Here is a 130811-nt window from a genome sequence, read left to right on the forward strand (position 1 = left end):
GAAGGGGGGAGAGGAGTAGAGCATTAGTCATTGGGGACTCCATAGTTAGGGGGACTGATAGGAGATTCTGTGGGAACGAGAAGTTGGTGTGTTGCCTCCCAGGTGCCGGGGTCCGTGATGTCTCGGATCGTGTTTTCGGGATCCTTAAGGGGGAGGGGGACCAACCCCAAGTCGTGGTCCACATATGCACCCAAGACATAGGTAGGAAAAGGGATGGGGATGTAAGACAGAAATTCAGGGAGTTAGGGTGGAAGCTTAGAGCTAGAACAAACAGAGTTGTTATCTCTGGTTTGTTACCTGTGCCACGTGCTAGCGAGGAGAGGAATAGGGAGAGAGAGCAGTTGAACATGTGGCTACAGGGATGGTGCAGGAGGGAGGGATTCAGATACCTGGATAATTGGGGGTCATTCTGGGGTAGGTGGGACCTCTACAAACGGGATGGTCTACACCTGAATCAGAGGGGTACCAATATCCTGGGGGGAAAATTTGCTAATACTCTTCGGGAGGGTTTAAACTAAGTCAGCAGGGGGATGGGAACCTGAATTGTAGCTCCAGCGTACAGGAGGTTGAGAGTAGTGAGGTCATGAATAAGGTTTCAAGGTCGCAGGAGTGTACCGGCAGGCAGGAAGGTGGTTTGAAGTGTGTCTACTTCAACGCCAGGAGCATCAGGAATAAGGTGGATGAACTTGCAGCATGGGTTGGTACCTGGGACTTCAATGTTGTGGCCATTTCGGAGACATGGATAGAGCAGGGACAGAAATGGTTGTTGCAGGTTCCGGGGTTTAGATGTTTCAGTAAGATCAGGGAAGGTGGTAAAAGAGGGGGAGGTGTGGCATTGTTAGTCAAGGACAGTATTACGGTGGCTGAAAGGATGTTTGATGAGACTATTCTACTGAGGTAGTATGGGCTGAGGTTAGAAACAGGAAAGGAGAGGTCACCGTGTTGGGAGTTTTCTATAGGCCTCTGAAAAGTTCCAGAGATGTAGAGGAAAGGATTGCAAGATGATTCTGGATAGGAGTGAAAGTACCAGGGTAGTTGTTATGGGGGACTTTAACTTTACAAATATTGACTGGAAAAGCTACAGTTCGAGTACTTTAGATGGGTCAGTTTTTGTCCAATGTGTGCAGGAGGGTTTCCTGACACAGTATGTAGATAGGCCAACAAGAGGCGAGGCCACATTGGATTTGGTACTGGGTAATGAACCAGGCCAGGTGTTAGATTTGGAGGTAGGTGAACACTTTGGTGATAGTGACCACAATTCGGTTACGTTTACTTTAGCATTGGAAAGGGATAGGTATATACCGCAGGGCAAGAGTTATAGCTGGGGGAAAGGAAATTATGATGCGATTAGGTGAGATTTAGGATGCATAGGATGTGGAAGGAAACTGCAGGGGATGGGCACAATTGAAATGTGGAGCTTGTTCAAGGAACAGCTACTGCATGTCCTTGATAAGTATGTACCTGTCAGGCAGGGAGGAAGTGGTCGAACGAGGGAACCGTGGTTTACTAAAGAAGTTGAATCTCTTGTGAAGAGGAAGAAGGAGACTTATGTAAAGATGAGACTTGAAGGCTCAGTTAGGGCGCTTGAGAGTTACAAGTTAGCCAGGAAGGACCTAAAGAGAGAGCTAAGAAGAGCCAGGAGGGGACATGAGAAGTCTTTGGCAGGTCGGATCAAGGAAAACCCTAAAGTTTTCTATAGGTATGTCAGGAATAAAAGAATGACTAGGGTAAGATTAGGGCCAGTCAAGCACAGTAGTGGGAAGTTGTGCGTGGAGTCCGAAGAGATAGGAGAGGCGCTAAATGAATATTTTTCGTCAGTATTCACACAGGAAAAAGACAATGTTGTCGAGGAGAATACTGAGATACAGGCTATTAGACTAGACGGGATTGAGGTTAATAAGGAGGAGGTGTTAGCAATTCTGGAAAGTGTGAAAATAGATAAGTCCCCTGGGCCGGATGGGATTTATCCTAGGATTCTCTGGGAGGCTAGGGAGAAGATTGCAGAGCCTTTGGTTTTGATCTTTATGTTGTCATTGTCTACAGGAATAGTGCCAGAAGACTGGAGGATAGCAAATGTTGTCCCCTTGTTCAAGAAGGGGAGTAGAGACAACCCTGGTAATTATAGACCAGTGAGCCTTACTTCTGTTGTGGGCAAAGTTTTGGAAAGGATTATAAGAGATGGGATTTATAATCATCTAGAAAGGAATAATTTGATTAGGGATAGTCAGCACGGTTTTGTGAAGGGTAGGTCGTGCCTGACAAACCTTATTGAGTTCTCTGAGAAGGTGACCAAAGAGGTGGATCTGGGTAAAGCAATTGATGTGGTGTATATGGATTTCGGTAAAGCGTTTGATAAGGTTCCCCACGGTAAGCTATTGCAGAAGATACGGAGGCATAGGATTGAAGGTGATTTAGCGGTTTGGATCAGAAATTGGCTAGCTGTAAGAAGACAGAGGGTGGTGGTTGATGGGAAATGTTCATCCTGGAGTTCAGTTACTAGTGGTGTACCGCAAGGATCTGTTTTGGGGCCACTGCAGTTTGTCATTTTTATAAATGACCTGGATGAGGGTGTAGAAGGATGGGTTAGTAAATTTGCGGATGACACTAAAGTCGGTGGAGTTGTGGACTGTGCGGAAGGATGTTGCAAGTTACAGAGGAACATAGATAAGCTGCAGAGCTGGGCTGAGAGGTGGCAAATGGAGTTCAATGCGGAAAAGTGTGAGGTGATTCACTTTGGAAGGAGTAACAGGAATACAGAGTACTGGGCTAATGGTAAGATACTTGGTAGTGTGGATGAGCAGAGAGATCTCGGTGTCCATGTGCATAGATCCCTGAAAGTTGACACGCAGGTTGATAGGGTTGTTAAGAAGGCACACGGTGTGTCAGCTTTTATTGGTAGAGGGATTGAGTTTCGGAGCCATGAGGTTATGTTGCAGCTGTACAAAACTCTGGTGCGGCCGCATTTGGAGTATTGCGTACAGTTCTGGTTGCCACATTATAGGAAGGATGTGGAAGCATTGGAAAGGATGCAGAGGAGATTTACCAGGATGTTTCCTGGTATGGTGGGAAGGTCTTATGAGGAAAGGCTGAGGGACTTGAGGCTGTTTTCGTTAGAGAGAAGAAGGTTAAGGGGTGACTTAATAGAGGCATATAAGATGATCAGAGGATTAGATAGGGTGGACAGTGAGAGCCTTTTTCCTCGGATGGTGATGGCTAGCACGAGGGGACATAGCTTTAAATTGAAGGGTGATAGATATAGGACAGATGTCAGAGGTACGTTCTTTACTCAGAGAGTAGTAAGGGCGTGGAATGCCCTGCCTGCGACAGTAGTGGACTCGCCGACATTAAGGGCATTTGAATGGTCATTGGATAAACATATGGATGATATTGGAATAGTGTAGGTTAGATGGGCTTTAGATTGGTTTCACAGGTCGGTGCAACATCGAGGGCCGAAGGGCCTGGACTGTGCTGTATTGTTCTATGTTCTATGCTCTACAATGGGTGGGTTAGCTCAGTTGGTTGGATGGCTGGTTAATGATGCAGAATAATGCCAACAAGTGTAGGTTCAATTCCTGTGCTGGCCGAGGTTATTTATGAAGGCCTTTCTTCTCAATCTTGCCCCTCACCTGAGGTGTGATGATCCTCAGGTTAAACACCAGTCAGCTCCCCCCACCCTCAAAGGGGAGAACAGCCTAAGCTCATCCGGGACTATGGTGACGTTACTTTCTGTTCTACGTTGGTCTGAGATGTACAACTTCCTTTGTTTTTTCCTTTGATAATTTGTGCTGATATATTCCTTCAAAAGATGACTGCAAAACAACACCTGCCTGAAACATGCTGCACTGTAAACTCACTTAAGCGGAAGTGGTTTTTAACTCTTAATTAATGACACGACCAAAATGTAGTAAGTCTCTCTGACCATGAACTTTCTGAAAGCAAGGGGTTTGTTCTTGCACGTAGCCTCAGTTTTGGTATGCCATCAAGCTGGATGAGGTTTTGCTGTGTTTGAACTACTCTACACCCAGATAGCCCACCACGCGTCCACTAAAGATGCTGAGAAAGTGCATCCAGCTAACACAAGTATATTGCAGGATTCTGAACAACTTGGCTGATTTTCGCATGCACACAAATGTCTGGTAGCGTTGCGAGGCCTCAAGTCCAACTCTGACATACACATCTATAAACCCTACAGAGGGACTAGAATAGCCATCCACAACAAGTGTGACTAAACCAACAAAATATGTACCATTCTTAATGATGCATCAAAATTCGTATTCATTGGACCCGCCATTCAGCATTGTTGGACTGCTCTGCTTAAAAGCAAGTTATGAAAATGTTGAACTTGTGTAAGAGTAATGAGCTGCCAAGTCCTATATATATGTTCACTGCTTCCACATGTTATGGGCTGCCCAAGGCACATAAAAATGATGTCCCTTTATGCCTATCTTATCTGTGACTGATTCTACACAACATGAATTAGACAAATGGTAGGTGAGTAGCTACAATCAGTTTTGAAAAAGTTTTCCACATTTACAGTCAATAATTCCTCTTACCTTTGCAAAGGCCATACAGAACTTGCATACTGATAGCAATGCCGTGTCCATGTACTCGTTTAACATTGCTAGCCTTTTCGCCAATGAACCACTCAAGGAAGCCGTAAACATTTGCCCCACACCACTATATCGTAGCGATCTAGACAAACTGCCAATGTTTGAATAGATTCAGCAATCCATACAGTAGAGTTCAGTTTTAACAACACCATGTTTGCCCAAATAGATGTTGTTGCCATGAGATCCCCTCTAGGCCCAGCTCTCGCAAGCATCTTTGTTGCTTTCTGTGAGAAATGTCTCTTCTGTGGAATGATATCTATCCTCCTACTCCTTGCATATTTCCAATACATAGATGGCATATTTGCTATATTTGAATCTGCAGCTTAATGGGTTACATCCTGTGCTCAACTTTGAAGTTGAGCAGTCAAATGAACTCCCTTTTGTTAACATGCTAGTTCATAAAAAAGAAAATTATTGCGGATGCTGGAATCTGAAACAAAAACAGAAAATGCTGGAAAATCTCAGCAGGTCTGACAGCATCTGTGAAGAGAGAATAGAGTGACGAAGGGTCATCCAGACTCGAAACGTTGGCTCTATTCTCTCTCAGTAAGAAGTCTAACAACACCAGGTTAAAGTCCAACAGGTTTATTTGGTAGCAAAAGCCACTAGCTTTCAGAACAGGCTGTTCCTTCATCAGGTGGGTGGGAGTTCTCCTGAAGAAGGAACAGCCTGTTCTGAAAGCTAGTGGCTTTTGCTACCAAATAAACTTGTTGGACTTTAACCTGGTGTTGTAAGACTTCTTACTGTGTTTACCCCAGTCCAACGCCGGCATCTCCACATCTATTCTTTCTCCACAGATGCTGTCAGACCTGCTGCAATTTTCCAGCATTTTCTGTTGATGTGCTAGTTCAGAAATCCAGCAATGGGTTTTCTGCTACTGTCTATTGGTCAATGTACACCATGGGATTCCTACAGTTCCATATGCTAAAAGATTGGCCTTATCGGCAACCTTGTAAATAGGGTCTGAGCTATTTACTTACTGTGTAAGCTTGATGCAGAAGTAAGGCACATTAGCCTGCAGGATAATGGCTACCCTGATCAGATCACTGCTGGTTTATATTGTACAAACTCATGAATAGCCGAAGGCCATCACTTTCGGCCCTACATAGTGCCCAGTTTACCCTGTTAGGATAAGGTGTCTCAAATATTTGAGTTGCAGGTGGAGTTAACCATTGACAACCAGAGTCCATTTGCAAAGCAACCAAGACACTCTTTTCATGCAGTATAAATTGTTGTTCCCTTTGCTTTTGGTTTATTTTGGATTACTGTTCTGATGAGTGTAAGAGAGAAAGATTCGATAGCATGTTTCTCTTTTCAACAATACTCAAGTTCTGTATTGCCAAATCATAGAATTTACAGTGCAGAAAGAGGCCATTTGGCCCATCGAGCCTGCACCGACAACAATCTTATCCAGGTCCTATCCCCGTAACCCCATATATTTACCCTTCTAATCCCCCTGACACTAAGGGGCAATTTAGCGTGATTAAGGTCTCTCTTTGTAATTTTATGCTATCTACACTATAATGTCAGTTACCTTTGTAATGTCAGCAAATCTGATTATGAGGCTTCTTATTCCAACATTTAAGTATTTAATAAATATGGTGAATAGTTGAGGCCTCAACATAGATCCTTAATGGTGACCAAGGCCGGAATTTCAGGCCGTTCTTGCCAGTTAGATCTTCCGGTCCTGCCAACGATGAACCCTGGCCTTGGGCTTCCAGGCAGTGAGGGGTGCATTGAATGGGAAACTCTGTTGACAGTGGCAGGATCTTCTGATCCTGCCACTGCTCAATGGTGGGCTGCCTAAGCGCGTGGAAAATCCCGACTTGGATCACTGTCTGTGCGGAGTTTGCACGTTCTCCCCGTGTCTGTGTGGGTTTCCTCCGGGTGCTCCGGTTTCCTCCCACAGCCCAAAGATGTGCGGGTTAGGTGGATTGGCCATGCTTAATTGTCCCTTGGTGTCAGGGAGACTAGCTAGGGTAAGTGCATTGGGTTATGGGGATAGGGCCTGCGTGGGATTGTGGTCGGTGCAGACTCGATGGGCTGAATGGCCTCCTTCTGCACTGTAGTGATTCTATTCTATTCTATTCAAAGGTCGTTATCCTGTCAATTAGAGTAACTACCCATGATCCCTTTTCCCTGTCTCCCTCAGCCAAATTTCTAAACAGGTCAATAATTTATTTCAAATCCATGATTTTCTGTGTTAGCTACCAGTTTCTTATGAAGGAGTTTATGAAAGTCTATATGAATAAAATCTATAGATATAACCCTATCCACTATTTTAGTCACTTTCATAAAATTCAATCAGCTTCTTCAGACATTAACTACCTTTCATAACTCCATGTTGGCTCTTTCTGACCAACTAAAAATTTTCAAGGTATTAACTCACCCTATCCTTAATTACAGACTCTAGCAATTTCCTGACTACAACTGTTATGCTAATTTGTCTATAATTGTCTGCTTACCCTCTTAAATAGCAGAGTGACATGCACAATTTTTCAGTCTAAAGGAACTGTTCCCAAATTCAGAGAGCTTTGGAAGATTAACACAAGGCCATCTATAGTTTTCTCATCTACATGTGTTTAAATCCCTATGATCGAAACCATCTGTTCCTGGGCATGTGACACTACTAGAGGGTACAGAAAAGATTTACCAGGATGTTGCCTGGTATGGAGGGCATTAGCTGCGAGCAGAGGTTGGAGAAACATTTGTTTGTTCTCACTGGAGCGACGGAGGTTGAAGGGAGACCTGATAGAAGTCTACAAGATTTTGAGGGGCATGGACAGAGTGGATAGTCAGAAGCTTTTTCCCAGGGTAGAAGAGCCAATTACTAGGGGGCATAGGTTTAAGGTGCGAGTGGCAAGATTTAAAAGAGATGTACGAGGCAGATTTTTTACACAGAGAGTGGTGGGTGCCTGGAACTCGTTGCTGGGAGAGGTAGTGGAAGCGGATACGCTAGTGACTTTTAAGGGGCGTCTTGACAAGTACATGAATGAGATGGGAATAGAGGGATATGGTCCCCGGAAGGGTAGGGGGTTTTAGTTAAGTCGGGCGGCATGGTCAGTGCAGGCTTGGAGGGCCGAAGGGACTGTTCCTGTGCTGTAATTTTCTTTGTTCTTTGTGCTTAGTGTTATAATTGCCATCCTTACCATTATTCTATGTATGTTAATTCCAGTGACCCTGCCTCTTATTCAGTGGCCAAAATTTTCCAGCCCCCACCCTCCATGGTGCGCTCCCCACTGGACCCTAAAGATTCCACTGCTGGAAAGTACGCTGAGGGAATGAGGGGGTGGTGGAGGGAATCCCACCCAATATAACTCTTCTTAGATGCCTGGCATGTTGACTTCTTTCTCCACTGTAAATATTGATGCCAAGTATTTATTCAGCTTGTATTTCTTATCAACTTCCTATATGGTTGAATCTATTCCTGGAGGTTTGGTCACATGGCGTGCAGTGCTGACTGCAATCAAACTATTAACTAATGGTTATATATCTGTGATTTGCTGAGGATGTCAATGACCACCATCAAAGTATGATTCTTGACTTATCTCAGAGATAAGTTCTTGACTTATCTCAGAGCGGAAGACTAGCTGTCCTCCTCATCAATAGACTTTTCCAACTGTTTGTGTTTGCCTTCTTCATGACAATAAAGCAACAAAGGCAGATTTCTGCAGATATGGTAGATTTCCTTGATACTGGTTTCACCTCACTGCCGTAACTTCATATGAAGTGCAGATTGGATAATGTCTTTCCAGGGAGTAACAACAGCAAGTCTGCGACCAGCAGACAGCCACAAAAAAAAAATGCCAAGCAGAGTTGCTTGCTTTGGAGTTAGACAGTCCTCTAACTCGTGGAGGTGGGTGGAATGATGTAGGATGGGAACTGGTCTCATGCTGGCACGAACAGGAATGCAGAAGTATTTTCTTCCAGTTGTCAGCAGCTGCACCTGGAAGGTTGATCATCCATCCAGGAGAATTCCATGCAGTTGGGAAGGGAGTCAACTTTAGATGTAGTATGAGGAATGATTGGACAAGGGTTGACAAAGACTGATGCATAAAGCTAGAAGTTATCAGGTGAAGTATGGGATGAGAGGGAAGGCAAAGAAGGGTCAAGTTGATCTGAGGATAGTAAGAGGCTGAGAGAAAAGGTAGAGAATATTGGAGTTCCGTTTGCTAAAGGTGGCCCCTAAAATTTAAAAATCAGCAACAATAAATTTACTTTAATGTTATTAATTTTATACATGATACATATTTTATTTTTTTAAGATTATCTGACGGAGAGTTTGTTACACCAGTAGTTGGGGTAGGAGAATGGCTCACGGTATCTGGGTTGTGGTGATAGTATATCGGCAGCAGGAGTTTCGATTGTGGTTCAAGCAAGGGGCAGCCTGAAGGGAAGAAGGAAGTGATGGGCAATTCAGGGACATAGCTGAGTCTGCAGTGAAGGGGAAGTTACATGGAACGGGGGTTGGGGGTGTTGAGAGTCCAGATCAAAACAGATCTGTTGGGTTTTTGACTCATTTTAAGTCCCCAGGAAATTCCAATTGGTGTGAGTGGTCATTTACCTGCCCACACATCACCCCCTACATAAAGCCTATTTTCTTCAGGATCAAATTTGGGAATTTCGCAAGAAGTGCAATGATAGGTTCTGCGTCTACTGAAAGCAAAATTAGATTCCTTTCTGAGCCCAGTGAATACTGTGAAAGTGCACGTTACAACAGCACGTTACAATCGATTCCAGAGAGTTCCAGTCGCAAATGGACCAAATGTTTCCTCAAAGCAGATGAAAAAAAATTAACGTTTTTTGGCCTGAAACAGATATCTGGCGATTCGCACAGTTTCTTAAGGCATTGTGAGTTAGGGACCTTGTTGTGCCATTATATGCATAAATACAAACCCAATTATTTCAGTGACCCTTTAGTATGTGGAACTCTCTTCCCCAGACAGCAGTGGAGACTCGGTCATTGAATTTATTCAAGGCTGAGTAACATAGATTTTTGATAGACAGGGTAGTCAAGGATTATGGGGGACCGGAAAGAAATGGAATTGAGATCACACACAGATCAGCCACAATTTTATCAAATGGCGGAGCACGCTCAAAGGGCCGAATGGCCCAATCCTGCTCCTAAGTCCTATGTTCCACTGGAAACATGTAATTACAATGCCAGATCAATAGATGAAATGGATGGGCAAAAGTGTGCTAAATGGATTTCAATATAAGTACTTTGGACGTAAAAAGGGATAGATCAAAGTATCGCTGAGAAAAGAGACATGTCTTTTTGTCTTGCTCTCATCAGGACATTTGCAAGAATACCAAATGTAAAGGGAACAACAATTTATACTTCATGAGAAGAGACTGTTGTTTGACTGGCAAGGGGACTCTAATTATAGAGGCGTTGTCATGGCGAATGCACTAGTTAACTGATGACTGACACTTAACTTTGTTTAAATTCAAGCCAGGCAGTTTGACACTGATTGATCAAGGTATTGCCAAAGGAAATTAACTAGATATGCATAGCTGTCACCTATTTTGTTCAGTTGAAACTAACGCAATGTGTGTACACGTTCTTTCTGTCTGCAAAATCTGAGCGATAGGTGAAGCTAGTCATTTCATGGAGGTCTTCAGCCTTATCTCGGTCTTAAATTGGTGCCCTTTTATTCTGAGACTATGCCCTCTGGTCCTAAACTATCCCATGAGGAGAAATATCTTCTCAGCATTTACCGTGTCAAACTTCTTCAGAATCCTATATGTTTCAATGTTCTGCTTATCATGCAAATGAGCCGGCCTAGTGGTCCCCATGTCGGGGGTTGCCGCTGGCTTGGAGCTTGTATTGCACACATTCACCCAACCACTGAACAATCCTGAGACATTGCACATGAATTTCAGTGGGAGTGTGATGCTAGGTATATAAGCCATCCTTCCCAGAGACTGGTGAATCACATCAAACGATATGTCCCTTCGACTATTCGCAACAGGCAAGGAATTGACTTTATCCAACTGGCCCGGGCTTGCAAACTTGAACATAGATACGAACGTACGAATTAGGAGCAGAACCTTTTGTCAGAAACGCCTGATGAAACGTTATCAAGTTAAAATGGTGATGCTCTTCATTAATGCTATTATAAATATTAGTGCTATTTCAAGCATTTATTTTTATTTTTATTTCTGATTTCCAGTGTTTATAGCATTTTGCTCCAGCTCAGTGTATTGTATGAGTATGTACTTTCATTATAGAAATATTATGTGTCATATTGACTGATTCAACAGTACCTGGGCACGACCAGGAAGTAGTTATGTGGAGATTGCTTCTACCCACGGTGTAATGGTAATGACATTGCACTTTGAGATCAGCATGTGTCACATCTTTGTTATATTGAATAAAATATAATCTCCGTTACTGATAAGGGTGGAATAAACAAGTGACGGGTTTAACGGGTTAATTGACTCTATTTCCATGAATTCCGCTGCCACCACTGTATACAGATTTCACCTCCATTTTTCCTGCCATTATTACAATAAGAAGTCTCACAACACCAGGTTAAAGTCCAACAGATTTATTTGGAATCACAAGCTTTCGGAGCGCTGCTCCTTCCTCTGGTGAGAGGGCACTCACCTGAGGAAGGAGCAGTACTCCGAAAGCTTGTGATTCCAAATAAACTTGTTGGACTTTAACCTGGTGTTGTGAGACTCCTTACTGTGCCCACCCCAGTCCAATGCCAGCATCTCCACATCATCCTTCCATTATGTCAAATTATGGTTTCTTCTAAAATTTGAGTGGAACAAAGTAGATCAGCTAAAGACAATAATGTTCACATAATTTTACTGGGACTTCTTAACTTCCAGAAATGCTAGAAAAACTATTTAGTTACAGACTACGTAAAATTGATCATTACAGTGATTTGGTGCTCCCTCTGCTGGCCTTTATTTACCTTCCATACAGATGGAATGATTTTACCACTTCGCCACATCTGCCGAACAGTGAGGGCAAGCTGGGAAAGTAGCATGTGATGTTAAAATTCCGATTCGCGTCTGGCACCAAACAGTTTGCTATCTTTCCGGCCCCCTTTTAACAGTGCGGACCACTTCACACTCCTGACTGGATTTCACTATCATTAGTGAGTTCGGCATGCCTTCTTCCCCCCTCCCCCCCCCCCCACCCCCGCCCCCCAACAACCAGATGCATCCCACCTCTCCAGTGAGACGTTTTGCCACCGCAAATCACTTCTCTATAAAAGTGTGGCTCAGGCACAGCAGTAGCGAAGGAGAGCTAGGAGGTTGAGTGCCACTGAACACTACCCTCGGGGGTGAGGGGGGCGTGGTGGGGGGTGTCTCAGCCGGTGCCATGGTGCAGGATAGGGTGGAGGTTTTGCATGAGTGCAAAGGTTTGGGGTGGCTTGTCCCGGTCTGGGGACCTCAGGTAGGGAGTTGCCACTGGCTTGGGGCTCATGTTGCGCATATTCTCCCGGCCGCTGAACAATCCCGAGGAATTGCATATGTGGTCGAGTCCCAACCCCACTAATGTTACTCTGGTTGCCCTGCCATCTGTTTGCTGGACAGGCTCTGTGGTGTATTGTGGACATTCCACCCCAGGCCCCACTAACAAGAACCAGGTCCGGCAGCTGTTGCCCCAATTATGGGAGCTCTGCAAGTGTTAAGATGGCTCCTCATACTGCTTGGACTGCTCCCTATATTGGCCACCCATCGCATGAACAAGAATGCTTCTCCACCAACTGTCTGAACTACAAGCCACTCCTAGGAGCCAGTGCTCCAGTCGTACAGGTGGGTGCACTCATGTCAATGCTTCAGGAGTTCCCAAAGGGGACCCTGTCACAGCCACCCATATTGGGCAGATTGCAACTTATTTGAGATAGGTCATATAGATGAAGGTTTTTGATTTCTCACTTCTGTGGCACATGCCTACCTGGCTGTCGGTCATGGCTTTCTCTTTGGCCTCCCTGACAGGGCCATGGCACGCTCCGCGAAGGGAATCAGGAGATGCAGCTCGGAGACCCGCAACTCTGATTTCCCCTTGCTCCCCTCTGTTATGGACCATCTTCTCCTGCTGGGACAGAAGGCGAGATCGAAAGCTTGATGGCTGGAAGGTTGTGGGGTGTTGGATGTGTTGGGGGTGGGGGCAATCAGGTGGTGTATGTCAGCACTGTGCCTCAGCAGGCAGTGGTTGCACAGGGGTGCCAGATGGGTTGGAGGTTGGTGCTAAGGGATCAGATGCTGGAAGGCCGCGGGGTGTCAGGGAGTGGATCTATGTGGACATTCCAGACACGATACACAGGACTGATGGCAGGCTGGGATGGACACTCACCCTTGCTGCCTGAACGAGGTTATTCACTTTCTGTACTAGCTGCCGGTCCTCCATGTCAGTGCGTGTCTCGGAGGAACCAGATGGCCCTCCTCTCCTTCATGGCACCCAGGAACCATTCGAGCTCTCCCTCTGTAAAGCGTGGGTCTGCTCTGTACAGTGCCATCTTCCTGGCATGACTGTGGGTGCTTCGTTAGTGTTTAAATGCAACTCCCCCTGCTTAACGGAGCACAGCTGCACTTCGGGTGAGTCTCACACCTGGAGCCTCCACAATGTCATGATTCACATGGAGGCTCTTTCATTACACTATGTGTTGAAAGATTGTGATGCCGAGCACGCTTAAGAGACCTCTGCGGTTCACCCCAATTTTCTTGCGTTTATGACATTTGGAATTTGTTTTGGAAAATTCCGCCCAATACCTTTTGCTTCATCATTTATCTAATTGTAGACTTTTAGAAGCTTGTCAGAGAGCCTTCCGCTCTTTAGCATCTGTTTGGATATGGTACTCGTTACAGGGGATCTGTAGTATCTGAGCAGGACATGCAGAAACCATTCAAACAACCTGATTGAATTAATCTCATTCAGACATGCATCAAAGCAGAACATAAAACAAAACAAGAAACATAAATTGCATCTCAGTCAAAGCCTGAAAATATTTTTGAAGAAAAATCTGCAAAATTATCTTTCTCCTGAAGGAATGAGTTTTCCACACTTGTAAAATTACATTTACAGGACAGCGTGGTTGTTCAGCAGTGTATAATCATCAAAAACTCAGTTACTCTTAATTCAATAAATTCTAACTTGATTTCTTCACAGATTTCATTGGCAAAGACTGCAACTGTCTGTGGTGGAGCAGGATATCACTGACAGCAACTTCCAGAGTTCTGCATTTAACTGTGCATGTGTGGATGCCAAAAGTTGTCAGTTTTAATCAGTAATAAAGGTTTATTGAATTAATGTATAAATTTGCAATTATAAATTTGCATAATTTTGGCCAAAAATGTACCCACACTCAATTATATTCTACATTCTCCAGAAATGTTTAATTATTTTTCATTAAACTATCACATTTTATACACAGCTACCAGATGCTGTGAACAGCAAATAAATGCACTGCTTTCTGAAACAAAATACTGAACTGAACTATGAACAACTATGCACGCATCCACAAACATCCTGTCCAGCACTACATCTGGTGGCTTATCAAATCTTGTTCTAGTTGACCTCTGTTAGTTTTATAAAACACTGGTCCAATTCTGAACACTGAATCTTAGGATGAATGGGAAGGCTGCAGAAAAGAAGAACAAGGGACCTAAGTTATGTGATAGATTAGAGAAGCTGGGATTATTCTCCATCAAGAAACGAAGGGTGAGAGGAGGTTTGATAGAGGTGTTCAAAATCATGAGGGGTCTAGACAGTAGACATAATGACTAAAAATCATAATGACTAAAAAAACGATTTAAGATTATTGGCAAATGAACCAAAGGTGACATGAGGAAAATAATTTTTTATGCAGCGTTTGGTTACAATCTGGAATGCACTGTATGAATGCAGATTCCATCATGGCTTTCAAAACTGAATTGGATAAGCACCTAACAGAAAAAAATGCAGCGCTACAGGGAAAGGGCCAGGGAGTAGCATAAGCTAAATTGCTCTTGCAGAGAACCAGCATAGGCTCAATAGGCCAAATGGCCTCCTCCTGTGCTGCGAAAATTCTATGATTATTTTATTAAACCTAATGCACTAAATTTAAAATCTTCATCATTGCCTTTGAGTACTTCCACATCATGGCCTCACCCATTCTATCTTTACAGTATCTTTCAACTCTATTTCACAACCCAGAAGCACTTCATTCACTTGATTCTGGCCTTTTGTGTCTGTTAAAGGGTGCCCTTGAGCATCATTGTAGATCCTTTAGTCCCTTGAAACCTACTATCTGAAATTCCCTATTTAAATCCTACTGCCATTTTACTTCACTCTATTCTCTTTAAAAATCCATCTTTTTGACCAAGCTTTTGGTTATCACTTGTAATTACTCTTTCCCTGGTTCAGCATTCTTATGCAATTTGGGCTATTTTTATACATTAAAGGCACAAGAAATACAAGTTATGGTTCAATTTGGAAATGAACAGTAGGTGGCAGCAAAGACAGATTTCTCTCATTTGAAGAAAGAACTTGCATTTATATAGTGCCTTATTTGAAACTTTCCACAAAATCCTTTGACTTTGTGTCGTCCGCAATAGAAGTCTACAAGATTATGAGAGGCATGGACAGAGTGGATAGTCAGAAGCTTTTTCCCAGGGTGGAAGAGTCAATTACTTGGGGGCATAGGTTTAAGGTGCGAGGAGCAAGGTTTAAAGGAGGCGTATGAGGCAGATTTTTTACACGGAGAGTAGTGGGTGCCTGGAACTTGTTGCCGGGGGAGGTAGTGGAAGCGATATGGTGGTGACTTTTAAGGGGCATCTTGACAACTACATGAATAGGATGGGAATAAAGGGATATGGTCTCCGGAAGGGTAGGGGGTTTTAGTTAAGTCGGGCAGCATGATCGGTGCAGGCTTGGAGGGCCGAAGGGCCTGTTCCTGTGTTGTAATTTTCTTTGTTCTTTGTTCTAGTTAAAGATAAGGTTGCACCCAAAGACCCAAAGGACTTGGAAAAACCTATGCCTGCCTCTGAAATAGTTGCAAAAGTAAAGAGGTATCCAAAGAGTAGAAGTTCAGGCTGCTGAAGTTAAAAGAACATTGAATCCTCAGACTGACAACAAAGAGTTAAAACCATTTAAGCTGTCTGAATTAAACGTGCTGGCAGAACCCAAGTGACAGATGCTGAAACAGAATGCAGCAGTGATACTGCATGCTGATGGAAAAACAAAGGAAGATGGTGCTTTAAAATAAAATGACTAATACTGATCCAGGTGGATTTATGAGGAAGAATTAGAGTTCTGGAATGGATTGAGCTGTTGCTCTGGTGAGAGAAGAGTTGAGCAAAGTTTATTTTGAGTAGAACGAATTTTAAATAATTCATGAACTGGCTAGGAAAGATCATCACGCATTTCAGTCACAAGCCAAGACCACTGAGCAAGCTGCCTTCACTTCATCTTCAGCCATAATGGAAGTACAGTGTAGAACTGCCTGGGAGCAGGGGCTACCACATCCGTCATTGCATTGACCGATTCACTTAAGTGCTTCCGATTTGTGCTTATGCAAATTGTTAGATTTTAATTACATTGGATGTGTTGAGGTATGGTCTCAGGTGTGTGAGTTTCTATTCTTTTATGGCAAAATTGCAAAGCAAGGGAGAAGTGGTGAAGGAAAGTAATGGTCTTTGACAGGGGACACAGATTGCTAGAATGATGAATTCCACACATTGTTGGTACGTATGTAAAAATCCAGTTATCTGTTGATGGATGTGTTCTCATAATCAGAGCAGAGCAAACCAGAGAATATAGTCTGCTAGATCAGTAGCTGTCAGACGAAATGTACCTGGATCAGATGTGCCATGGCTCTCACATCACCCTGACTCCTTTTACAACTTTGTGGGCCACCCTGCACAACATTGAGTACTGTTCTGCTCTGCATCCAATCCTCCTCCTCTGATGAAGTGCGTCGATCCAGCACTTCACTCTCCTCAATGTCGAAACCTTTTTGGAGGGCCATGTAATGGAGAACACAGCAGAACATTGTTACATCTCAGGCTGGAAGAACAATACTCAAAGTCACAGACTTAACTGCAAGAACAACATCATTTAATCTCCCATGCTGGCTAACTCCTGAAAATATGCTATCTAACCTTCAAACAACCCCCCATCCCCAAAACAGGTGACCGTATATGTAATACAGAGTGTACCATACAGTATCTTATCGAAGTACTGTATAATGTCCAATACTTAAATCCCCACACATATCAGCTATTCCCTCCCTTGACACATGAAGCATTTCTGTCATACAATACACCTGGCAACTGTGCAGTCACACTTTTCCTTCTTGACAATGATAACATGCGGCTTGGGGTTAAATGATGTATCGACCTTACTCAGACTCTCCTGTCTCAGAGGTATTTCCATTACCTGGCATCACACCAGATTAGCTAGCGCCCTCTTGTGGTCTGCATAAAACTTTGTAGCCCCCTTTTTGCAACATCATTATCATAGATCATAGAATCCTACAGTGCAGAAGGAGTTCATTCGGCCCATTGAGCCTGCACCGACCACAATCCCACCCAGGCCCTATTCCCATAACCCCATGCATTTACCCTAGTTAGTCCCTCTGATACTAAGAGGCAATTCAGCATGGCCAATCCACCTAACCCGCACATCTTTGGACTGTGGGAGGAAACCCATGCAGAATAGGAGAATGTGCAAACTCCACAGAGACAGTGACCCCAAGCCGGGAAATGAACCCGGGTCCCTGGCACTGTAAAGCAGCAGTGCTAACCATTGTGCCATTGTGCCGCCCCACGATCTCAAACCTTCTGATCAACAATGATATACCTCAGCTCTGGCACATTGATGGGTATTTTGCATCCAGATAGCTGCTCAACTGGGCTCTTTCGCATCCAAGTGTGCAGAGTTTCTCAATACATGGCCTGAAATGATAGTAATGTCTCCTTCCAATCCATGCCTTCAGCCTGAGCAATCCTCACCCATTTCCCTAAGGATTGGTTTTGTCATTGCACTCCCATGTTTTCTTGTGGTCATTTAGGGGTCACTCTGTGGTGGTGAATGCCTGTAACTTGTAACTAATCTGCGAAGGTCCGTGAAATGAATTCTGTTTGAATAGCGAGTGACTGGTAGACTGTACCTTGCAAGTATGCACACTGTTTTCTTTACTTCATTGCAACATACTGTAGTAGTCAATCACCACTGTATAAACTCTCCTGATGGAAATAGGCTTATGAAGTCACCAGCTATGTCCTCCTATGGTCCAGCCGGTCACAGTGTGCTGCATGCTGGTTCTGGTGAATTGGGTCTACAGCTAGGTTGACATCCATGACGTTTTGTAAAAACTGAACCACATCTTTCTCCATCCCCGGCCAGCATACTGTTTGTTTGCAAACCCTGCTTTAGTACCAACCACACCCAAGTGACCTTCATGAGCTAGCATCACCAGTCTAGGCCTAAGCTTCTGTGTCACTCTTAAGTCTACTGTCTCTGAGAACATTCTTTCCAGTTGAGCACAGTTCATCCTGTGTAGCGATGTATGCCTTGAGTGGGCAATTCTCCAAGTTTCCAGCTTGGATTCTCTGTCTGATATCATCCAATTCCAGATCTTTGTCTGATTCTCTTTCAATCTCTCTAGCTGGCATTGCTCCAGGTGTGACATGCACAGCCACAAACCAGACAAATTATACAGCTTCCTTCTCTGGTGAGGATTTGTGTGCTTGATCCTCTCTCAGTGGTCATGACAGCCAGTCAGCAATGTTCATCTTTCCAGCAATGTGAACCACCTTACTGCTGAAGTCAAGAACTTAAAAAATAGGAGCAGAGCAGACCACATAGCCTATCGAGCCTACTCTGCCATTCAGTAGAATCATGGCTGATCTTGGTCTTCAATTCACATGCCCACACCAATTTTATAGCCTCTTCTCCTTCTGAGAGCATCTCCTCTCTACATCTGACGGAGACTTGCTCATATGGGCAATGATTTCCTTTCAGCATGCATTTGCACCAGCACTGCTCCTAATTCTGCTGGACTAGCATCTGCTCTGACCTTCCCAGGGTTCAAGCACTTGTCAGACTGTCTTTTAAAGCTTTGAAAGCAGCTTTCTGTTCTTCGTCAAATCTTCATTTGTTTTTGTCAACTTCCTTCGTGGATCAGCCAGGGTAACCACGCTTGGGATATGCTTCGCACAGTAGTTCACATATCTCAGAAAACGTCTCACTTTGCTGGCATTTTATGGTTCTGCTATTTCTTCTGTCTTGTCTTTAGCTGGATTAATTGCACCACTTGTGAGTTTGTGCCCCATGAATATTAGCTCTTTCATGCCCAACAAGAACTTCTCTGCATTTAATGTAAGTCCTGCTGACTTCAATTGAACCAAGCAACTTTCAGTCACTTGTTATGTTCCTTTCCATTGACACCATGAATAATAATGTCATCTGGGATATTGACTGTTCCTGGGATTTTTTTGTTGGTAAATCTCTAATGGTGCATTGATGCCAAATAGCAATTTTTGTATTGGCAAAACTCACAATGGGTGACAAACATTGTCAGCTTCCTTGAATCAGGATGAAGCTCCAGTTAGTCGTAGAATCAAATCATAGAATCCGTGCAGTGCAGAAAGAGGCCATTCAGCCCATTGCTTGCACCGACAACAATCCCACCCAGGCACTATCCCCGCAACCCCACTCATTTACACCACCAATTTCCCTGACACTAAGGGGCAATTTAGCATGGCCAATCCACTTAACCTGCACATCTTTGAAGTGCAGGAGGAAACCGGAGTACCCGGAGGAAACCCATGCAGACACGGGGAGAATGTGCAAACCCCACATAGATAGTGGCCCGAGGCCGGAATTGAACCCGGGTCCTGGCGCTGAAAGGCAACAGTGTTAACCACTGTGCCACCGTACTGCCCTTAGCTTGCTTATTGACAACATCTTGACAGACTTTGTTCACAGTGGAAATTGAGCAACATTCTCTCACCATTGCTCCATTCGGCTGTTGCATATCAATGCAGAGTCTGATATCACCATTTGGTTTAGGCACTACCACAACAGGCCGCACACATGGTGTTGGCCCTTCAACTGGCTCCATTATGTTTTGGTCTATCAGCTCCTTGAGCTTTGCGTCATAGAATCCCTACAGTGCAGAAGGAGGCTGTTCGGCCCATCGAGTCTGCACCAACCACAATCCCACCCCGTCCCTATCCCCATAACCTATTTATTTACCCTACTAACCCCCTGACACTAAGGGGCAATTTAACATGGCCAATCAACCTAACCCACATATCTTGGGACTGTGGGAGGAAACCGGAGTACCCAGAGGAAACCCATGCAGACACAGGGAGAATGTGCACTCCACACAGTGACCCAAACCGGGAATCAAACCTGGGTCCCTGGCGCTGTGCGACAGCAGTGCTAACCACTGTGCCACCGTGCCACCCCAAATCTTTCCTTCTCAAACCAAAATATATTCTGTGTGCAGGCTTCACATTCTCATCATTGGTTAATCCCACTTGTTGATTGTGTAACTTTCAATTCCTTGAAACACTGGTCCAGACTCCTCGCATAGGATTTCACAGAATTCATTTTCAATCCAATGTGTTGCACTTACTCAGCAATAAGCTCAGTTTTGGTTGAGCCTGGGGCGCACAGCTCCTGATCGTATTATAGCAAAACAGCTAAACTCAAGAGTTGAGGTAAGAGCGACTACTCTTGACACCAATGCAACGTTTGACTGAGTGTGGCAGCAAGGAACCCGAGCAAAACTGGAGTCAATGGCGGTGGGGTGGGGGGGGGGGGGGCGGGGGGGATTCTCCACTGGTTGGAGTCATACCTAGCACAAAGGAAAATGGATGTGGCTGTTGGAGGTCAATCATTTCAGTCCCAGGACATCACTGCAGAATGTCCTCAGGGCAGTGTCCTAAGCCCATCCATCTTCAGCAGCTTCACCAATGACTTTCCCCCATCAAATGATCGGAAATGGGGATGTTCATGGATAATTGCACAATGTTCATGGATGATTGCATAATGTTCAACACCATTCATGACTCCTCAAATATTGAAGCAGTCTATGTCCACATGCAGAAAGACCTGGATAACATACAAACTTGGGCTGATAAATGGCAAATAACATATGAGCCACACAAGTGCCAACTGACCATCTCCAAAAGACAGAATCCAACTATCTCCCCTTGTCATTCAATGACATTACCATCACTGAATCCCCCACTATCAACATCTTGGATATTACCATTGACCAGAAACTGTACCAACCATTTAAATACTGTGGCTACAATATCAGGTCAGAGATTGGGAATCTTACAGAGAGTAACTCACTTTCCAACTCCCCAAAGATTGTCCACCATCTGCAAGGCACAAGTCAGGAGTGTGATGGAATTCTCTCCACTTTTCTGGATGAGTGCAGCTCCAACAATGTTTAAGAAGTCTGGCACCATCCAGAACAAAGCAGCCCATCCACCATCTTCAATACTCACTCCCTCCATCATTGACACACAGCGACTGCAATGTGTACCATCTACAAGATGCACTGCAGCAACTCATGAAGGCTCCACAGCCCTTACCAAACCCATGACCTCTACCTCCTAAAAGGACAAGATGCACCTGCAAGTTCCCCTCCAAGGCACACATCATCCTGATGTGAAACTATATAATTGTTTCTTCATTGTTGCTGGATCAGAATTTTGGAACTCCTGTCCTAACAGCACTGTAGGTGTAACTGCACCACATGGATTGCAACACCTGAAGAAGGCAGCTCACCACCACTTTCTGAAAGGCACTTGGGCTGGACGATAACTGCTGGCCTAGCCAGTGATATTGATGTCCCTTGAGAGAATAAAATAAATAAGGTTTTGGCAGTTTCTCTGCTTATAGGAAGCTCAGTATTGTCCTCAATCACTACAAATTCCACTCTACACTCCTATCTCCAGCACTCATACTTGCAATGAAGCATCCAACAGTTTGAAATGGGGTTTTAGCTGTGTAAGGATAGAGCTTTTTGACGCATTTTCAAGATATGTACTTGATTCTCTTTATCTTCAATTCCTCCCACAATGCTTTGTTGACTACATTACTGTCACTATCTGTAATTACAATAATGCCCACTTCAGCACCACCAACAATCATTGGGACTTTTTTGTGATTGCTCCCATGATTGACAGAAACCATGTTTCCTTGATTGCTATTCGTGTCCTCATTCTACATCTTCAATTCATCTCAAATGTGCTTTTTCCATCTCTTTTTCCTTCACATGGTTTGTCAGGCTTCCTTCTTGTGTTCAGCTTTGCTTCTGCACTTCTTGAAAAATGGTCTTTTCCTCTACATTTTCTTCGCAGGGCAGCAGGCACCTTATCTATAGTTCTTCAAATTGCCACATCTGAAACATTCTCTCTCAGACGTTTGCTGTTAATATTTAAACATACCTAGATTCCGGTGTGCCACCCCATTAACTTCAACTTTTGTGATGCCAGTGGTGGGACCAGGTTTCATTTGTGAAATAGTCCAACCACTGTTTGTGATGCAGCTGCTATTTTCAAAGTGTCATCTGACATTAATTCACCTCCTCTTTCCAGCAGCTTACACCTCCTGATGTTGGACCAACTGATCCATTGTCTAGTTATTCAAATCTGTTGAAACATTATTGCATCCATCTGATGCTGCCTCAAATGGGTCACAAATTGGGCTATTGTTTCCCTCTCCTTCCATCTTATCTGATGGAAAGCATGCCTTTGGAATATGGCATTTGGTGTCTCTGTGTAATGGTCCTTCGAAGCTTTCATTGCACATTAGTGCTGTACTAAAATATCAGCAAAACTGTAGAGGATGGATGAGATGTCATTGAAGAAGCACTGAACCTCATGTTATAAGTTCAATTGCTTTGTATTACTGATTTTTTTTTTAGTATTTTCTTTTCTTTTAGAGAATAAACTTATTCCATTCCCTGAAAAAAGGTAACAAAATCAATTTTATTCCTATTATGTCAGCAGTAAATTGCATTTACAGCATGCCCACACAAACTAAAATAGCACATAATAAATAAATGCTATGTTATCCCATGTAAACCTCAATGGCATATAAAGTCTGCAATGCAGCACCATGGAGGAAGTGTATCCTTATATGTAATCAGGTTGATATTTTAAAATAATTTCCAACAGCCTGTGTAGATTTTTTTTTAAAGTTTATGTTTCAAATCACTTCACATTATTGTGCTATATAAGGTTATTATTTTCCAGCACACAGATTTAATACAGCACTCTAGCATTTAATCATGTGGTGTACATTTCAACAATTTTGCAGCTCAGAATTATGCAATAAATTACAAAACATTTTAAAATCATTAAACATTACTAAATCAATAAACAATACTGCACATTTTGCTGTACAGAACTCATTCTATTCCATCATTATCACCAATATAGAATACATACATGAAAATTTAGGTAGGAGTTCTCAGAGGCCTGAAATCATTATATTTTGATTACATCTATGCTGTGAAGAAGCAGATTGGTGCTAAGCAGCATGCCAACGGGAATAAAGCCTCAACTGTACATGGGTTTTAATAATAGCAGTTCAACTTATAATTTTCTTTGTGTGCTATTGTTAACAAATTGCTTAAAGATGTGGATTAAAATTGCTCTGCTTATTATTTTAATTAAGTCATTAACTAATATCAACAAATTACTTTGTTAACTTGGCACACAAAAGAATTTCTACATCATTAGGGGCGAACTTTAGCAGTTCCCACTGTGCAAGAAATAGGTGAAGGTGGTTCAGCTGCCCGTTTTACACCATGCACAATTTTCCTTTCCATTCCAGTCAACTGTGCCCTGGTGGGAACAGATAAATTGACTCAGTTTCAGACTGCTGAACTCATATTCATTTTACTCACTAAAAGTCAAGGTGAGGTGACCCCTTTAAAGTTTTTTGTGAAGCTGTAGCAACCTCAAAGGAAATTGAAAAAGAAAAATGTGTTTTTACCTTGAAATGCAACTGAATCAACTAACATCAATCCTTTACAATTTCCCAAATGATGTAATTCTGCTGCAGATTCTATTAATTATGGGACTGATTTTCTTGGCCCCTTCTGCCCTGGTGGTGGGCAGGAGTGCTGGCACATTTAAAGTGTGCTACTCCAAACCAGGCACAAGAGCCTGCCTTTTTGTGGGACATGTGAAAAAATATTTGTTTCAATCCAATACTCTGTTTCCCTGTCTCAGCTCCTTTTCGGGCACATTGACAAGTGTGCTGTTTCCTATTCTCATCCTGAACTGGAAATTTACATTGACTTTGCTTCCAAAGTTTCCTAACCTTCATACAGTCCATCTATGATTCTTCACTACCTTCCTCAACTTCTCCATTTCTGGGGATGGGCTATCAAGCAATATTTACTATAAGCCCAGTAAGTCCCACAGCTCCCTTGACTTCTTTACACCCCACTTCCTGGATAGAATCTAATCCATTCTCCCAGTTTCTCTGTCTTCGTCACATTAATTCTGACAATGCAACCTTTCATAACAATACTTCCAATATGCCTTATTTCCTCAACCAGAACCCACTCTCTCTCATAATTAACCTTTACTGTGTTTGCCCCATTTCCTCACATCTGCTTTTAACTTTTCTTCCCCTTCTAGAACTATGTTAGGGGTCCCCTTGTCCTTATCTTCCATCTGGCCAGCTTCCACATTTAATGGATCATCCTTCGCTATTTCCACCAGCTGGAACATGATGGCCCCCACTAATGTATATTCCCTCCCCTTTGCACATTCTGAAGGGCTGTTTCTTTCATGATATCCTGCTTAACTCTTCAATCAATCCCTACACCCATCATCTTTATATGTACCTTCCAATGCAAGCATGGGAAATGCAATACCTGCGCTTTTACCACTACCCTTCTCAATCTCCAAGGCCCCAAACAATAGAACATAGAACATAGAACATTACAGCGCAGTACAGGCCCTTCAGCCCTTGATGTTGCGCCGACCTGTGAAACCAATCTAAAGCCCATCTAACCTACACTATTCCAATATCATCCATATGTTTGTCCAATGACCATTCAAATGCCCTTAATGTTGGCGAGTCCACTACTGCTGCAGGCAGGGCACTCCACGCCCTTACTACTCTCTGAGTAAAGAACCTACCTCTGACATCTATCCTATATCTATTACCCCTCAATTTAAAGCTATGTCTCCTCGTGCTAGCAATCACCATCCGAGGAAAAAGGCTCTCACTATCCACCCAATCTAATCCTCTGATCATCTTGTATGCCTCTATTAAGTCACCTCTTGACCTTCTTCTCTCTAACGAAAACAACCTCAAGTCCCTCAGCCTTTCCTCATAAGACCTTCCCACCATACCAGGCAACATCCTAGTAAATCTGCTCTGCACCCTTTCCAATGCTTCCACATCCTTCTTATAACATGAATGTCGTGAGACTTCATAGGGTTCAGAGCCAAAAACATCCAGAGAAACTCCCTCCCTGACTCTATACCATTGTGCTGTCACCTTTGGCGGGTCTGCCTTGGTATTTGGAACTGCACATACCCAGCGATAGTGATGGGTGTGTCTGGGACATTGACTGTAAAGCATTATTTGGTGAACATGACTATTTCTTGATTAATCTGTGGGAGTAGTCAGTGTATTCAGGAGTGAAGGGAGTGAAGTGACAAAAAACAGTTGTAAATTCACTAAAATTGTTCTAAGCTTTTAAAGTGCCAGTTATTCATTGATAATGGACAGGTCTACAATGGTACAATGGAAGCTTGCCTTCGACACAGACATATTGTGCAGTAAATCCTGTACGTTGAAGGCAATTCATAATGACTGAAGAATTTCTTTAAAATTGTATTGAAAGCTGATTTCATTATGTATTTAAAATAAAAAAATGCTGCAGGCACTATTTGTGCTAGGCTGAGATCCTTCTGTACCTTCCTGAAGTGACTACATTTACAAGCCTAGTGAATACTTCCAGATTAAATAGCAATTGATTTATGGAATTATGGAATGATTACAGCATAGAAGGAGGCCATTTGGCATGCCATGTCTGTGCTGGCTCTTTGCAAGAACAACTCAGCTGGTTCCATCTCTGCCCTTTCCCCATACACTGCATTTATTTTCTTTTTAGATGTTCAATTCCTTCTTGAAAGCCTGTTTGTGTGCCTCCAATATGCTCTCAGCTATGACATTCTAGATCCTAATCATCTGTTGCATAAAAACATTTTTTCTCAAGTTGTCATTGGTCCTTTTGCCAATCGCTAAATTCATGTCTTCTCATTCTCGACCTTTTTGTCAATACTGTGACAATACTGTGCCTTTGAGAAATGTATTCTAGTCATGTTTCTTGTGCAAAATCTGTTGTAGCAGTTTTTTAAATGTCGGTGTTGTTCTGCCTATAACTGGCTCCTGCATTACTGCAGCAGCATAATTGTTTCTAATTGCTAGAATATTTTGTTTTAAGCTGGACTAATGCTGTTGTTTTTAGTGGTTCCCCTGGAGTTTTGCGAAATGCCCTCCGTGCACTTTGCTACCACATGGAGGCGTTTCCTGTACGGGCTGCTGCTGCATGCCTTCTACTACCACGTCCTCACCCGTCGCCCGGACACACCTTGGCGGGCCTTGTTGCTGCTGGGCGGCGGAGGTCCCCAGTGGAAGTCCCTCTATGGAGGGGTCTCTCCCCCTATCTTGGGAGCCTTCGGTGGAGGGTGCTGCATGCAGCAGTACTGTACATTCATAGGTTCTACCGGTTCACGGGCTCCCAAGCTTGTCCCTTTTGCAACCTTGTGGAGTCCATGGACCATGTCTATGTTCTATGTCATAGGCTGCACAATCTTTTCAGTTTCCTCAAAAACCTTTTATTGATGTTTTGTTTGCACTTCAGCCCCACACTCCTGATCTACGGACACCTGGTGCGGAGGGGAGCGGGGAAGGAGGAGGACCTCCTTGTGAACCTGCTCCTGGGCCTGGCAAGGCATGCCATCTACAGGTCCAGGCAGCAGACGATCGAGGGGGTCATCCAACCTGACTGTCTGCCCCTCTACCGTGGCTACATTCGCAGCCAGATGTCCCTGGAAAGGGAGCATGCAGGATCCAAGGGCACAATTGATGCCTTTTGTGCCCGCTGGGCACCACAGGGACTGGGGTGTATTATTGACCCCTTTAATCACATTTTAATTTGATGTTTTAAGTTTCCTTCCTGCTTTGTCTTTTGTTTTGGGCAGTTCCCCTCCTTTTAGGGGGCTGCCCCTTTTGAGTTGTCCCTAAGTTAATTTGATTTTGTTTATTTGGTTGGACGCTAAAAGAAGTCCCCTGGGGTTTTGCAAATTAAATTGCAGGGCTTTATTAGATTGATTGACAGGTAAGGTCATATGACTGAGTGGAGCTAGGTTTTATGCAGAGATTTCAAGATTAAATGCTGCATTGAGCAATACCCCTCTTTTTCCCCCCTCTCTGAAGTTGGAGACTAGAATCTGCCAGAAGATAACTCTCTTTCGCTGAGATCCTGCTACATGAGAGTGGATCTTTCTCTGAGAGTTGCTGTCTGGAAGCTGCAGAGAGAGGTCTCCCTTTCTGTCTCTGAAGTCTGGAGACTGGGAGCTGCCAGACTGAGGTTACTTCTCTGACGTTCTGCTGTTTGAGGATATATCCTTCTCTGGACACTGCTGTCTGGATCTCTGTCCAGAAGTGTTAAAAGGCTGGAAATTGAGCACCGTGTGAGCATACTTGTTTTTTGTGCTAATTAATTCTGAAAAAGGGTGCATGTTTGTGGGGATATTGCTTTAAATTGGAACTATAATGATTGCTAGTTGTTAAGAATTATGCGTTGTCATGTCTAAGTATTTTAACTGGTATAAGTTATGCTAATTCTTTTTGCTATATTCTAACTGTTTTTAAATAAAGTTTGTTTTGATAAAAGCTTCCTAGTGGGGCAATTGCATCACACCTTGAACAAAACACCTTATGCTCACCTTATTGCCAAAATCAAAAGTAAAATTTGGGTCTAGGCTAGCTTCATAACACCTTGGAGTTTCTGATTTGGTCCCTAACAATTTCTCCCTATCTATTCTGTCTAGACCCCTTATGATTTTGAGCATTTTTATTACATTTTTCAAAGGGAAACCCTCAACTTCTCCCCATAACTGAATTCCTTCATCCCTGAAACCATTTTCATAAAACCTTTCTGCACTCTCTGTAATGTCTTTCAATCCTTCTTAAAGGCCAGTGTCCAGAATTGGACACAATTGCTGTAATTCTACCGCCCCACCCACCACAGGAATTGGAGCAGGTGAGGGGTGGACAATGGGAAGCTCCAAGGACCTCAGGCAGGATTTTCTGGTCTCAGGTCAAGCGAGGCCATAAAATCCCACATAATACTCTAGTTGAGACCAATTGAAGTTTTATAGATGCTCAACTTGCTTATGTACACTAAGGGCGGAATTTTATCGGCACATCCGCCCGAGTTTCGTACCATCCTGCCCGAGGCTAATGGAGAATGCTGTTCTCCGAGCCTCGCCCGCCCCCGGAATCGGGGCAGGCGTGCTGGTAAAATTCTGGCCTAAGTATTCCCACCATTGGGATTAAACTGACTGGCCTGTACTTGGTTTATCCTTGCACATTTTTTTGAATATGAATGTAATGCTTGCTATTCCTCAGTCGTCTGGCACCACCCCATATCATAATTAGTACCTCCACAATTTGCACCCTTATCTCCCTCAACATCCTCAAGTGAATCTCATCCAATCTAGGTGACTTATCAGCTTTAGTCACAGTCAGCCCAGACAGAATATATAGGGGGGGGGGGGGGGAACTTCCAGAGAGCAGATTTTGAATAATTGGTCAAATAAGCAAAATATGCTTTCTGAGAGTGGGGGCAGGCTCAATGAAGGCATTCAGGAGGAAGTTAATAATTATTTGAAAAGAAACAACGTGCAGGACAGGAGAATGGCACTGGGTGAAATGCTCATTCCGAGAGGCAGTGCAGATGCAATGGACTGAATGGCCTCCTTCTGCGTTGTAATAATTCTGTGATCATCCCTCACAACCATGATTGTTTATTTAACCAATATTTTAATCCACCTTTCCATTCTGTCTCAAAAGTCTTTCAACCACAAGTATTGAGCTGCCATTCCTGCCCTTCTTTAAGCCACACTTCAGTAATAGCTACGGGGTATCGCACTTGAAAGTCTTTATTTGTGCTTCATTTCATCGCCTTAACTAGACTGCTTGCATTGATGTGATTACTATTTATTCCTTCTGAGTAATGCATTGGAAACAAACACAGTGGCAAAAGCAAATAGCTGCTTGAATTTCATCACAAATAAGGGGATTTTTTTTTATTCGGGGCTATGGATTTATGGCCCCCAAAACACATCATAAAAGTTTAATACCCAGCAAGATTCTTTAACAGCAAGCTGAAGCCTGGTTAACAGAGGCCGCGTTTCCAGGCGGCTGGGGCGCGGCACGCGCTTCACTGGGTCTCCTTGGAAACGGCCTGATCACAATAGAGGAAGGCCCGAGGCCCGAGCGCCGGGAGGGAGGATCTGAATGTTGGACCCGGCAGCCGAGCTTCTCGCTCTGCCAGCCGGCCCCAACCACCGCTGTCTGTCTGTGGAGGGGTCCAGCTGAGCGAAAGGCCAAAGGGGGAGCCGGTGAAGATCCGCCGCAAACATACTCTGGTGAGTACTAGTTCATTTTCCATCTCCAAGCAGTTACTGTCTTAGTATACACACTGATTGGCTCAGAGCTTCTAGTCTCCTGGGGTCTGGTTCCAGAAGATACCCCAGAATAGTCACAGTGGGACACCACCCCGGGAGTCCCCACACAAGGACTGTAGGAGAATTGCCCAGGAACTTTCAACTTTCGGTCGGCAGTTACCCCGCGATGGGAACCACCCGATACTCCCATTTAAATCTGATTGTTCTGACTGTCAGCAGTTATGATGTGGAAATGCCTGCGTTGGACTGGGGTAAACCTGTTGGACTTTAACCCGGTGTTGTTAGACTCATTACTGTGTCAGCAGTTACCCTGGAAATGTTTTAAAGCACTTACAACTTTTCCTGGGTAGTTATCCTATTGATCTCCCAACTCCTTCAGGACTACCCACCCAGCTACCTCCCAACACCCCGATTACCTCCAGACATCCCAACACACTGGCTACCTCCCGACAGACCCACACCTCAGTACTTTCCCACACCTGACTACCTCCTGACGTCTGATATACCTTCCCAGCTCCCAAGTCGCCCTCTCCTCGCCCCCCCCAAAAAGATGTACTGCACATTTCACAGCAGACCTGGGACAGAAGCAGCTTCAGACTAAGAGAGGTAAAAAAGAACAGGGTGTCAATCTAGCTGTGATTGCCAATCCATAGACGTTCTGGTCCATTATTTTTGTGTGTGCCTGGAAGATCTTTGCATATAGCAATTAAAGATTCCTTCATCACCGCCACCTACCCGGTTAAGTCTATCAGCGAAGGACCTTGTAGCCGTGTTATTGCTTTCTCAAGCAGTTGAGTATGGGGTAGAAGCCAAGCAGGAACCCTTTAAACCACGGTTGTTGATAAGCATTGAAGTGGCAGTGAGTAGCACGACCATGTAAGACTGAAAAGACAAACTGATCATCTATTAATGTTTTTCCAGTCAAAGAAGGAAGGAGTTACATCTAATTCCAGACATGGTGCCAATAGGACAAGATACATCTAGAACCACTGGCTAAAACATAATTAGGTTTATTATCCAGTCAGCCACTGTGGTGGCTGGTCCAGTGGCTGAGAGGACACTTCCAATAAATATCAGAATGCACAGAATCTAGACAAATTAATATTGGCAAAAAGCACATTAAAAGAACCACAGACCGCAGTAGAAGCTATGCTTATTGTTTATTATAGAAATAGAATGCCATGTGATATCTCTGGACGAGGAGGATGCCTGCAATTCTACCTCTAAAACAAGCAGAATTTCAGCACAATAAGTTAAAATTATATTTGGGGGATAAAACTTTCAAGAGATTAGTCTTTTGGAGGGATTTAAATTAATTTGCATGGGTAAAAGCACAATTATAGACAAATCAAAGTGTAAGGGAAAGTCAAAAGAAGGGCGGCACGGTGGCACAGTGGTTAGCACTGCTGCCTCACAGCTCCAGGGACCTGGGTTCGATTCCCGGCTTGGGTCACTTGTCTGTGTGGGGTTTGCACATTCTCCTCGTGTCTGCGTGGGTTTCCTCCGGGTATTCCGGTTTCCTCCCACAGTCCAAAGATGTGCGGGTTAGGTTGATTGGCCATGCTAAAAATTGCCCTTAGTGTCCTGAGATGCGTAGGTTAGAGGGATTAGTGGGTAAATATGTAGGGATATGGGGGTAGGGCCTGAGTGGGATTGTGGTCGGTGCAGACTCGATGGGCCGAATGGCCTCTTTCTGTACCATAGGGCTTCTATGCTAAGAGCACCAAGGTTCAAAGGAAATAAGAGTGAAAGGATCTTGCAAAGTGAAGTTCTGAAGAAAGGTCCTTGGCCTGAGCTGTTAACTCTGCTTTTTTTCTCCACAGCTGCTATCAAACGTGTTGAGTATTTCCAGTATTTTCTGTTTTTATTTCAGCTTCCAGTATCTGCAGTATTTTGCTTTTGATTGCAGAAACAAGTAGCCAAGTGCATTTGTGAGAATATAAAATAAGTGGGCAAAGATTTAAAGAGATGCAAAAGACAGATATATAATTAAGATGAGATCTTTGGTGTTTTGCGATATGATATCCAAAGATGTGCAGGTTAGGTGGATTGGCCATGCTAAATTGCTCCTTAGTGTCGGGGGATTAGTGGGGTAAATACATGGGATTATGGAGATGGGGTCTAGCAGGCTTGATGGGCCGAATGGCCTCCTTCTGCACTGTAGGGATTCTATGATTTACAAAGGGGATTGCTAGTTTAACAATTGTAAAGGGAAACAATAATTATCTGTCATAATTAAAACTGAAAGTGCTGTAAAAGCTGAGCAGATCTGGCAGCATTTGTAGAGAGGGAAATATAGTTAATGGGAGCAACTTTCTGACCTCATTACACCTTGCGCAGATCACACCGATCCATGAAACCAGCGCGTAGGCCTAAAAATCACTTTTGCGCCCTGTTGTCCTGACCCCTTTCTATTGGTGCTAACCGGATCGTGCTCAGAAGGGGTGTGAGGCTGATTAGCTTGAGATTGACTTAATTTCAGTCTCATTAGCAAGTTCGGCATGCGTTTCTTCCCCCACAACCCCCCCCCCCCCTCTCCCCCACCCCGGAATGTTTCCGCCTTTCTGGCAGGACGTCACACAGGAGCAAATCAGTACTGGTCTCCACTAGCGGAGGCCAGGCGCGATGGCCAGGCTGGGGAGCTCGGGAGCCATTGAAGCTCCCATGTGGCCAGGGGTATAGCTGGACAGTGCCCACCGGACACCCTGGCACTGCCCCCCAGAGGAGAAATAACAAGCCTCAGATGTTTTCATTGTAATAAAGTTGGACACACACAGTCACAGTCTTGATGGCTTTAAAAAAGCATGGGGAAGACAGATGTAGTAAAACAAAAAATAAGCTTGTGGGGGTTATTAAAATGCTAAAGGTAAGCATGGTTGAAGCTAAAAAGGTGCTAGAGAATGTACAACCTGTTCAGTGGTTGGTCGATAAGTGAGTGCCAGATCTCTTTAAAGAATTTACTTGTGTGGGTAAGGCTTACTCATGTGTACCTAATGACTTAAATTGTGCATAGTAAATTATAATACAATTTCAGCCTCGCAAAGTGAATTTGCTTTTCAGCTCTTTCTATAGTATTCATTACTACTTGTATTTATTGACTATATTTTGTCTTGTATTTATTATGAATATAGGTATAGATCGAGAAACGATGCACGATCACTAGTTTGTAAAAATGCCAATATTCAAGATCCCCATAGTGCACAAATTTGGGATCATTTCCCACACTGATCACCTACTACTTGAAGAATCACTTGTGAAAAACACTGAAGAAGCATGGAAACGTAACAAATCAAAGGGTGCTGCAAAAAGGTTGGGTAGCACTTTAATGCCTAATTAGTTAACTGCTATAAGTATTTTATTTATTTAAAGTGGTTAACAAATATTTAGTTTAAATGAAAAAAAATCATACTTTTAGTTTACTTTTTAAAATGCAATTTTTATTGTACTTCTTTGTGTAAATACTGTGATTTTTACCTACCACTGAGCTGCCTATTATAATTGTGTTCATTGGAGCTTTGGCCAGGGTGACACATTTTTGAGAGTTTCCACAGATGGATGAGCCTAGTGTGTGTGTATCCTTTATCAATAAAGAATTTTGTCAATGAACCAGACAACTATTTTCAGCATGCCAAGGATGGGGGCCATATTTCTTATGCTTCAGCCTTTGTTTGGGCTGGATTCCATGAAGAGCTTGACTCTGAAATTCCACGTATCTATTTGCACTAGATTTGTACCAATCAATTGGAATTTGTGTCAACTCATGCTCTGTAGATGTGAAATCAATTGTGAATCCAGTGAGCCCCACGCACACCTTCATTTCAGAATGGTTTTCACATTTGGAAAAACTGCCTGCAAATCATCACGCCCAATTCTTTCATAGAATCCCTACAGTGCAGGAGGAGGCCATTTGGCCCATCAAGCCTGCACCGACAACAATCCCATCCTGGCCTATCCCTGTAACCCCATGTATTTACCCTAATAGTCGCCCTGACACTAAGGGGCAATTGAACATGGCCAATCCACCTATCCCGCATATCTTTGGACTGAGAGGAAACTGGAGCACCCGAAGGAAACCCACGCAGACACGGAGAATGTGCAAGCTCCACACAGACAGTGACCCAAGCCGGGAATCGAACCTGGGTCCCTGGCATTGTGAGGCAGCTGTGCTAACCACTGTGCCACCATGCCGCCCAAGTCTATACAAGTCAGTCGGTGATCTTGAAGCACAAAGCTAGCTCATTGTTACTGATGAAGTGAATGAATTGTTTCACTTCGTCTTCAAAATGATTTGTGTCTATAACCTCCTGGTAGAATTCACTTAATTTCTTACTGCAGTGGCTTTTTGCATTCTCATGTCAAAATACATGCAAAATAAATCAACAGTTTTCTTCAGAGATTCACTTCTACTCTGTAATTGCACCATCATTGTATCATAAATAACATTGACAGCCTCAACGATGATCTACTCTTTCCCTTTTAATGTAATTACAATGGGCCCTATTTTACCATTTTGATTCTAGGTGCTGGGTGGACTTGAAACTGGGAGTGTTTCAGATCCAACTTTTAGACCCGTTCTCAGGCGCCCCCATACGTACTCTGCCTGAAAAATATCAGCGATTCCGAATCGTGCTGCACAAGCCTGTGGGTGGGGCTTAATGCACCCAAAATCCTGCAGCTCCAATTGGTGCCTCCAAATGTGCATGCACAGAAAAAATTATGGAATAACGCTCCCCTACCACATCCCTCCCGGGCCGAATAATGCCTCCCCCTGACCCTCACAGACATTGCCTGACCCCCTTATCTCCCACCCCCCTGCTACCCAGACCAATCACGGGTCTCCCCCGCTCTTCCCCCCCCCCCCCCCCCCCCCCCCAGAATAGCAGCAGACCCCCCTTCCCCACCCACTGATCTTGGGCAGAGAGATCCACTCTCCCCCTTCACCCTACAGATATCAGGCATCCCCCTCACCCCCACCCTGGACCCCATCTCCTCCGGACTCTGATGGCTGTGTGACACCACCCTCTCTCTCCTCTGTCCCCAATCATTGAGGCACTGAACCACCACTCCCCCCTCCCCAGCAGCACACCTGCAAGTGCTCACTTGCCTTCCCCTCAATGCTAACAAGCAAACTGCATGGAACCTGCTGGAATGTTCTGCCAAACTGCCTGCAGCTGATCTGCCCTAACGAGGGGCAGCTCCATTAAAAACTCAAGAATGGACAGGCAGGTAGGCACTCGCGCACAAAATGTGTGCCCGATTTACTGAGGGCGACCTGGGGAGGCTGCTGGATGCAGCAGAGGTGAGGCGGGACACCCTCTTTCCCCCCAAGGAGGACACAGACCCAGGGGCTCTGATGGAAATGCAGCCTGGGAGGAAGTCGCTGCCTCAGTCAGTGCCAGGGCACTGGCCCCCCGAACCGGGAAGCGGTGCTGGAAAAAAGTCAATGACCTCATCCCTGCAGCAAGGGTGAGTACTGAACCCCATCTTGCATCTTCCCCCACATCTTCCCCAGATTCTCCCATCTCCAGCACCCTGCATGTTTCCAGCCCTTGTCCCCCAAGCACCTCCTTCCTATCCCCCCCCAAGAGCCCCACTGTGCTTGCCCTCTAAGGGCAACCACTTGATACTCTGCAGGAGGCACGCCACCATTTCTTTCATGGCTCCTTCTGTCTCCACAGGAGAAGACCAACCGTAACACCCCTGAGAGGGCGAAGACAGGGGGGTGGTGAGGAGCGGGCGCTGGAGCTCTCCAGAGAAGGGGAGATATGGGCTGTCAGAGCCAGCATGGTCGGGCTGCCGTCAGGACGTGAGCACCTATCATTCTCCAATCACTTTGAGGCAACTTCTCGGGGGCATGAGTTTCGGGTGTGAGGGGCAAGGTTTAAAGGAGATGTACGAGGCATGTTTATTTGCACAGAGAGGGTAGTGGGTGCCTGGAACTCACTGTCGGGGGAGGTCGCGGACACAGATATGATAGTAATCTTTAAGGGGCGTCTCTACAGCTAGGTGAATGGGATGGGAATAGAGGCATATGATCCCTGGAAGGGTAGGGGGTTACAAATCAGATGGGCAGCCTGGTTGCTACAGGCTTGGAGGGCCAAAGGGCCTGTTCCTGTGATGTAATTTTCTTGGTGCTTTCTTCTATGTTCAATGGAGAAATGTGAATCATGTGCTTGGCATCCCGGATTCCTCTCCCTCCCTTGCACTTAACCTTGTGTCCTGTGTTGCAGGGACACATCCGGATGCCACGGGGCCTTCTGGACTCCAGGCCCGAAATGCAGCTCCCGCCCATCCTGGTCCAGACAGCGCGGACGAGTCCTCAGAGGATATGGGTGAAGGGACCTCCGAGGGTGGCACCATTTTGGCTTCTGCTGCCGTCTCATAGCTGACACGTCGGTGGGTCCAGTTAGTGGTGAGGCTTCTGGGTCACTCTCTGGTGAGCATGACACATCTGCTGATGTACATCAGGTGGAGGAGGGAACGTCAGAGGTCTCAGGCATGCGGGGGTCTGCAGAGGTGAGACTCAGCTGGCCCCAGGCTACATGCTGGGCCTCTGAGATCACTTCACTTCTCCTCAGCTGCTGGAGATGCAGCAGCAGAGCCAGGGAATGCAGGAGGGGCTGACGGCCACACTGGACCAACTGCGAGGCTGTTGGGAGGAGTCCCAGAGCTTTCAGGCGGACCAGCTATTGCCTGTCTTGCATGCTTTCCAGGCCAACACTTCATGGGTGGTGTCTGCAGTGGAAAGCCTGGGGCAGGGGATCCTCACCATGAATGGCAGGCTCCAAGTGATGGTCGAGTCACTGCAGGCCACAGCAGCGTCCCAGTCGGCCGCGGTTGGGTCACAGCAGGCCACAGCTGAGGGACTGAACAGGATTTTCGAGGTTCAGTGGCCCATGGCTGACAGACTCGAGAGCTTGCAGGAGACCCAGCAGGACAGCGCTGAGACACAGCAGGCTACAGCAGCAGCCCTTGAGAACATGGCCCAGTCACGGAGGATCATGGCTGAGGGGTTGCAGAGCATGGCCCAGTCTCAGAGAGCACTTGCTGCAGCCATTGAGAGGTGGCCCCTGACTCAAGTGGCTATCGCAGAGGGTTCGACCACCAACGGTAGGCCGCAGGTGGTCCTCCGGGATTGGCAGTACCAGGTGAGGCTGGAGCTCACCGCAGAAGCACCGCCGTCCCATGGACTGACCCAAGGGAGGAGGAAGGGCTCAAACCCATTCCGGGGCCTTCCAGCCAGGAGACTGTGGCTGTGGCTACACCTTCTGACTCCCCTCTTCCTGACACCGGGGCATCTCAGGGGCAGCGGGATGGAGTGAGTGTCATGGAAACACCCCAGACACCTGGAAGCAGGCCAGGGCCCTCGAGGTCCAGGGCCTCCAGAGGACGCCTGCCATGTGCATCACAGCAACGGGGTGAGGTAGGCAGCTGACCCCCTCCACCTCCGATGTACATTCTGGAGAGTCACTGAGACACAGTGGTAGGCCACGTAAGGTTAGGAAGTTGTAGTTGCACCGATATGGCACGGGTGAGGGGCTGCACCAGTTAGAAAGATATTTAAGCACCTTCAAGTTTTCTGTTCACAAGTTTTAATGTTAGAATGTCTGATTTAAACACCTTTATTGCAATTAAATGTTTTTGCACCATCCACCTGTGACTAATTTGTCTTGAATAGGAATCTTCTTCTATTGATGATCGCTGGAACGATGTTTCATGTAGGTGTCAGTTGGGGAGGCCCCTCAGTGCTGTGTCACTGAGGAAAGGAAGGCATTGGTTCCCCAGACCCCACGGATGATCCTCACCCGCCCCAGGGCCCTGTATGGGCGTTTCAGATCCCTTACCCATTACACGTGGGACCAGGTGCCAGGGTGCATGCAGAGCTCAGGTAGGAGTCAGAATAGTTTGCACCAGGGCATCATCATAATGGTGCTTAGCGAGTCATCATCACCCTCCTGCCTGCCAAAAAACTCACCAACACAGAGTACCCAGGCCCACCGCTTTGGTGTGACAATGTTGCAGGAGATAGAAGGAATTTTGGGGGTGGGGATGGAACCCACAGACACAAACGCCTAGCAAGTGAACTGCCTGGTGATCAGGGCCTCCCTTGCTGCCCTCGCATGCCTCATTTGGGCTGCCTACCCTCCAGCGCTTGGTTGGTGTTCCTCGGCATGCTCTTCCCCATCTCCCTCCTTCTCCTCTTCCTCCTCCTCCTGCTGATCATCCTCCCCAGCGATGCCCGACAGGTCAGCCTCCATGTCCACTCCCTCCTCCTCCAATATGTCACCTCTCTGTCGAGCCAGATTGTGCAAGGCACAACACACGACCACGATGTGGGAAGAGATCACTGGGCTGTATTGGAGGGCTCCGCCAGATCGGTCCAGGCACCGCAATCGCATTTTGAGGAGTCCAATGCGCCTCTCCACTATCGCGCGGGTGGCTACATGGGCCTCATTATAGCGAGTCTCCGCCTCAGACACAGGCCTCCGCACAGGTGTCATCAGCCATGTCCGAAGCGGGTAACCCATATCACCCATGAGCCACCCCCGCAGCCTCTGGAATGTCCAAGCACCCGACAATGAAGTTGTTGTGCACGCTACCTGGATGTCTTGCACAGACATGCATAATGCTCATGTTATGGTCGCACACTCGTTGAACATTGAGGGAGTGGAATCCCTTTTTGTTGATGAATCTCCGTGGATTCTGTAGGGGGACCTTGAGGGCAACATGTGTGCAGTCGATGGCCCCCTGTACATTAGGCATCCCCGCAATGGCTGCGAACCCTGCAGCCCGGGCTTCCTGATGAGCCTGGTCCAGGTTAAATTTGATGTACTGCCCAACCTGGGCGTGAGGGCTTCTGTGGCCTGCTTGACACAGGTGTGCACAGGAGATGCCAGGTCCTGCAACAGGTTGCACAGGTGTTGCACTGTCTGCTTTCGGAGGCAGAGACGTCAGCGGCACTCGGTGCCCGACATCTATTCAAATGACACTCGTGCTGGGGTCTCTGCTCCCTCCTTTTCCTGCCTTCACCCCCTGGATGAATGGCGGTCACTTCCTGCCTCTGGTGGTCGTCTCCCTCTAGTCCTGCAAGTGGTAAGGCCCGGGCGTCCTATGCCTGAAATTTTTCCTCCAGCTCCAGCAGCAACCAAAATAACAGCAAGATCAATTGGTTGCATTGCAAAAACCACCTCGTCACTCTGAAGGGGGGGAGGGGGGGAGAGGAACTCACGTAGAGGTTAAGAAACACTGCTTGCCCCTAGCTCATCAACAGTCACTGTCCATACCCTCCAATTCCCCCAGCCACATGCTCCCCACAATCACAGCCCCTCCAATTCCCTAGCCACAGGCTCCCCATTATCCCAGCCCCCCAATTCCCCCTGCCACATGTTCCCCATTATCCCAGCCCCCCCCAATTGCTCCAGCCACGTGCTCCCCACAATCACAGCTCCCCCAATTCCCCAAGCCACATGCTCTCCATTATCCCAGCCCCCTGCTAATTCCCCCAGCCATATGCTCCCCACAATCACAGTGCCTTGCAAAGTTGAGAGGCTGCAGCAGTGCAATTTGCAAGGGCTTTGTGCACATCCTTCAGCTGGAAGTGAGCTGAGTGCACTAGGACCCAGCAGCACCGCAAGACCCGAGGTCACTGCTGAGACCTGGGTCCGTGCTGCAAGTTGGACATTGGAGACCCTGCAGAGCAACAGCCCCCTCCCCCTCACACACTTGCAGAGCCGCCACCGACCCGAGAAAGAAAATGGCCACAACAACAGGACACCCGTGAGCAGCAGAGAGCCGTTGGACGCTACGCACTTACCTCCTCACTAAATCTCACTGAAGGAGTGCCCAAATTGGACTTTTATGGAGCATGTCTGTTTCGCGCCAATTCGGGATTGGTGAATGCGGTAGTTAAGGAGGAAGAGCTGGTAAAGTTGGGTGTGCAGCCCATTAATTCAATTTAAAAGAATTCAAATGCACTTAAATGGCCGTTGCGTCCAATTCGGGCATGATTCCGATCGCGTCCATTTTCGGGCCTTGGTAAAGGGGGAACAGGCGCAGAGGCGGGCGCGGACCGGTGCTACTTGCCTCACGCCCGACTTTACCAATTTTTCACACCCGAAAACAGGCACAACGTGATGGTAAAATCAGGCCCATTGTCTCTATTTTTCTTCAAAAAAAAAGTTCCTGCCTCTTGTAAGCTTTTCATCATCAGAGGAACTTGTATTTTTTGCTAATGTTAGTGCCTCTGCTTCCACTGAGTTATAGTCAGTTCAGACTTCCATGACAAAGGTTTTAACTGATACTAATAATTGTGCAGTATTCAATAAAGTTGCATCAACATTTTGCAGTGATTTGCTGATGGCATTAATTCTTTGAAGTAAATGGTTCCACAAAACAATAAGAACAGCAATATTGTACTTTTCAAAGCTTCTCTGCTAAGGATTTTGCTTCAGCTTTCACACATGGCTTTTTTGAATTTGATGGGCTATGTCTGATAAGGTTTCCTTATATCAACAAGTTCATTTTCAAAGTCAAAACAGCATCTGCATGAGTGGATCATCTGGTGTCACAAATTCTTCTGACTGTCAATGCTTTCCATTTTGCCTGTTCCAAGCATGATTGCAACATATTCCACTAATTCGTGGATACTGAAAAATGGCATACATGTTTTGAGCAAAGTCAAAAAACTGTGCAGCTGTTTCACACAATTCAGCTGCTGCATTGCAGGTTGAATTCAAGGTGTGACTGGAACATAGGATGAATAATGCACAAGGCTTTCATTGTTCGGTCTTGCTTGTAGACCTGAATATTTTCCTGCCATAAATGAGGCATTATCGAAGCTCTGCCCATGACAATTTTTGATGTCCAAACTTAAATTTGAATTGATTTCCAAAACAGTTGTCTACAGACACTCCGAAGTGTGGGACTGCAGCTCGACGAAACAAAGAAATCGCTCAACTTCACTATTACTAGTCACATATCTTAAAATTAATGGTCCACATGACTTGCATCTGGTGCTGAATCAATTATTATGGAATAGTATTTGGCATCTTTTACTTCATTAGTGAATTGATTTCTGAGCCGCTCTGCCATTATCGTGATGAAGTCATCATAGATTTTGTGTGTCTAAAACGTTGGTCTTCCCTGAGCTACAATATTGATAACTTTTCAAATGCTCTTCGAGAAGCTCCTCAAATTAATTGAGATATTCAAGGCAGGCTAAAAAATTACCTCTTTGAGTTGACAATGATGAGTCATCATGTCCTCTTAGAGGTAGTTCCGGCAGTTTGACTGTGGCACAGCATATCTCAGCACTTTTCTCCAATAAGGACATTCCTTTTCAAACTGAGCCAATAACGCAGAATAACTTCTTTCAGATAATTTAATCTTCGAACGAATGCACACATAGCTTTAACATGAGCTTTGGAAGTTTCATGATCAGCAATATCTCTTCCACATTTCTCCAGTTGGAGTACCCGTTGATGAATACTTGTTTCTCTTTACTAGGCTCAGGGAATAATTTGCAAACGTAACAGTTGACTACCTTTAGAAGTTTCTGAAAAAATCAACCAATTTCTAATTTCCGTCATCAAATTTTTTTTCACCCTCAGAAAATGGGACTCATGAAGACTTCGAACCTGCTTTTAGCCTCCAATATCAATGTATAAAATTTTCTATCATACCAGTGGAACAGATTTGGCCATAAGGCAATGTCTTCAGGGTAGGTTTCTTCCCTCAACTTAACAGAAAGTTCCTTTGCCATTTCAGATTCGTCTTGTTCAACTTTTTCAATCGATGTGGCATCTCCAGAAATTGGAAAGTCTAAGTCCTCAGATAATTCACCCATACTTCTGGTGGATGAGAATGATTGTGTAGTTTGTACAATGTTCAAATCTTCGAGCTTTTTAAAATAAAGTAACAAATTGTGTTTGCCTAGCTTCATCCTCTTGCCTCGCCTTCAATTTTCTGTGTTTTTGACTGCTGGATTGAAAGTATCACATCATATTAACAGATCTTTGTATAGTTTAATGAATATAAATTTTCTGAAAGACCATGCTTTTTTTGGCCTCATCAGCCCTGGGGAGTCGAGTTGCCCCTGCTCCCCTCGCTGCTCGACAATGGCAATTCCAATTCTTGACCGGCTGGCTGGCTGAAAACATTGCCTTATGGCCAAAATCTGTTCCACTGGGTATGATAGAATATTTTGTACATTGATATTGGAGGCGAAAAGCAGGTCTGAAGTCTTCACAAGTCCCATTTTCTGAGGATGAAAAGAAATTTGATGACGGAAATTAGAAATTGGTTGAGTTTTTCGGAAACCTCAAAGGCAGTCTACTGTTACGTTTGCAAATTATTCCCTGACCCTAGTAAAGGAAAACATCACTTCCCTTTTTTTTGCCAATTCACTGGATCCAGGTGGTGCATTACACTTCACCTTGATGACCTTGCCTTGCTGCTGGCTACTTGCTATGGCCTCACCAACCCTCCTCAACCATGGCCTGGGGGTTGAGTTGCCCATACTCCCCTCGATGACAGCTTGCTTCCCAAGTCCCAGTTAACTGTTTGGCTCACCATCTCCATCCCTCGTGGCACATTTTGGCCAATTTACAAGAATTAGTTAAGCAAACACAAGAGATCTTTGCCTTGACTGCTGCCTCTCTCCCTCCTATTCACCCCAACGTTCATCAGTGTTTTCCTTGTCTAAGGGAACTCGACCAATCATAGTCTAATGTCACTCTGCATTGCCTGCTGATAGCCCTGCCTTTGTTGATAGGCTCTGTTGAGCCTCTGAGACTCTGAGTGGAGTGATCTCGTTAAGGGATGAGTAGACACACTATGCCTCATCTCTAAGAATCCGCTCAAGTACTTTAGTGGGTGGAATGAAGAGCAATGGACCCTGGACTACCAGACGATGAAGGAGCTATGGCAACTGCCAGAAAAACGAATGCAGGAAGCTCTTGTGGATGCAGACCAGCTGAATGTTGAGGGACTGAAAATCATTCCTGTTGTTAAATCTGACTGCATGCCTTGATGACTACAGGAGTACAATCAATGGTGTCCTGCAGCTGGGGGAATTCAGCAATGGAAGTGAAACCCACAGCTTTTTCTCCTGTGAGATACCATCTGTCAGGAATTCTACTTTGGTACTCAGCTTTTGCAAGGTGAGATACTGTGGTTAGCAGCTAATTGAAGAGAGCCCCAACAGTTAGAAGCAATGTGACCGTTGTGTGTGGGAAAGCTGATTGGGTGCTTCCTGTAAAATAAGACCAATCATATTTTGTTGACCAAGTTAAACTTGATGTCACCACTGGCAGGGCATGATAAGCAATGCTGTGAGATTTGAGATGTTCTGCAAGGTGGGCATAACGCTCTGTGCCCATCTGCCTGGAGAGTCGCAATCTACTCTGCGCCTGATTTTCCGCCAGCTCAAGGGTGTGGATCTCCAGCAGTGGATCCTAATCTGAGGGCATTTCCTCCTTTGCCTTCCTGACTCTTGTCCCTTTCCTCTGCATCTGCCATTCCTGCAGAGGATGTTGCTCTAGATCCAAAATCATAAGTTGTGCTCCAGCTGCTAGCTACTTCCTTCCTTGTGTTCAGGTGACATCTTAATTATATTTTAGGAAGTCTATTTCCCTCCTCTTATGCCCCCATAATGCCAGGTTTGTGATAAACTGCTGCACTGCTCAAGTGCTTATTGACTGTTCTCCCTGCAGTGATTGGACAGCACCTGCATATCAATGGCTTGAGTTCATTTCTGTGCCATTCTCCCTTTCATAGGACCACCCAATTTGCTGAGGAGGGCAGGTTCTGATGCATACATTTGTGATGAAGTTGTCTGGAAAGTTTAAACTTCCAATGGGCTGATTTGCGCTGCCTGGGATGCTTCCCAAATGTCTCTAACACTGAGCTTAGAATGTCATCTGCCAGGATATTCTGAACTTAATATTAATTTTTATACTTTAACCGAAGGACAAATGGTTGCAGAAGGATGGCTAGACTTCTCTTGTGGATTGAAACACTACCCCATCTCAAGAGGAAACAAAAGGAACCATCCAGATGTTGACAAAGACATAGGCCTTTTGCTAAAGCTAATTCAAAAGGGTAATTTCAGATACAAAGACACTGGCTGTCTCAAACATTCAAGGTGCAACACGGGATGTACACGCGACCTAACGACGCACCTTATTTGGAAAAGAACTTTGGACTTGTAAAGGTCAGATGATGAATCAACCATACTTTCTGTTTGTTTTTAAATAACAGCAAGAAGTTGTTCTACAGAATTCCATCAAAAAGCCATTGACCAGCGGTAATCATCAAAGCAACCAAGGTAGTTAACAACAATATCTTTAAAGTGGGCAAAGGACTCTGCCTCCTCCCCCAACCTATTCCAATTTATAGGTCAATTATCTCAATTTCAGGACATCACTGCAGGAGTTCCTCAGGGTAGTGTCCAAGGTCCAACCATCTTCTACTGCTTCGTTAATGACCTACCTTCTCTCATAAGCTGAGAAAGTGGAATGCAATGTTCAACATCGTTCACAACTATTCAAAGCACTGAAGCAATCCATGTTCAAACGCAACAAGGCCTGGACAATAACCGTCATGGGCTGAGAACTGGCAAGTGGCAGGAAATTACCATCTCCAATAAGGGAGAATCTAACCATCACCCTTTGACATTCAATGACATTGCCATCGCTGAATCCCCTACAGTCAACGTCCTGGGGTTACCATTGACCAGAAACTGAACTGGACTAGCCATATAAATACTGTGACTACAAGAGCATGTTAGAAGCTAGGAATCCCAGGGTGAGTATCTCATCCCCTGACTCCCCAAAGCATAAGCAACATCTATAAAGCACAGGTCAGGATTATTATGAAATGCTCTCCATTTGTCTTGTTGAGTGGACTCCAACAATACTTAAGAAGCTTAAAACCATCCAGGACAAAGCAGCTTGCTTTATTGGCATACCATTCACTCCCTCCACCACTGATGTACAGTGCAGTGCACTGCAATGTACAAGATGCACTGCAGGAACTCACCAAACTTCCTCAAACAATACCTTCCAAACGTACAACCATTGCCATCTAGAATGACAATGGCAACACCACCACCTCAAAGTTTCCCTCCAAGCCACACACTAATCTTGATTTAGAAATATATCACCATTCCTTCACTGCCACTGGAAATCCTGGAACTCCCAACTCAACAGTGGTTCAAGAAGGTAACTCACCACCATCATCTTGAGGTCAATTAGGGCTGGACAATAAATGTTGACCTAGCCAGCGAAGCCCACATCCCAAGAATTAATTTTAAAAAAGCAATAAAAAGGAATGCATGGTTGTTGCTTCACAACACCAGGGACCTGGGTTCAATTCCAGTCTTGGATGGTTGTGTGGAGTTTGCATGTTCTCCGTGTCAGCATAGGTTTCATCCGGGTGCTCCGGTTTCCTCCCACAGTCAAAAGATGGGCAGGTAGTGTCCCAAGATATGTAGGTTAGAGGATTAGTGGAGTAACTATGTGGGGTTACGGGGATAGGGCCTGAGTAAAATGCTCTATCGGAAAATTGATGCAGACTCGATTGGCCGAATGGCCTCCTTCTGCAGTGTAGGATTCTATGATAAATTCTATCTATGGCAAGTGTCAGATACTTGGCCCAGATGTGCTGATCTGAATTATTACCCAGGAAATGTTATGCTGGTTAATTCCCATTCTAACTCATAGATTAGCCACAGTCTGTGACTTTGTAATCTTGTTACTACCCTTTGTAAACCACTCCGAGTGCCCTCTTCCACACCCAGGAAATCTTCAGCCACTGAAAGAGTCATTTTTCACAAGGCGCTCCGTATTTAAACTAATTGAATGCAACACTTGAAAGAAAGCATCAGCCCAACACTCAGTGTTTGAGTTCAATAATCCCAAATCAAATAAGGAATTATACTTTTTAATCCCAGAAAGAGCCCCCAATTTTTGTTAGGATCCTAGACCAGAATGCCCAGGTACATTATGAAGCCAGACTAGACCCCAACTATTTTTTTATTTTGGCATAATTGTGAGGAAAGGATGCTCTGCTCCAGGAATAATTTCACTGATAAATTAGGGACCTTTTATCAAAACAAGTTTTATTTATAACACAGTTTAAGCATAATTCTGACAAAATGAAGCAGTTTAACTTGTAACACAACTCTCATTTCTAACTTTAACCTTGTCAGTTTTAATTAAACATCATTCTTTCCACAGCCTCAAATATCGCTTTAAATACAGTTACACCGAGGCATACTTGCTATAAACTAGTTTAGAAAGTCTTGAAGTTGTCAGAGAGACTGTGTGTGCGTGTGAGCGTGCACGTGCGTGTGAGAGAAAGTCAGAGAGTATACTTTTTGTTTTTAAACAGCTCCAGCCAGCAAACTGAAAACTCTAAACTGTAACAAAAAGCTGTTTCTATGCTACAAACTTAGCTTCTCCCATTAACCATATCATCATATGACTATATGCCAAAAATACCCAGCTGCCATTCCCTTAAGCGAAAAAAAGGGGAAATCTCCATTTATAAACAACAGTTTATTAGCCTTATCTTAATAAACACTACATGCTAAAATGAGTAATTATCTTGCTTTCCCAGCATCTGAGCTGTTTTCCTTCCAGACATACCGACTCCCGGTGGAAAAAACTGGATGTTAAATATTCTACAGAAACATAAAATATATCAATAGCATAGTTTCAGCACACTTTGCATAAAATATGTTTACAGGACTTACTTCAGCTGTTGTCCAGACCTTGATATCTATTAATACTTTTACCATTTTACAATTGACTTCTATTTCTTTTTGAGATGCGGACATTACTGAATTTATTGTCCATCTCTTGTTGCCTGTGTACAGCTGACCTGGTTGCTCGGTGTAAAGGGCATTAAGTGTCACTCATCTACTGTGCACTCAACATGCATGTTGAACTGGCAAATTCTCTTCTGTGAGAAAGATTGGTGTATCAGTTGGCATTTTGTGACAATACAGTAGCTTTACAGTCAATTTTCTGATGCTATTAGGAAATGATGAGTTATTTTGATTTCAGTTTTGCAACTTGCTATAGTGGGTTTTGAACTCAACTCCAGATTACTAATCCAGGACTCTATAGTAACATATCTAAAACTAACATGAAGTTCCAACATCTTGCCTAACATTGGGGTACAGTACTGGTGGGGAGAGGTCTGTCACTGTAATACACAGGAACACAGTACTAGTGGGGAGAGGTCTGACACTGGGATACACTACTCATGGGGAGAGGTCTGACACTGTATAACTCAGGAGCACAGTATTAGTGGGAAGGGGTCTGCCACTGTGTAACACCAGGATATTGTACTCTTGGGGAGAGGTCTGACACTGTATAACACCAGGATATAGTACTCCTGGGGAAACGTCTGACATTATATAACAGTAGGATATCATACTCCTGGGGAGAGGTCTGACACTGTATAAAATTGGGGTAAATACTGGTGGGGACAGGTCTGTTTCTGTATAATACTAGGGTACAGCATTGGTGAGGAGAGGTCTGTTACTGTATAACACTGGGATGCAGTACTGCTGGGGACAGATCTGTTACAGCATTATACTGGGGTAGAGTACTGGTGGGAGAGGTCTGTCACTATAACACAGGGAGACAGTACTGGAGGATACTGCTTTGACAATGTACATCACTGGGACAAAGTACTGGTGGGGAGAGATCTGTCACTATAACACTGAGGTACAATACTGGTGAGGACAGGTTTGTCGCTGTTTAACACTGGGGTACAGTACTGATGGGGACAGATTTGTTACCATAACACTCGGGTACAGTAAGAGTGGAGGAAGGCTTTTTGCTGTATGATACTGGGAACAGTACTGGTGGGGACAGGTTTGTCATTATAACACAGGTTGGTCACTATAGTACCGGTGGGGACGGCTCTGTTACTATATAGCATACAGAAAAGGGAAGCTCTTTGCAGAGGAAAGGAGAAACATCTGAGATGATTTTTTAAGCTAATTCTCCTCCTACCAACCTCTTTGACCTGAAGTTGTTGACCACTGCTGGGATCTGATTCAATCTGCAGAAAAATACAGACTGTCTGTGGCTCACGAACTGGTGGGTTTTGACTTTGATCTTGGAGATTAGAAAAGAAAGAGTTTCAAGGTTACGCCTAGTTATTTCAGAAACTCTTCAGCCTATATATCTATGATCAGTTAATAAAGTTATCCCCAAAATTCACTTCATTTGACTTGAGATAAAGCTGCTCTTCTGGGGTTATTGGAATGAGCTGGAAATAGTTGTAGCATTTCTTCATTCAGCAACATAAAGAAAAAACGTTTTTAATGTTATCTATTATACAATATTACTATTTGTTTATTTCAGAAACCCCTTTGAAGTCACAGAACAATTTGTCCAGGAGTTGAAATTAGCAAAAGAGCAAAAGGAAAAGGAACAAATGATTGAAATGGCTCAAAAAATGCTCACCAGAAACAAGGTGCAAAATAAACCATTATTGGATGAAAGGTTTGCTTTAATGACTTGAAGGATCTTTGTTTAACATGTTAACAGTAGAAGCGATAATAGGAGACTCAGATAGGAATAGTCTCATGGAGCATTTGCTCTCAGGATTTCTCACCATCTACATGATACGTCACTACATTTCAAAAGTATTTCTAGGCTGTAAAAAGTTTTGGGACATCCTGATGTCCTGAATGGCACTATTGGAAATATGTGTTTTTTATACACCCAGCCAGTTCATCATCTTGAGGATAAGAACTATGCTGTTTAAACCTGGAGCAATGCACACATTCTTGCTCACTGATTCATGCTACAACCTAGACCGTGGGACCACTAGAGCCGTCACCAAGTATCCCATCATCATTCAAACACTTTCACTGTCGGGACAAGTCTGGGGCTTACTCCGTCCACTGCATTCTGGTGCTGGAAGTGACTGAGGAAAAGTTTGTGAACTGCCAAAAGGGTGATTATGGTGCTACAGAGCAGAGAACCTGCTCCATAAAGTCATAAAAAATAGGACTAGGAGCAGGCCATTCAGCCCATCGATCCTGCTCCCCTGTTCTGTAAGTTCATGGCTGTTCTGATTGTGTCTTACCTCCACTTTCCTGCCTGGCCTAGAATGTGCAATGAACTAGTCTCCATTGCTCTTTGTGGAAGTGAAGTCCAAACACGAACGATGTCAGAGAGAAGAACTCCTCCTCAGCTTCATTTCAGATGGGAGACCCCTTGTATTTAAACTGTACCCCTTAGTTTTAGATTCTGCCAGGAGGGGGAACATCTTTTCAGTGTGTAGCCTGTCAAACCCCCTCAGAACCTTATGTTTCAATGAGGTCACCCCTTATTCTTCTAAACTACAATGAGTATAAACCCACCTGCTCAATTTTTCCACACAAGGCAACCATTATGATCTTGACAGAAACTAGCAACATTTTAAAGATTTTTTTTTTGAAATTACAGCAGGAAACCTAATTAAAAGACACGGAGGCAGACAGTCATTGTTATAGTTCAGATAATTTTCAACAAGCTCAAGAAAAACACTTAGTTCTGCTTGTCTCATTGTCTCAGAACTATTTCTTCAGTTTTCTGCCTGAAGGTAGGTCTGCCCACAGTGCCATGAGCTTCACCACGGGGAGGGCAAGGCAACAGACCCTGAATGAGGATTGATGTTTGTGCTATTGGTACCAATCTGATCTACACCTGCCAACTGAGCTACAAGTCCCCGTGTGCCTGCGTTTTATGCTTCCACCAGTGGGTTTTGAGGCAGGGTGTGCAGGGGAGTGGCATGAGATTGCATGGATGGAATTCCTTCTTGAATCCTGCCTGATCTGACCCAGATACCGTTTTACGGTGGGGTGGACAGGGCTTTGAAAGGGAAGCCTGGCCTTGTCCCTCTTTCCTGCTGGGAAATCTAAGTTTCCAGGCTGGCTGGGGTGCTTTCTAGGGCAAGAATGGGGGGGAGGGTGAGGGCACCTCCATCGCAAGCCCCCTTCTGACATGGGGGTCCACCCCTCATGGACCAGATACCTCCGGACCACCCCGTGGCCCTCAAGACATCTCCTACCCTCTTCTCCTGGGATCCCCACCACTCACCTTCACACTGGCTCCCTGCACTTAGTCCCAGGCACACCAGCTCAGTACCTCTTCCGGCCAATACAGCGCTGAGCCCGATTGGCCATCAGCTCTCCAAGGCACAATCTCTTTCTAAGTGCGTATGGACTGTCTGTTGCCAATCAATGCTCATTTGAGAGTAAAATTTCAGCAGCCTGTCGGATGCTTTTACATGCATTGTGTAGCCAAGAGCTATGGACAGTGATAGTAGAGGCTCCAATTTCTTTCCATCACGTGGTTGACCAGGAATCTCTCCCACTCTTATTGCCTGACATTGGTGTATGGGAGCTACAGCAGCAAAATAAAAATGCTTTGAATGTATTTAACAAATAGCAAATCCTGATAAGTAATGTCATAATGAAAAACATTGCCTTTGCTGGCTCACCACAATGTATCATTTCCAGTGACACAGTCATAGTATTAATAAGTACAGAATTCTGCAACTATAAATCATGCTGGTGGCGTACCACAGGGATCAGTACCAGGTCCCTTATTGTTCGTGATGTATATAAACGATATAGATGAGAATATGGGGGGATAATGAGTAAGTTTGCAAATGTCACGAAGATTGGCAGGTTGGTAACAGGGAGGAAAATGATTTTAGTTTTCAGGAAGTTATAGACGGGTTGGTTTGGTGGGTAGATCAGTGTCAGATGGAATTTAACCCTGAAAGGTGCGAGGTGATGCCCTTTGGGAGGTGTAACAAGACTAGAGAGTTCTCAATGTATGGTAGGACACTAGGAAATGAGGAGGAACAGAGGGATCTTGAGGTGCTTGTAGCAGGATCAGTTAATTGGATAGTTAAGAAGGCATACGAGACACTTGCCTTTATCAGTCGTGGCATAGATTATAAGAGCAGGAAGGATATGATGGAGCTGTACAAAATTTTGGTTAGGCTACAGCTGGAGTACCATGTGCAGTTTTGACCGCCTCTAGTGATCACACTAGAGAAGGTGAAGAGGAAGTTCACCAGGATGTTATCTGGGATGGAGCATTTGAACTATGAAGAGAGGCAGGATAGGCTTGGGTTGTTTTCTTTAGAGAAGAGAAAGCTGAGGGGGGGAATAATTGAGGTGTATTAGATTATGAGGGATATGGACAGAGTGAATAGGAAGCAGCTGTTCCCCTTAGTTAAAGGGTCAGTAACAAGAGGACATAATTTTAAGGTGAGGGGCAGGAAGTTTAGAGGGAGTTTGCGGAAATTCTTTTTCACCCAGAGGGTGGTGGGAGTCTGAAATGCATTGCTCAGTAGGGTAGTAGAGGCAGGAAAACGCACAACCTTTAAAAAGTATGTGGATGAATGTTTGAAATGCCATAACATTCAAGGCTATGGGCCAAGTGCTGGAATGTGGAATTGGCGCAGGTTTAGATTTAGTGTAGTTTTTCCGTTGGTGTAGACTCGATGGGCTAAATGGCCTCTTCTGCACTGTATATAACTCCATGCTCATTGATTGTTTCTCTGTCTTAGCGAAAAGTTGGATTGAATTCAATGGGTTCCGGGAACCATGTTAATCTGCCATTAGCTTGGTCAGAACTAGCTTTGCTGGTTCAGTGTAAAGGAAAAATACAAGAAGGTAAGATTATCAAAGAAAATTAACGGTCATTATATAAACACGTTTATAAAGTAAACCATGCAGTATTACAGTTGCAGTGCAGGATGATGTTCCTGTGAACTAAAAACTCAATCAACAATCAAAAACTAACGTTTTGCATTTATAAGACATCTTTTACCTCGATCCATGTACAGAATGTTTGCTGAATTGTTTTTTGGAAAATAGGTTGCGAGTAAAGCTAGTCTAATGTGTATACAACAAACCTTAACTTAAAGATGGTGATCACTAATATTTTGCTCTTTAGAAAGTGTGGCAAGATGTTTTCAAACATGTATTTATATAGAAATAAAATGGCTGTGATGCAATATGTGAAATGTGGTTAGATCAAAGAGTGATTTTTCTTTATTTTGTACTATTTGCTAAGAATAGTAGTTCTGCATGTCATTCTTTTCAAAATATTTATAATGGTAATGTGTTGGAATAAATACTTGAAGACCAAAATTCCTATGGGCATTCTCAGTTGTTAACACATTGGCTGTCCATGTTGTGGATTCAATGAAAAGTTCAGGGCAAATGATCTTGTAAGGGTGTCTGATATATCCCTCTGCTGGAAGGTGGAGAGGCTCAGTGGTATTTAGGGTTTTTTTCATCTTGAAAAAGGCTGCATTAAAGATCTTCAGCTTTAAAAGGTAATGCAGTATAAAAGTAGGGAAGTGTTCCTACAGCTGTACAGGACCTTAGGGAGACCACATCTGGAGTACTGTGTACAGTTTTGGCCTCCTTACTTAAAGAAGGATATAAAAGGCATTGGAAGCAGTTCAAAGAAGGTTCACTTGGCTGATTCCTGGAATGAACATATGAACATATTAATTAGGAGCAGGAGTCGACCACTTGGCCTTTTGAGTCTGTTGCGCCGTTCAATGAGATCATGGCTGATCTGATTGTAACCTCAACCTCACATCCCTGTCTACCCCCGTGCACCTTTTTATTCCTAAGATTATATCTGCCTTAAAAATATTCAGAGACTCTTCTTCCACCAACTTTGAGGAAGAATTCCAATGACTCATGACGTTCTGAGAGAAATTTATCTCCTCATCTCTGTTTTAAATGAGCAACCCCTTACTTTTAGACAGGAGTCCCTAGTTCTAGATTCTCCCAAAAGAGGAAACGTCCCTTCCACATCCACCCTGTCAAACCCCTCGGGATCGTAAAGGTTTCACTCAGGTGGTCACTTGCTCTTCTAAACATCAGTGGAAACAAGCCTAACCTGTCCAATCTTTCCACATAAGACAACTCACCTGGTTTTAGTCCAGTAAACCTTCTCTGAACTGCTTCTAAAGCATTTACATCTTTCCTTAAATAATCAGATCAATACTGTACACAATACTCCAGATGTGGTCGCACCAATGCCCTTCACAATTGTAGCATAATCTTTCTACTTTTGTGATCATTAAAGGGTTGTCTTATGAGGAAAAGTTGAGCAGGTTAGGCCTATACTCATTGGAATTTAGAAGAATGAAAGTTGATCTTATGTAAGATTCTGAGAGGACTTGACAGGGTGGATGCTGGGAGGTTGTTTCCCCTTGTGGAGGAGTCTAGAACTAGGAAGACAGTTTAAAAATAAGGGGTCTCCCATTTAAGATGGATAGGAGGAGAATTATTTTTCTCTGAGGGTCATAAATCTGTGGAACTCTCTTCTCATGAGAGAGGTAGAGGCTTGGATATTGAATATATTCAAGGCTGAGTTAGACAGATTTTTGATTGACAAGAGAGTTGAGGGTTATAGAGGGCAGACAGGAAAGTGGATTTGAGACTACCATGATCTTACTGAATGGCAGAGCATACTCGAGGCCAAATGGCCTACTCCTGCTTATGGTTCTTATTAACAAATACCTTGCAACATAACACAAACCCAATACTGTCTCTTGATTTGGGGGAACAGGCAGGTGGAAGATCCATCTACAAGTTTAGACATCTCTGGTTCTACCCCCATTTTTCATCTCTTGTTGCTGCCCAGGGCCTGATTGGAATTTTGGGCATTTGGACTTTATTCCAGTATAATACAAGAAAATGCAATTTGTGGAAAAGTTAATTAGGTTGGATGAAACAGTTAATTGGAAATTATTTTATAAACTTGTTTGACCTTGGGAGTCATGCTATATGCTTCTGTGCTGATGCATTTTTAAAAAAATTTCTTCTTTCTCAAGAGGCTCTGGACATTCTCTTGCTTTCTTTGGATCATGCACCATTGCATCCAGACCAGATTCCTGTTTTGTTCTTCCTCGCTGAGTCTGTGTTGTACTGGATTTGTGTTGATGCAGTAAAGCAGTCATATCTCTATACATGTGAAGTCAAGATAATAAAGGTACATGATCAAATTACAATAACAACTCAAATAACCTCTGTAAACAGAATAATGTAATAACAAGGCAAGACATTCTGTAGTTGAAAATTAGATTCTTCACAAAGCTTTGGAGTTACATTTTTTGGGATGATTGCCATCAGTGTTTCTTTAAATTCTCCAGAAGTCTGTCTCACTAAAATCCATAATCAGGGCCCTCCAGGTGGCTAATCCATACAGCAAAGTAGATAATAAAGTTACAGAAGGTGTACAGTGGGACTGGGTGTATGTATAGTCCAAGACCTCATGACATGTCGAGTAAGTCTGGCAAGCACCAAATTGTGGAAATTGACTTTACTGCCTGGACAGCATTCTGACAGTGGATCATCTACCTATTATAGAACCTATCTGGTTTTTAATTTCACTGATTCCATATCAGATAGTGATCTGCTTTGTCAGATTACTGCCAAGGCATGCAGGCAAAATTTGACAACACCAGGCTTTTGCTATAAGGTGTCTGTCCTGCCTGAACTTTGTCTATGCCAAAACAAGTAACTCCCCCATTGCTAAAATAGGTGCTGCAACACTTTAGTTTACAGATTAACTTATAAATGCAGAATTTGGCCAACTTCCAGGGCTGAAATGTCTACCTCAGCATTTCCGATGTTGAACATACAATTCATTAGACTCATGATGCTAAAATTACATTGCTTGACTTTCAATTTCCCAGAAAGCTCAATTAGAACAGTATAGAAAAGTGCTGAACAAAGTTCTAATACTTCTTTCAAGGGGAGAGAGAGTTTTATGCAGCTTGTGGTATCTGGTTCTTTAGAGAGTAAAATGTTTTACACAGTTTACAAAGGAAAGGATTTTTTTAATGGCACAGGCATTTTACCAAATAGGCATAGTTGATGTACATTCAAGATTGAGGGAACATTACTCCACTCTGGAGTTTCAAGCAGGCTACATTCTGACTGATATTATATTACAAAGCAGGAAAAAAATGAATACTAGTTTTTGATTTTGCCTTCCTTTGATCATAGTTACTTATGCCCTGTATGCTTTGTTATATCCCTTGTTTTAGTCATTCTATCAATCTTTGCTTTTTGGAGCTAATTGCCAGGATGTATCTAAAAATAAACAGCAGACTTCATCCTGTAGTTTGAGAGGGAGAAGCTGGAATCAGGTGTAATGATATTGCAGTTGAGTAAAGGCAACTACAGAGGCATTAGGGAGGAGCTGGCCAGAGTTGATTGGGAGAGGAGCCTAGCAGGAAAGACAGTGGAAAGCAATGGCAGGAGTTTCTGGGAGTAATTCAGGAGACACAACAAAATTTAATCCCAAGGAAGAAGAAGCATACTAAGGGAGGACAAGGCAACCATGGCTGACGAGGGAAGTCAGGGACAGCATAAAAACAAAAGAAAAAGCCTACAATGTGGCGAAGATTAAAGTTTATTTATTAGTGTCACAAGTAGGCTAACATTAACACTGCAATTAAGTTACTGTGAAAATCCCCTAAACCAGGGGATTGGGAAGCCTTTAAAGACCAACAGAGAACAACTAAAAAAGAAATAAGAGGGGACAAGATGAAATATGAGGATAAGCTAGCCAGTAATTATAAAAGAAGATTACAATAATTTTTTAAAGATATATAAAGGGTGAGAGAGAGAGGCTAGAGTGGACATTGGACCGCTGGAAAATGATGCTAGAGAAGTAGTAATGGGAACAAAGAAATGGTGGAGGAATAGGTACTTTTCGTCAGCAGTAACATACCAAAAATTCCTGGAGTGGGACTTGAACTTGGAATCTCATGATTTAGAGGTGAGAATGCAACTAACAGCCATGGTTGCTGATGCAGACATGATGGGCTGAATGTCCTCTTGCTCTGCCGTAACATTTCTATGGTTCTATGGCTGACGCAAAGGAAAAGTAAATACACAAGAGGCCAGAGTTGGGGGTCAGTGAAGGACTGAACTGAAAGGACTGAAGAGAATTTTTTAAAAAGTCACATCACATTACACAGCATAAAACAGGATTGCAATGATAAAAAACTTAGATACAAGTTAGAAAAGTTTCTAAGGCATATGAAAGCCATTCCGCAGTAAAGGTGAAAGGTCATAGGAACTGAAACACAAAGCACTGGAGTTTTACGGAGTAAAGAAGAATCGTTAAAAATGGCAGGCAGGACTTGGATGCAGAAATCCCACCCCCATTTCTGACAGATCCAATTTTTACCAATAGAGGAAAGGGAGCTGGAAACCTGAACTCAGCAGGGCCATTTGAATCAAGTGCCATAAACAGATCCTGTTTTGGCTGGTCTAAGGGCTTTAACCTGCAGTGTGGGAGCCATAAATTGATGGGGTGGATATAAATATTCTTGAAGAGCAGACCAGGCCTGTATGACTGTAATGATCAGAAGGCTTTTAAAAATACCCTGCTCTTTTAAATTTTCAAACACAGGCTGCAGCTGTCAGAGTAACAGATATCCTTCTGGTGGACTGATTTGACTGACAATCATAGGTTAGAAAAAAAGATAGCATATTGTCATGCATTTTCAACAGAGCTTTACATTGGCATTTCCCCAAGGTCTAGCTCTATGTCATTATGAATGCTTGGCTGAGTTTGAAAAGCGACAGTTGCTTTTGCAGTGGGTTAAGAGCTCCTAATTTGATTAACAGCTTAAAGAGGCTATTAGAGGATTAGCTGTTTTTGATATGGGATCTGAATAGAAATTGGTTTGTATTTATAGGAGATTAACCGCTTGAGATTTAAAAGCTTTGAATAGGTGTTGCGAATGGTTGTTTTTTTCAGTACCAAGTGTATAAAAATGAAAGTTGTATGAGATTGTTCAAAGTGTATTATATATCATCTCCATGAAATACAATACACTTCTGAGGTATGCCATATTTGGTTGCCAGTGATTGTCATTCAAATGCATCTTTCTGGCTGACATGTCTGATAAAGCGGATCACAATGAAACTTGAACAAAGGGCATCAATAGTTAGTGATTTTTAAAAAACTTTAATTGAAAGTAAATTATATTGAAAGACTTAGCTCTTTAAGAATTTTTTATTCAAAAGCCAACATGCAATGTTTTTTCTCATTTTAAAAAGTATCTACTTTTCCTCTTTCAATAGCTTGGATTTCTGACATTTCTAAGATTGTTTATCTTCCACCTGACTGGACTTGTACAAGCTTTTAAGGAATGTAAATATCGCCTTCATATTTACTTAGCAGGTAAAGCCCATGTTAAAACCAACTTATTGAATATCATGTATGTAAGAATTATTTCTGCTAAACACGTTCCAATTAAAACAAGAATTACATTGCCTGCTTCTTTTAGAGATGCCTGACATACAACATGCCAAACCCATCAAATAAAAGTTTCTTGTATAGATAAAGTACATTTATATAGAATCTTAGAAACCCTACAGCACAGAAAGAGGCCATTCGGCCCATCGAGTCTGCACCGACCACAATCCCACCCAGGCCCTACCCCCATATCCCTACATATTTACCCACTAATCCCTCTAACCTACGCATCCCAGGACACTAAGGGCAATTTTAGCATGGCCAATCAACCTAACCCGCACATCTTTGGACTGTGGGAGGAAACCGGAGCACCCGGAGGAAACTCACGCAAACACGAGGAGAATGTGCAAACTCCACACAGACAGTGACCCAAGCCGGGAATCGAACCCAGGTCCCTGGAGCCGTGAAGCAGCAGTGCTAACCACTGTGCTACCGTGCCGCCCTGTGCCTGTGAGCTCCTGTGACTTTTTTAGGATGTTCCAAAGTACTTCACAGCCAGCAAACGTTTTGTGCAGTGCAACCACTTGTTATATAGATAAATATAGCAAGGTCACACAACCCAAATAAACAGTTAATTTACTTTGGTGGAGTTCACTAAAGGAGTAATGTTTTTAATACATTAGGAAAATTCCTTGCCCTTTAAATTATGTATTGGCTTGCAGTCCATGAAGCAGTCCATGTTCACAAGCAAACAAGATCTGGACAATATCCAGGCTTGGACTGACAAGTGGCAAGTGACATACGCGCCACACAAATGCCAGGCAATGACCATCACCAATAAGAGATACTCTAACCACTGCCTCTTGACATTCAATGGTGTAACCATCACTGAATCCCCCACTGTCAACATCCTTGGGGTTACCATTGACCAGAAACTCAACTGGACTCAACACATAAACACAGTGCCTACAAGAGCAGGTGAGAGGCTAGGGATACTGTGACGAGTAACTCACCTCCTGACTCCCCAAAGTCTATTCACCATCTACAAGGCACAAGTCAGGAGTGTGATGGAATACTCCCCACTTGCCTGGATGGGTGCAGCTCCAACAACACTCAAGAAGCTTGACACCGTCCAGGACAAAGCAGCCCACTTGATTGGCACCACATCTACAAACATTCAATCCCTCCACCACCGACACTCAGTAGCAGCAGTGTGTACTATCTACAAGATGCACTGCAACAATTCACTAAAGATCTTTAGACAGCACCTTCCGAACCCATGGCCACTTCCATCTAGAAGGGCAAGGGCAGCAGATAAATGGGAACACAACCACCTGCAAGTTCCCCTCCAAGTCACTCACCATCCTGACTTGGAAATATATCGCCGTTCCTTCGCAGTCGTTGGATCAAATTCCCTCCCTAACGGCATTGTGAGTCAATCCACAGAACATAACCGCAGCGATTCAAGAAGGCAGCTCACCACCACCTTCTCAAGGGCAACTAGAGATGGGCAATAAATGCTGGCCAGCCAGCGACACCCATGTCCCACGAATGAATAAAAAAAAAGTTGAAACCTAGGTTTTCAAAAGAGTGAGACTTCGAAGACCTTTTGTTAGTATGTCTTTCTGATAGTCAATTACAGTTGTTACAGTTATTTTACAAAGGCCATTTAAAATTATGTGGTATTATGGGCCCCTTTCACCATCAATTTTACTATTATCAGATTTTGTAATTTTCTGACCTAAGCTGACATTCCTATATATGTCTTCTGAATGAATTTTTTGCACTGCAATGGTAATTTGAATTATAAAAGGTAGGTAGTCTGAAAAGTATGGGTAACATCTTATTTACTGATTTTTGGTGAGTATTAGTGGTGTGAGGTCATTGACTTGAAACTTTCTCTCTTCACAAATGCTGGCTGACCTGTTGAGTATTTCCAACATTTTCTGTTTCTATTTCAGATTTCCAGCATTCACAGTATTTTGCTTTTGTGCCAGTAGTGTATGGTTGGACTACTGTTCCACTGGGGACAGAACACAGGACAACAATTTATAGAAACATTTCTTGTGTGCACTTCACCTCCGAATCCTCATGTTTACCCAATTATCATCTTTGCAACTCTCTTATCCCCACACCTCATCTTACTACATTACGTCAAGAGTTCACACATTTTCTAAATATTTCACGAGAAGTTTGTACGCAACCTGATCCAGGAATTTGCCACCAGAGGAGGCAGAGTTAACTGCACATCCTCTTCACAATGGAAGAAAATATGCTGACATCATCGCTGGGGGAGAATTATTATTTAGCTGAGTGGCAGTGCTTGAGAAGAGACATGCTGTAGGGTTTCTTCATACTGAATTCTCTTTTTCCATTCTCACTCTACACACACTGCATGACAAACAGCTTTCACTAGACACTCATCTCTGCTACTCTGCACACTAAAATACAACTCCTTTTCCTTTCTTTGATTTTAGGTTTTCGAATTGTAGAGCAAAAACAGAAATGCTGGAAAATCTCAGCAGGTAAATAGCATCTGTGGAGAGAGAGTAGAGCCTCTCTCCACAGATGCTGTCAGACCTGCTGAGAGTTTCCAGCATTTTCTGTTTTTGTTTCAGATTCCTGTATCTAAACTTTATTTCAAATTGTGGAGGTATTTTGCTGCTTGAGCAAGAGGAAGGTCACTCTCCCTCAAGATGTACCATCACTCAGTCTGATCCTTACAAGCAGCAGCTCAGAGACAAACTCCATTTGAACTTTAGAGGGGAGGCAAAAATGGGACTCTTCACATGGTGAATCGCTCCTCACAACTGTGCAAGAGCTAAGGCAGAGGAATAGCTTGCCCCTTTTACAATCTCACTGAAGGTTGAGATCACAAACTAGTTTTTGCTGTAGAAGACCCAAATGCTGATTTTGAGGGCCCAGGATACCAAAAATATTTGATGGCATATACCAGTAAATTCTGGCTGCATAGCACAGCTTGTCAGCAGACTTGTGAATGTTACCTTAAGTTGTTCAGGGTGTTGGTGAGATCACATCTAGAGCACTGTGTATTGTTTTAGTCTTCTTAATTATGAAAGGATATCATAGAAATCATAGAAACCCTACAGTACAGAAAGAGGCCATTCGGCCCATCGAGTCTGCACCGACCACAATCCCACCCAGGCCCTACACCCATATCCCGACATATTTTACCCACTAATCCCTCTAACCTACATATCTCAGGACTCTAAGGGGCAATTTAATCATGGCCAATCAACCTAACCCACACATCTTTGCATTATAAGTGATTCAGATAATATTTACTGCTCTGATACCTGGGATCTCATGAAAAAAGGTTGGACAAATTGAGCCTGTGTCCATTGACGAATGAGAGTTGATCTTAATAAAATATATAAAATCATGAGGGGATTCGACAGAATAGATGCTGATAAAGTTGTTTCTCCCTTATGGGAGAGACTGGAACTAGGGAGCAGAGTTTAAAATAAGTGGTCTCCATTAATGAGGTGGAGGGAGAGAGAGGGGGGAGGGGGTAGGGCTTCATCCAAATCATTGATATAGATTCTAAATAACATGGTTCTAACTATCCCTATCCCACTAGCCATATTGACTCTTTAGAAGTGGAAACATTGGTATGTAGTGTGGTGAGCTTGGCCCTAGGTATCACCAACATTCTGGTGACTCTGTTTCATGGCTTTGATTTGATTAAGCCCAAGAAAAACACCTGCTAATTTCAACCTAAATTGGTTACGTTCTGAGGGGCATAACCACCAGGCTAAGCCTATGCCAGGGAATAAGTGAGCCAACAGCACAAGTGAACCTCCTCAACCCCTTTCTCAACAACACACCTGTTGCAGATGATATCAGTCTTTGTGAACCAAAATTTCTCCTTCACATTGAAACACCCTCTATTGTGTGGTATGGTTTTATCACCCTAAGCAGAATAAGAATGGATATCCATAAAGCACTATTGCCATCAGCAGCAGAATTGTATACAACTACAGTTTGTAATCTCAGGATCAAACACAACCTTGGTCATCCATCATCAAACTGTAGTTCAATGGGGAGTGAGGAACTACGTGGCTAGAGCAGTGCTGGACATTCCTTAGAATGAAGCATTATAAAGCTATTTACATGCAAAACACCAAAAGGAACAGGATAAAAACAAGTCTAAAGATTCCAACAAATATTGGATTAGAACAAAGCTCTGGAGCATGTGGAAGAGCTTCCAAATGACCAAAAATTTCTTTTTTAAACCTTTCACTGTCTTCCAGCCCTCTGGCCTCTCCTTCAACAGCCTCATAATCATTATATAACGCCCTCCCAAAATCCACCCTGAACTAATGAGCCCATTGTCCTCCCCTCCTTTCATCTTTCAGCCCCTGCATTGACCAACTCATCATCCTTGGCTATTTCAATCTTTACTTCAGCTTCTTTGACCTCTAAATTCACTGATTGCTTGCCATCTCTAAACTTCCTCTTTTCCAAAAATCACATAGTCAAATTCACAACTATCTACCCCAAGTTGCTGTATCGTATGGACTTTGATACCCTACTAGTTTCTATCAAAGACAGCTATTTCTGACTACTGTATATATCACCATTGACATCCTCATCTCCACCCAACACTCCTTCCTCTTCCTCCTAAGTCCATCCCTGCTTAAAAAAAAATCAAGCCACTTACAACCACACTTACTAAATTCTTAATGCCTAGCATTGGTCTTCCATTCATCGCAATACTTATTTCAACTACTTCCTTGTGCCGACCTTTGATGCCCTTGCCCCAGTAGCACAAATTACTCAGAATGGTGGCTGCAGCTCTTCCGGGGTGTCCCAAGCTGGGAAAGGCACTAATGCGTGCGCACTCTGGAAGTGTCCTAACTGGCCAGTTTATTACATTAAGCAGCTATTTTGAAACTTCTTGAAACTTCGACCACACAGGTCCACAGGATGCATGGGCAATCCACTCAAAGGAGGATGTGTTCAGCTCCAAAAGAGAACACTGCTAATGTTATATATATATGGTCAGCTATCCAACTTGCAGGTAAGGTAAGTTGGACTATTATTGCCAATGCACGGCTTAGGAAAGTACTTAGGAGTGTTTTTGCAGGTTTTCTGGTGAATTGTGGGGGTGACATTGTGAGCTGACATTTTATTCAGATACTGTCCATCTCCCTTTCAAATCCATCATTATCAATGCTTTCCTCAAAAACACTTAATTAATCCTTCCAGACTTGATAATAAAATGCGCTATTTCTAATATCATTCTTATGTTCTTAGGTCTTCCAGAGCGTGCAGTCTGTTATCAATCGTATCCAAGTGTTTTGCTGGGTGTTCGTTTCATTATTAGAACAGGAGAGATAATTTGTGGTTCTCTGAAATCAAGTGAAGGATCTAGTCAGAGGACTGATGCTTTGGATAAAGAACTGAACACAATTTTATGTAGCCAGGTGAGGAGTACTGAATGTTAATGCTTTAATTCCACATCAAATTGTGTAGTCCTCAAACTCAAATAGTAAAATAAAAGTAACTTTTGAAAAAAGAAACAACTGTGACAATTTTCTAAACTTACAGAACTAACTTTGTATTGTCAATCACTTTGTGAATAATTTTGAATGGGATCCATTGTATGTAATTTTAGTATTTTCAGTGGCTCATGAAGATGAAAGTAATGATTGGAATCTGACAGCATAGCACAGTAATGGTCAGGGCTTGCTTTATTAGTTATAATGTTTGTTGTTATGTTAAAGTAATATTTTTTCTTCTGTGCAAGGTCTCAGTGTAAAAAAGTAAATAGTTTCAACAGTTGTCCACTAGGGAAAATGGAAAAAGAAACTTTATATGAAATAATTTTAATTGACTAAACTCTGTGCACCAAAAGTTTGTCTTTCCCATTTCCTATGGTGACGGATTTGGATTTGCAACTTACCCATGACAGTTCCATTGGAGGTAAGCAGCATGCAAGTTTGGTGCTCCCATCTTATTACTATGATTGTAGAGTATGACAGAGCGATTCTCTGCTGAAGGCTTCAGTGTCATTCTGTTGCCTACACTGTGCTTAGCAGGGGGCAAAGCAGCTTTGTGCGAAAGCACGTGCTGTGGCCAGCTTTGCTTCTTGAAGGCAGGTTGTCCATTTAAAGGGAAATTGTACTGAATAAGTGTTGGAATTGAAAGCCTGGAAAATGGAACACCAAATAGATGACGGATGCAACACTACGAAGCATTTATTGTGCAGGTTGTCAGGCGGAGACTTGCCAGGGAGCCATGGGAACAAGGGGGCGCTTATGGATCTCCCTCAGAAGGGAGTGGGAGAAGTGTGACCAGGGAGTCAATTCATGGTGTTTGCACCTAAGCAGCAGTGCCACAAAAACTCCAATGACCTCACTTGGGTGGTCAAGGTCAGGCTTGTGAAAGAAATTTTAGTTCATGGACTAAAAGGAACAGTAGCAACATGGATACAGAATTGATTAAGTAATAGGAAACAAAGAATAATGGACAATGGATATTTTTCAGGCTGGAGGAAGGTTTGTAGTGGTGTTCCCCTGGAATAGGTATTGGACCTTTGCTTTTCCTGATATATATTAATGATATAGATCAAGGGCGGCACAGTGGTTAGCACTGCTGTCTCATAGTGCTAAGGACCTGGGTTCAATTTCTGCCTTGGGTGACAGTCTGTATGAAGTTTGCACATTCTCCCCATGTCTGTGTGGGTTTCCTCCGGGTGCTTCGGTTTCCTCCCATCGTCCAAAGATGTGCAGGTTAGGTACATTGGCCATGCTAAATTGCCCCATAGTGTCCAAAGGTGTGTAGGTTAGGGGGATTAGCAGGGTAAATACATGGGGTTTTGGGGATAGAGCCTGGGTGATTTGCTCTGTCAGAGTCGGTGCAGACAAGATGGGCCGATGGCTGTCACCTGTACTGTCAGTATTCTAAAATTCTATGATCTATGATTCTATCTTGGTGTGGAGATTTCAGATTTCCTGATTTCTATGATTCAGATTTCCTGTTTTCAGACATCCAAGAGTTAATGCCTACCCAGCCATAGGAAGGAGGAAGGAGGCAAACAATAGTGCAGACCTTGAGTGCCATTATTTTTGAGTCACTCAATTATCAATGACCTGTGGGGTAGCATTAACTAGAGATCTGACACATCAATATTGTGTATATAAGGACAGTGTACTCTGGGACATTGGGGGGGATTTTCTGCTCCCATTTTCAGGGGTGAAAAAGGTAACAGGAGTGGAGACCCAAAACGGCGTTAATACAGATGGGATTTCCCAGATGGATTGTTCCTGTCCATGCTAATGATGTAACAGGAATCTTGACTTTGAAAGTTGGGATCCCCATTTGAATAGATTTAAATATCATTATCAAGCTTTTAAGCTTGATAGTCCCGCTCTGTTGAATTGTCCATTCACACTGATATGAATCAATGACAGGTGCCCCAGGACATGTAGCTAGCCAGCAGAACCTGCCGGAAGTGCACAGGTGAGTACAGCACCCCCGAGGGTGAGAGAGAGTCATGCCCAGGCACTGCCCTCTGGCACTGCCTGGCTGGGTAGTGCGGGTTATGTGCGGGTTTGGGGATCCGGAAGTTGCTGTTATTGCTCGCGAGTTCTCAATCTCGGAGTTTTACCGCCCTTCGCCAGTGTGTCACCAGGTTCATGCTCACATGTTGCATGGATGGGTATTCCATGGCAGGAGGGGAGAGGATTAGTTCCATAGGGGAAGTGCTAGGGGGTGTTCAGTGGCGAGGTGGGCGCATTTCCGTGAGAGAAGTATTGAGGGCAGTTCTGCAGTGGGGGTTGGGTTTCTATTTTTATTTTTTAAAGTTGGAGCTCCTTTTAAAAGGGTCCCTGATCTTTTGAAAGCCTAGATTGTGTGTTTGTTTTACACAGAGGGTGGTGGAGGCAGACACATTAGCGACATTTAAGACTTATCTGGATAGACACATGAACAGGCGGGTATAGAGGGATACAGGTGGTTGGTCTAGATAGGACAACATGATCGGTGCAGGCTTCGGTGGGCCAAAGAGCCTTTTCTTGTGCTGCACTGTACTTTGTTCTTTGTTCTTTACATGAATTGAATGTATTTCAAAGTTATTAACCTGCCCGCTCCCCAGTCATTGATCAACCGTTATATATAGTGCCAGTGTGACGTCATGCCGGTGCAGTTTTTCAACAAGTGAACCTGTAATGGGGATCTCCCTGGGGGTGCAAAGGTAACTATAGCCCCTGGGGGAGAGGAACATGGCCAGACAGAGGCCTGGCACTGCCCCTTGGCTCAGGTTGGCACTGCCATGTTGGCACCATGTCTATGCCAACCTGGCAGTATCAACCTGACAGTGCTATCCTCTGCCGATGGGTGGGCCCAAGTGGAGCCTCATTGGGGGGAAGGGTGTGGTGGGGGATTCATTTAAATGTGATGGAGGCCAGGAGTGGAAGGAGGAGCTGGGGATGCCAGCAATGGCCGTTGGGGGTGGAGGGTGGAGGCGGGTGCAAGCTCATGCTGTGGGGATGGGGGGAGAAGGGGCTGATGTACAGGCAGGGATAGAGGCCGATGATGGGGCCAATGATCAAGGGGGATAGAGAAGTGCCAACTCCGATTGGGGGTGGGGAGCAGAGCCCCTGAGAACTCCGTGGTGGGCTGGGGTGGGGGGGGTTTATCGGGGTGTCCTTTAAAGATGATGCCCCAATCCCTGTGCAGCCGAGTTTGCTGGTGTGTTGAGGCCCTGCCTCCTGTATGACGGTGTGAAGCACACTCCTTGATTTTTTTGGTACATTGTGGTGAGATCTCAACAGAAACAACTCTCTGCCAGTTTTTGGTAAGATCAAAAGAAGGTCTCATTTTTGTGGATTTTTCTCTTGTATGTCTGCAAATCTGTTCCTATGTATCTTTTCTACTGATCTTTAATAAACTCTGAATTGACTATGAGATCCCTTCATGTTCCTCAACTTCAACCAAATAGATCATACTTTTTGTAACTTTCTTATATATATATAAATATGACCCTTTATTCCTATTATATATTTATTGCTTTGAAATTTGATTTACTTTGCTGTAGCAAGGGCCATAACACTCAGTGTGGGAATCACACATTTTTAGAGTAGATATAAATATTGTTGAAGGCATATAAGATCTGTAAAACTAGCATGATATGAAATTATTAAAATTCCAAGCCATTTAAAAGTGAAAGAAAATAGGCTATCCATGTCAGTGAGGGTTGAAAAAAAATGTTCAAGCACTTAGAATAGCTGTTTGTTGACATTTCCCCAAAGGTTATTATGCTGTTGTTAACTGTGTTGTTACAATTGCTTCGCTACTTTCCACAAGCCATAATTATTATAGCGGTGAGTCCTAAATTGACATATTGATTGACAGCCTAAGAGTGATGAAAGGATTAACTGTCTTTGATGTGGCATTATGAACAGAAGTTTTTTGTTTTAACAAGGGATTAAACACTTGGGGTGATTTAAAGATTTTGAATAGGCTTTCATGAATGAGAGTATTTTTAAAAATATAGTAAAGATTATAATAGACATTTAGGCCTTTATTTTTTTCATATCAGCAATGTGCTGATGTCTGGTGGATAGTGGGTGCGTTGACATGGAAAGTGTAAGGGCCAAGAATGTGGATGGGTTAGCATGAGTTGGCATAATGCTACAAGGAGCCATGAGGCTGAGTGGGGGAAATGGGTTGGCATGAAGTTGGCATGGGGGCATATAGGTGACATAGGGAGTAGGTGGGAGGGCTGATGGGATGTGAGGAATAAAGGCTAGAGGATCTAAAATTTAACAAAATAGCTGAGACAAAATCCCAAAGAAACAAGGTGGACCTTTAAAACAGCTTGCCGTGGTACTTGACAGCCCCTGTGGCCGCCTTCAATCAGCATCTGGGGCAGCATGCCTGACACTTTCTGCCCCTGTCTCCAAAGAGTGAAAAGCTGGAAAAGTTCCTGACTTGGGCTGCCCACCTGGGTAGCAAAACCTGTGGCCCATAGTTTCTAAACTCCATGATCACCCATAGCTTGGGCATTTTTATCTTTTTAAATAAAACTGTTGTGTACATTAATAAATCATATTTTCTATCAGAAGAATCAATTGTACTTTGCCTTAATTGCATTACCATGCTAGCAAGTTCAACATGAAATACTAATGAATGATTCTGATAACTACTTTGATGATATTGCTCAATGAAATGACTGTTTATCAGAGGACCCTTTCTTACTTTTGGCTTGCATACAAAAGTGGCACTCTACAATTTTGGAAGCTGCATTCCTCTGGAGCATAAATTTCTGAGAGAAGCATGGCAAACTGTTGTGGCAGTGAGTAAATGACATCCAAAAAATGTATGAGCCTGGAAATTGCTGTGAATAGTGTTATTTTATGAATACTTCATGTGTTTGTATCAAGTTCCTCTTGATGCTATTTTGATCTATTTATTCCATCCATACAGCAACATGACCACAGTACCTTCCATGTTATGATGTTCAGTTTCATCTGAAGGAGGTTATCTGCAAGTAGAGAAAATAAAACAACATGGAATTTTTATTACTTTTACAAAATGTCCTTTATGATCTTCAGTTAAAAACTGGTTGCCAGTGCCATCGGCGAGTGACTGAGCTCCAACAGAAAGCATGTAACATCAGCCCAGTGCTAAAGGAATGCCTTCTGGTTTGGATTTATGTGAAACATAAGATTCAACTCTTGGATGATATTCTAAAACATCTTCTCCTGAGGGAGCAACTGTGCAATATAAATTGGTAGGTTTCATCATTATTAAACATTGCATTTGCCTCCAGGTTTCAAAAATAGGCAATAAATGACAACACTGTTCAGGGAGAAAAATATTGCTGACATTGAATGTTGAATGAAAGTGAGAGGGGGAAAGTTTAAAAGAGATATAAGGGGCAAGTTTTCACACAGAGGGTGGTGAATGCCTGGAACGTGCTGCTGGAAGAGGTGGTGGAAGCGGATTCTACAACAACGTTCAAGAGGCACCTGGATAGATACATGAGGCAGGGGATAGAGAGATATGGACCACGTAGAGGCAAGAAAATATTAGATTAGTGAGGCATCTGTGTCGGCACAGACTTGGTGGGCCGAAGGGCTTGTTCCTGTGCTGTACTGATATTTGTTGCATCCTCTTATCTGACAGAATGAAGGCAGCATTTTATGACTTGCCTCAAGACAAAAATCTATCTGCATCCCATTTTGTGTTGCACGTATTTCATGTCATGTGAGGCAATTTTTAAAAGTGTGCCCATTGTCCATTTGTTGTACTTTTCTTTCATAGTGTGCTTCAGCATTTTATTAATACAGTTATTCATTATTTTCACATTTTTTGACATCCAGAAGAAATGGCTGCAGTGTCAGGTGATGAACTGCGGCAGGGCATTTCATCTGAAGTGTTTTAATCCCTTGAGTGCTCTGACTCACAGGAATGGACACTAGACAGGTTTTCTCATAAGTTTTTTTTTAAAAAGGAAGAATAAATGTTTATTTCCCATTGGGCCTGCTGGTTCTCTGGTCCACCAACTGTCCTTAATTGAATATAAACATAATATAAATATAAATATAAATATAAATACAAATATAACTGTCCTTAATTACAATAACAATTCGGTTACGTTCACCTTAGTGATGGAAAGGGATAGGCATGAACCTCGGGCCAATGGTTTTAGCTGGGGGAAGGGTAATTATGAGGCTATTAGGAGAGAATTAGGAAACATAGGTTGGACTAGGAGATTACAGGGACTGGGAACGTCCGACATGTGGAGTTTTTTCAAGGAGCAGCTACTGCGAGTCTGTGATAGGTATGTCCCTGTCAGGCAAGGAGGAATTGGTAGGGCTAGGGAACCGTGGTGCACCAAAAAAGTTTCTTTGTTGGTTAAAAAGAAAAAGGAGGCTTATGTTCGGATGAGACGTGAGCACTCGGGTAGTGCACTAGAAAGCTTTAGATTGGCTAAGAGGGAGTTGAAGAGCGAGCTTAGAAGGGCTAAAAGGGGACATGAGAAGACTTTGGCGGATAGGGTTAAAGAGAATCCTAAGGCGTTCTATAGGTATGTCAAGAACAGAAGGTTGGTTAGGGCAAGTTTAGGGCCAGTTATAGATGGCAGAGGGAAGTTATGTGTGGAACCGGAGGAGATTGGTGAAGCATTGAACCAATATTTCTCTTCGGTGTTCACGCAAGGGGACATGAATATAGCTGAGGAGGACACTGGGTTGCAAGGGAGTAGAATAGACAGTATTACAGTTGATAAGGAGGATGTGCAGGATATTCTGGAGGGTCTGAAAATAGATAAATCCCCTGGTCCGGATGGGATTTATCCAAGGATTCTCTGGGAGGCAAGAGAAGTGATTGCAGAGCCTCTGGCTCTGATCTTCAGGTCGTCGTTGGCCTCTGGTATAGTACCAGAAGATTGGAGGTTAGCGAATGTTGTCCCATTGTTTAAGAAGGGGAACAGAGACTTCCCCGGGAATTATAGACCGGTGAGTCTCACTTCTGTTGTCGGCAAGATGTTGGAAAAAATTATAAGGGATAGGATTTATAGTTATTTGGAGAGTAATGAATTGATAGGTGATAGTCAGCATGGTTTTGTGGCAGGTAGGTCATGCCTTACTAACCTTATTGAGTTTTTTGAGAAAGTGACCAAGGAGGTGGATGGGGGCAAGGCAGTGGACGTGGTATATATGGATTTTAGTAAGGCGTTTGATAAGGTTCACCATGGTAGGCTTCTGCAGAAAATGCAGATGTATGGGATTGGGGGTGATCTAGGAAATTGGATCAGGAATTGGCTAGCGGATAGGAAACAGAGGGTGGTGGTTGATAGTAAATATTCATCATGGAGTGCGGTTACAAGTGGTGTACCTCAGGGATCTGTTTTGGGGCCACTGCTGTTTGTAATATTTATTAATGATCTGGATGAGGGTATAGTTGGGTGGATTAGCAAATTTGCTGATGACACCAAAGTCGGTGGTGTGGTAGACAGTGAGGAAGGGTGTCGTAGTTTGCAGGAAGACTTAGACAGGTTGCAAAGTTGGGCCGAGAGGTGGCGGATGGAGTTTAATGCGGAGAAGTGTGAGGTAATTCACTTTGGTAGGGATAACAGATGTGTTGAGTATAGGGCTAACGGGAGGACTTTGAATAGTGTGGAGGAGCAGAGGGATCTAGGTGTATGTGTGCATAGATCCCTGAAAGTTGGGAATCAAGTAGATAAGGTTGTTAAGAAGGCATATGGTGTCTTGGCGTTTATTGGTAGGGGGATTGAATTTAGGAGTCGTAGCGTTATGTTGCAACTGTACACAACTCTGGTGCGGCCGCACTTGGAGTACTGTGTGCAGTTCTGGTCCCCACATTACAGGAAGGATGTGGAGGCTTTGGAGAGGGTGCAGAGGAGGTTTACCAGGATGTTGCCTGGTATGGAGGGGAGATCCTATGAGGAGAGGCTGAGGGATTTGGGATTGTTTTCGCTGGAAAGGCGGCGGCTAAGAGGGGATCTTATTGAAACATATAAGATGATTAGAGGTTTAGATAGGGTGGATAGTGATAGCCTTTTTCCTCTGATGGAGAAATCCAGCACGAGGGGGCATGGCTTTAAATTGAGGGGGGGTAGTTATAGAACCGATGTCAGGGGTAGGTTCTTTACCCAGAGGGTGGTGAGGGATTGGAATGCCCTGCCAGCATCAGTAGTAAATGCGCCTAGTTTGGGGGCGTTTAAGAGATCCGTAGATAGGTTCATGGACGAAAAGAAATTGGTTTAGGTTGGAGGGTCACAGTTTTTTTTTAACTGGTCGGTGCAACATCGTGGGCCGAAGGGCCTGTTCTGCGCTGTAATGTTCTATGTTCTATGTTCTATGAATGAGGCTCTCGAGTGTGGCTTCTTAATTGACTGCCTCTGGGAAAATCGCAAATGACATCCCACCATGGCAATCTCTCAGTTTCTGACCAGGAATTGAGCATGATGTCAGAGTCTCATTGATCTTGACACAAAATCCCATCTTGTCACTATCTATACTGATGGCTGCAAGTATTGTGCCCCTGCTTAACTGTACAGTCACTTAACTGTGCACTTAACATTGGCTGCACACTACAATCAGGCAAATGAGCAGGCAGTATAATGTTTGCGTGTTGCCGACTTCAGAAGTAACAAGTGTGCAATAATTGTGTATTATGATCAATGTGCTTGTTTTGGACCTTATCAAATTTCACAGCCATTTTTTCTCTAAATGAATTGCTGATCCAAAGAAGATGTATGCAGAAAAAGAAAGCATTTCGGAAAATTTTCATTTAGAGATTTAAATGCAATCACAATAACAATTGTGCTAAATTAAACAACCACAACAGTGTGGATACATGAGGCTTTTCATTAGGCATATTAAATTCCCATTGCATTGAAAATAGCTTGCTGAAAGCATTTTCTGAGGTATTTAAATGATGGATTACATATAAAATAATAATCTGGGAGGCAGATGACCCAAATAAATATTGATTCCTTGGTTACAATGTGCCTCATAAAAATCAGTCATCCCAATGTAAATTTGCTTAACAAGTATCAGTATTTTGGTGCTTCAACGTGTGCTCCACTTCCACAGATAGATTTAGTATATTATTAAGCTCAGTTACAGACATATAGATGGTTAAAGACAACATAATAGTGAGACCAAAATAGCTCAAATTAAAGATGATCAAAATGTCACTCATTTACACAAATAAAAGTGGAGAAAAATTAAGTATCATGAGTAACAATATCAAAACTCCTACACTGTTGAGATGTAAACTGTCTTCTAGTTAAAATAACAACATTAAAATTTTTGTATTAGAAGAGCTGGATTTTTGCAGAGTCAAAGAGGTTTACAGCATGGAAACAGGCCCTTCAGCCCAACTTGTCCATGCCACCTTTATTTTTTAACAACTAAGCTAATCCCAATTGCCCCCGCTTGGCCCATATCCCTTGATAGCCATCTTACTCATGTAACTGTCTAAATATTTTTTAAAAGACAAAATTGTACCCGCCTCTCCTACTACCTCTGGCAGCTTGTTCCAGACACTCATCACCTTCTGTGTGAAAACATTGCCCCTCTGGACCCTTTTGTATCTCTCCCCTTAAACCTATGCCCTCTAGTTTTAGACTCCCTTACCTTTGGGAAAAGATATTGACTATCTAGCCCCTATGATCTATGCCCCTCATTATTTTATAGACCTCTATAAGTTCCCCTAAGCCTTCTGTGCTCCAGAGAAAGAAGTCCCAGTCTATCCAGCCTCTCCTTATAACTCAAACCATCAAGTCCTGGTAGCATCCTAGTAAATCTTTTCTGCAGTCTTTCTAGTTTAATAATACCCTTTCTATAATAGGGTGACCAGAACTGTAGACAGTGTTCCAAGTGTGGCCTTACCAATGTCTAGTACAACTTCAACAAGACGTCCCAACTCCTGTATTCAATGTTCTGACCAATGAAACCAAGCATGCCAAATGTCTTCTTCACCACTCTGTCCACTTGTGACTCTACTTTCAATGAGCTATGAACATGTACCCCTAAATCTCTTTGTTCTATAATTCTCTCCAACGCCCTACCATTAACTGAGTAAGTCCTGCCCTGGTTCGATCTACTAAAATGCATTATCCCGCATTTATCTAAATTAAACTCCATCTGTCATTTGTCAACCCACTGACCCAATTGATCAAGATCCCATTGCAATTAGAGATAACCTTCTTCACTGTCCACTATGCCACCAATCTTGGTGTCATCTGCAAACTTACTAGCCATGCCTCCTAAATTCTCATCCAAATCATTAATATTTGTCTTTAAAAGTGGCCAGTACTAGGATGCAGAAGTCCTGCCCCATTTCCAACAGATCCAATTATTGCCAGCCAGGCAAGGGGCAGGGCATAAAACGCAGGAAGCCCAAACTCAGTCGGGCCATTTGAACTTAGGTCTGCGTTTCAGCAGATCCAATTTTGGCTGGTTTAAGGGCATTGTCCTGTAATGTGGGAGGCATGAATTGATGGAGTAGACATAAATGCCCTTGAAGCATGATATGGCCCATTTAAGTGTTATGACCTAAAGTTTATTTAAAATCCCCCTCTCTTTAAACATGAAAAAAGGAGCCGCAGGTCTCATTGAGAGTTTAAATAAATCCTCTGCTGGACTTATTTGATTGATTGGTGTAGGTTAGAAAAAAATCTGATCATGCAATTTCATTAGAGGAATTTGTTGATATTTCCAAAGGGCAATAATTATTCCATTATGAATGCTTGGCTGAGTTACAAAAGCTAAAATTCTCAGTAGTGGGAGTTGAGTTCACAGTTCGATTGACAGTTTAAAGAGGATATTAAAGGATTAGCTGTCTTTTATGAAGTACTTGTATACATTTTGTTGTTTTTAATAAGAAATCGACCACCTGAGATTTAAAAACTCTGAATGGGTTTCATGAATGACAGTTTCCTTCATTGCCAAAAAGACAAGATTAGATTGTTTTTATTTATGTCCATGTAGCCCATAGTGGATACTGGGTGATTGGCTATAGAGATGTCATGAGGGTTTATGAAGGACATGTGATGTCAGTGGAGGAATGAGTTTGCATGGAGGAGATATGAAGAAGCATGGGGATGGGTGGAGGCATATGTTAGCATGGAGGGGCCATGGATAAGGGCTAGAGGGCCTAATAGCTGGGACAACCAATTGGGACAAAGTCCCAGAGAGCTGAAACGGGCCTCCTAACCAGCCCGCATTGGCATTCACCCACCTACGTGATTGCTAATTGTCTGCTTCTAAGATTGACGGGCTTGACTCTATCTCACTCCAGCCTCTTCGGAGTGAAAATTAGGTCTAACGGGACTCTTTAAACTTCAGCAGGTTGGGCAATTTCCCAACCTGAGTAAGCCATCTCAGTAGTGAAAATCTAGCCATTAATCTATGGAATAATTTGCTTTATTCAACATGCCATAATTTTCAAACAGTATTTAATGGTAGATTGTGATTTGATTTGATTTGTTATTGTCACATGTATTAGTATACAGTGAAAAGTATTGTTCCTTGCCCACTATACAGACAAAGCATACGATACGTAGAGAAGGAAAGGAGAGGGTGCAGAATGTAGTGTTATAGTCATAGCTAGGGTGTAGAGAAAGATCAACTTAATATAAGGAAGGTCCATTCAAAAGTCTGATGACAGCAGGGAAGAAGCTGTTCTTGAGCTGATTGGTATGTGACCTCAGACTTTTGCATCTTTTCCTGATGGAAGACGGTGGAAGAAAGTATGGTCGGAGTGCGTGGGATCCTTGATTCTGCTGGCTATTTTTCTGAGGCACCGGGAAGTGTAGACAGTCAATGGATGGGAGGCTGGTTTACATGATGGACTGGGTTTTGTTTACGACTCTTTGTAGTTTCTTGCAGTCTTGGATAGAGCAGGAACCACACCAAGCTGTGATACAACCAGAAATGATATTTTCTATGGTGCATCTGTGAAAGTTGATGAGAGTTGTAGCTGACATGCCAATTTCCTTAGCCTCCTGAGAAAGTAGAGGCGTTGGTGGGCTTTCTTAACTATAACATTGGTGTGGAGGAACCAGGGCAGGTTGCTGGTGATCTGGACACCTAGAAACCTGAAGCTCTTGGCCATTTCCATTTCATCCCCATTGATGTAGACAGGGTGGCACAGATTGTTAACAATACATCCATCACTAAAACTATCTATTTAAAAGCTCATAATATGATGCTTTAATGGTCATTTTTCAAACAGCTAGTATAAGTTCCTAGCTCTGTCCTTTATCGAACAAAGAAAAAGAACAAATTCATATCACAGGCTCACCAATAGATCATAGCAATGGAACACACTATCTGTTTGCGCTTACGCTTGTTCAGATTACTAAATGTTCTGAGTGCAGAATTTAATTAGTGAGTGTGGGGAATTTTAACCCAAGGAGGTTCGGGAGGATTAAAAAGGTAAATTTGTGAAACTTGCCTCCAAGCAACTAAACTGACAATGTGGAAAATAGCCTTGATATGTTTGCCTACAAATCAAGTTGAATCTAATCAATTAATATCTCATTAGTCTACTCTCAATCACCAGCAAAGTGATGGAAGGTGCAATTGAATGTGCTTTCAATGGCACTTAGTCACCAATTACCTGCTCACCAATGCTCAGGACCACTTGGCCTCCCCAGACCTTATTATAGCCTTCATCTAAACATGACAAAAGAGCTGAATTACACTGGTGAGGTGAGAGTGACTACCCTTGACATCAATGCAGCATTTCACCAAGTTTGGCATCAAGGAGCCCTAGCAATATCGAAGGCAATAGAATCAGAAGGAAAACTCTTCACCGGTTAGAGTCATATACCTAGCACAAAGGAAGATTGTTGTCGTCACTCATGAAATTGTAGAGTAACTACAATGAAGGTGAAAGTCATTTGTCCTTTATATCTGCACTCTCTCTCTGCAAGAGTATCTCAGCCATTTCCATTCCCACCCATTTCTCCATAGCCTTGCAAGTTTTTTCTATTCAGACAATTAGCCAAATCCCTTCTGAAATGCATGATTGAATCTGCCTCCACCACACTTTCAAGTAGCATATTCCAGATCCTAACATATCTTTGCATAAAAGAACTCTCATGTCAGTTTTAATTGTTTTGTTATTCACTGTAAATCAATGTCCTCTGGTTCTAGACTCTTCTACCAAGAGCAGTTTCTCCTTATCTACTCTGTCCAAAGCCCTCATGATTTTTAATGCCGCTAACAAATTTCCTCTCAAATGTTTCTTCTGCAAAGAAAGCAACCTCAGCTTCTTCCATCTAGTCACATAACTAAAGTTTCTCATCCCTGAAACCATTCTTTTCATAGAATCCCTACAGTGCAGAAGGAGGCCATTTGGCCCATCGAGTCTGCACCAACCACAATGCCACCCAGGCCCTATTCCTGTAACCCCACTTGTTTACCCTGCTAATCCCCCTGACACTTGGGTCAATTTAGCATGGCCACTCAACCTAACCCGCACACCTTTGGACTGTGGGAAGAAACCGGAGGACCCAGAGGAAACCCACGCAGACACGAGGAGAATGTGTAAACTCCACACAGATAGTGACCCAAGGCCAGAATTGAACCCGGGTCTATAAGACAGCAGTGCTAACCACTGTGCCACCGTGCCGCCCTGCCTTTTACATCTTTTCTGCATCCTCTATATGTCATCATATTCTTCTTAAGGTGTGTTGTCCAGAATTGGACGCAATTCTCATGTTAAGGCTGAACAAATGTTTGTAGTAGTAGTACATCTCAGAAGTCAGGGAAGAACTTCACGACCAGTTTTGTGGCTGACTGCTCACCAAAGACTCAATTCCAAAATATCCTGGCTTAACTCTTGACCATACATTGACCTGCTGGTAACACGTCTAGAACACTGAAACCATGGTCAAGATGAGAGTGAATCTCATATGAAAACTGGCAGTACCACCTAGAGCAGTAGAGCTAACACACTATGCGCTGCTTCACTCACCCAAGTCAACCCAACAGCAGAGTACAGTTGCACAACCTGGCTGAGAAGCCGTCAAGCAAACCTGGTAGATAGCCACCTCCACAAAGCCTTAAGAATTACTTTTGGGACATTGAAACAAACACAGCTTGAGTGGCATCCTGTGTTAGCACATATTAAACCACCTGATGCCTGGAGGGAAAATATCCACCTCAAAGAACGCGCCGGCTAACAGCTAAGAAGGCACTCACATTGACACAGGTCCTTACAAAAAAAACACGCACTTGCTTGAAATCCCAGAGACTCAATTGGAACATTCTCCACACCCTACAAACTGATGAAAGCCCCACCTCTCGATGGTGAATTTCCTGGAGACTGCAGATATTACCAGCTGCAACCTGGTAACTGACCCGAGCTTCTTTCTTCCAAGGAAAATCCTCAACCACTCGAGGACAGACCAGGCAAGGTGTGATTTGATTTGATTTATTATTGTCACGTGTATTAGTATACAGTGAAAAATATTGTTTCATAGAGAAAGAAATGAGAGAGTACAGAATGTAATGTTACAGTCATAGCTAGGGAGTAGAGAAAGATCAATTTAATGCAAGGTAGGTCCATTCAAAAGTCTGACGGCAGCAGGGAAGGAACTGTTCTTGAGTCAGTTGGTACGTGACCTCAGACTTTTGTATCTTTTTCCCAATGGAAGAAGGTGGAAGAGAGAATGTCCGGGGTGCGTGGGGTACTTAATTATGCTGGTTGGTTTGCCGAGGCAGCAGGAAGTGCAGACAGATTCAATGGATGGGAGGCTGGTTTGCGTGATGAATTGGGCTACATTCCTTGTAATTCCTTGCGGTCTTGGGCAGGGCAGGAGCCATACCAAGCTGTGATACAGCCAGAAAGAATGCTTTCTATGGTGCATCTGTAAAAGTTGGTGAGAGTCGTAGCTGACATGCCAAATTTCCATAGTTTTCTGAGAAAGCAGAGGTATTGGTGGGCTTTCGTAACTATAGAATCGGCATGGAGGATCAAGACAGGTTGTTGGTGATTTGGACACCTAAAAACGTGAAGCTCTCGACCCTTTCTACTTCATCCCCGTTGATGTAGACACTTGATGTGGCTACTTGCTCCACAAGTAGAGCATGAGGACCAGCTCAAATTGTGATTCTGACTATCCAAATCAGGATGTATAGATGCTGTCATTGGACTGGGGTAAACACAGTAAGAAGTTTAACAACACCAAATTAAAGTCCAACAGGTTTATTTGGTAGCTTGTGGCTTTTGCTACCAAATAAACCTGTTGGACTTTAACCTGGTGTTGTTAAACTTCTTACTGTATCCAAATCAGACCATTGGCCATACATTGAACTTCAGCCCAAAGAGATCCATTCCTGATGGCATTGCACCATTCATACTATGTCAGCTGAAGTCATTGAATGGATTGTTAATCTTGGCATCAAGCTATAATTGCTTCTCCATCCATACAAATAAAAATATATTGTGCCTTCATACTCAAATCTAGTTCATTAACATATATCAAAGAGAACAGTGCAAGCACCTGAGGAACAACACTGTATACTTCCATCCTGTCAAAACAGCTGTTTCCTAATATTCTCTGTTCTGTTCCTTAGCCACTGCCCTTTAATTCCACAGTCTTCAATATATATTCTTTTAAATTTATTCCTTCAGTTTGGCCACTGAAAATGTGCACTATTGGAATACAAAATAGGACCATTTGTACAATCAAAGAACAAAGAAAATTACAGCACAGGAACAGGCCCTTCAGCCCTCCAAGCCTGCACCGACTATGCTGCCCGACTTATCTAAAACCCCCTACCCTTCCGGGGACCATATCCCTCTATTCCCATCCTATTCATGTACTTGTCAAGACGCCCTTTAAAAGTCACTACCGTATCTACTTCCACTACCTCCCCCGGCAATGAGTTCCAGGCACCCACTACTCTCTGTGTAAAAAATCTGCCTCGTACATCTCCTTTAAACCTTGCCCTTCGCACCTTAAACCTATGCCCCCTAGTAATTGACTCTTCCACCCTGGGAAAAAGCTTCTGACTATCCACTCTGTCCATGCCTCTCATAATCTTGTAGACTTCTATCAGGTCTCCCCTCAACCTCCGTTGCTCCAGTGAGAACAAACCAAGTTTCTCCAACCTCTTCTCATAGCTAATGCCCTCCATACCAGGCAACTTCCTGGTAAATCTTTTCTGTACCCTCTCCAAAGCCTCCACACCCTTTGGTAGTGTGGCGATCAGAATTGAACACTATATTCCAAGTGTGGCCTAACTAAAGTTCTATAAAGCTGCAACATGACTTGCCAATTTTTAAACTCAATACCCCAGCCGATGAAGGCAAGCATGCCATATGCCTTCTTGACTACCTTCTCCACCTGCATTGCCAATTTCAGTGACCTGTGTACCTGTACACCCAGATCCCTTTGCCTATCAATACTCTGAAGGGTTCTGCCATTTACTGTATATTTCCTATCTGTATTAGACCTTCCAAAATGCTCATTTGTCCAGATTAAACTCCATCTGCCATCTCTCCGCCCAAGTCTCCAACTGATCTATATCCTGCTGTATCCTCTGATGATCCTCATCGCTATCCACAAATCCACCAACCTTTGTGTTATCCGCAAACTTACTAACCAATCCAGTTACATTTTCCTCCAAATCATTTATATATATTACAAACAGCAAAAATTCATTATACAGATTATAATATGTAAAGTAGTGTGAATTGTCAGTTAAAATAAAATAATTACAGCTGTAAGAACAAAAACGTAATTTACAAGCTACAGAAATAATAGATGACAATATAAGTTTTTTTTATCTTCAGGATTGACTCTGCACTTGGTTTGCTGCTCCTAGGTGAAGCTGCCAAAATAAACATGACTTGTTTGAAGACTTTGACAGAGCTTGGCATAATTCTTATGTCACATTTTAGTTCTCAAAATTTAAAACAGGTAAAGATGAAGCTATATGGTATGTAATGCAAAATGTTACAGATCATTCTCCTAAGAACTAGTTTTCTCTTAATTTAAGTTAAGAATACTTGTTTAAGTTTAAACTCTTGAAAACTTTGCAGCTTTTCTGATCCAGTCCCAAAGTAATTAGGGCCAGAAAAGGGCAAAACAGCAGAAATCAAGATAAATTGAATGAAAATCTTTCTGGATAGATGTGTGGAGCTGGGAGCCTCAACTTGTCCCTTAAAAGACAATTTCCAGGAGGGGCTTCCCTACGTCAGGAGTTCCCATGCACTGGGTCTACAAAGAGACCTATATAGGTCTGTGCAGGTATGCTTGGTCAAGCTATTTGTAGTATCCAGCCCACTGGTGGATCTGGGGATCACATCATAATCCAGGCTAGGATGGAGGCACGGACCCTTGAAGAACTGTAGATGTAATTTTTAAAAATGTATTTAAAATAAATGAAAATGGCTCGCTTTGTAAAGGCAGAAGACATTTGATCAGGTGCCACATCAAAGGCAATTGCAGAAAATATAGGTCATGGTGTAGGGGATAGCATATTAGAATGGATAGATGATTGAATGGCTGACAGTAAACAGTGTTTGCATGCAGTGGACGTTGTCTGCATGGACTTTAGTCAGGCCTTTGACAAGGTACCGCATGGTAGGTTGTTGCAGAAGGTTAAATATCACAGGTTCCAAGGTGAAGTAGCCAAGTGGATACAAAATTGGCTTGACGACAGAGGACAGAGGGTGGTTGTAAAGGGTTCTTTTTCAAACTGGAGGCTTGTGACCAGCAGCGTGCCTCAGGAATCGGTGCTGGGTCCACTGTGGTTTGTTATTTATATTAATGATTTGGATGATAATTTAGGAAGCATGGTTAGTAAGTTTGCAGATGACACCAAGATTGGTGTATAGTGGACAGTGAAGAAGGTTATCTAGGATTGCAGTGGGATCTTGATCAATTGGGCCAGTGGGCCGATGAATATCAGATGGAGTTTAATTTAGATAAATGTGAGGTGATGCATTTTGGTAGATCGAATCGGGGCAGGACCTACTCAGTTAATGGCAGGGTATTGGGGAGAGTTATAAAACAAAGAGATCTAGGAGTACAGGTTCAAAGCTCCTTGAAAGTGGAGTCACAGATGGACAGGGTAGTGAAGAAGGCGTTCGACATGCTTGGTTTCATTGGTCAGAACATTGAATACAAGAGTTGGGACATCTTGTTGAAGTTGTACAAAACATTGATAAGGCCACACGTGGAATACTGTGAACAATTCTGGTCACCCTATTATAAAAAGGATATTATTAAACTAGAAAGATTTACGAGGATGCTACCAGTACTTGATGGTTTGAGTTATAAGGAGATAGACTGGGACTTTTTTTCCCTGGAGCATATGAAGCGTAGGGGTGATTTTACAGAGGTCTATAAAATAATGAGGAGCATAGATAAGGTCAACATCTTTTCCCGAAGGTAGGGGAGTCTAAAACTAGAGGGCATAGGTTTAAGGTGAGGGGGGAGAGATACAAATGGGTCCAGAGGAACAATTTTTTCACACAGAGGGTGGTGAGTGTCTGGAACAAGCTGCCAGAGGTAGTAGTAGAGGTGGGTACAATTTTGTCTTTTAAAAAGCATTTAAACAGTAAGATGGGTATAGAGGAATAAGGGCCAAATGCGGGCAATTGGGACTAGCTTAGGGGTTTAAAAAAAAGGGGGGCATGGACAAGTTGGGGCGAAGGGCCTGTTTCCATGCTGTAAACCTCTATGATTCTAATAAAGCCAAGGATACTATATGCTTTATTAACTGCTCTCCACTTGTCTGGTCACCTTCAATAATTGATGCATATACATCAGTTTCCTCTGCTCCTGTAACCCTTTAAGAATTTTACCTCTTATGTTGTCTTTCCATGTTTTTCCTGCCAAATGCATCACCTCACACTTCTCTGCATTGAATCTCATCTGCCCCCTATTTGTCCACTCAAGAACATAAGAACTGGGTGCAGGAGTAGGCAATTCAGCCCCTCGAGCTTACTCCACCATTCAATACGATGATGCCCATTCTCCATAACCCATTACTAATTAAAAATCTGTTCATCTCCTTAAATTTACTCAATGTCTCAGCATCCATCGGTACTCGGGGGAATCTAGGTGTTATAGTGTATGAATCATAAAATGTTAGTATGCAGGTACAGCAAGTAATTAAGAAGGCTAATGGAATGCTATCCTTTATTACAGGAGGAATTCACATAGAAGTAAGTATGTTATGCTTCAGTTATACAGGGCATTGGTGAGATCACAGCTTGGATACTGTATGCAGTTTTGGTCTCCTTATTTAAGGAAGGACATAAATGCGTTGGAGGATAGAAACTAGGATCAGGAGTAGGCCATTCAGTCCTTCAAGCCTGCTCCACCATTCAATATGATCATGGCTGCTTCTCTATCCCAATGCTATATTCTCACTTTCTCGCCATACCACTTGATGCCATTAAAGTCTAAACAAAACTATCTCTTTCTTAAGTATATTCAATAACCTTGCCTTCACCGCATTCTGTTGTAGAGAATCCCCAGGTTCACTACCCTTTGAGTGAATAAGTTTTTCCTCACCTCAGTCCTAAATAGTCTATTCCATATTTTGAGACTGTGTCCCCTGGTTCTTGATCCCGCAAGCAAAGAAAACATCCTTCCTGCATCTAGTCTATCCAGCACTGTTAGAATTTTCAATCAGATCTCCCCTCATCCTTCTAAATTCTATTGAATACAGGCCCAATTGAACCAATCTCTCCTCAAAGGACAGTCCCGCCAACCCCAGTATCAGATTGGTGAACCTCTGCTGCATTCCCTCAATGGCAAGTATATCCTTAGGTAGAGAGACCAAAACTGCACACAGTACTCCAGCTGTGGTCTCACCAACTGCAGTAAGACATCCCTACTTTTGAACTCGAATCCTTTTGCAATGAAGGCCAACATACTATTTGCCTTTGTAATAACTCCATGGAGGCGAACGTCCCGTCACCAAGTTACTTTATTTACACCATACATCTGTACACAGTCAGCTCTCCAGTTGTTCCCTGCAGAATACAGGCTGAGAGTCTGACACACCTGCTTTAAAAAGGGAGCATGAGGCTCCCTGATTTAACCATCAATTAAGACTCATCAGTATCTCTTTTCAATACCAACCAAACAAACTCAAATTAACTTAGAGACAAATTAAAAGGGGCAGCTCCCCAAAAGGAGGGGGAACAGCCCAAGACTCATCAGGTATCTCTTTTCATACCGAGACTCATCAGGTATTTCTTTCGACACCAATCAAGTAAACTAACTCAAATTAACTTAGGGACAAAGTAAAAGGGGCGGCTCCCCAAAAGGAAGGGGGGAACAGCCCAAGACTTACCAGGTATCTCTTTTCATACCGAGACTCATCAGGTATGTCTGTTCACACCGAGACTCATCAGGTAGTTCATACTCTTGCAAGCCAACCTCATTAGCCTGGCTGAAGTCATCACAGCCTTCCTAATTGCCTGCTGTCCCTAGTTCTCCACTTTCGTTGACTGCCCCAGAGTTATAGATGACATCCTATTTGATTATGACCTTGGTAAACTATCCCTCATAACTCTTCTTGACCTGTCTGCTGCCTCTGAAACAATTAATTACACATTCTCCTCCATTGCTTCTCCTCTGCTGTCTACATAGGTAGGTGGGCCTGCACTCTTCCTGGATTCAATTTTACCTAGTCAGTTGTGAACTGAGAATCACCTGAAATTGCTTCTCTTCTTGGTCCCTCCTTGTTAGCTCTGGAGTCATGCGAAGATGTTTAATTTCCCCCCTTCTATTTCATTTCTACCTGATGCCACCCTTGACAATGTCATCTGAGAACATAATATTATGTTGATGACACTTAGCTGTACCTCACCATCACTCTTTTTGACCCCTGCACTGTTTTTGATTTGTCACACTGCCTGTTTGACATTCAGTACTGGTGAACAGAAGTTTCCTCCAACTAAGGTCGGGATTTCCCAGCTATAATAACTCCAGGAATCAGCTGTAAAGAAACTGTGCTTTATTTCACAACACCTCAGCCTAAAATTGGGAAGACTAAAGTTACCACCACAAATTCAGTTCCCTAGCACCAACTTCATCCCTCCCTCTAGTCACTGTCTGAGGCTGAATTAGACTGTTCACATTAATGGTGTTGTATTGACCTTTAAATGAGGTTCCAGCCATATATTTGCTCCAGACCATCTACTTCAACCTCTGTAGCATTTCTCTACTCCATCTCTGTCTCAGCTAATCTGCTGCCGAAACCCTCAATCATGCCTTTGTTACATGTAGATTCGACTATTCCAAAGTTGTCCTGTGTGGCCTCCCATCTTCTATTCTTCATAATCAACCAAAGCTATGTTGCCTACGTTAACTTACATCAGCTCCATGATTGCTGACCTACATTGGCTCCTGGTTGGCAACCATTTAATTTTAAAATTCAAATTGCTCCATGTCCTTGGTTCTCCTTATTTCTGTGACTTCCTCCAGTTCTACATCCCTCTTGAATTCTGCCCTTTATTAGCCATTCTGGCTTCTTGCATGTTAATCACCTGTCCTAATATTTCTCTATATGGCTCAATGTCAAATTTTCTTTGGTAACACTCTTGCGAAGCACCTTTGAGACATTTTACAATGTTAAAGACCCTGTATAAATTGTGGTTGCATACTTACTTTTCTCTAAGAACTGCTTTCCCATAGTGCCTTATTTATAATTATCAGGGGCCTGGAACAGTAGAAAGTTTTGCAGATTGGAATGCACTACCCCAGCCAAATCGCTTATGTTATGGAAAGGACAGATTCTGACACAGAATGGACATTCCTCATTAGGTTGTCTTTTCTTACATAAAATTGCAAAAGTGTACAAGGTATTCTTTAGCAGCATTATGATAGAACAACATAACTGCAGAAATTCATGCTGTTAGTATTGTAAACTTAAAAATCCGAAACCAACATCTAATAATAGATGTATTTTACTTTTAGGAAGATGTGAGCACAGAAAATCAGCATGTTTGTTCCTTGCAGCTAAGTCATCTCTATTGCTGTATACTAGGAGACATTTGTCTCTATGGCAGCACCTCAGAAATCCAAAAGGCTGCTCTAATTGGGTGTGGAAGTTCATCAAAGTTACCCAATAGGACAAACACACCAGGATTGCTTCAACTACTACAGATTCAGCCAGCAACAACACCAGGAGATGGTAAGAGCCATGGAGAAATGCAAATTAAATAATAAAAGATCAAAATTGGTAGTAAAGCACCAGTGATAATGCTGGTATTTACATTATATTTCTGCATCTATCTAGCTATTTATTATGAACTTCACATCAGCATTCAGTTCGTGTCTGTACAATCTAACCTACTGTTGTCAAATTTTTCTTGCTTTTGTTTCAATTTGTTCCAAATTCCATTTATAATGGGCCAGATATTGTGGTTGGTTGTGAATGACTGATGTTTACCATTCATCATGCTTACAGTTAGACATTTAGTCAGTTTTTGAGTGACACAATGCAATATATAGCAATATATAGCATGATGCAATATGCAGCATGACACCTTTATGAATTATGTGACGTGTGAAAAGTACAATGTCTTCATTGAGATACACAGGCCTTGATTTTTGCTATTGAGGCCAATTCAGCACAGAGTTCAAATGGCCCTGCTGAGTTCAAGTTTTCCCCAGGTTTTCCCCTCCCGCTTTCCCCTGCTGGCAAAAATGGGATCTATCAAAAATCTGTGGCAGATCTTCCTCAGCTGGTCCCATCTACCTTTTTTGAATGTTTGCAGACTTCCCAAGGTCTAAACCAGGAAGTATAAATAAAAATATTTAAAGCAATGTAAAATCATACACAAAAACCAAGACAAAAGAACAATGTGATTATGTTATTACAATGTTCCCATTATTATTTAATTCACAGATCAGGATCATGGCTGGTGGGTTCGCTATGGAGCAGCATACAGTTTGGAAAAGATCTGTCACATTCTTTATGGTGACAAAAACCAAGAGGGATTAAGGAATGCCGCATGGAATGCTCTGCAGAAACACCAAAGCTTGGAGCAGGACACTCGTGTCCTGGCAGCCATTAAAGTAGCTGAGGTAATTTGTGTATATGGGAGTATGGGTAGTTGAGTCAAAATTTAGTTGCCATAAATTCAGTTGGAAATAAGTATGTTCATTCTATCATACCAGAACCAAAATGCACCCATTAATACAACCAACTTGCATTAATCATATACCCATTCCACCTGGCGTAGGATAATGTGGCATGGAAGCATTAAGTCACTGAGGATATGTACAGCATGCAGCTTCTAGGTTCATTAAAGTCTCATTGCTACTGAGATAAACTCAAAGTGGTCTCAGTGCCCTATTTAGGAACAGGGTGCTGTATTATTGAGTCATTCAAACAGGAGCATAGATACAGGAGTAGGCTATTCAGGCCCTCAAACATATTGTGCTACTTAATTAGGTCATGGCTGATCTGTATCTCAACTCCATTACTCACAATTAGAGTCATAGGGCCCGATTTTACCATTTTCATTCTAAGTGCTGAATCTGGGCGTAATGCAGATCCGACTTAGAAATTTGCTTTCAGGCGCCCCCATACGCATTCGGCCTGAAAAAAACATCTCCAGTCCCATTCGCGCTGTGGGCGGGGCTTAGCACGGCCGGAATGATCGGAGCTCTGAACTGCGCATGCACAGTTAGAACAAAAATTGAAAAAGCGCACCCGTGTCAGATCACTCCTGGCCCGCAGAAAGCGGAGAAAGTGGCCCAGGAGTGACAAGTGGGAGCGATGGCCCCCACAGACATCACTGTCCCCCTTATCCACCCACCCCACTACCCACACACATCACCCCCACCCCTACCACATTACTGTCCCCCTTATCTACCCTCCCACTACCCATGCCAATCACCACCCTGCCCCACTCCCTTCCCCACCGATCACCCGCAGAGTGGCAGCGGACCCTCCTGCCCCCCACCAGAGATCCACCTGCCCACCCCCACCAGAGATCCATCTGCCCCCCCCCCCACCAGAGATCCATCTGCCCCCCCCCCCCCCACCACCAGTGAGTGATCGGGCCTTTCCCCCCCGCCGAGATTCATCTTACCCGCCTCCCTCCTCCCCCCCCCCACCCCAGACAATGATCTGGCCTCACTCCTCCCCCCCCAGAGAATGGCCTGGCCTCACTCACCACCCCCCCCCCCACCTCCCCATACAACGATCTGGCTCACTCCCCCCCCCAGGCAACGATCTGGCCTCACTTCTCCACCCCCCCCCCCGACAACGAACTGGCCTCACTCACTCCCTCCCCCAGAGAATGGTCTGGCCTCACTCCCCCTCCCCTCCAGAGGAACATCTGACCCGCCTCCCCCTCCCCCCCACCAGACAACGATCAGCCCTCCCCCCCACCACCACCAGACAACGATCGGCCCTCTCCCCACACCCCCCGCCAGAGATACATCTGACCCGCCTCCTCCTCTCCCCCCCAACCAGACAACGATCTGACCTCACTCCCCTCCACCCCCCCAACCAGACAACGATCTGACCTCACTCCCCTCCACCCCCCCAACCAGAGAATGATCTGACCCGCCTCCCTCCTCCCCCCCCCCCCCACCACTGATCTGAGTCAGAGAGCTGTTGGAAGCTCGGAACGCACTCTTCAGAAGCTGGAGCGCCTGATTCAGACTTTTATTTAGCAGGTCCATTACGGCGCGGTTCCAGATTGGCAAACGCGGTGGTAAAGGGGGAAATGCTGATAAAATTGGGCCGGCAGTTCATTAATTCAATTTAAATGCATGCAAATGCATTTAAATCGTCGTTGCGCCCGTTTTGGGCGCGAATCAAATCGCCGCCATTTCCGGGTTTCGGTAAAGTGGCCATCTGCGCGGATGCGGGTGTGGATCGCGTTAATGGCCTCACACCCGACTTTAACACATTTTCGCACCCGTAAACGGGCGCGCGCAATGGTAAAATCAGGCCCATAGAGTCATAGAGCAATAGAGCACGGAAACAGGCCCTTCAGCCCAACTGGTCCATGTTGACCATAGCGCCCTCCCAGCTAGTCCTAATTGCCCACATTTGGCCCATATCCCTCTAATCCTTTCCCATCCATGTACTTACCCAAATGCTTTTTAAAAGTTGCTATTGTAACTGCCTCAACCACATTCTGTGGCAGCTTATTCCATATATACGCCACCTTCTGCCAGTGGAAAGAGATTAAGCAAATATCTCTGCTCCATATTCCTTAACAAAAACAGTCTATATTGCTCTCAGTCTTAAATGTTTCCATTAATTCAGCATCCATGTTCTTTTCAGGGAAGGAGGCAGGTTTCAACTACTCTTTGTGATTTCACTTCTTTAATGGCCTAGTTCTAATGTAAAGATTATGATGAAATCTGACCAATTCAGGTCAACAATATGAAATGCTGTTTCTCTTTCCATCAATGCTGTGTGACCTGCTGAGTGTTCTTAGCATGTTTTGTTTTTATTTCAGATTTCCAATATCTGCAATATTTTGCTTTTGCATTAAGATTCTTTTATTCTTTCATGGGATGTAGACACTGCTGGCTGGACCAGCATTTATTTCCCATCCCTAAATGCCCTTGAGAAGGCGGTGATGATCTGCCTTCTTGAACCACTGCAGTCCATGTGGTGTAGGTACATCCACAGTGCTGTGAGAGAGGGAGTTCCAGGATTTTGACTCGATGATAAGTGAAGGAATGGTGATGTATTTCCAAGACAAGAAGGTGTGTGACTTGGAGAGGAACTTGGTTCCATGGTGGTGGTGTTTGCGTGCATCTGTTGTCCTTGTATTCTAGATGATAGAGGTCACAGGTTTGGAAGGTGCTGTTGAAAGAGCTTTGGTGAGTTGCTCAGTGCATCTTGTAAATGGTCCACACTGTTGCCATTGAACTTCAGTGGTGGATGGAGTGTCAATCCTGCGGTCTGCTGTGTCCTGGATGTTGTTGAGCTTCTTGAGTGTTGTTGGAGTTGAACTCATCCAAGAATATTCCATCACACTACTGATTTGTACCTTGTAGATAGTGGACAGGTTATAAGGAGTCAGGAGGTGAGTTACTCTCCATATAATTCCTAGCCTCTGACCTGCGGTTGTCGCCACAGTATTTATGTGGCTTGTCCAGTTCAGTTTCTGGTCAAAGGTAACCCCCAGAACATTGATAGTGGGGCAGTCAACGTTGATAATGCCATTGAGTATCAAAGGCAGACGGTCAGATTATCTCTTCTTGGAGATGGTAATTTCTTGGCACTTGTTACTTTCCACTTGAGAGCCCAAGCCTGAGTTTGTCCAGGTCTTGCTACATGTAGACGTGGACTGCTATAGTGTCTGAGGAGTTGTGAATAGTGCTGAACATTGTGTAGTCATCAAACATCCATACTTCTGACCTTATGATGGAGGGAAGGTCATTGAAGCAGCTGAAGATGGTTGGGCCTAGGGCACTATCCTGAGGAACTCCTGCAGTGATGTCCTGGGACTGAGATGATCGACCATCTACAACCACAATCATCTTCCTTTGTGCCAGGTATGACTATGATTCAGAGTAGATTTATGGGGCAGTTATTGGCCGGGTTAAATTTGTCCTGCTTTTTGTGAACAGCACCTACCTAGGCAGTTTTCCATATTGTTGTATCTGCACTGGAACAGGTTGGCTAAGAGCGCAGCTAACTCTGGAGTACAAGTCTCCAATACTGTTGCGAGAGTGTTGTCAGGGCCTTTAGCCATTGTAGTATCCAGTGATTGAGTCGTTTCTTGATATTAAATAGAGTGACTGAATTTGGCTGAAGACTAGCATCTGTGATGCTGGGGACTTCCAGGGGAGGCTGAGATGGATCATTCACTTGGCTCTTCTGGCTGAAGATTGTTGCAAGTGCTTCAGCCTTTTCTTTTGCACTGATACACTGGGCTCCCCCATCAGTGCTCAGTGAAAGCAAAACTAAATAACAAGTAACAGATGGATTCTCCTCCATCTTGGCCTTTTGTTTTATATCGAAAAAACATTTTTGTCCTTATATGACTGCCCCCCTCCAACATTGGGCCATTTGCCACTTGTTTAGTTTTGCTTTCACTGACCTTTGTTCTCCCATTAACACATTCTGATATTTTTTATGTCACTTTTAGCACATTCTATAGCCCTTCACATTGCTATTAATACTTCCTCTTTCTCATGACCTACACATCTTTGTTGCAATCTTTCCTAGCTTTCACCTTCTTGTCCACTCCTGCTGTTACACTTCCTCTCATGCAGTATATAATCCATCACATTTCTCTCTCTCTTTAGCTGAGGAAGAGTCATAGAGACTCGAAACTTTAACTCTATTTCACTCGCCACGGATGTTGCTAGACCGACTGGGTTTTTCAGCATTATCTGCTTTTGTTTCAGATTTCCAGCATCTGCAGCATTTTGCTTTTATATTTGTATTCAGTACCTGTCCAATAAAGGAAAGAATTCCATACCCTTTCTTGACCACCTTGTCCCAGGTGGACCATACCCTTTCTTGACCACCTTGTCCCAAGTGCTTGTGAGCATGGAGTGTGTAGTAAGAGCGTGTTTCTGCCTGTGCCCTGACCCTAACCCTAACCCTAAGGGAGCAATTTGAAAGTGTGGCCGGCGTGAGGGAGGCCTGTGCGGGCATGGAGAGTCAATGTGGAGTGCTTGTGAGCATGGAGTGTGTAGTAAGGGCGTGTTTCTGCCTGTGCCCTGACCCTAACCCTAACCCTAACCCTAAGAGGTGGGACAAGGTGGTCCTACTACCTTCAGAAATCTGTGGACATGCACTCTTAAGGTCTCTCACTTGCTCAAAACCTTTCCAATTTATTGGACATTTCCTTGCTTTGTTGCTCTCCCCAGATGCATTACTTCACACTTTTGTGCAGATTGAATTCCATTTGCCACTTCTCTGCCCACTTAACTAAACCAGTGCTATAATTCTGGAGTCGACAGATATCCTTTTTACTATCAACCACACGGCCAATTTTTGTGTCATCTGCAAATTTCCCAATCATGCCTCCCGCATTTAAGTCTAAATGATTAAGATATACAACAAACAGCAAAGGCTCCAACACCGAGCCATACAGAACACCACTGGAAACTTTTCCATTTGCAAAAATGTCAAGTCAGCCATTACCCTTTGTTTCCTGTCACTGAGCCAATTTTGGATCCAACCTGTATCCCACGATATCTTATTTTTCTGACCAATCTGCTATGTGGAACCTTGTCGAATGTTTTGCTGAAATCCATGGTAGACAACATCCATTGCACTATCCTCATCAATCCTCTTTGCTACTTCCTCAAAAAATTTGATTACGTTAATAAGGCATGACCTTCCCCTAACAAAACCATGCTGACTATCTCTGATCAACCCATGCCTTTCTAAGTAACAGTTTATTCTGTCTCTCAGAATTGTTTCCAATAATTTGCCCAGCACCGAAGTCAGACTGACTGGCCTATAGGTTCTTCACCTATCCCTCACACATTTTTAAAATAATGGTACAATGTTTGCAGACCTCCAATCCTCTGTGACCTTGTCTGTATCTCATGAGGATTGGAAAATGATGCTCAGATCATCCGCTATTTCCTCCCTGGTTTACTTTAACAGCCTGGGATACAATTCCTCTGGCCCTAGTTACTTATCCACTTTCAAAGATGTCAATGGTTTCGGTGAGTGGGTGGCAAAGAGGCAAATGTAATTCAATCACAGAAAGTGTGAAGTAATTAATGTATTTGGGGAGGGCAAACAAAGCTACGGAATACCCAATAAATGGGAGAATATTGGGAGGAATAGAGAAAGTGAGAGACCTTGGAGTGCATGTTCACAAGTCCCTGAAGGTGGCAGGACAGATGGATAAGGTGGTAAAGAAAGCATATGGAATGCTTTCCTTTACTGGGTGAGGTATAGAATACAAAAGCAGGGATGTAATGATGGAACTGTATAAAATGCTGGTTAGGCCACAGCTGGAATTTTGTGTACAGTTCTGATTGCACATTACAGAGAGAGGGCAGAAGAGATTTACAAAAATGTTTCCAGGGCATGAAAATTGCAGCTATGAGGAGAGATTGGATGGACTGGGGTTGGATCTGAGAACTCTGAGGGGTGACCTGTTTGAGGTGCACAAGATTATGAGGGGCCCAGATAGAGTTACCCTGTTCCACCAAGCAAAGAGGTCAATTACCAGCAGGCACAGATTTAAGGTGATTGGTAGAAAGATTAGAGGTGATACGAGTAAAAACTTCTTCACCTCGAGGGCAGTCAGTGTTTGGAATTCGCTGCCTGGTTTGGTGCAGAGGTAGGAACCCTCAAATTGTTTAAAAGGGACCTGGATCTACACCTGAAGTGCTGTAACCTGCAAGGACTGGTTGCTGGAGAGTGGAATTGAAACGGGCAGCTAGCTTTTAATTTTTTGGCACAGCACAATGGACTGATCAAATTGGATATTCCTCTGCCGTAACATTCTATGGTTCCATGTGGTCAAAAGAGTGTTGTACCTGCATCCAGACCCAGATGTTATATTTAATAAATTTAGAATGCTGTTTGCAAATTCTGTAACAAGCCCACAAATCATGGGTGGGGACAGTCAAAGGGATTCTATTTCTTGAGTTATTTAAAAGGATTATAAGCTGCTTCCAGGTAAATCACTGGTATGTTCATTTTACAAGGTGATCTGCTGCTTTTGTTGTTTTGGCTGTTGTAACCGATGTTGAACTACTCTACAATGGAATTTTGACCAGGATCTTCAGTAAAATGCATGGCTGGCAACATTGATTTGGTGTTTGGAATGTTAGAGAGGATGAAGAGGAGAAACAGCAGGCCACAATCACACATCGACAGTTGCAAGGAAAAGAGACAAAGCAAGAGAAGCCCACAAATGTTGTCTGACCCCATGAGTTTTTCCAGCATTTTCTGTTTAAGATTTCAAATTTTCAGCAACTGCAGTAGTTTGCTTTTGTTTAGTTAACATTTGACAACCAAGTATTTGTTCTCTTGATCTGCCTGTTCACAACAGCACCTGTTTACATTTTTCCAGTTTGAAAGCTGAATGGGGTATTCTGATACAATTGATTTTGCGCTGATATCTGTGCCTCTCAGTTGATTGTATTTTAGTTGGAGCTTTTTTCAGAAACCATGTATTCTGCTGGCTTTCTCAGCTAAGTAAGAGTTTTAACAACACCAGGTTAAAGTCCAACAGGTATATTTGGTAGCAAATACCATTAGCTTTCGGAGCGCTGCTCCTTCGTCAGATGGAGTGGAGATGTGCTCTCAAACAGGGCACAGAGACACAAAATCAAGTTACAGAATACTGATTAGAATGCGAATCCCTACAGCCAACCAGATCTTAAAGAGATAGCCAAGTTCCGCACACATGAGGACGGCCTAAACCGGGATGTTGGATTTATGTCACATTATCAGTAACCCCCACAGCTTGCCTCCTGGACTTGCGGGCTATCCTGTCTGGAGACAATACACATCTCTTTAACCTGTGCTTAATGCTCCCTCCACCCACATTGTCTGTATCTTTAAGATCTGGTTGGTTGTAGGGATTCGCATTCTAATCAGTATTCTGCAACTTGATTTTGTGTCTCTGTGCCCTGTCTGAGAGCACATTTCCACTCCATCTGATGAAGGAGCAGCGCTCTGAAAGCTAATGGTATTTGTTCCCAAATAAACCTGTTGGACTTTAACCTGGTGTTGTTAAAACTCTTACTGTGTTCACCCCAGTCCAATGCCGGCATCTCCACATCATTTCTCAGCTAACACAAGACTCATGGAGACAGTATTCTGGTTAAAGACATTTCTTTATTTCTCAAGCTTGGTTCACGCATTTGGGAGAGAGATTTGGGGCAATCCAAATCTACTCTGAAATTACATCACTCTGTGTTACAATTATACAATTTTCAAAAGCCCTTTGCTCACACCAGTCGGGTATGAGCCAATCATTATTAGTATGGATTATTTACCTTGGCCAATTACATTTAACTTCTGACAGCATGGGACTACGTGAGTTTGTGGACTTTGGAAGTCTTTCTCACAGTCACCTGATATTTTCTTATCAAGTGTAGTGTATGTTCTATTCATTAACTGTCTGGGTCCTCTAGCACTGTCTGGAGCCCACACTGATAAGAGTTTTTTTCCCTTTGCTCAACAGCCGCATTGTTCCGAGGAATGTGGTTCTTTTTACTTGACTACATCCCATCATGCCATAGAGCAGTGTGTCGTTATTTGATTTGATTTATCATTGTCACATGTATTAGTATACAGTGAAAAATACTGTTTCTTGCGTGCTAGAAAAGCCAAAGCACACCGTACATAGAGAAGGAAAGGAGAGTGTGCAGAATGTAGTGTTACAGTCATAGCTAGGGAATAGAGAAAGATCAACTTAATGCGAGGTAGGCCCATTCAAAAGTTTGATGGCAGCACGGAAAAAGCTGTTCTTGAGTCAGTTCGTACGTGTCCTCAGACTTTTGTATCTTTTTCCCGACGAAAGAAGGTGGAAGAGAGTACGTCCCGGGTGCATGGGGTCTTTAATTATGCTGGCTGCTTTTCCAAGGCAGCGGGAAGTATAGACAGTGTCAGTGGATGGGAGACTAGTTTGAGTGAAGGGCTGGGCTTCGTTCATGATCCTTTGTAGTTTCTTGCGGTCTTGGACAAAGCAGGAGCCATACCAAGCTGTAATACAACTGGAAAGAATGCTTTCTATGGTGCATCTGTAGAGGTTGGTGAGAGTTGTAGTGGACATGCCAAATTTCCTTATTCTGCCGAGAAAGTAGCAGTGTTGATGGGCTTTCATAACTATAGCGTCCACATAGAGGGACCAGAACAGGTTGTTGGTGATCTGGACACCTAATAACATGAAGCTCTCGACCATTTCTACTTTGTCCTCTGATATAGGCGGGGCATGCCATGCACTACACTTCCTGAAGTTGATGACTATCTCCTTTGTTTCATTGACATTGAGGGAGAGATTATTGCCGTCACACTAGTTCACCAGATTCTCTATCTCTTTCCTGTACTGTGTCTCATCATTAGCCAAGGTGTATGCTTTTAATACAGAATATATGTTTTCGTAAATATCGGTTTAAATTCTCTAACAGTGGGTTATATATGTTTCTATGCAAACAGTACCTTTGTAAAATATATTGCAGGCAATTTGTGACTTCGCTAAATTAATGTACTCTGATCTGTTAGTCTTTTAGTCCCAGGTTATTCTGAATTCCCTCTTACATGCTGAATGGGGATTCTGATGCAATTGATTTAGCGCTGATATCTGTGCCATTCGGTTGTTTATATTGTCTAGCAGCATATTGGTGTGCGCATGGAGTAGGCTACTAACTCAGAATGGTACCACTGAGGCATTATCTAAAGGTATTGTAGAACTGGGTTAGATTCATAGAGCACAGAATCTGCACCATTTTACAGTTCTCCTGATTCATGATCTTTCTGTGTTTCCACTGGAATTTTGTGTCAACATTTTTACCAGTGATTTGCTGCTCTAAACACCAGACTGGCCAAGTACACAGCTTTTAGAAATGCACTCAGTGACTTAAATTCAATTAGAAATTATGGGTACAAATATCTGTTCTAGCAAAGATGGTCAAACACTTGCCTACACCCTCTTGACTTATCATCCTGCATATTCTTCTGAAATGGAGTAGCTCACACAAATAGTTTGAGGTAGGCAGTCGTGAGTGTGATCTTTGTGTATGTTCTTTCAATAACAATGGCAAGTAACTAAGTGACTCAATAAAACAAGAACAGTGGACACCCTAATATTGGGTCTCCAAAGAGGTTTACATTGTCCATCACAACTTCAATGTCGCAGCTGTGGAAACTCTGGAGAAAATAAATCATCATTGCAAGTGTGTTATACGGTACTAATCACACACTGACGATGAACAAATATTGCTTATCGGGTTGCACTTGATTTGTCCATTTTTTTTTATTTTCCTAGGCGGAATTGAATGGCCCAATAAATCCTTTCATTAATGCAAGCTGTAAAACATCATCATCTCTCAGGAGCTCAGTAGTAATTCACTTTCTGGGGTGGCGAATAGCAAACATTTTGTCTCAGTTTTGCCTGCCTCCTGTGGTTCCTTATATTGCTTTGCCTCGGATGGAACCGCAACAGCCCATTCTTCCCAGGTCTCTAGTTCAGAAACAATTGAAGGTGGAAAAAAAAATCGCCGGTCTTTCACTCAGGTAAGAATAAATTTAACATGGTACTCACTCTGAATTCCATTTATTCTTATTTTCCAGCCACAATAATTCAACTACAAAATTAGTTTTTTTTAAAAAGGGAAAGATCTATTGTTTTATATCAGCAGTGATGGTGTTAGACACTGGAGGTACGGGCAGAGATCGACAGTACCATTTCCCCAAATCTTTTTTTAGCTTCTTTGAATACATTTTGATTTTAAAAAAGATTCAAAGTCACTATTTTTTCACATATTTCATGTGAAAAATGGTCAATAGACTTTTAAACATGATAGGAACAAGAGGGAGGAACATGATGGAATACTGCAGAATAGAACCAAATCAGGGAAGAAAAGACAGCTAGAATACCAAAGTGGACAATGTGGACAAAGGCAAAGTCTATTGATTAGAGAAATCTACATTAAATATATTGTTTGCTAAAGAAAATTTATAGTCACATGAGTTGTTTACTTGGAGCTGGGCTGTACACATTGAGCAAAGCTTAAATGGTATACTGAGTGGCTCAGGTGCAAGCTCTATGGTGTTAACCAAACAACAGTAAACAATCTAAAATAAATAGATGTTCATCAACAGTTTTAGAAAATGGGTCCATAACCTCTGAGCTCCCCACTGTCGGATTTGGGGAGTACGCCAAAGATGCAATGGAGAACCCCACATGGAACTTTCCAGGTAAGGGTTTGCATTGCAATTGCCTGAAGTGCTGATATAAATTATAGAGCAACTATGATGGGGAACTTTATCTACCCAAATATAGACTGAATATAGTAAGAGGCAGAGAGGGGCAAGAGTTCCTAGAGTGTTTTCAGGACAATTTTCTGCAGCAGTATGTGTCTCGTCCAACAAAAAAGGGACACTGCTAGAGTGAGGCACAATTATATCAACAAGTAGTTCTTGACAATTTTTTTATTTCAGGGGCCGAACTAAAAAATCTCAATTATTAAATGGAGGAGGAAATTAGTTTTAGTCTTCACACTTCAAAATATTGTAATGAGGATATTTTTAAATAATACAAATAGGATAAGTAATATACATCTGCTTAGCTGATTAGTGCAAGCTGCATTATAATTTTCATAGTGGCATGTTGATTCTGCATTTGATCGTTATGTACGCCTATTTGCCCATTAAAATGCATAAATTAGCATTGAGATAAGTACACCTCAACCTTGTTTATTTAAAACCACTTCAATCTAACTATATTTTCTGGACCATCATGCATAGTACTCCAGCTGACTGTATGTATCTGGACTAATTACTTTAACAAAGCATTTTAATGATGCGAAGAATGAATCAGAGTGACGTTGACTTACAGATAGCTAATCTTGCAGTTAAATCCATTCTAAGGCATGGATTCTAAGGCATGCATTCTAGGGCAGCACAGTGGCACATTGGTTAGCACTGCTGCCTCACAGTGCCAGGGACCCCGATTCGATTCCTGCCTTGGGTCACTGCCTGTGTGGAATTTGCACATTCTCCCCGTGTCTGCGTGGGTTTCCTCCGGGTGCTCCGGTTTCCTCCCACAGTCCAAAGATGTGCGGGTTAGATGGATTGGCCATGATAAATTACCCCTTAGTGTCAGGGGGACTGACTGGGTAAATGCATGGGGTTATGGGGATAAGGCCTGGGTGGGATTGTGGTTGATGCAGCCTTGATGGGCCGAATGGTCTCCTTCTGCACTATAGGATTCTATTTTTCTATGAAAAAGCACAGCAACATGCAACAACACATATTAAATAGTGGAAGTAAGATCAGCCCTCTTTTGTCTTGTCAATTTTCTACAGATTTATTTAAATATCATCTCCCAAGGCATTGTTCGCAGCCAAAATATTTTCATTCTTCTTATAATATTGAATATTTTGCACTCTCTAATTCTTACTGTTTTCTTTAGCACTTCCGAAAGTAAATTGTTAATGTAACTATGAAATCATGTTTTATTTCAGGCAAGAAATAACGTTAGCACAAGCAGATCGTGAATCAATCCCTGATTTCAATTCTCGTACAAACTTCAATCTGCGGAGAATAGTGGAAGATCAGGTAAGTTCTTTTACCAATAAAGCTACTTCATTTTAAATTCTATTCTCTATAACTCTAAGAAGCTGATCATTTTAGTTGGGTTTAGTTCTGAACTGAACTTATTTTCCATTTGACAAACTACACAAAATCAGTTGTGCTGATTGTCATGATGATATTCCTGACAAGACGCCATGACTTGTATCTGAATTATTACAACAATAACAAATTGCATTTATATAGCACCTGTAATGTGGTAAAATGCCCACGGTTACCAGGGAAGCAACAACTGAGAAGAATTCAACTGAAGAAATGAATTACATTTAAAATGCAATATTAATGTTCATGAAACAGCCATGAAGCTACCCATCTTTGATCTATTTACTTTGACACCCTTGTCGAACAAAAATCTTTCAGTCTTGAAATATCTACAACATTTTAGCCACATCACCCTCCAATGTCTTTCCTCCATCATTCACCTGGGTGAGATTGCAAATCTTATCTATCTGATTGTAACTAGGGAATCACCTGCCTCACAATGGCTTCTCTTTCCATTCCTGCACCATCACCTCTTGTCTCCAACAGGATCAATCCTTGTTCACTTTCCGGGCAAAATCATACCAAACAAATGGCAGAGTGTTGTTTCTGGTGAGAAAACAGGTCGGTTTTCTCTCCAGATCTTATGACAATCTTCTCCGATGCTTGCTTAGGACTTTGTTGGTGGGGGCGGGGTTCCCTGATGCCTGTGTGCTGGGGGTGTTGCCCCAATGCTTGTGTTGTGGGCAAGGGGATTGCTCCAATGCTTGTGCGGGGGGGCGGTTCGCCGTATTCTTGGGGGAAATTTATTATCAGCGCAAATCGGGGCACCTTTAAAGATAGTGCCCTGTCATTAGCGGGTTTGATGACCCAATTAGCAGCCTCCCGCCATTCATCCAGCCTGCCAGCGGAAACGGCACAGGGCAGGCTTTACAGTTGCTACCCACAGGCGAGGACATGGCATGCTGGACATGGGTCATGGAGCGCCATGAACCTCTCAGAAAAAAGGGGCATCCTCCCCCCCCATCCCCCAACCACACTATTTACAGGTGCATGTGCAGTGGCCCACTCAGCACTATGCTGCTGGCCTTGGCAGCAGGATGAGGCCCCCTCCACCACTTATCAACGTGAATCACGCTGAGGCACTTTGCAATGCTCAGTGTCAGAGACTCGTTCAGGTAAGTATGGGGTTTAGCAGGAACATGTTGTTAAGGTCTGAAGCAGATCAGCCATGATCTTATTGAATGGCGGAACAGACTCGAGGAGCCAAATGGTCAATTCCTGATAATGATCTTGTGGTCTCTCACCATTAAGAAAATATTCCAACATTTCTTTCTCAGAACCAAAGAGGACGACATCACATTTCCCCACATTGAGCTCTGTCTACCATAGTTTTAGTATGTCTGTGTCCATTTGTAACTTCTTGCTCTCTTCTACACACCTTACTGTCCCTCTACATACTTGGATATGTTATTCTTTTTTTCCTTTATCCAAATCATTAACATAGCTTCCAGTCCAGTTTCCTGAGGAACACCAGTTGTTTACCAATCAGGGAACTAATGTTTATCCTGACTCTCTGTTTCTTCACCTATAACCAGCCCACATCATAAGGTTTTCTACTATTTTGTGCATTCCGAATTTTTCATAGAATCCCTACAGTACAGAACCTAAGAACATAAGAAATAGGAACAGGAGTAGGCCATCTAGCCCCTCGAGCCTGCCCCGCCATTCAATAAGATCATGGCTGATCTGAAGCGAATCAGTTCCACTTACCCGCCTGCTCCCCATAACCCTTAATTCCCTTACCGATCAGAAATCCATCTATCTGTGACTTAAACATATTCAACGAGGTAGCCTCCACCACTTCAGTGGGCAGAGAATTCCAGAGATTCACCACCCTCTGAGTGAAGAAGTTCCTCCTCAACTCTGTCCTAAACTGACCCCCCTTTATTTTGAGGCTGTGCCCTTGAGTTCTGGTTTCCTTTCTAAGTGGAAAGAATCTCTCCACTTCTACCCTATCCAGCCCCTTCATTATCTTATTTGCCTCTATAAGATCACCCCTCAGCCTTCTAAACTCCAACGAGTACAAACCTAATCTGCTCAATCTCTCCTCTAATAATCTACACCCCTCATCTCCGGTATCAACCTGGTGAACCTTCTCTGCACTCCCTCCAGAAGGAGACCATTCGGCCCATTGAGTCTGTACCAACCACAATCCCACCCAGGCCCTATTCCCATAACCCCATGCATTTACCCTAGCTAGTCCTCCTGACATCAAGGGGCAATTTAGCATGGCCAATCCACCTAACCCGCACATCTTTGGACCGTGGGAGGAAACTGGAGCACCCAGAGGAAACCCACGTAGACATGGGGAGAATGTGCAAGCTCCACACAGACAGTGACCCAAGCCGGAATCGAACCCTGGTGCTGTGAGGCAGCAGTGCCAACCACTGTGCCATCGTGCCGCCCTGTTTTTTTTGTATGGAACCTTGTTAAATGCCTCCTGGAAGTCCATATAGGCAGAATCAATTTCCTTACTTATCATACTAAAAAGTTGAACCAGATTCATGAGGCATGACCTGCAGGGTCAGACTTAAGGGTCCTCGTGCATAAGTCACAAAAAGCTAGCATGCGTGGGTAATAGGGAAGGCAAATTGAAAGTTGGCCTTTATTTCAAAGGGAATTGAGTATGAAATAGGAAAGCCTTGCTAAAACTATACTAAGCATTGGTTAGATCATACCTGGAATACTGTGAACTGTTTTGGGCCACTTACCTACAGAATGATATACTGGCATTGGAGGCAGCCCAGAGAAAGTTCATTCAATTGATCCCGGGTATGAAGGGATTTTCTTATGAGGAAAGGTAGAGTTGGTTGAGCCTGTACTCATTGGAGTTTAGAAGAATGAGAGGTGACTTTATTGAGGCATATAGAATTCTCAGGTGACTTGACAAGGTAGATGCTGAGAGGTTGTTTCCCTTGTAGCAGAGTCTAGGACAGAGAACATAATCACAGAGTAAGGGGCCACCCAATTAAGATGGAGATGAGGAGGAATTTATTGTGAGAGTAGTGAATCTGTGGATTTCTTTAACACAGAGGGCTGTAGAGGTTGGGTTGTTAAGTATGTTCAAGGCTGAGATAGACAGGTTTTTAATCAGTAAGGAAATCAAAGGTTATGGGAATAAGGAAACAAGTTGAGGATTATATCAGATCAGTCACGATCTCATTGAACAATGGAGCAGCCTTGATGGGCCAAATGACTTACTCCTGCTCCAACATCTTATATAAAAATTTATGCTGATTTTCTTTAATCAGCTAATTCTTGTTCCAGCGTCTAGTCACTTTATCAAAGGATACTGTAATTGTTATTTTGGCCCTAATTACAAAAGGACATGCAACACCTTAGTAAAATAAATATTTAAGTTGCATTTCACAGAATCATAGAAACCCTACAGTGCAGAAGAGGCCATTCGGCCATCGAGTCTGCACTGACTCTCCAGGGGTTCTTACCCAGGCTCACTGCCCCACCCTATCCCCATAACCCCGTACATTTTACCATAGCTAATACCCTTAATCTACATATTTTTGAACACTAAGGGGCAATTTAGAATGGTTAATCCCCTAACTTGCACAGCGTTGGACTTTGGGAGGAAACAGAGCACCCAGAGGAAACCCATGCAGACACGGGGAGAATGTGCAAACTCCACACAGACAATGACTTGAGGCTGGAATTGAACCCAGGCCCCCAAAAATAATTTGATGTTACTTAAAAGAAAAATGTCTGCCAATTTTAATGAGTGGACTGTGATCTTAGAAAATCTTCAGAAGAAGCTATTTTTAATACGTTTTGTTTACAGGTCAGCTTCTTACTTCGCCTTAACCCCTGCGTCCTCTAAAAAAATGCAGATGTGAATTAATTGTAGTTCTAAGGACAAGTACAAGGTTCACTATTCTTTATAGATGTTTTTGAATCTGTAACTTTGTATTATTAGTTACACTACCTTTCCTTTTATAGGATTACATCAATGCAGAATCTTCGGTTAATTTTTAATTTTGATGGACAGTGAGCTGACTTTTCTTTCATTGCCATGCTGTTAACTACCTACTCTTTTATTTTACTACACTGTTAACAGTCTGAGAGTGTCTCTTCTGTGGGGGGAAAAAGATTGGGAGAAGATGTGAAAGTCTTCTGGCATTCCCTGACATCAAATACTGTTCCAAATGCAGTTATAGCTTCACAGTGACAGATGGCCTGTATCAGGCATTCGAGGTGCCTTTCTTTGAACATAACATGTTGTTCTTTGGCATTTGTCTTCACTTTTCAGCCAAGACCCATTAAACAAGTTGCAGCATTGGTGATTGATTCACAGAGATAACTTTGCCAAAGGGATAGAGCCAGGGAGTCAAGTGAACTGTACATATATTGATATCTAATATTGATTCATTTCAGATGTTACCTGAAGTGAAATTAGTCAGGGGGGATTGCACGACCCCTACAGAGGTGTAGCTATATTAGGCAACACCACCTATAGTGTAAACTCAGCACTGGCTGGTGTGACCATCTCTGCTCCATCTGTGTTTATTGCATCTACCTCTCAGTTGCCTTTCATTCTCCCTCTTTCTATTAGTCTACAACTGCAAAGTTCCTTTATTATTGGACAGCAAGAAAATAAAAGTATTGACCAATCAAAATTGTGGGGTTACCTTTGGTTTTAAATTCAAGTTTTTGCCAGAATTTCCCTTTATTCTGGATATCCATTCTGAAAATACATGGCTGTCCTCAGAGTTGTTCAGCCTGAGATGGTCTTGTACCAAAATGGCTTTAAAACTACTTTGCATTTTTAGGAAATAAAACCCAGTAGTTTGATTTTTCTCTATCTTTCTTCCCCTACTTTCTCAGCTGCAGAACAGATGCATCCCTCTTTGGGAACAAGATTTTTTTCATTATTTTTCCCCTGGATAACGTGGAACCCCTTTTGCTCATTCCTTTGCTCTAGTGAAAGGTGTTATGATTTCTCAACTGGTGACTTACACTCTTTAACTTTGCTATGGTTAATAACTCATTTATGAGAAGTTTCTGTATGTTTAACACAGCTCTTGCATACCATAAGAAAGTTGGATGTGTCATTTAATGGAGTGCAGAAGCTCCATTCTAGCCCCAAAATGCCCTTTGACTGGGAATCATACATGAATATTAAGCACAATGTAGAATTCATGGACTTTTGAGATTTTGAAATTATTCACTTGAAATTGTTAACAAAGGCAAGTCTTTGAACACATAAACATCAGGCTGAAAAAAGACTATCTGATCCATCAAGCCTGTTCTATATAGCTGTGATGCCTTGTGTCAAGATACTCCCTACCCCTTCAATGCCAAGTAGTTGTTGTGTCTACCTACTTGCTGTTTGGTCTAATTAATAGAGGAAGAACTGGTGCCAGAGCATACATGTGTGGGTAGGTGTATAGATCTGCATTATGTACAAGAGACATCTATTCTTGTTAGAATGTAAGCAGTGACAACTTTGTATTGGATGTAATGCGACCAATGGAACCAATTACAGAATGATGTAATGGTCAACTGACTCACTATAAATAAGAACCTGTTGGGAATTGTGGGGAGCTTGGAGTGGCCCAGGGCGTGGCCCCAAGTTTGGAGTAATGAAGTTTCTTTATTAAACCCTTTCTTTGATTTATAAGTTGGAGTAAGTTTTGTTATATTTTTATTATCTGCATTTGAAGAGTTCTTCCAAAGAAACATTCTTACGTTTTGTTTGAACAATTTGACTTGTTGTTATATTATCATTCACACTTCAGATCTCAACTTCATCCTCATTTCAATTTTCCAATGTCCTCATATATTTGGCGTTTTGCTTACATAATATCACCCCCTCAGAATGCCCAATTTGACCCCAGGTTCCTACAAATCTCTCAAAATGTTTTCAGATGTTATTCTCTCATTAAAGGTTTAAAAAATCAGAAGCTTACATACTTATATTGACATTATTAATTTTATTTATTTTTGTATTTCATCATATTTAAATATGCATATTATTTTAATGCTTTTACTTTATTCATCTGACAGTGGAGAAAAGAGCTACAAGCAAAAATGGAAGATGAAGAAAAGAAAAGGGAGCTGCAACTTCAAGAGAAACAGAAAATAGTGGCAGAAGATTTTAATGAGATGATGAAGAGGAAGGAGGAGAAACTTAGCAAAAAGACAACAATCTGTGAAATTTCATTGTGATGGCAAATCTCAAGGGTGTATCCATGGCCACATCCCATGGTGAGGGAGAAGAGTCCTTATGAAAATATTGTACCTACCTCAGTTTCCTCTGTGACGTTCTGTCAGAATTCGTTAAAACAAGGTAGCAGAAATGCAATTTTAGTAAATCTTTGAAGTGCTATTTTTAATCAATGAATACAATTCTGTGTCCTATTAAATATCTATCTATGCTAACCAAGAAAAATGTAGTGTACTATTTTGTACCAGCATGAGGCAAGCTATTGGCACGCTACAATAATCAAGCTCATTAAAGCTTTAGTAATATTCAATTTTACTGAAAGTTTTTGTAGTCCACTCAATGTTTTACAGTAATGGCGTTCCTCCACACCTATTTTTAACCTTACAAAACTATTCAAGAAAAATCAGTTTAGAAATAATCTTCAATGTTTCTTATGAATTCATTCTCTAGATGTGGGAATTGCAGGTAAGGCCAGTATTGTTGCCTATCAATGGTTGACCCAAAAAAGTGGTGATGGACCACCTTCTTGAACCACTGTAGCAGTTTCATACATCTGAGTGGTTGTTGGATCAATTCATAGGGCAGTTAGGAGTCAACTATGCAATTGTGAGATGGAAGCCACGCATAGACCAGATGAAATAAGGTTTTCCTTCCTAAGGGACATTAGTTGCATCCGAAGGTTTGTCGGTCACTTTCACTAATGCCAGCTTTTTATTTCTAATTTGTTTCCAACTGAATTCAAAACCTCAAAGATCATGATAGGATTTCATGTTCCCTGGATTATTATCCCACTCCTCTTAATTACTAGCCCAATAACATAACCATATTACCGTAGCACTAGATATTCAAATATTTAACAATATCAGGGTCGCAGTAATTGCAGGGAATGTTGAACTGATTTATTCCACATGTGTCTAGGGACAATGGTCCATAAATCTGATGCATTTGAGACAGGTATGGACAATCATCAGTGGAAATTGTAGCAAAATTCAGGAATGCAGGGACTCCAGTTTGCTCTTCTTTCTGTTGGATCCTCATTCAGCTATCCCTCAGAATTGCAATGAGACTCCTGAAATAAGCAGAAGTGCAGTACTTTCTTTAGCAAAAGATGGATCTGGCCTTTGCAAATTAGGCTTCATGAAACAATACTGTTTTATGACTTTTTACACCATCTTCACATGGTCCTGTCAGTACTATCCTTGTGCTACTATCCACTTCAGATTCTCCTACTTCTTAACCTCTTCTCCACCCCCGCAACCTATTGGGAACCAATCCCAGCAGCTCCAATATTGGTGTAGGTGCCTGCTGAAAATACACAAATTGCTTATCCCCAGGAAATTCAACAATAACAGGCATAGAGGCCTGTGGATTTTCAAACCAACCAATCTTTATCATCCAACAATATGCATTAATTCACAAAGGAGAAAAATTCAATTTTTATTTTAACTTTTCAGCGTTTCCATTATTTTGTTTTCTGTTCTGGATTCTTGGCAGTTTCAGATCAGTCACAATCCTGCCCAGACTAACTAATTCTGTGCCAGGTTTCTAATGATACTAGTTGTGAATATCCAAGTGAATTGTTGCTACTGGTAGTATCACAAGCGTGAAAAGAAAACTGGATAGATTATTTTTCAGGAGGTATATTTCATATATATCTGATTAATTTGCTCTCCTTTCTGTTGGATCCTCATTCAGCTATCCCTCACAGTTGCAATGAGACTCCCGAAATAAGCGGAGGTGCTGTACTTTCTTTAGCAAAAGATGGATCTGGCCTTTGCAAATTAGGCTTCATGAAACAATACTGTTTTATGACTTCTTACACCATCTTCACATGGTCCTGTCAGTACTACCCTTGTGCTACTATCCACTATCAGATTTTCCTACTTCTTAACCTCTTCTCCACCCCCACAACCTATTGGGAACCAGTCCCAGCAGCTCCAATATTGGTGTAGGTGCCTGCTGAAAATACACAAATTGCTTATCCCCAGGAAATTCAACAATAACAGGCATAGAAGCCTGTGGATTTTCAAACCAACCAATCTTTTAATTAATGTTTTTATGCAAACAGATATTCTGGATTTGATTAGCAGAACTTCCCAGGATCACAGAACTGGTACAGCATTCTTCTTGAAGAATCCATTACAAATCCCAGTGATGTTGAGCTGCTGTTTGGAGAGCAATTATCTTTTGTTACTATCATGTTTAATAGTATAGATGACCTTCCTTGAATCCCCTTCCTCACTGCCGCTGAATACTCACCCCCCTGATCAATTTCAGCTGGTTCCCTTACCATCACTGTAGTATCAGGCTGAATCTTAACTCCCAGAAACAGATGAATTGTGATCGAATCAGAGATTAACATGCAAAAGGTCTAAAACAAGAATCAAACTGACATGCTCAACTATGGTTCTAATGGAGGCAGGAAGAGGGACAAGTGACCAATCTGATTAACATAAGCCCTTTGGTCATTTAAACCTCAGGAGGTTGTTTGTCTCCATTTCAACATTGTATTTTTAACTCATCATTTGGGTTTCCCTGGCTTCAGAAAACCCAGTAATTGAAAGGGGATGAGAATGCATGAGTGCCTCTACAGCATTGACTGTGGGCCAGGGAAAACAGGATTGCTCCCTTGAAGCCCAACAAGCTAGTCAGTAAAACACCCCTGGTGATCAGTCTGCTCTCTGACCATCCCCACCACACCCTCAGAAATATAAGAACCACCCTCCACTGGCCACCATTAGAATCAGTAAGAAGTTTAACAACACCAGGTTAAAGTCCAACAGGTTTATTTGGTAGCAAAAGCCACACAAGCTTTCGAAAGCTTGTGTGGCTTTTGCTACCAAATAAACCTGTTGGACTTTAACCTGGTGTTGTTAAACTTCTTACTGTGTTTACCCCAGTCCAACGCCGGCATCTCCACATCATGACCATTAGAATCACCATACATGATCACCATTGGGAAGCCCCCTGTCCCCCAGTGATTGGACCCCTGGCCATCATTGGACAGCCACTGACCTGCATGATCAGGGTCTTCCCCATTGCCTTCGTGTTTTGTATCCTTTGAAACTCAGTCAAGATTCATAATGACCTCCGCTGTAATAATAGCCCTTGGGAAATGTAAATAAGGAACTTTATTGAAACTATGGAAGAAGTGGTCATGGTTTTGTTTCTAACTTGTACTCTATGGTCTGTCAGTCAAATCAATCCAGTAAATGGTGCTTTTTAATTCTAACCAACGATTTCACTTTTTTTCACATTTAAGGAGTTGTGCATTTTAAAAACTTCATAACATGACATTTAGATCTCTTACAAAAATTCATGACCGAGGGGTAAAGCATTTGAAACAGTGAATAAAATGAGGCCTGTTTGAACTCAGCACTCATTTTAAATGGCCCAGCTGAGGATTTACAGCTCATTCCTTTCCCCCACTGGCAAAAATGGAATCCGTCAGAAATTGGCTTGGCTGTCTGGTTCTGGGTCCCGTCTGCTATTTTTAAAGGTTTCCAGAGTCAACCTGACTCCACAAAATTCCAGTCCTTAGGCTCCAAAAATACATGGAACAGCTTCACAACAGTGTGTGCGACAGAGCAGCCATTGGTTATCTTGGCTCCTTTCCCTTGTGGTATTGAACATTTGTGGAGGTCATCTCATCAGCATATGATTACCAATTGCCCATGTCACACCAGAAACATCCTAGATACCCACTAGAAATGGAAACAGGAATGGTAATGCTGCCATTACTTCAATTGATGACTGCCACCTATATGGAAATTTTAAGTAAGTAGCACAAAGAGGTTGATTTAGTAAATGGAGCTGGTATTTCTTACGAAAGTCTAACCTGGATTAAGGCCCTGGATCAGCAGCAAGTGGGACCCACATCTGCCACTCAAAGTGCCTGGGTTTTTACTGACATATGGGGTGCTGGGTAATAACTAAGCCAATGCCACTGGAATTCCTTGTAAAACTCACCCACACTGTGGTCTTTGTTTGCGATGGTTGGAGTGTCTGCTGCCAACAGGCTCCAGTGAAAACTGGCATTGTAGCAGGCGCCCATCATATCTGGTTTCCAGCCAATTTTCTGTTCTTTCTTTTTGGCTGGAGATGGATATACATCAGGAGTTTATTGCTGATCACAAATGCCAGGCAATGACCATCACCAATAAGAGACACTCTAACCACCGCCTTTTGAGATTCAATGGTGTTGCCTCACTGGATACCCCACTGCCATCATCCTTGGGGTTACCATTGGACAGAAACTCAACTGTACTCACCACATAAACACAGTGGCTACAAGGGCAAGTCAGAGGCTAGGAATACTGTGATGAATAACTCACCTCCTGACTCCCCAAAGCCTATCCACCATCTACAAGGCACAAGTCAGCAGTGAGATGGAGTACACCCCACTTGCCTGGATGAGTGCAGCTCCAACAACACTTAAGAAGTTTGACACCATCCAAGACAAAGCAGCCCGCTTGATTGGCACCACACCTACAAACATCCACGATCTCCACCACTGACATTCAGTAGCAGCAGTGTGTGCTATCTACAAGATGCACTGCAGCAATTCACCATTAAAGATCCTTAGACAGTACCTTCCAAACCCATGACCACTTCCATCTAGAAGGACAAGGGCAGCAGATACATGGAAACACCACCACCTGCAATTCCCATCCAATCCACTCATCATCCTGACTTGGAAATATATCGCCGTCGCTTCGCAGTCACTAGGTCAAAATCCTGGAACTCCCTCCCTAACGGCATTGTGGGTCAACCCACAGAACATGGACTGCAGCGATTCAAGAAGGTAGCTCACCACCACCTTCTCAAGAGCAACTAGGGATGGGCAATAAATGCTGGCCAGCCAGCGACACCCATGTCCCACGAATGAATATATTTTAAAATGTGGGCCGTATAGCTATGCAGTGCAATAAATAAAGCAAAACACTTGCAGTGATTATGGCAATGGTTTAAGTTTGGTGAGTTGAAAATGGCAGCAGATTGCATAGTTTTCTATATCATCATAACCACCTAAATAGCTGTCATCCAATGTCCATATGGTATTTAATATAACCTACACAACACTATTGATTTTTTTTGTTTTTCCATATTGACTGGGAAATAACCTGACATTGCAGTATGTTATAGATGCAGTGTATCATCAAGCATTATAGTATTTGGAATATTCAAATATCAGCATTGTTCAAGAAAATAAAAACAATTCATAACTTTTCATTTTGATAACTAGTATTTCTCAGTAAATTTAAGACTGAATCCAATCTTATGCTTCAGAAGGTAAACTAAAAATCACTGTAGTTTCACGTACTGATTTCAGATAAATTTGCCCTGATTATTGTGGCATCAATGTTGTCATACTGTGACATTCCTTCTGGAGATGATTTGTGAAAGAGGTACCTGCACCAAAGGATCAATTAATAAGAACTGCTCATTATAACACTTTCCAATAAAATAATCTAAACTTAAAAGCAAATGATCCTCTTCCCAAAGCAGCCATATATAAAGGGATTATTTCAAACTGATTTAGAAATATATGAGCACCCACTAACAGTGAGGTGCTTTAATGATCTATGATTTTTTTTATCAGAATGGAATTAAATTCATGTGTTTACCTTGGGACGATCTTGTGGTCACAGCTAAGAAATTCCCACAAAATATATGCAACTCAATTTAAATTTATTCTACTGTTTTCTCTTGACTGGGATGTCATGCAGTAACGACAGAGAAGGTGCTCTTTTCAGTGACTTATTTAACATTTCAAGTGATTAATGCAACAATAATGATCGGCACACTTATCACTTAAACAATGTCCAATATTTCAATAAAATGCTTTATTATATTTAATGTATTAATATTTCATTAACAAATAAACAGCAATATTGTGTTCCATTCTGATAAAAAAATCACAGAGCATTAAAGCACCTCTGTGTTAGTGGGTGGTTATATTTCTAAATCAGTTTGAAATAATCCCTTTATATATGGCTGCTTTGGGAAGAGGATCATTTGCTTTAATTGTTTTCCAGTTGATGCCTATTATTGTCAGACTGAAATCATGAAGAAAGCTGAGACCTCAGTTAAATTTAGATGTGCCATTTTCAGTTACACCGTGTTTAACAAATGAGAGAAGAATGTCCAGACATTTCTCAGTAGAAGAAAGCTGACATTTCCTTCTTTAGCAATTTGGAGTGAAAATGGCTTTCAAAATAATGCTTGTACAATCTCTGAAACACAATTTTGCAATTGCTCTAAGCAACTTTTGCCTCTTGCAGCATTAGGAACAACTTGTACAAAGAATCCCAATTATTCTGTTGCCCAATTTATTCAACAAATCGAATCAACAGAGAGAGAGTGGTGAGAATGTTGAACATGGTGCCATGTGGAATGGTTGAAGCACTTAAGGGTAGGGTTACCTAATGGAGAAGGAAATAGATATGAAGATAGCGTGGACAAACATGGAAGAAGGTCTGGGTGGAGTATAAACACCTACATCAGTTGGTTGGGCAAAGTGGGCAGTTTCTATGAAGTAGAGTCTATATAATTCAAACTCTGCAGCATGGACATTTTCATTTAATGGGGTTAAGTATGTATGTTGCCCACATGTGGTTGTTTTTTACACAAGAGTCAACAAATAGTCAGGTAGAGAACCATTGTCACCCAGCAACCACCCTCTGGTTTGATGAGGTAGCTAAAATCCTGATATAACAGAAAACTGGAACAGGATGTAGGATTTGTGACTATTGTCAGGATTCTGGGCATTCACCTGCGTGATGTGCTGAATATGGTTGCACACCGACTATATATTTAGAACCTGGAATCTTTGCTGTTACAGTACATTTCTGCATTTAAACACCATGATCACACAGCGATATGTGTGTAGGTGATGGCATCTTCCACCATGAGAACCTGCTATCCTGATGAAGCCATGTACATGCTCTACCTGCTTCTCTCAAGTTTGATAACACAATGTATTCCTGTCTACTGACAGTATGAGCATCAGTCACCTCACTTATGCAGCATTGATGATAAACCTGGGATGTTAAAGATGTCTCCTTCTCTATCCTGGAAGCATCTCAACATAAAGAATTGATGGCCATGGTCACTGTCCTTGCTTTTCTCTGAAGCTGTAGGGCTGCCTGTAAAAGGTGCTGAATTTCAGTGAGCACCTGGAAATGTAGCACACACTGTCCCTGGCTTGGGTTGAAATGAGAGAAATTTCCTGAAGATCCCGGGATACTAAGATTTCCTATTGAGAGGGCTTTTCCCTTTCTTCCTCCTCTGCAAGCAGCATGTCCTCCTATGAAAAAAACCCAGAAAATTCTGGATAAGCTCAGTAGGTGTAACAGCATCTGTGGAGAGAGAAACAGAGTTAATGTTTTTAGTCAGTATGACTTCTTCACGGGAGTAATGTGATGGATTTTATATGTTAGACCTGTTACTGTATAAAATCCATTACATTTCTCCCTCCCTTTAGCTCTGAAAAAGAGTTACATGAACTTGAAACGTTAACTGTTTCTCTCTCAACAGATGTTGCCAGATCTGATGAGCTTATCCAGCATTTTCTGTTTTTATTTCAGATTTCTAGCATCTGCAGTATTTTGCTTTTCTGTCCTCCCATGTGTTGCCTCTGTTTAATCTCCTGTCATGCTGCAGACCAAAGGTAATGGTAACTACAGCACTCATGAGTAGGAGCAAATGGTTTGATCAGGACCCTTGAAGTCAAAACCAAGCAGGTTAACCACTCCCTGGTGACTTCTCCACTTTTACATAGCACTGGAAACCCCACAGCAACTCAACACTCAGCAAGAACAACGAGAAGTCAATCAGTAACTAACTTGAAAGTATTAATGATCTCTTACGAGCTGTGAATGTTTAAGAGAGAACATTAACTGGAGCAGCAGGGTCAAAAATGGCAGCACTGAGATCAAATCGACATTGCATACTGACTAATATCACGATTCGTCTACACTGCACTGGATCACGTTGGAGGTGTTTGTGTGCAGTGTAGACTTTATTAGTGTACTTGTGACATCAGAAATATAGGCGCTAATGAGCTGAATTTTGCAGCACAACATTTGCTTGTTGCACATACTTGTAATACCAATATACGTGACTTACACATGAGAATTGTAATGTTAGCATCTCCACTATCCAGTGGACTACCAGATGGTACAGTAGAATCTACAGAACCATTGATGCTCAACCCCATCAAGGACTCGGGATCACTTTTACCCATTTCTGAGGCCAACAGCGTCACCCAACTTCAATCTCTGGTGCTCTTATTGACCAATGTTTCTCCTAGTCCAATCCCTCTGCCCTTGGCTTCCTCCTCTGGCCTCTTTTAGTCTCTGTCCTGAGGTTACACCTACCATTCCTTTCTAGGTCCAATGCTGTTTCCAGTGATCCTTGTCTTTCTCTGCCCATGCTTGCCTCAGTATTCCGCTTTTACTTTTCACCTGTTACTGCTTTAGAGAACAGGTCGCTGCCTTTCCATGTACTATTTCAAACAATTGCTTTCATGTAGCTGAGAAGCTGTATTTACAAACCTTGTCTGAATGGCTACAAAAAAAATGATCTATTACAATAACAGATTTCATTAATAAGTGTATAGAAGACTGTGTGCCAAAAAAGCAAGTCCGTGTGTTTCCCAACCGGAAACAATGGATGAACAGGGATATCCACTGCTTGCTGAAGTCCGGGTCTGAGGTGTTCAAGTCGGGCAACTCTGACCTATACGAGAAATCCAGACACAATCTATGCAGAACCATCAAAGCTGCCAAGAGACAGTACTGGACAAAGCTAGAGTCCCAGGCTAGCCACACAAAACACCCAGCAATTATGGCAAGGTCCACATAACATAACAGGCTACAAGGTGAAGTCGTGCAGAATCGCCAGCAACAATGTACTCCTCCCTGATGAGTTCAATGCATTCTATCCCCGTTTTGTGCAAGAGGTCGGCGAGAGGACGTCTTCCGCCGCGGAAGCCTCGGCCAAAGCGGCACAGTGGCACAATGGTTAGTACTGCTGCCTCACAGCACCAGGGACCCAGGTTCAATTCCCAGATTGGGCCATGTCTGTGTGGGGTCTGCACGTTCTCCCCGTGTCTGTGTGGGTTTCCTCCGGGTGCTCCGGTTTTCTCCCACAGTCTGAAAGACGTGTTGGTGAGGTACATTGGCCTGAACAGACGCCAGAATGTGGCGACTCGGGAAATTTCGCAGTAACTTCATTGCAGCATTAATTTAAGTCTTACTTGTGATTAATAAATAAACTTTAAACTTTTTAAAATGTTAAAACTCAAAGCGGTATCTGAGGTCAGCGTCACAGACATCAGATCAGCCTCCTTGAAAGCTAACCCAAGGAAAGCAACTGGCTCAGATGGGGTACTCAGACGAGCACTCAGATCCTGCATTGTCCAGTTGGCGGGGACATTTGCAGACATCTTTAACCTCTCCATACATCGATCTGAGGTCCCTACCTGCTTCAAGATGCCGACCATCATTCCTGTAACAAAGAAAAGCCAAGCAGATTTAATGACTACCAACCAGTGGCTCTGACATCCATCATTATGAAGTGCTTCAAAAGGTTAGTCATGGCCTGCATCCACTCCAGTCTCCAGATGGAGGTACACTCGATGGCTTTTCTGACTATCTGCCTCCCCCCGCCTTTTTCAGATTGTGGTCACCTATTATCTCCCTGACTGTACTTCCTTAAGCTGCGGGGTGACCACATCTGAAACCATGCTGCCCACAAACCTCTCAGCCTCTCGGATGCACCACCAGGCCTCCAGCCACCACCCAAGCTCCAATATATGGCTCTCAAGCTGCTCAAACTGGTGGCACTTCCTGCAAATGTGGTCATTCAGACTGCAAGAATTGTATGTACATACATACCTTTGAAATTGTACCATTAATTTGTACTGCTGGTCCTTATACTTCCTCACAAAAGGCATCAATTCTCATTTTTCTGGATTAAATTTAATCAGCCATGTATTTGCCTATTTCACCAAAATGCCCATGAATTCCCACATGCTCAAAGTAATGCAAAACACGAACTGAGCTCCCCAGTCACACTTCTAGTTAATAGACTCTTACCTTAAATTTATGGCGAGTAGAAAATTATTTGTTTTTTTTAAAAGTTAGAACTTTTAGTTTTCCTTAATGTAGCTTTAAATTGGAGAAAAACAATTTGCTCATTATTTACCAATCAGCTCTCCCCCTCGTAGCCTTTACTCCTGCAGCAGGGCTAGACCACTCTCTGTTTAATTCCCACTTGGTTCCAAATTCCCAAATATACTCATTCGCTCTGGCTGTGTTTCACTCAGGATGTGCCCACTCCCAGCTGCTCATGCATGATTCTGACTGATTCAGTGTATTATAAAAATTTGACATAATTCCTGCCTTTAGTCATTGATGCTACTGTTTATAAAGCAACGATCCTGGGGGCGGTTCTCCCAACCCGCTGTGCTGCTCTGGCTGCTTTGGCCGGAAATGAGCGCGCAGCTGATTTAAATATTAAAATTACCATCAGGATTTCATTAGCGGGCCTGGGACTGAAGTCTCCGGGTCCGCTAGCCTCGCCGCATCCACCCTTCACCCTCCCCCATCCCACCCCCCACCCCCCCCCTCCCCCCCCTCCCCCCCCTCCCCAGGAATGTTCCACTCCAGCGGGGTTTACAACAGTTCCTCACTAATGGAGTAAAGGGAGGCCATAGAGGCCCCACCCAGGAGGTCAAGGGTAAGGGAAAATGCTCCGCGGGCATTATCAGCCTGGTCCCCTGGCACTACCCGAGGGGCAAAGTGGCAATGCCCAAGGGGCACCTTGGCACTGCCCAGCAGGCATCAGGCAGTGCCAAGAGGGCAGTGTCAGAAGGGATGGGGCCTATTGGAGGCAGGGCCTATGGGGTGCAATCTGTGGGGGTTTCCCGCTGCCACTCTGTAGTCGGGATCGGTGGATTGTGGGCAGAGGGAGAGAAGGGGCTGAACGGGACTGGCCATGGGGGTGGGGGTGGGGGTTGGGACTGCAGTGGGGGGTGGGGTCGGGGAGATCAGGGTTGGCGGGGGAGTAGGGACATCAGGGCTAGCCCAGAGACATCCGGTAGCCCAGCGATCGGGAAGTGGGGGAATCTGTGTGGAAGTGATGTGGGGTCGCGGGGCTGGCCAGTGATCGGGAGGCCGGCTAGCCGCTATGCTAGATTGGCGCACGCACAGTGGCTCGCTCAGCGTTATGCTGCCGACCTCTCCACAGGGAATAGGCCCCACCCCCTTATTTTCAATGTGAATCTCACGAGGGCTCTCTGCTGTTCTCAGAGTATGGGAGATTCATTTTGAAAATCTCGCTGAGAAAACCAGTGGGACTTACATCGTTTTTGTGCAAATTCGGCACTTGAGATTTTTTTGGGAGAATCCTGGCCCCCATTTTTTAAAACAGCATTATTAACTTGCTCTGCTTCCTTCAAAAATGCCAAAAATGTATGTACATACATACCTTTGAAATTGTACCATTAATTTGTACTGCTGGTTCTTATACTTCCTCACAAAAGGCATCAATTCTCATTTTTCTGGATTAAATTTAATCAGCCATGTATTTGCCTATTTCACCAACCCGTCTATGTCTTTCTGAAGTCTGCTACTATCGTCTTTAATGTTTACTACTGCTCCAAGTTTTGTCTCATATATAGACTTTGAAATTATGACTCCTATGATTAAATTATGACTCCTATGGAGATGGTAGTATAATGCACTGGAGCAGTTATCCTGGGGCATGGGTTCAAATCCCACCATAGCAGCTGAGGAAATTTAAAGTCAGCCAATAAATCTGGGATATAAAGTCTCAGTGATGCTAACCATGGCAACTATCATCAATTGTTGTAAAAATCTATCTGTTCATTGATGTCTTTTCGGGAAGGAAATCTACCATCCGTTCCTTTCCTTTCCTGGCTACATGCAACTTCAGATCCACAGCAATGTGAACTCTCACTGCACTATAAAGGACAATTAGGGATGGACAACAAATCTGACCTTGCCAGCAATGCCCACATCCCATGAAAGAATAAAGAAATAAAAATCCAATTATTAATATAAATCAAAAAGAGTTTTGGCCATAATACCAATGATCTCTGGGAGACATCACTATATTAAAAATTACCCCAAACACTGACCACCATTTGGACAGTTGCTTACTGAAGATCTCTCTATACGAACAAACTGGCACCATTCTGCGTTTATAATTTTAATGGCTTCATTGACTAACGTCACAGAATAATTTCAATCTACATGTTACACAATCTTCACTTCATCTTGTCTAATCTCCTCCTGCTGTATTGTTTCAGGAGAAGTAATAGAATAATATGGATATATAGATTCTAAGAAGACTAATAGTTACTTGAGAATCCTTAAGGTGCTTGTAGCCAGCTGCATCTAATATATCTCAGCTTTTAAGTCAAGTATCAGATCAAACCCAAGATCGGGTGCAGTGCCATTTCTTGTCAGCTTGGATCTTGTTTGTCTCTCTTGTGGGGACCATGAATTGGATTCAATTTGAATTGGTTTTTGGAATAAACAAGGAGATGGATTAAGGGTCTGCCAAGTCTATTCCATGCATTGGCTTTAAGAATAAGTAAAATATTTTTAAAATATATACCTGAGCGAGTGCTGGGGCATTCAGGGTCAGTTATCTATCAAACACCATGGCGAGGACTGATGCAGTGGATGTCACAGATGCAGATATGCTGCCACCCTGAGAGAGTGCAGAAAGTGCCCATCCCACTGAACTGCTGCCATTCCCATGTGCCTCCAGACTGTCACTCCCAGTGATCTACGGGGGAGGCAGAAGAGAGCAGGTTAGAGACACTTTGAATTCCCATATGAATGTTTGGCCGCAGATATGTTTAAAGTCAGCAGAAACTGAAAAATTCAGACATTGACTGACATCCAGACTGAGCTTCTATCAAAGCTTCCCAAGCTGATGATGCAGACTCCCTCCCTGTGCAGGGATCATGGCGGGAACATCCATAGAAGTGACCACATAGAAATCATAGAAACCCTACAGTACAGAAAGAGGCCATTCAGCCCATTGAGTCTGCACCGACCATAATCCCACCCAGGCCCTACGCCCATATCCCTACATATTTTACCCGCTAATCCCTCTAATCTACGCATCCCAGGGGCAATTTTAGCATGGCCAATCAACCTAACCCGCACATCTTTGGACTGTGGGAGGAAACCGGAGCACCCGGAGGAAACCCACGCAGACACGAGGAGAATGTGCAAACTCCACACAGACAGTGACCCAAGCCGGGAATCGAACCCAGGTCCCTGGAGCTGTGAAGCAGCAGTGCTAACCACTGTGCTACCGTGCCACCCAGCTGTGCTACTGTGCCGCCCATGGTCATGGAGGACTGAATACAGCTAAAAGCACTGGCTAGAATGCCTAACATGTTGAAATTGAACATTTCCACACCCTCAGGGGGAAGGAAAAAGAAGAGAAAAACAGCTTTATATGACATTTTAAAGTACTTTCTAATTAATACGTTCGAAGTGTAGTCAGTGTTGTAATTTAGAAAACACAACAGCTCATATGTGAACAGCTAACTCCCATAATGTGCTAACAACCAGTTAATCTGTTTTTGTGATGTTGACTGAGGGGTAAATATCGGCCGAGACACAGGGGATAATTCCTATCCTCCGTGGTATCTTTTACACCCACCTCGGCAGGAAGATGCAGCTTCAGTTTAAGAGTTTATCCAAAAGCGAGCACCTTGTACAATGCAGCACTGCAGTGTTGGTCTCCAATTTTGTGCCCAAACCCTGGAGTGTGACTTGAATCCAGAGACAGGAGTGCTCCAATTGAGCCACAGCTGACACCTAAGCAACATGCCACAGCAACTCCAAGGCAGGTTCCCCAATATCCCCAACAACATCTGGTGCAGGCCAAGGAGTGTCTTTCTGTAAAGAGGAAGTTGAGCTCTGCTTCTTGATCCTTCACAGCAGAGCCAGAGCTTTGCCTCTGCTCAACCACTTTCTTGGCTTTCTCATGCCACAACCTCTTTCTGCTTTCAATGACATTTTGCAAAACAGTAGAAAAATATACAACCCATGCCCAATCATTGAAATGCAGGCAGCACATTAAATTCATGCTGTCTGCTGTTTTAACCAATTCTGTTCACTGGCAGGAAGCCGATATCACAAGAATACTTAAAGGCAACCTATATCTCCTAAAGAGGACTTGCATTGTCAGTCACTTCAAGAAGAAATGGGAGTCCTTAGAAAAGTGAATGTGTGCCGTGAAAGATTGAAGAATGGCTGAACACAAGAGGCATCAAGTGTGCATCAAGGCGCTCAGAAAAAGGAATTGAAGATCTTGATTCAAGACATGAAGAGAAGGAACGATATCCTGTATCCTCAAGGGGGTATGAACCTTCCATATGTTCAGGACAACATATGCTTAGGAGGCAGTGGGAAGAAGTAACGACAAAGGCATTGCCATTAGTGCAAATCTGCTGATCTCTCTCAGGGTGAGAGCATTCCTTCCTCCACCCCTATCCTTCCACCAGTGTGCTTGCTGTTGCCTTTCAGCCAATCAGCCCAGTCTATTGCAACAAGGTTGAGATGGTGCAACCTGAAATTGGGCCTTCTAGATCCAGAGATGTCTGAGGTCATCCTCCAAGGGCCTATCTCCTCAACTGAAGGTCTACAGCCTTCCACCATCTTGCTGTAGTCACTGGGGAGGCACCTCATTGGAGCACTAGGATAGGTAAAAGGACACAGAAGACAGGCATTAAGGCAAAGCATAAGGATGATTAGTTTAATTTTGTATGCATTATGAAATGAGTGAATTTATAGAATTGGATTGGAACACACATTTTCTGGTGAATTGGCTTTTTGTGCTGACAGTTTAATAAACTCATAGAAATTGTCAAAGTCAGTGAGTTCATATTCAAATTTCAGAACCAACTGCACCACTCGCCTCATTCGACTACATAATTCACTACACTCCATTAACAAAGAACAAAGAACAGTACAGCACAGGAAACAGGCCCTTCGGCCCTCCAAGCCTGTGCCACTCCTTGGTCCAACGAGACCAATCGTTTGTATCCCTCCATTCCCAGGCTGCTCATGTGACTATCCAGGTAAGTCTTAAACGATGTCAGCGTGCCTGCCTCCACCACCCTACTTGGCAGCGCATTCCAGGCCCCCACCACCCTCTGTGTAAAAAACGTCCCTCTGATGTCTGAGTTATACTTCGCCCCTCTCAGCTTGAGCCCGTGACCCCTCGTGATCGTCACCTCCAACCTGGGAAAAAGCTTCCCACTGTTCACCCTATCTATACCCTTCATAATCTTGTATACCTCTATTAGATCTCCCCTCATTCTCCGTCTTTCCAAGGAGAACAACCCCAGTCTACCCAATCTCTCCTCATAGCTAAGACCCTCCATACCAGGCAACATCCTGGTAAACCTTCTCTGCACTCTCTCCAATGCCTCCACGTCCTTCTGGTAGTGCGGCGACCAGAACTGGACGCAGTACTCCAAATGTGGCCTAACCAGCGTTCTATACAGCTGCATCATCAGACTCCAGCTTTTATACTCTATACCCCGTCCTATAAAGACAAGCATACCATATGCCTTCTTCACCACCTTCTCCACCTGTGTTGCCACCTTCAAGGATTTGTGGACTTGCACACCTAGGTCCCTCTGTGTTTCTATACTCCTGATGACTCTGCCATTTATTGTATAACTCCTCCCTACATTATTTCTTCCAAAATGCATCACTTTGCATTTATCCGGATTAAACTCCATCTGCCACCTCTCCGCCCAATTTTCCAGCCTATCTATATCCTGCTGTATTGCCCGACAATGCTCTTCGCTATCCGCAAGTCCAGCCATCTTCGTGTCATCCGCAAACTTGCTGATTACACCAGTTACACCTTCTTCCAAATCATTTATATATATCACAAATAGCAGAGGTCCCAGTACAGAGCCCTGCGGAACACCACTGGTCACAGACCTCCAGCCAGAAAAAGACCCTTCGACTACCCTCTGTCTCCTATGGCCAAGCCAGTTCTCCACCCATCATTGCCCGACAATGCTCTTCGCTATCCGCAATTCCAGCCATCTTCGTGTCATTACCACTGACATCAATCTCTATCAGGACTCAACCCAAAATATAAATGCTTAACCTCACTCTCACACACTTAGCACTGTTTCATCACTCAGATCCACAACTTTCAGCCCAGACACACTGGTAGCTATTCAACTAGAACAACTGCACCATTCCAACAGATTGTTGGCCACTTACTGACTAACACACTTCCCATTTTCTTGTTAGTTAAGGTCACACATAACAGTAGGCAGCATGAATGAGCTGGAGAACCAGTGTTCCTGCATGTTTTAACTCACACAAAGGAGAAAATGTGGGTCATTGTGGGGAGGAATATTGCTGAGGATGTGGTAACTGGTGGGGTTAGCAGGATCATTGACCAGGGTATCTGCGCATTTAATCTGCCTTCTCTCTTCCCACTTATTTCTTTGTTCCGCCATTGGCGCACAGCCTTTACTGCCTAACTGCCATGTTCTGAAATTTTCTCCCCAAACCTCTCATCCTTTTTACCACCCTCTTCCCCTTTAGCACCTGCCTTTAAACCCACCTGTATGAATAACATTTTGGTCACACCTCCTAGAATCTCTTCTCGTTCAGTAACCAGCATTTCTCTGATTCCGCCTCTGCCTCTCTGATATTTTATGATATTAAAGTTTCTATATAAATAATACAAACTCTTGCTTAATTTTTTAAAACTGGGAAGTATGTGGAAGGTGGAACAGTTCACAAGATAAAACAATAAATGCAGGCAAGGATGAAAGAAAACCAAACCTCAGTCCATGATCACGGTATTAAACTGGCTCTGCACTATTGCAATCACTGCTGGGTAGCTAAATTCCAAATTCGATTGTTCTTTGTGTGAAAAAATCATCCTGACATCAGTCCTGCGATTCCCTTGGACCATTTTGAACTTTGAACTGTTGACAGTTATGGAAGAAAAGATTAAAATCTCTGATAACATATGTTGGCATGATGTCAGTGTGATTAATAGCCCCATCAAACCGAGTGTGCCTGGATTATTTTTACTTACTGATTCTGCCTTACAGGAATGAGAATGTTCAAAGGTCGTTCAATGAATTGAACAACATAAAGACCAAAAGCAGGTATTGCCCAAATGCTGAGGGTGCTAATTTGGACCATGTATTGCCTGTTTTTCAGATGCTATGTGGACAAGTAAGGATCAAAACTAATGTTTCAAATGAGCATGAATGGGTCAACAACAATAACAACAAGTTGCATTTATATAACTGCTTTAACACAGTAGGATGCTTAAAGGCAGGTCACAGAAGGAGCATTATCAACCAAATTTGAGACATTGAAACACAGAAGGAGATATTCAGGCAGATGAGTGAAACCTGGTCAAAGAGATAAGTTTTAAGAGCAGAAATAGAGATAAAGAGGTGACATGTGATGGACCATGTGTTTTAGGGGAAAAGCCTGTATTTTTGTTGGGGTTATGGTTCCTTTAAAGCTTAGGGCCTATAACTTATGAGCTCCGATGCATCGTAAGTGGGAAGGACTCCAAAGATGCAATAAATGAGAAGAATTAAAATCACTTCTAACACATGGGTAACTATAATACTGACCTTGCCCAAATGGGACTCCCCTCACACCCCCCCCCCCCCCCCAACCCTGCCCCAGCCCCCACTGCCCCATCCCCAATCCCCAGGACTCACCTCCAAATCCTAACCTCAGCCACCCACAGACCTCCCTCACTACCTGACGCCCCCACTGACTGCATCCCCCACTGACTACCCATCCCCATCCCCACACTCATCACCCGATCATTCCCCACAGACTACCCACTCTGCCATTGCCCAGCAACCGCCCCCCACCCCCCCACTGAAATGAGTGATACTTTCACCATCTATAAATTACTATTTAGGGTATCAAATATTTAGTAGTATAATGTTCTTTGATTTTTGTATAGTAGAATTCTTTTAGTTTAAACCTTGAACTTTGCGGCTTTATTTTTTTAGTATTTAAAATCTTCACTGATCTCTACTGAGATTATAACAGTGGATATGTGTAGGGGAAGAATTCCAGAGCTTAGGGTCTTGTCAGCCGAAGGCATGGCCACCAACGGTGAATGCTCAAGAGACCAATCGGAAAAGTGCAGATATCCCACTTGGGGAACTGAAAGGTGATTAAGGGGATAAAGAGGGATGAGAACAAGATGCCATTTGGAAACAAGGATAACAATTTTACAATTGAGGTGTTGCTCATACAGAAGCCAAAGTGAGTTAGTGAGAAAGGAGTGATAGGTGAACAGGACTTGACATAAGTTAATTTTGTTCATTCATTTGTTGTGGACATTGCTGACTCGACCAAAATGTATTGTCCATCCTTACTTGCCTTTCAGAGGGTGGTGATTAGCTGCCTTCTTGAATGGCTGCAGTCCTTGTGTTATAGGAAAACCCACAGTGTTATTGGGAAGGGAGTTCTAGGATTTTGGTGGAGCAACAGCGATGGGATGGGGATTTAGTAATGGTAATGCCATTGAATGTCAAAGTTGGAGATGGTCATTGCCTGGCACTTGTGTGGCACAAATGTTACTTGCCACTTATCAGCCCAAGCCTGAATTTTGTCCAAGTCTTGCTGCAAATGGATATGCATATGGATAGGAGCTTCTTTGGTATCTGAAGAGTCACAAATGGTGCTGAACATTATGCAATCATTCACAGATATCCTCACTTTTGAAGCGATGATGGAGGGAAGGTCATTGATGAAACAACCGAAGATGTTTGGGCCTAAGACACTCCCCCGAGGAACTCCAGCAGTGATGCTCCGAGATGATTGACCTCCAATCGCCACAGCCATCTTCCTTTGTGCCAGATATGACTTCAACCAGTGGAGAGTTTTTCCCCTGATTCCCATTTACTACAGTTTTGCTAAAGCTCCTTGATGTCAAGGGCAGTCACTCTCACCTCACCTCTGGAGTTCAGTGTTTTTGTCCATGTTTGAACCAAGGTTGTAATGAGGTCAGGAGTTGAGTGATCCTAGCAGAACCCAAACTGAGTGTCAGTGAACATGTCATTGCTGAGCAAAATAGAGATGTTCAAAATCATGAGGGGCCTGAACAGAGTAGAGAAACTATTCCCACTCGTAAAAAGATCAAGAGTGATAAGGCACAGATTTAAAGTGACTTGCAAAAGAAGTAAATGTGATGTGAGAAAAAACCTTTTCACACAACATGTGGTTTGGGTCTGGAATGTACTAACTGAAGTGTGGAGGAGGCTAGTTTAATCGAGTCAAGAGGGCATTAGTTGATTATTTGAATCGAAACAATAGGCAGAGGTATGGGGAAAAGGCAGGGAAATGGCACTAGGTCATGATACTTGTGTGGAGAGCTGGTGCAGGCACGATGAGCCAAATGGCTGCCTTCTGCACTTTAACAATTCTGTGATTCTGAAGTGCCACTTCATAATGCTGTTGATGATCACTTCCACTGTTTTACTAATGATTGAGAGTAGACTGATGGGGCATAATTGGCCGGGTTGGATTTGTCTTGCTTGTTGTGTACAGGACATACCTGGGAAATTTTCCTGAATGCTGGGTAGATGCCAGCTTTGCAGCTGTACTGGAACAGTTTGGCTTGGAGTAGAGCAAGTTCCGGAGCACAAGTCTTCGGTACTTTTGCTGTAACATTGTCTGGGTCCTTAATTTTTGCAGTATCCTGTGCCAGCTGTTTCTTGATATCACGTGGAGTGAATTGAATTGGCTGAAAAATGTTGTGAACTTTCCATCTTAGTCTTTAAAGTAATTTTTAAAGCACCTAGAGAAAGAAACAACGCAGGATGTGTGTCCTTGAGAGCCACACAGAGCTGCTAGCCAAGGAAATGACATTAATCACTCAACCAAGCGTGGAGGTATGCGAAAGATACTTTAATAACATTTCCCAGTCAACCATGAAAGTATGTAAAGCAGAATACAATTCCCATCAGTAAAGCAGTTGTGGATATATATAATCAATCACACGTATCGAGCTGCAGATTAGAAACATGTAGCCAACTGAGACAGAATTTAGCATAACATAATTTGGACAACATGAATCCTATAACCGCCACAAGCTCTTTATATTAAAAGATGGATTTTCCTTTCAAAGGCTGTCTGTTTTAATATTATCTTGTGGCAGTAAAAGCTGTGGTCCAGAATTTCACATGTTGTAGTCCCAGGTTTCTGCTCGTCTCTATTGTTGGGTCAAAATCATAGAATCCCTACAGTGCAAAAGAGACCATTCGACTCATCAAGCCTGCACTGACAATAATCCCATCCAGGCCCTATCCCCATAACCCCATGTAATTACCCTGCTAATCCCCCTTGCACTAAGGGACAATTTAGCATGGTCAATCAACGCAAATGTTTGGGCTATGGGAGGAAACCGGAGCACCCAGAAGAAACCCATGTAGACAGAGGGATAATGTGCAAACTCCACACAAACAGTTACCCAAGGCCTGTCTTGATTTGAACCTGGGTCGCTGGCACTGTGAGTTAACCACTGTGCCACCATGCTGCCTCCCTAACAGCACTGTGGCTGTACCTACGCCACAGGGACTGCAGTGGTTTAAGAAGGCACCTCACCACCACCTTCACAATGGCAATTAGGGCCAGCAATGCCCACACCCCATGTATGAGTGAAAAAACCAGAATGCTCTCCAATGCTGACTTTTGTTGGAATTTCTGGAGCCACTGGGAGGGCATATTGTTTATTTGGACCAGGCGAGTAAACGTACCATACTGGGCAGATCGTTGGTGCTCACCTATACCTGGCATCCAGAAACTTGGACAGACGCCTGCTTATTGGCGTTATGCTCAGGATATCATCCCTGACACTGCAATCTCTCTAAGCAGCCCTCAAGCAAGGGGGTCAATCAGAACTTTTCTTTTAAAGCTTCTTCTGCAGGAATCCAAGTTGCATAATAATCCCAGACTTCACTACTGGAAACTCCGTGTCCCTTTGTACAGATCTCAGTGTCATTGTTGTACCATGGTCCCATCCTTGGCTAGGACTCAGAATTATCGGCTCTGGAAGGCCTCCACTCTTCCTTTGCCTGATATTTGTTTTATAAAACGTAAAAAGTCTCTGCTTCTCCCAGAAATGGTGAGCACCTGATGTAACAGGGATTATCCCCCCCCACTCCCATCAGAGCTATGGCAGAGAAAGCTTCAGGAATTCTGAGACCAGTAAATGAGGTCATATGGCTTGCTGAGACTAGGATGATGGAATAGAGAGGCTCATATCCAAATTTGTAATTGTCACAAAGATTGTTAGCATTGTAAGCAGGGTAGATGAGCAGTTTGAGGTCAAACAATGGACCCAGCTGGTGACTTTTTAACCTGGCCCCACAATCATTCAGTGCAAAGTCCAAGACCTTACCTGGCGTGTGTGGTGAATCATAGATGGTTAGCACTATGGGTACTTGTACATATGTTACTGTTGTCACTGTTGGGGTTAGGGTTGGGGTGTTCTACCTGTTGGTATTGTTCTGTGGTACACTCCGGTTGGCTCCGCCTACCTGTAGGAGTATAAAGGTCACTGCACTGCCTGGTGACCCTTTAGTCTGGGATTGTATTGTTATGCAGTATGCTCCATTCTTGTTACTAATAAAAGCCTTTATTTCCCAGGTACGATCCAGCCTCCTGAGTGATTTAATCGCACATCAATTTTATTAGTAACAAATTTGGTTGAAAAAAAACCATGGAGCAAATGTTAAAACCCGATCGGCTTACCTTAGATCCACATGCAGCTGGAGCGTCGAACACTTTCGACCATTGGTTGAAGTGTTTTCAAGACTATATCGATGCCTCAACAGCCATTCAAAACGACGCCGATAGATTGCAGGTCCTCCACGCAAGGGTAAGCGACACTGTATATTCAACAATCCGCGATGCCCAAGACTACAAAGGGGCCATCGAACTACTTAAGAAACTGTACAACAAACCGCCAAACGAGATTCATGCTCAACACCTACTAGCCACTCGACGGCGGCAGCCCGGCGAAACGACGGGACAGTACCTGCGTGAACTTCAGCAGCTAGCCAGAGCCTGCAATTGCAAGCCAGTGTCGGCGACCCAGTATACTAACGATTTGATCCGAGATGCGTTCGTGGCGAGAATCGGCTCATCCTGTATTCACTGTGGCTGCGAGAGCAAGGTAACTTAGACCTAGCTAAGACGGTGGAATTGGCTGATGCGATGGAAACGGCCACCAGAAGTCTAGAAACTTACCCCACCAACCACGTGGAAACATCGTGGCAAGTACAGCCACCGACTCAACTCTACCCAGCAGCTCCGAGGAACTGCGCGATCGTGCTTCCAACCTCAGACCTGACGACAGCGGCAGCTCCAGGAGGCCCGCGGTGCTATTTCTGTGGATTGGCAAAACACCCTCGGCAGCGATGTCCGGCCAGAACGGTATTTTGCTCCGCGTGTGGGAAGAGAGGGCACTATGCCAAAGTGTGCAGAGCTAAACCACCCTCGAAGCCAAGCAGTGCGGCGTGTGATTCTCCAGAATCTGTCTCCTTGTCTCCGGCTTCATCGAGGTCTTCCACCACGTGCGATCCACGAGCGCCGCCATTCCTGACGACGACGACGCAAGACACGTGCAACCTGCGAGTGCCGCCACTTTCAACGCCATCGACCACATGCGATCCATGGGCGCAGCCATTTTGGTCGGCACCGACCGCAGACGACCAGCAGGCTGCCTGCAGTTGCACTCAAGACTCAACGGTGGCGTCAATCATCCTGGACCAGGCCAAGCCTCACAGTCTCGACAAGTTCATGATGGGCATAGAGGTAAATGGACGCCTAATACATTGTCTGTTTGACAGCGGGAGCACGGAGAGTTTCATTCATCCTGACACCGTGAAACGGTGCGGTCTCCGAGTACAGACTGTCAGACAGACAATTTCTATGGCGTCGAGGTCCCGATCTGTTACCGTTCTTGGGAGCTGCGTGGTAAACCTAATGGTGCGGGGCACAGTTTATGAGAACTTCAGGCTCCTCGTGTTACCGCACCTTTGCACTCCAATACTCCTAGGACTAGACTTTATGGTCCACCTGAGGAGTGTGACCCTGCAGTACGATGGGCCACTCCCTCCACTTTCAGTGGGAGAACAGCAGCCTCCAAATTGCCCAGCGCGCTCCACATGCAGTCTCTCAACACTCAGAATCACCCCGCCATCTTTATTTGAGAATCTCGTGCCAGGCTGCAAGCCCATCGTAACTAAGAGCAGGCGTTACAGCGCTGAGGATCGGATCTTTATTCGATCTGAGGTTCAGCGGCTCCTCAGGGAAGGAATCATTCAAACTAGCACTAGCCCATGGAGAGCACAAGTCGTGGTGGTTAAAACTGGAGACAAGCCCCGGATGGTCATAGACTATAGTCAGACTATTAATAGATACACGCAGCTGGACGCGTACCCTCTCCCACGCATATCTGACATGGTCAACCAGATTGCGCAGTACCGGGTGTTCTCCACCACCGACTTGAAGTCAGCTTATCACCAGCTCCCCATTCGCACAGAGGACCGAAAATATACGGCCTTTGAGGCGGATGGTCGTCTCTATCACTTCTTAAGGGTCCCCTTTGGCGTCACGAATGGGGTCTCGGTCTTCCAGCGTGCAATGGACCGAATGGTAGACCAAAACGGGCTACGGGCTACCTTCCCGTACCTGGACAACGTCACTATCTGCGGCCATGACCAGCAGGACCACGATGCCAATCTCCTAAAGTTTTTACGCACTGCGTCTCGCCTGAATCTGACCTATAACAGGGAGAAGTGTGTATTTAGCAAGCGCCGCCTAGCAATTCTCGGATACGTGGTGGAAAACGGGGTCCTTGGCCCTGATCCAGACCGTATGCGTCCCCTCCTTGAACTTCCCCTACCCACTAGCATCAAAGCACTGAGAAGATGTTTAGGCTTCTTTTCGTACTACGCACAGTGGGTTCCCAATTATGCGAACAAAGCCCGTCCGCTCATCAAGTCTACCTCTTTTCCCCTGGCAGCAGAGGCTCGCTTCGCCTTTGAAGGGATAAAAGCTGACATCGCGAAAGCCACGATGCACGCTGTCGATGAGTCCATCCCCTTTCAGGTGGAGAGTGATGCATCTGATTTCGCCCTGGCCGCCACACTTAACTAGGCGGGCAGGCCCGTCGCCTTTTTCTCTCGCACCCTCCAAGGCCCTGAAATTCGGCACTCCGCTGTGGAAAAAGAGGCTCAGGCCATTGTGGAGGCCGTCCGGCATTGGCGCCATTACTTGGCTGGAAAACGATTCACCCTGCTCACGGACCAGCGATCCGTGGCATTCATGTTCAACAACACGTTAAGGGGTAAGATCAAAAATGATAAAATCTTGAGGTGGAGAATCGAACTCTCCACCTACAACTATGATATCATATACCGTCCGGGGAAGCTCAATGAGCCCTCAGATGCCCAGTCGCATAGAACATGTGCCAGTGTGCAGGAGGATCGGCTACAGGCCCTCCACAATGATCTCTGCCATCTGGGGATCACTCGGCTCTTCCATTTTGTAAAGGCCCGGAATCTAGCCTACTCAGTAGAGGATGTCAGGTCAATAACCCGAAGCTGCCAGGTATGTGCTGAATGCAAGTCGCACTTCTACCGACCTGACAGGGCACACCTCATTAAAGCCACTCGCCCTTTTGAAAGACTGAGTGTGGATTTCAAGGGCCCCCTTGCTTCGACAAATCGGAATGTGTACTTCCTCAACGTGATTGACGAGTACTCCCGATTCCCTTTTGCCATTCCCTGTTCAGACATGACCGCTGCCACCGTTATCAAAGCATTGCGGGATCTTTTCACCCTGTTTGGTTACCCCAGCTATATCCACAGTGATAGGGGCTCGTCGTTTATGAGTGACGACTTGAGGCAATACCTGCTCTCAAAAGGAATTGCCTCAAGTAGAACTACGAGTTACAACCCCAGGGGTAACGGGCAGGTCGAAAGAGAAAATGCTACAGTCTGGAAGGCTGTCTTACTGGCGTTGAGGTCTAAGGGTCTTCCAGTCTCCCGTTGGCAAGAGGTACTTTCTGATGCGCTCCATTCAATCTGGTCCCTCCTGTGTACGGCAACCAACGCTACCCCACATGAGCGGATGTTTACCTTCCCTATGAAGTCTTCCTCTGGGACCTCACTGCCGTCTTGGTTGACGTACTCAGGACCTGTCTTCCTGCGGCGGCATGTTAGGACCCGCAAGTCCGACCCTTTGGTTGAACAGGTCCATCTCCTCCACGCCAACCCTCAATATGCCTATGTAGCATATCCTGACGGGCGAGAGGACACGGTCTCTATTCGAGATCTGGCGCCTGCAGGGGACGTGGAAACCCCCGTCGCTCCCGCATCCCTGGTTAGGGACCCCTTGACTTTTATCTCCCCTCCTGACACGGCGCGGGCAGTATCGGGACCACCACTTAATCCTCTTACTCCCGTGTACAGCTTGCCTGAGTCCAGGAGATTGTCGCCACCTCGGGGTGTTCCTGAGTCCAGGAGATTGTCGCCACCCCATGGTCCACCCGTCCGTGAGGAACTGGAGGAGTCACTGGACACCGCCTTGGAGAGAGGGTCATCACGGTCACCAGAACCGGCGCTACCGCCTGTGTTGTGGAGGTCGCAGAGACGGTGCGGCCCTCCGATACGACTGAACTTGTGAATATATGGACAGTTCGTACTGTTTTTTTGCCCCACTGGCCTTTGTTTTTAAAGGAGGGGTGAATGTGGTGAACCATAGATGGTTACCACTATGGGTACTGAACCATAGATGGTTAGCACTATGGGTACTTGTACATATGTTACTGTTGTCACTGTTGGGGTTAGGGTTGGGGTGTTCTACCTGTTGGTATTGTTCTGTGGTACACTCTGGTTGGCTCCGCCTACCTGTAGGAGTATAAAGGTCACTGCACTGCCTGGTGACCCTTTAGTCTGGGATTGTATTGTTATATAGTATGCTCCATTCTTGTTACTAATAAAAGCCTTTATTTCCCAGGTACGATCCAGCCTCCCGAGTGATTTAATCGCGCATCAGCGTGATCCACACTTTCTGAACAGAATGTATTAGTCCAGTCAATTGCAACTTTAACATGTTTAATAAACTAATTAAAGAGACAGCGATAGATTAGGTAAACAGGTAAAGCAGTGACAATTGGATTTCATTATAGGCAAATGTGGGGTCATCCACTGTTGATCTAAAAAAACATAGTCATGATGTGGAGATGCCGGCGTTGGACTGGGGTGAACACAGTAAGAAGTCTCACAACACCAGGTTAAAGTCCAACAGGTTTATTTGGTAGCACGAGCTTTCGGAACGCTGCTCCTTCATCAGGTGAGTGGAAAGTTGGGTTCACAAACAGGGCATATATAGACACAAACTCAATTTACAAGATAATGGTTAGAATGCGAGTCTTAACAGGTAATCCTATTTTCTCACCATTGTGACGCTTAAAAAATGTTTGGGAGAATTCTGCCCTGTGTTTCAAGGGGATATTTTTGCTGTTTTGAGTCTTCAATAAGCCTGCAATAAGGTGCAGTTTGTGTCACATCTACGCCTCAACCTGTTTGGTTGTAAGTGCCGTGATCCTTGTTGGAGACGCATCCTCCAGTGAGGAGGAAGAGGAGACTGAGAGGCAGGAGGAAAGATGGTAGTGAGTAGGATGCCATCGTAGTGCAAGAGAGTGGCAGACCTGTGGCAGAGCAAATAGTTGATGGGAGCAGGATGCTGCAACAACATTGGTGCAGAGCAAGGACTAATGCTGCCAATCGAGTATACAGCAAAGAATGAGTTACCTCCAAATGTCTGAAATATGATGCCGGAGGAGATTCAGGTTGTCTGGAGCCACACTGACCTCTTTCTGTGAGATGATGGCAGGAGAGATAGTTTCAAACCGTGTGGGTGCTCACTCAATGCCAATGGCCATAAAGGTGACTGTTGCATTGAATTTCTTTGCCACTGGATCCTTTTAGGCAGCCTGTGTAGAGCTCAGTGATCCTTTTACACAGCCTGATGCACACCACTGCACTGGGGTCTATACCGAGGCATTGTTCCAAAGAGCAGGTCAGTACATTACATTCTCCATGGACTATCACAGTCAAATTCAACAAGCCAGA

The 130811-nt window shown here is 43.5% G+C and overlaps 1 protein-coding gene across 1 annotated transcript; it reads left to right on the forward strand.

Annotated features, from left to right (window-relative positions):
- Positions 1 to 29244: 29244 nt before the first annotated feature.
- On the forward strand, positions 29245 to 103581 carry tmem232 (transmembrane protein 232). Its single transcript, XM_078213874.1, has 14 exons — positions 29245 to 29273; positions 32444 to 32621; positions 47696 to 47807; positions 50907 to 51012; positions 53199 to 53356; positions 56470 to 56569; positions 61865 to 62002; positions 67145 to 67346; positions 78902 to 79028; positions 84093 to 84267; positions 84985 to 85163; positions 95033 to 95280; positions 97233 to 97326; positions 103420 to 103581. The coding sequence occupies exons 2-14, from the start codon at positions 32485 to 32487 to the stop codon at positions 103579 to 103581; spliced, it is 1938 nt and encodes a 645-aa protein (XP_078070000.1). The 5' UTR covers positions 29245 to 29273; positions 32444 to 32484.
- The last annotated feature ends 27230 nt before the right edge of the window (positions 103582 to 130811 follow it).

The sequence above is a fragment of the Mustelus asterias genome, chromosome 6 (assembly GCF_964213995.1).
Source record: "Mustelus asterias chromosome 6, sMusAst1.hap1.1, whole genome shotgun sequence".
Classification (NCBI taxonomy): Eukaryota; Metazoa; Chordata; class Chondrichthyes; order Carcharhiniformes; family Triakidae; genus Mustelus; species Mustelus asterias.

Excerpts from the sequence above, each read along its gene's own strand:
- tmem232 (XM_078213874.1), top strand. The coding sequence starts at position 32,485 with ATGCCAATATTCAAGATCCCCATAGTGCACAAATTTGGGATCATTTCC. Across the intron at positions 47,808-50,906 it reads AAATGCTCACCAGAAACAAG|CGAAAAGTTGGATTGAATTC; the intron begins GTGCAAAATAAA and ends TCTCTGTCTTAG. Across the intron at positions 56,570-61,864 it reads CCTTCATATTTACTTAGCAG|GTCTTCCAGAGCGTGCAGTC; the intron begins GTAAAGCCCATG and ends TTATGTTCTTAG.